The sequence below is a fragment of the Anolis carolinensis genome, chromosome 5 (genome assembly GCF_035594765.1).
Source record: "Anolis carolinensis isolate JA03-04 chromosome 5, rAnoCar3.1.pri, whole genome shotgun sequence".
In the NCBI taxonomy this organism is placed as follows: domain Eukaryota; kingdom Metazoa; phylum Chordata; class Lepidosauria; order Squamata; family Dactyloidae; genus Anolis; species Anolis carolinensis.
Genome location: NC_085845.1, coordinates 183559518 through 183703696, shown reverse-complemented (window position 1 = coordinate 183703696; position 144179 = coordinate 183559518). Strand labels below are relative to the sequence as shown.

The following is a 144179-nucleotide window of genomic DNA, read 5'->3' as shown; positions in this document are numbered from 1 at the left end:
CAGGGGTGGGAGTGGATATTTTGAATGGCAGTCAAAGGGGATAAAATGCCTTGCTCTGCATTGCAAGGATATGTCCAATTATTTTAGAGCAGAGACTCTGTATCAGAAATCCTTTCAGGCCTGAAAGTTTATAAACTTCTGTTTGTTGCTTTCAAATCTGGTCTGCATTTTCTCATCTGGCTGACAAGGTAACATGGCACTCTGTGTGACAGATCCACACCATTCTTTTAGCGGCTTGCTGAATTTTGACTTCACCCAAAAGTTAATTTTTGACAGAAATGCCATTCTTCTTTCAATCTTTCCAAAGAGTACCTGGCCATGGTAAAAAAACCAATGATCAGTCCAGGAAGGAAAAACATTCTATTCTTTCAACATTTTAGAGCAGAAGTCAATAAACTGCAGCCTGGAGGGAGATGAAACCCTTAGGACTATTTTGTAGTCTCCCAAAGCACCCCAAATTGTCTGTAGGGGGTACAAAGGGCCTTTTCCATCACATTTTGAGGTTTCCTTGGTTCCTTCTATATAACACACACACACACACACAAATGAAATGCAAGTGTGTGTGTGTAGCATTTGCACCACATTTTCTGGTGGGGAAGCCACTTTTAGTTAGAGGTGAGTTTTTTTAAAAAACAGGAAGTGGACAGGACATTCAAAGGGTTCCCAAATATGATGTACATCCCCCCATATCCCCTAGATACTGTTTGGTGGCATCTTGTAATAAAATGACTTTGGGAGAGGGAAAAGTAGTGAGCTAATCCCCCCCCCCAGCATTTCACATTTGCTGATCCCTATTATAATGAGGAACAATAAGGGAGACTTTTCAATCATTATAACAAGTAATGGAAATGAATTGTTTTAAAAAGTAACTGTAATAGCAACTGGGGGGTTTCATCTCAGTGGGGTTGCAGTTTTTATACTTTAATGGAGCTATTCATGGAATTGAACTTAATTTCCAAATTAGGTTTAACACCTTGCATACTCTAAAAGCACTAGATCCTGTCTGATCTTGGACACTCAGTGGGATTAGCACTGATTGGCACTCTCATGGGAGACCACCAATGAATACCAGTTTAATACAGTGCTGCAGACTGTATTTCAGAAGAAACTGTGTTCTCCTTGCCTAAGAAAATCCTATGAAAGTCATGGCATTGCCATTAAGTTAACTGGCAACTTGAAGGCACAAACACATTAACACAAAGCTTTAAAAAGGTTTTAAGAAAACTTAGTTCTGGACTAAGTAGTACATTACTTGAAAGCTGTCACCAAGTAACTTTCCAACTTCTAGTATCAGGTATACTGAGACCTCTAGGAAAGCCCTGTTTGTGAAGGTCCAATCTAGAATAAAGGTACTTCTTTCCTATCTTAAACCATTCCCACCTAAGCTAAGACTGCTGATTCTGATCCTCATGTAGGACCAGATTTTTTTAACTAGCTTAGCTGAAACATAAAAACATGGAGAAGCCTATTCTGAGAACCCGCTTTAATGTACTGACAGTGGAATGAGTTAATGCTGGCAAACCTACAGCAAATGCAATTACCTGCAGAATGTTTTGTCCAAATTGAATGTTACCCATGCAATCTGCTTTCTTATTATAATCTCTATGATGCACCCAGTCCTGTTTTGCTTCATTACAGCTGTATTCAGTTATTTATAATGACAAGCATATGGATCGTGTGGGTAGGAAAACAGAATTTTATTTAAAACTTTTCCATCTATATTTCATATTCAGCAAGTGACTATAACTAGTAATGTCCCAACAAACTTGTTCAGGAAAACACTGCTATGGGTTTCACAGCTATTTGAACAAAAATTGAATCCTATTTCAAAAAGTGTAGATTTCCAGATGTTGGTGGATTGCAATTTACAGCAGTTCTGGCTAGCATAAGGATATGTGGAATTCTAGGCAAATTAGGTTATATGGTCAGTGTAGACTTATGTAATGCAGTTTAATAGATGGCAGTGCAGATGGGGCCTAATTTCTTATACGGATGTAGTTATTGGTGGTGGGGTAGAGGGCATTACCCCCTGAATAAAAATTCTGTGCTTTCAAATTAATTTCCCCCTTTATTTCCCAAATTTATAACATTGTAGTAACTTAAAACTTCATATATAGTCTTTCTCCATATAGAACTATAATAGAGCTGGCTATTCTGCCTATCTAGGGGAGAATGATGGGGCAGCAGAGAAACATCTGGCATTGTCCTTGTAGCCACATATTAAGTGACTACGTAATCTGCTGAGTGAATAGGTAAAGGTAAAGGTTTCCCCTGACGTTAAGTCCAGTCGTGACCAACTCTGGGGGTTGGTGCTCATCTCCATTTCTAAACCAAAGAGCCGGCGTTCTCCATAGACACCTCCAAGGTCATGTGGCCGGCATGACTGCATGGAGCGCTGTTACCTTCCCGCCGGAGCGGTACCTATTGATCTACTCACATTGACATGTTTTTGAACTGCTAGGTTGGCAGGAGCTGGGGTTGACAGCAGGCACTCATTCTACTCCCAGGATTTGAACCTGGGACCTTTTGGTCCGCAAGTTCAGCAGCTCAGCGCTTTAACACACTGTGCATGCTTTCCCAGAAAAAAAAGTCACTCACAAGGGAGTGAGAGTTATTGCTGCTATCTAAACCTACCTCTTAAAAGCTTCATAAAACAGATCCTAAAATAGGTTAATTTAAGGAATTTCATGGATGGAGAAATTTTCATCTCACCCTGGAATCCTTGAAAAGCTTTTGTGGTGGATAAAGGCACTTCTTGACCAATGTGGTATGGATTGCAATGGGTTGTGAATTTCTGTTTTGTTTGTTGATGAGTAAATCCTAAAACAGGGTTATGTTGGTAACTGAGTTCATAAAATGGGAGAGAGCTGGAGATGAATTGCAATTTTCATGGTTAAGGATTAGAAACTTTTCACCTTGAATACTGAATGGAAGGATTAGACACTTTTCACCCTGAATAGGGTAATAAGATTTTCAGTTATGTATTTATGAGGTAACAAAAAGATAAAGGCAAATTCCATCCAGTAAAATTTCTATTACACAGTTCCACCTACTTTGTGTTTTGGCTTTCAGTGTTGCAGAGCAGTGCATACAGAATATTTTTAGAATCTTGGGCTGGTATGCAAGGCATTTTCAACACGCTTGTACCGAATATGGATCAATGTGCAGTGCACATCAGTGCACAACACATGTGCAAAATGCAAATTTGCTAGGTGTTACTTTGAGATCATAGTTCCAGGACCAGGAGGGATATCAAATTCTTGCTTACAGATACAGTAGAGTTCTGGTTTTATGACTTCCGCTCATCCGACACACCGTATTATCCCTCCCTCCCTTGCTCATTCACCCGCCGTCCCGGGCCAGCCGGGTCCTGGTTCTGCATGAGCAAGGGAGGGTGGGTGGCAAAGGTGGCAGCAGAGGCAGAAGCAGGAACCTGGCCTCCCCTTCCTGCCTCCTCCGGACCCCGGCTCCCTACCCTGCTCATCCCGGCAGCAAAGGTGGCGGTAGCGGCCACCTTTGCCACTCTCCCTTGCTTGCTCGTTTGCTCACTCACCAGGCTGGATCCTGGTTCTGCTGCTGCTGCTGCCATCACTGCTGGGACCCAGCCAGGTGAGTGAGGGGGGGGAGAGTGAGTGAGTGAGTCAGTGAGGGTGGCAAAGGCGCAGCAGCGACAGAAGCAGGATCCTGGAAGAGGCAGCCAGGCTCCTGCTTCTGCCGCCGCCATGTCTTTGCCGTCACCCCTCATTCACCCGCCCTTGCTTGCTCGCTTACTCACTCACCGGGCTGGGTCCTGGTTCTGCCGTTGCTGCTGGGACCCGGCCCAGTGAGTGAGTGAGCGAGTGAGGGAGGGTGAGTGAGTAAGAGAGGGAGGGTGGGCAGGAGGCAAAGGTGCAGTGGCAGCAGAGGCTCCTCCTTCTGCTGCCCTCCCTGTTATCCAGCAGTTTCACTTATCCAACATTCTGTCCACCCGTTTTTGTTGGATAACCAAGACTCTACTGTGTTCAATCTTGTGGCTTCAATTTACATTTAATTCATATAATTGTTTAGTTTTAATTGTATCTGTTATGTATTCAATTTTAAACAACACATAATGCACTTCAGTGCCCAATATGTATGTATTGTGCTGTAATGTGCATTGCACCCTTAACCACTTTGCACATCAATGTGTGTTTGGTGCTCTTGCCAGTTTCTTATTATGCATCTTCAAAATTCAGTAAAGAGGTTTCTTTGTGCCCCTGCTATGTAGCCAAGTGTACACAGGCACATAACGTAACAGGTCATATAGGAGTATGGCTATTATTCTTTTAAGCCATCTTTTAAGAAATTCCCATATGTTACAAGGAAACTAGCAGGTGACAGTTTTCTATTAGATCGCTTATCTAGAGAAAAAGAAACAGGACATGAAAGGGTAAAACTATACCGCTGTCTTTCTAGTACTAAAGCCGCTTCTGTCAATGACTAGCACATTAATTTTATATATTAAGTTTTATCTTCTCTTCCTTGTCAAGAAATTTAATACTGACACCTATCTGACAAGAAGAGATCTTTGATACATAATAAAGGGTTTAAAGCAACAGAAGATTCTCCCCTGCTGTAAACTGGTAATTTTAGCCATAAATTGACTTTATCCTGAATATGGTCTGACTTTGCAGTGGTTAGAAGCAGCTGTCCCCATTTTACCTTCCTCTGGTTGTCCTAATTTGCTTTATAATCCTGATGCAGTATACCAATTAAGAGTGTGCGTGCATTTTGTATGTGAATGAAAGTTTTGCCAGAATTAAACCTGAGCTGTGAATGTCATCCATCCATTTTTCATTGATATTATTTGGAATTCATTGGTTTTCATTCCCCCATGAAGCTTCCCAGATTATGAGTATTGCAGCTATTGGATTGCAATAGCCTTTGAGCATATATTTGTATTCATTAAAAATGTAAGGTGTAGTGCCTAGAAAAGAGTAGGTGCATTATAAATGAGAGACATTTTGATCACAATTTTGTATGATGACCAATTCCTGAGATTTTATTTTTTTGCAAATACACACATTCATGATCAGTGCCAAGGATGAGGAATTTCCTCTCTAGATGTTTTAGACTTCAATTACCTGCATAAATGAGGGCAAAGGACTGGAAAAATGAATACATTTTTTGGAGGGGGGCACCTGTAAGCATTTCTAGAGGAGCAAACTCTCGCTGTTCTGCAGTAAATAAAAAGCAATAACCTTCTTTCATGACATCTATCACTGGCTGACTGAGGAGAATACTTTACCCTGCCTAATGATGGAAGGACTGGCTTTAAATGGTTGACATTTGTTTGCATTTTGCTTTTTTTGTCCCAGCAGTGCCTGATATTAGTTTTTGTTTTGTCTTTTGGGTTGAAAGAATTATTGAGACATCATCGAAACCGCACCATATGGAAGGTTAACCATTCCAGCCTCTTGGCAGAACCATAAGCACATTCTCTTTTCGCTATTTTACCCTTAATGTTTTCCCGTTAATCTTCAAAATAACTGAGGTGGTAATGACAATCAGCTGATACAGGTTGCTCTCCCAAAAATACAATAAAACAAGCTTCTCACTGTCCTTTCCTTGTCCCCTTTAAGGATCTCTGCTAACATTCTTTTTTCAGCATGAAGTGCAATCTGAACACTGATTTGTCAACTTTCTTTTCAATAGGGACCTGAAAATCTCCCAGTGTCTTCTATACTCACCTGCATTATCTTTACATATTTTATGTAAGATTTGGAGACTTTGGCTTCCTGTATCAAAGCTGGTGCAAATATAACAACAACAACAACAATAATAATGGATCTCAAGATTGAACTGCAAAGGCTCTGTCATAAACCAGTGCAGGTGGTCCCAGTGGTAATCGGCACACTGGGTGCCATGCCAAAAGATCTCAGTCAACATTTGGAAACAATAAGCATTGACAAAATTACAATCTTTCAACTGCAAAAGGCCACCTTACTGGGATTTCACGCATCATCCAAAAATACATCACACAGTCCTAAATGTTTGGGAAGTGTTCGACTTGTGATTTTGTGATATGAAATCCAGCATACAGATCTTGTTTGCTGTGTCATATTATGTCTTTGTGTCAATAATAATAATAATAACCACCACCATCACCATCATCATCTTTATTTATATCCCGTCTTTCTCCCTTACAAAGGGACACAAAGCTGCTTCCAACATATAAAATACAGTGAAATATAATACAAAATCAGCAGCAGTCAAAATACAAATGCAAAACAAAATAAGCAAGCAATAAAACAAACAGAAATAAACATTTGAAAACCAGTAAACATTATTATGGTGTCTTATCAGAATTTATTTCACTTTTTGCTTATTGCACTTCACATTGCCCAATGAGGATTGACCTTCTCATCAGCCTAGATTTATTCACTGAATGCTTGCTTGGATAAGAAGGTCTTCAGCTGCTGTTTGAACAATGTTAGGGAAGGTGCCATTTTGATGTCTTTGGGAAGGATATTCCAAAGCCTCGGGGCAGCCACTGAGAAGGCCCTTTCCCTCGTTGCCACTAACCTTATTTGAGACGGTGGCAGAAGCGAGAGTAGGGTTTCTCCTAATGGCCTTAAGGTCTGGGCAGGTTGGTATGAAGAGTTGCAGTCAGATAGGTAAGTTGGATCTGAATCGTTTAGGGCTTTAAAGGTTAAAACCAGCACCTTGAATCCGGGTCAGAAACAAACAGGCAGCCAGTGGAGATGCTGTAATGTGGAAAGGTATGCTCTTTGTGTCCAGCAACTGTAAATAATCTGGCTGCAGATCTTTGGGCTAGTTGAAATTTATGAGCACTCTTCAGGGGCAGCCCCATATAGAGAATGTTACAGTAGTTTAAATGGGATGTAACCAATCAATATGTACATTTCTTGTTAAATGTATTTAATTCACTCATTTTCTTCTATTTACTACAGCATGTTTATGTACATTCTTAATTTTGTGGATTTTTAACTATGCCATTTGAATTTTTTAAAATGTGCGTTTCTTTCTCAAATTTTCTGAAGGCCTCACAGGCATGAAAATTATGGTGCAAGGTTAATTTTTTTATCACATAAGAATGGGGCCAAAATGTTATTTTAACTGAAAATGATGAAAGCAAAAACAATTATTTTGTTTTCTATTTTGTGTGTGTGAGGATCTGTGTGTATCAATAAGACTTGAAGCTCTGGTGGTGAGCCAGGACAGTTTATCTGGATCATTGTGGGCTGACAAATTAAATATGACGAGTCAAGAAATAGTTTTGCCACATGTTTCACCATATATCTGCAGAATGTTATTGACTATTGGCTTACTAATAGTGCAGCTTGCTAAATTATGACTTGGCAAACTATTGTCTTATTGATCCAGAAAAGTGGCTCTGGGACAACTATTGACATTTTGATTTGTTTTTGTTATGTGTCTTCAGGTTGAATCTGATTTATAGCAGTCCTATCACAGGGGTTTCTTGGCACAGTCCATTGTCTTCCTCTGAGATAAAGAGTGTGGCTTGGCAAGGTCACTTGAGGTCTTTTCATGGCTGAATGGGCTTTCAAAACCTGAGTTCTGGAAATCCTAGTCCAGCCGTAAATGATACACCATGCTGGCATTTGTGTGGATTCAACAAACTAAGAAAATGTAATCTCACTCTTTGGCAACCAAATAACTTAGCCTAATTTTGGAGCGTTTGGTACTTCAAGCACAAATATGGTAAATGAGAAAAAGGTACAGACTTTTTTGGCTTCAGGCATAGCCTTGCAAACAGAGCTGTGGGAGCGGAAAGACCAAAACATCTGGAGGAGCACAGTTTGCGAAACACTGCTCTGTAGTATAAGCCACCCTTCCTAATTTGGTGTTATCTGAATATTTGATGGGCACATCCACTATTCTACTGGTTATCTTTCTCTAGGTCTTAGTGAAATCAAGATATGCTACATCCACAGAATTCCCACCATCTACCAAGATTGTAACTCTATCGAAACAGTATTTTTCTAACTGAGCTTGGAAAAAAGTTATTATTTTTGGATAATATCTCTAAGAACCTCCCAGTTAGCATTAACACTTCCTGTCTCCCATCATAACCATGATCATGCTGTCTGGGGGATTCTGGGAACTGTACTCCAAAAAGAAAGAATATTCTGTTTCACTGCTGCACCATAGCTTCACCAATTGAAAGAGGCAGGAAATGACTGGCAGACAGTACACACAGAAAAGAGAGAAACTTATTTGAATAGGTTTGCTATTGTTTGTCTGTTATTTACGTTGCTCAGATGTATGTGTAGTTATATGTATGCCATTTTCCAAATGTAGACATTGTTAAAGGCCTTTTATGTGTGGCGTGGACAGAAAAAAATGGTGCATTGAATGAAAAACAGAAGCAGAATTTGCTTTGTGACATACTTATTTAACAGTGAGGTTTTTTGGTCTTGAAAAGGGCTGTGCCTGTTTTGTGTTGACTGACAGACTCAGAGGTGATAATCCACTGAGTCCAGCATGTGTGTTGTCTGTTAAGCTTTGCTGGAAACGGTTTGCTTGGATCCCTTCCTTGCTATTTTGATGTGCTGTCCAATTCCTTTCCCTTCCCTCTTTTCTGGCTACTTTTAATGCACATCGGCTAAAACAGACTAAACTGGATTTGGCCGATAAGCCCGTTTTAAGCTGCTTGTGTTGAATCTTAATGCATGATTCGATTTTGCTTGTGTTACGTCACTGGGTTTGGTTGGGCTTTGGAAAATATATAGCCAAACAGTGGAGCAGCCTCTGGTTAACATATATTTTAAAAGCATACTGGTGCGGGAGGGAGGCATTGGGAGTAAGATGTGCTACTTGCCACAGCAGAAACGCTATACAGTTTGATAATGTGCATATTTTTTGTGAAAGCTCATTTGGAAGCAGCATGTGAGGATTACATAGCAACATGGCTCCTTATCTTACAAGAAATCCACCTAGACAGGTTTCCAGAGGAAGTCATTACAGCAACACTCATCTCTCTAAAGAAGGGGTGGAGGCTTCAATTGGTCTAGGGCCTAATCCACAAAGCATGACTAGAAATGCTTAAAATGTAGTATCTAAAAGAGACAAAAAAAATAATTTTAAATGGCAACATTGAGCGACCGTTTTCCGTTCCTTACTGGTTCAGCTTTCTTTTCCAAGACTCCCCTGCAATTTTATGTTGCTGAGAAGAAGCAGCCAATCAGTAACTAGGAATGATTTTTGGGCACCAGATGTTGAAGCCACATGCTTTAGTTTACCTGAAGATTACAAATCTATTAGCTTCCTGTTTTCCTTGCAAGCATATTGTGGGGCAATTGTGGCTTCCCTTCCCCCACAGTGGTTCCTAATCAATAGGCTAGCAGGTGTATTTTGGTTATTTTTTCAGTGTCAGGGACATGAGGTAGAACTACAGGGTTCACTACAAAATGGCTAAGCTGCTGGTTGTGGTGCTGGCATTTCTGTCCATTCATGGTCTAAGATTATCAGAAATGTATTCCTGATGTAAAATTTCATTAAAATTATGTTGTCATGGAAAGATCCAGACCCTTTTTTTGACCTTTTTTTGGTAAGCAAAAGGAATAAACACAGCACAGAGAAGAAGCTGAGAGCCCTGCTTTTACGAGATCCCTTTTCAAGTAGAACACCCTCATGCACACTGTCATGGTCTGCAGCCTTCCTTCCACAGCATGTTCAGAGGCAGTCCAGGATTCAAAGCCATAGTCAATTCAAACAACAGGGGCAAGCAAGCCAATTCCATTGTCCATTCCAGGAGGTACAATACACAGAGTTTCACCAACAAGTCCAAAGGCGTAGTCCGAGGCTCAAGGCACAAGGTCACCAAAGTTTACCGGCTGTAGCACCAACCCAACTATTGCTTCCAGCAGTAAACTGTTCCAAATGCCAGCCCTTTATGCTGTTCCTGAAAAGTCTTTACAGTTGAGAGATTCTCTTTGAGCCAGCCGTGCTGGATGGCATCGACCATGAGCTGAAGCCGGGCAGCGTGAGTTAACATCTGCTCTGTCTCCTCCTGCTGTTCAAATGCTTCCATTTCTGGAGGATCCTGCTCCTGCTCAGTAGTAGTAGTAGTATCAAGCTATTCCTTCTCCTGGGGCTCAGATTCTGCTGCTAAGAGGAAACCCTCCTCCCCATCATCCTCATCTTGCCCAATGGTCCTGACAGACACAATTCTCCACCTTAATGGATATCCTTTATATTTATAGGCTTAAATGTATTGGTTCTCTTCTCTCTACTGCCTTTCCTTTTAATTTATTAATGCTTTGTGAGGTCTACACAGTATCACAGGAAATAAATTGAAATTGATACTGGTCGGTTCTTCCTTCCTTCCTTCCTTCCTTCCTTCCTTCCTTCCTTCCTTCCTTCCTTCCTTCCTTCCTTCCTTCTGATAAAAAAGAGAAAACAGAGTCATAAGCATCAACCACAGGGGCCCTGGCATGCTCATTTTGGCTCTGTAATCGATATCAAGCATTTTTGTCCCAGACCATTTCTTCTCCTGATCTCTGGGTAGCTATTTCTGAGTTTTTGGGACTATAGGATTCAAACCTTCACCCACAGCTCCAGGCTTTGCTGCATCAGCGAGAAATGAACTCACACAAAAATATGATTTATCAGCATTTGGAAAAGTTACCTTTTTTAGGAATCCCAAAACTGGAATTAGAATTAGGCCCCTGTGTTGAGAAAGACCCCCCCCCCTTCTAATATAGACAACACTGACCTGGATGGACTTGTGGTTTCATTCAATTTATGGTCACTTCTCTTCTTCCTTCGACTTCTTGGCATGTTTAAAAAAACAGTAAATTACGCATTAAACTAAATCTAAGGAGTTCATGGGAAGCAGTTGGATCACCCCACTCCCTCCCCTTAACCTTGTTCACAGACCTCAAGGGTGACAGGTCAGGAAAGCAGTCCCACACAGTCCCGGAAACAAATCTCTTCTGCTTTTAGATTGTAAATAATCTTTAAACCCATGTTTTCACAAATGTACAGTTTTAATGGTTGCCTGCAATTTCAGCTTACCCAAGAACTTGTGGATTTAGTGTAGAGCAGCCTCCCTCTCATTTTTCCCTTGAAGAGCAGTAACATCTGTGTAAATTTATTATTTTTTATTTCATCTAGAGATGTTACAAAGCTTGGGAAAGCTGTCAGGCACTACATAAGCTACCGACCAAGCTGTCTGAATGAATCTTCGGATCTCAGGTGCTGCAAGAGACAAGCTGGAGATCAGGCAATCGGCTTGTCAAATTTGCTTACTTGTTAGTCCCTTCTTGTGCAACAGCATTTCTCTCCTGCCTGCTTGTGGAAGCTGGCTGGCTGTAGGAAACTTGTGAAAACGTCTTGTATTATGCCATGACAGATTTTCTGTTCACAGGAGGTCCTTTTGCTTGGATTTTCTGAGACTTTTCTCTAAGGGAAGCTAGGAGATAATAACCTCAGCACAGCCACCATCCTTTAGCTTAGCATATGGGTGGGCTGCAGCCTTGGGGCAGCATGTGGTCACCCTTGAGGCTGTTTCCTTGTTTTCTTGACCTAGGGTGCATCTATATTGTACAATTAATGGAGTTTGACACCTAACTGCCATGGCTCAATGCTATGAAATCATAGGAGTTCCACTTCGGTGTGGCACCAGCACTCTGGCACAAAAAGGCTGCAGACCTTCAAAGTCCAAAGCATGTATTCTAAGATGTTTACTCTAATTTTCATATTTAGAGGCACTGAGTGTTGTGACCTCCCCCACTCCACCCCCAGCTAAGTTATTCCTAAGTCAGATGTTTGTAAATGCCTGAAGGATGCTATTTTAATAAGGTAAACCCCCTTGCCTTGAAAACCTTGTCGAAACTGAGCTATTAAAATGACATGATTGATGACAGAGCATAGCAGCACTGTGAGTGGGAGGAATTCTCTTTCTGAAAGAAAAAAATGCAACTCAAATGCTAATGTGCCACATCATCCACGAGAACTTTTCCTTTGAAAATATTACTTGAAAAGCAAAATAAGGAGGAAAGAGAGCGTTTGAGAAGGGGCTAGAAAACTTAGGCTGGAAGTTACAATCTGAAACACAATAATTTGTTTAAGGAAGCATGACGTCAGAGCAAGTTTCTTCTCTTTTGCCATTCAGTCAACAAGGGATACAATTTTCATTCCGAGAGGATGTTAATTGACTGCAAAGAGCTTTTATTGGTGTTGTTTACTGACTTTTATCTTTTGTCTTTCAACAGATTTGTTTTAAAGGATTTCAGCTGTAATTGTGCAGTTTGTGATTGTATTTTCATAATAAATACCCTTTAATGGCCAGACTCCTGTTAGGCACTTACAGCTTTGTAAATGGACTTACGTATGCCAGAATTAGAATTGTACAGGAGTATCATACTCATAGCCAGTAGTGTGCTGCTGTTACTACATAGGCAAGCCAGCAAAGTGCGGAAGGTGCATTGATGCCCAATGCAAAATGGCACTGATGCACAATGGGACCAATGTGTGTCATATCAGCCCTGATGCCATTACTTCAGTCTTGATGCTCGTTGGGCACCAGTCCATACTGGGCACTTTTGCTGTTGTCTCATTACTTATCATTGTAAGTCAATAATAATAATAATAATAATAATAATAATAATAATAATAATAATAATAATTTATTATCCGTCTCTCCTTAATGGAAGGCATGGTACAACTTAGTTAAAACAGCAACATAGAACAAAGCACTATTAAAATACATATAACAAGTGCATAGATAAAATGCAGCTTAAAATTTACTGATAAATAGGAGGTTAAAAATCACAAGTTAAAATTGACTAGGTACCTGTAACAGTACATGATGTAAGAAGTTGCATAGGTTTGAGCAAAAATATTTTAATCTCTCTTTATGTTAGTGTTTTAGGATTTTGTTGCATGGGGCCACTGTTCCACAGCAGTTGTGTGATCACCGATAGTATGAGCAGCATCATTATCACATGTTTCTCAATTTAACTGTATTGAACTACATTATATGAGTCTACACTGCATTATATAGCAATGTAGATTGGGTTTTAGGAGAGATTTTAGCAGTTTGCTTTTGTTTGAATCTATTGGGAAGGACATGTTACCACACCTCCTTGCTGAATTAATGGAATGCGAACTAGAGAAAAACTGAGAAAAAAAGAGGAAAAGTGAGAAAAAGAAACTAGACTATGGCCCCATCTACACAGCCAAATAATGCAGTTTGAAACAGTGTAGGCTCAGTGAGGTTGAAACTGCATTATTTGACAATGTGGGGCCTATTTTAAAGGCATTTTAAAAGTGGACAATAGAGGGTTAATTGGGACTGTCCCTGTCAAATTGGGAGATATGGAGGATATGTGTGAGTCCTTAAGTCAGCATTCTGAAATAAGGAAACACACATAGAGATGAAATCACAGCCTCAAGTTGTTCTTTCCATTTTAGTCTTTTCTGTTCATAGGAATGAGAGGAATGGTCTGATCTATTGTTCAGAAACCAATTTACTATTGTGCCTCTGACACTTATCCATTTGCTACTCCCAGATCCTCCTTGCTCTTGGCTAATTCACAAAAGCTGAGAGAGTCCATGCAGACTAATCCCACTAAAGTCCCAATGGCAAGTATTAGAACTCGAATACATGATCTGGCTGTTCATCCTTGCTTCTTCTGTGGTGTTATAAATTTTCTTTGGGGAACTGAGAGTCCTAGGTACATTTCAGCCCAATTCTCTTTCTGGGATTGTTTGTGGCCAGGAAAATAAGTTTGGAAATTGCTTCCAGCATCAGAGAAGACATGACTGAGTGTTCATTAGGCCAATTGTATTTAGAAATGATTTAATGGCAAAGTCAACAACCCAGCCCAAGAAAATCAATGGAAAACTCAGTGTTGAGTTTAACTGGAACAGGATGTGACTTCAGATTACATTTTAAACATTTTGGTAACAAGTGCCCAGGACTAATTTCACTGTCCATGTTTCTTAACCCATGGACATGTTCAGTGATGCAGTTCAGTAATTTTCAGTTTAATTTTCCAGGAGGTGACCTCCTAGGTTGGTAAAATGTATTACTGCACTTCCTTTCAAAGATAATACCCAGCTACATTTTGGCACTGTTGCCTAATTCTTCCTTTATACTACTAATGGGCATGAGAATAGCCAGAGGGAAATTTTAGTGGGCAAAAGGCAGGAAGGAAAGATTTGACAGACTTCCTCTTCTTTATCATTCCTTTCTTCTGTCAAGACCATTTTTAGAAGATAAACAGGAGCAAAAATCAGCTATGCCTGTTTAGTTTCCTTCTTCAAATTAGACTCATCCTGGACTCCAGGTATAGCTATCTTCAGCATTGTGGTTCATATTGTAAAAGCATTCCCCAAGAGACATTCAGCTCAGCCTTGTGAGCCACCTAAAAGTAAGATCCAGATTTCCTTAGAGTGTGGTCAAGATAATGGAAGTTATTAATGAAATCAGAAAACTGGAGAAGTTGGAGTGAGTTTGCTTTTGCCTAGGTCTATTTGGAAGGGCAACATTTCAGCCTCTCCCCTTCTCCACCCACCTGAGTTAATGATGAGTGTTAATTTTCCAGGGGGAAATCTCTTAGGCTGGCAAAATATGTTATTGTTCATGGAATTCAGTTTGCAGCAATTGAAGTAATCTGGAAGCAATAGGAGAAAGTGGGAGGAGGGAGAAACTGGGACATTTTAAGAGCAGATGAAAGAGGACTAAACAGGACTGTCCTTAACAAATTGGAAGTGTTGGAGGATGTGAAGTGAAATCCCACAATCTTTCGATGTAACTTGAGATTAACCAAATGTTTTGGTTTAGTCTGTTAGTATGTCTGATTTCTGTTCTTGCTGTATTCACCTGATCAAAAAAAATATTTAGGGAATTTATTTCCTGAAGACCAAAAAGGTATGTAACTTAGTAAAGCCCTCAGCCCTGCCTTTGGATTGCTGGGCCGTGGTAATTTGTATCAATAAACTAAAATTTTGCCATTAATTCACAGACCATGATGCCAGTTGACTTCAGTAGGACATACTCCTAATTAGGTTAGAAGCCATAGGTAACAGGGTATTGGAGAACAAATTCCTTTGCAGCCAGCAGGAAATAGATTCAAAGAAACATGGGAGGATTGGGGTGACATTTTGGGTGGATTGGGGCCGATAGGTTTGGAAACCAACTATTTTATTCTATATGTTTGTTTTTTTAATCCTCTTAATCTTGAGAGATGATCATGTAGGGAGCTTTTTATGTCATGTCCTGAATGAGGAGGCATGTAACTCTCCCAACAGACAGTCAATGAGAGTGTAGATAGGTGGTAAGAAAGGTTACTGTGGTTTATATAAATGTGTGGATATATTTGTGGATATATGCATATCTGCATGCATACCCAGAATAGAAAAAAAACCCCGTAGCTGCTGTGGTTGTGTGACTTAAAATAGGTAAATGGTAGAAATATCCTTTGTACAGATATGACTTCAGGGTGTGGCAACTGGGTGGCTTTCAAGAACAATTTGAGATAAGATTAAAACAGATGAGTGTGATATTCATGGGGTCAGATAAGGACAGGATACTGTACACTTGAACTGGATATAGCCCTCTTGTGAATTAAGACCAAGATACTATCCAACTTTTCAGATGATCTCTTATAGACATTGTCTAATGTATGGGATCCACCTTCCCACCCTGTACTACTCACCTTGTGATTAAAATCCCCAACATCTTGGCCTTCAGATATATGGAATAATGGAGATTAAATGTGTCAGTCAGTTCAGAGCTTGTGTTATATATTAGAGGAAAACCCTATGTTATGCTTTTCTGAAGAGATGTTTTAAAGATAGATTAGGTATGAGTAGCTGCAGAAAATTGCTGGACTGTCACTGCAGCCCAATAAAAACATAATTTTCCTTCTGTATCCAAGAATCCAGCCTGCACTTGGCAAATAAAAGCTAGTGTTCCATTTAACAGCTATTTTTATTTTGGCCTGAAATAACGAGACCCATTACAAAAGGACTTTTTCTTGTTTACGCCAAACTTTTTTTTTGCTTAGATGTATTCCCTTTTTGTGTGACAGAGACATCGGATATATGCAGTTTAATCCTATCAGTGCTTTGCAAAGAGCAGTCCTAGAAGTGTTTGACATATAAGTCAAACTCCATACCCTTCACCTGTCCCAGTTTGGCTAGGACAGTGCTGATTTTTCCTGTCCTCCTGCTTTTTCAGTAGCTGTTAATATTTCTCAGTTACACTTTCTTCCTCTCAGTTCCTCCCATTGTCCTGAACTTCAGTTGCTGCAAACTGATTCCAAAGTCAAAAGTAGTGTCCACTTAATCAATAAAATCATAGAGTTGGAAAAGATCACAAAGGCCATCCAATTCAATCCCCTGCCATGCAGGAAAACACAATCAAAGCATTCCCGACAGATGGATTTCCAGTCTCTGCTTCAAAACCTCAAGAGAAGGAGACACCACCATCCTATGAGGCAACAGCTCTTGCCATCCAGAGGTTCTTCTTAATGTTTAGATCAATGGTTCTCAACCTGTGGGTCCCCAGGTGTTTTGGCCTACAACTCCCAGAAATCCCAGCCAGTTTTCCAGCTGTTAGGATTTCTGGGAGTTGAAGGCCAAAACATCTGGGGACTCACAGGGTGAAAACCATTGGTTTATGTGAGTTCTTTTCTCCTGCAGTTTGAATTTATTGCTCTGTGTCCTACTCTCTAGAGTAGCAGAAATTAAGCTTGCCCTCTCCTCAATGTGACATCTTTTCAACATTAACTTAACCAAGAAGTGAAGAGAGTTGGAATATTTGTCCTTCCCAGTAAGCTTAGACAAAAACAAACTGCTGCAGCCTCTTGTAGCATTAATACTTTTAGCTGATTTTTTGACATTCTAATGCTGCTTGGCCATATATGTCCTTGTTTTTGTCTGTGGAATGCTGGTGGGTGTGTATACTTATCGATAAAAAAAGCAATACCATAATCTCATAAGTGGCACAGGAAGTTGTCATTTTATGATTAAATGGGCTTTAATTGTGTAATGTGAATGGACTGCTGTTTGAGTGCAGGTAACATACCCAAATACATTCAAAATGAGGACACTCATGCATTTATAACACCTACTCAAGAGCTTATCCCCTTTCCATGTTCACTCTGCACTTTATTAATGTACTGCCAAACCGTACACATTTGTGGATTGAACTTTTGCATATTTGATTATTCTGTGGATTTGATTAATATGTTTTCCGTAGGAATAGCTAGGTCTCCAACAGAGTTACATTGGAGGACTAAGGGCTTCCTAGAGATAAAAATTCTCGCAAACATTTGTAAATCCTCCGGTATGATTTTATAGTCAACTTCTAGCGGAGTTAGTCCCAGGTAAGTCGGGCATGCAGGGCATGGAACAGCAGGTTCTCCCTGCTCCCCGCTGGGACCCCATGGATTCACCACGATGCATTATGAATCCTTACCTCTTTGTGATGAGGACCTTGGGTTAAGAAAAAGTATTTTTTTATTTTCACTTTTCCACTTTCATGAGACTTTGCACCCCTAAGAACCATAAAAATGTAGACCCTACTCTAATATCATGTGCCAAAAGGAGTCACCTTTTGCTTGGGAGGAATTCTTAGTCAGACCATTTGAGCGCCTCACCCAATGGCAAATTCCACATGATTTTGCCATAGCAATTAAAGTGGAATTGTAGGACTACAACTATATAGTGAAAACGTGTCCCTAGTCTCTTAGTTTCAATCGATGATGCTATCTTTTTATCAAAGCTACAAATGAATTTAGCCTCCAGCTCAGTTGGCTTTTATACATGGAGTGGCTCACATGTTTTCCCCAGTGAAATGAACTGACACTTCTTGGACTAATCTCAGAATATCATTACCTTTTAGTTTTACTTTTCTTCTAAAGCTTGCAATACAGTCTCAGTTATTTCTTTTATTTTTAACCAAATGTATGTTTTAGGCTAAAATGTGCAAAAAGATACATACAAATATGTGTATCTTATGAAAATACACTTTCAAAAGTAGTGGGATTTTTCAATTGCAAAATGAGATGGAATAGCCTTATGAACAGATACATTTAAAACTGCCATGAATAAGGAAAAATTAGTGCCTTGACTTGAAGGCACATGGGTGAACCTATTGCCTTGGAGCAGGGGTTCTCAAACTTTTTAAGCCGAGGGCCGGTTCATGGTCTCCCAGACTGTTGGAGGGCTGGACTATGGTTTGAAAAAAAATGAACAAATTCTTATGCTACTGCACATATTTTATTTGTAGTGCAAAGAAGCATTAAAAAACAATACAATGTTTAAAATGAACAATTTTAACCAACATAGACTTACCAGTATTTCAATGGGAAGTGTGGGACTGCTTTTGACTGATGAGAGAGTCAAGTTAATTAGGATTGTTGTTGTTGTGTGCCTTCAAGTCATTTCAGATTAAGGGTGACTCAAAGTCTACAGTTTAGGGTGGGGGCTGGGTAAATAACCTTGGATGACTGTATCTAGCCTACGGGTCTTATTTTGGCAACCCCTGCCGTGAAGGGTGGTAGAGTGTTCTTTGGAGATCTTTAAGCAGAGGTTGAGTGCCCACCTTTGGATATTTCTTTCATTTTACATTCCTGCAATGACAGGATGGACTAGATCAGTGGTTCTCAACCTGGGGTCCCCAGATGTTTTTGGCCTACAACTCCCAGAAATCCCAGACAGTTTACCAACTTTTAGGATTTCTGGGAGTTGAAGGCCAAAAACATCTGGGGACCCCAGGTTGAGAACCACTGGGATAGATGAACTTGAGGTTCCTTCCAATTGCTCTTTGGCCCTGGAGAGTGGCTTGGGCATGGGGGGGGGAGGTGTTTTGAGGGAGGGGCCACAGATCTCAGAATTTCTCACCTAATCTGACCATTATTGAGGGTTTCCCCCCCAGAAAACTCAAGAGTCCCAGATTCAGCTCCCACTCCTGAGGTCCCCCATCCTACACTTTATAATGTGATTTCAAATTTATTAACAAGTAAATTTCACTGAACCCAGGGTATCTTGTGTTTCAGAATGTATGCTCTGGATTATAATTCATCTTTATTCCTTGATATACCAGCAGCTATATCCAATTATAGAAGTATTTCCTCTCCTTTCTGTTTTTTTTTTCAAACTTCTGAAGAGTTCTATGCAAATCAAAATATCATATATTGAATAAGGTATATTGATTGGTCTTCACAAAAGTATTTTGAAAATTCTCCAAATGATTCAAAAACAATTTAAAACAATAAAAATCATTATTCTTATATTCTTTCTTTTTATTTTTTAACATTGAATGTGTTTTCTCTTCTTGCATCCTCATATGTACTTATTTCAATAGACAAGATTTACTTTAAAAGATAATGTTTTGATTTTCAGTGCCAAGTGAGAGAACATTTCATTCTGCCTTCCTTTCTTTTTCTAGCCTGTGTTGCCTATGTTCCTTTGTACCACTGCAGCTCCCTGTGAAATTATGGCTAAGACATGCATATCCTTAGCATAACAGGAAGGAGAGGTGAACCAGGCTAAATCCCACATTGCCGGCAGAGTGATTTGATAAAGACTGTGTGACTGGGATTGTCAGGTGACAATTTATTTTTCATTTTGCATCCCCAGCTCATCCGTGCTTTTCCATTCTATATGGTTTGAAAACATGACTGTGTATCTTTGATATTGGAGGAGTATTGTGGAAAATCTCATGGAAATGGAAAGAGGATTTAATGCAAATCCCTAAAAATAGAAATAGCTACGGTGACACAAAATGAAAATTCAGGGGAGGCTTTGGTGGGGGTCTGTGGTCTTCTTTTTTTTAGGAAAGTAACATATTTTAAAATTGGATCCTCTGGCATTCATGTGCATGCTTGGTCCTGGATGTTGCTTTTAAAGCAGGAAGGATCTGTTTTGTGAAGCCACATTAAGTCTGTGTTGCACTCTAGGCTTGGGACACCTTTCCACCCAGCACCACACAGAGTCCAGTAGTTACTAACTACAACAAAGTGTGTACAAAAGTGAAAAAAGGGCATTTCCCCAAAAGCAGTAGAAAAGGTGCTATGAAATAGTCCATGTATACAAAAGATCAATAGTCCAGTACATGAAATCCAGGAAGTCAAGAACATAGGCAGAAATCTATAAGCATGAAAACATGAACTTTTTCTAGGCAAAACTCTTTCAGGAACATAGACAAACACAAGAGACTTGATTCATGAGCATGAGAGCAGAAACAGGAACTTGATTCTATGGCACGTTGTCTGCTCTGGAGACACAAATAACCATCACTTAATTTCAGTTCAGGCCCAACCAAGAAGCAATGAGGTCATGCCTTTGAGACCTGGGTCTCAAGAACTTCTCAAGCAGTTTTTCTGAATGCCTTATTAATCTAGCCTTGACTCCCTCCCTGTGGAGGCTTATCTGATATCATGGGAAAACTCCCCATCTTCACCTGCAGAAGGCTCTGAAGGTGATTCCCAAGAGAAATGGACTTTCCCCCAGTTGCTAAGGAATGGATATTGGAATCTCAAACATCCCCTGTCTCCTCTGCTGCTGCCTGCACTTCTCTCTGATCTGAGGCCTGCAAATCACCCTGATCACACACAGACTCATCAATGGGAAACCCATTATGCCCCTCTTTCTCTAAGGAATCCCCAGCATCTTGCTGCTGAATTCCAACACTGTGATTGAACATCTTGTTCAAGTAACTTCTTCAGGTGATAAAAGGTCTGTAGCGGTGAACCAACCAGGCAGCTTTTTCTGAACAATCAATTAACTTCAAAGGTTGTGTAACCATTTAAACATTGGGCTATGATTCTGGAGACTGGGATTTGATTCTCTGCTTGACCATGGAAACCTACTGGATGACCCTGGATGAGTCATTCACTCTCTGTCTCTTAACCTCAGAAAATAGTAATAATAATAATAATAATAATAATAATTATTATTATTATTATTATTATTATTATTATTATTATTATTATTATTATTATTATTATTTCTATACTGCCCTATCTCCCAAAAGGGACTTAGGGAGGTGAATAACAAAAGATTGGCAAACATTCAATGCCTGAGAAACATAACAGAAAAACCATTCAAATAATAAGCAATCAAATACACCAGGATATACTTATAAAACAACTCAAAATAACAGGTGAGAAATTTAAATATACAGAATAAAATAATTGGGACACATTTCTCTAATGACTCTAGTAAATACAGTATATTAGTTGGAAATTACTTGAAGGGACACAGCAACAGCAAAAAAAGATTATATCTAAACTTCCTGATGACAAGAGCTGCTTGCAAGTGGAAAATATTGCCTCAAAGAACAGTAGAGTTTTATTATTTGGAAGCTGTTAAACAGAGGCTGAATGGCCATCTGTCAGGAATGCTTGGTTCTTGTATACCTGCATGGCAGAATAAAGTTGTACTGGATGGTCCTTGTGGTCTCTTCCATTTCTAGGATTCTACGATTCTGTGTCCATCATGTTGGATGGGAGCTGCAAACTTAAAACTTGATTCGGCAGGCTATGATGCTGAGTATGGTTGAGTGTGAAAGTACACTATATCCCAACATTTTCCTCAATATTTTAGCTTTGTCTAATTATTGTTCTCCTAGCTTCAGTGGACTCATCAGTCTAAGGTTATAAGAAAAGATACCTTTCTCAGGATCATCAGCTGGAAAGTTACCCTACTCAAACAGGTTTAGGAAACATTCTATCGTCCCTTCTCCATCATTCCAGCCCTAGAAACTCAAACAGCAAGCCTGAGATGGTCATACAGTGCCTCTCTGGTAGTGTGAGATTTCTCAGAGATTTACTCATAAGATAACATTGAAATAACAGCTAATGTGGGTGTGCTGATGTCAGATTCCATTGGACAGCTCCTTTGCTATTCTACATCTCATGGTTTTCTTTTACTGTCCGAGAAGGCAGAATTTTAACGTTGTGTGCGCGCCCCTTCAAATAACCAATCAATTTATGGCAACCTAATGAATTCCATAGGGTTTTCTTAGGTGAAGAATTATCAGAGATGGATTCACCTTAACGGCATAACTTTATATCTCTCAGGCAAAAATGCAGATATTCCTATGCTGAAAGATCCAGAGATACGCTTTCTCAGATGAATTTCATAGCTCTAGGAATACAGCAATAAAAAGGGCAGCAGAGGTTTTTTTTTCCAGAAATGAAAAATATGAATGTGAAGATTTCTCCTGCTTCAGTACTCTTAGAGTATATTCATTTTGAGGAGCCTGCTATACTTCCTAGAAGATGAGCCTAAGATTGCAGGAAGAAATTAACTAGTAAGAAATATCATCTCTGTATCCTACAGTTCATCTGCTTGGAATGGATGGGAGCCATTCAACAATTTGTCTGGTTCTTCCAATAAATGTGAAGCCAGGCCATTTAAATTCCACTTCTAAAGAAGGAATCTTATATCCCTAAACACAACAAATGGAACTTTAGAAACTAATATATAGTGAAAATGGAGCCACTATTGAACAACTAATCCAAGCATTGACAGATGCTCTTGAAGACAAGCTTTGTTGGCCATATGTGGTCAACAGGTTGGGGCATCATCAGGGATAAGCAGGCCAGAGCCTTCTCTTTTATCTCTCTCTTTATTCCTTTCTCAATTCAAGGCAGACTTTTAAGAAGAATTCAGTTGCACTGCCTCGTTGCTGAATTTTATGGAGAATCTGAATATTGTTATTTCCCCTTTATATTCCTTCTATGATTTTCCACTTTATCCTTCTCTGAACACACACAATCTATTGAAAAAAACAAAGATGGAATATTGGGAGCATGCCATTGGGAGCCCATTGAATAATTAATTAATTAGTATAATTATTCTCTCTCTCTCAGTAAGGGATTTGAGATGACTCACAACAAAGATTAATACAACACAATACAATCATAAATCATAGAAAATGATTCAGAGCAAGTAAATAAACCTTCCCATTAAAATGGCCCTAATTAAAAACAATTTGAAAACATTCAAATCATAATAAAGAGGATAAGATGTAGTGGTTTGAGCATTGGATTACAACTCTGGAGATCAGGATTTGATCTCCTGCTCAGCTATGGAAACCCACTGGGTGATCTTGGGTGAGTGACATACTCCTAGCTTTAAAAAGACCATTGATGGTTAGAATTATAGAATCATAGAGTTGGAAGAGACTGCATGGGCTATCTAGTCCAACCCCCTGCCATGTAGGAAAAGCACAAAATACCCCTGACAGATAACCATTTAGCTTCTGATCAAAAGCCTCCAAAGAAGGAGCCTCCACTACACTCCAAGATAAAGAGTTCCACTGCTGAACAGCTCTTACACTCAGGAAGCTTTTAATGTTCAGGTGGAATCTCCTTTCCTGTAATCTGAGCAATAGCTTTGAATCCTAGTCTCTGCCATGTAATAGACAACAAGCTTGCTCCCTCCTCTATATGACATACTTTCACATCTTAATGGCTATCATGTCTCCTCTTAACCTATACAGCTCTTTTAAGATGCTCATCATAGGGCATGATCTCCAGATCTTTGATCACTTTAGTCACCCTTCTCTGAATAAATTCCACCTTGGAATTACCATAAATTGGAAACCATTTGAAGGTACACAACAACACGGAGGAAAAATTAGCATATTTCAGTTGATATGTTTCTATGCCTGCCAACAAGAGGAGGACAGAAAGGGGAGCACTCCGGTTTCCTATGGGAGAGAGTTCCATGGCCTTCGAACAGTCACCAAGGATGCCCTTTTATGTGTCCTCACCTTGCGAAATTGGTAGGATCACCTGGAAGTGCTCTCTCACTCTCTGATCATCATCTGCATCCCAAACTCTCTCCTTCTCCAATTTTTATACTGACACAACTCCTCTTAAACTTGCACAATTTGGCTTCCCATTATGGTAGTGGCTGGTACAAAAAGGAACCCAAGAAGCCAAGAGGTATTGTTATGGAACCAGAGCTAACAGAGTGAAGTGTCTGTAGTTTTGGTCAGCAGAAAAGATAAACATTTCCTCTTCATTCCTTTCTTTGTTGCAATCAGCACAGAAGATTCTGCAAACCTTGGGATTCCACTGTTCATCTGAAATGGTCATTTTATGGAAGCCTATAAAATGAATGGTTTCTCAACCTGCAGGGTTGATGTTTAAAAGATGTTTATGTGTTAATAGTTAAATTATATCTGTTTGGGAAGAAGAAGAGATAAATCTGTTTCTTTTTTAAAATTAAATTTCTTCAGTAAGGTATTTGGCAGGTCACTGAAACATGCTAAAATACTTTGTTATGCCTGCATTTGGAGCAGATAAAAGAGACACAGTGAATACTTAAGAGTTTTAAAAAATACAAGTACAATGATGTAAATTTACATCTCTCTCCACAACCAGCTTCCGTTTTTCCTCACAGCATGGCAATTGCTGGGCTGATGGCAAAGCTTTTGAGTGACGACAAAGTAGCAGAGAAGCATCCAGCTATTTCCCTATAATTGGATGCACAGCAACAGGCATCCTCCTTGACCATCTGGTGGATAGTGTAATTGGTGTGTATTTGGCTATATGAAAATATCTGGATGCTTCTCTACCACTAATTCAATTTCTCACCCACCATAAAATGATTATATTTGAGTGGGTGTGGGCTACATCAAAGAAAATGTGGTTTGGGAAAAAGTTTGGGCAATGTACTGTTAAAATAGGTTGAGCATCCCTTATACAGAATTCCTAATTCTGACATACTTCAAAATCTGAAATTGTCCACATGGGCGGCTAAAATAGTGACACCATTGCTCTTTGATGGTTCAGTGTACACAACCTTTGATTCATGCACAAAATTATGGAAAATACTGTATAAAATTACCATGCTATGTGTATAAGATCTACCCCTGAGCTGAGAGTGCTATTGCTCAATGCCAGATCAGTCAACGATAATACAGCTATCATTCAGGACTGACCTGGCTTGTATTACAGAGACCTGGCTGGATGAGAATGGGGGGGGGGGGTAATCTTCTCCAGCTATGTGCACTAGGCGGGGTTGCAGTGATCTATTGGGATGATCTCTCCCTGGACCAGGACACAAATTCCCAAACCTGAAGGTTTTGATTGTCTGTACTTGAAAGTGGGAAACCAGGACTTGAAAGTGGGAAAGTGGGATTCTGTTCATGTACTGGCCACCTCGCTGCCCAACAGTCTCCTTTCCTGAGCTGACCAGGGAGGTCTCGGACCTGATGTTGGAGTCTCCAGCCATATTCACACAAATGGGACCTTAACTGGACTGGCTTAGGATTTCATGGCTGTCATGGCAACCATGGATTTGTCCCAACATGTGTATGGCCCTACACATTATGCTGAACACACTCTTAACTTTGTGTTTTGTTTGGGGGATGGTGGTAGTAGTGGTTTAATTATCTGGAAGTGGGGAACTCTCCACAGCTCCTTTGTCATGGTCAAACCATTTCCCGATCAGGTTTAGGATCACTGGAACCCAGACCCTCTGCAGAGGTGGAGGACCCATTAAGATGATCTGCCCCAGCAGACTTATTGATCCAAATGAATTCCTGATGACTCTTGAGGATTTCCCTTCTACCTGGGCAGGCAATCCTGTTGATACTGTGGTTGATTTCTGCAACAGTGAGGTGACCAGGGCAATACACATGATAGCTCCGTAGTGTCCCCTCCCACGCTGTGGAGTTCCAAGTACCTGTTAGCAATCAAACAAGTGAGAAGGAGACTAGAGCAGGTGTGGAGGCAAAATTGGCAGGAATCTGTCCTAAAATTAGCAACAAAATATCATAAGGAGTATGAGATGGTGATAAAGATAGCAAAAACTTTTATCTCAGATTGTATAGGGTCATCCAGTAACAGTGACTTTTATGTTTGAACAGGCCTTCGGGGGAAATTAAAATTGTAGGTGGACCACGGGTCTTTCTAGATCCAAGAATACGGGAACTTAGCTCCCAATGGGATTAATTAATGGTTTTTAATAGGTATGTTATATTTGTAAATAGGGTTTCATTGCTGACAGTTTTAGATAATCAGTTTGCGATAAGGAATTTATCAGATTTTAATCTGTTTTATTTATTTATTTAACTTTGTATGTTCTTTTTGCATTGTTAGCCACTTTGAGTCTCACCTTGGTGTGGGAGAAAAGCAGGATAAAAAAAAGACTCAAATAAATATAGGAATAATAAATGCATAAATGTTTAGACTTGTGCCCCATCTCTAAGGCATCTCATTATGTATGTATTTGCAAATACAGGGATTCCAAATTCTGGTTCCAAGAATATTGGATAAGCGATGCTCAACCTGTACAAAATTCTATTCTCTATAGAGACCAAAACAGAAGTAATCATGGTGTAAACTGGGCATCACTAATAGAATGTTATTTTCTTACAATAATTGACTTTTAGAATGATGGATTCTTTTTAAATTATTTCCTGAAAAATGGGAGGAAACCTTGTGATCTCTGTGTAACTGAGTTTAGGTTATTTTTAAAAAATCATAATCCACAAAAGAGCAATGCTTTCATTTGAAACACACAAATTGCATCATGCGAGCTTTGAAAACTCAGTTGGCTTCTACACCAGGGAAAATATGTTTTAAAAACCATGCTGCTGCTCAGTCGCATAGTCGTTTCCAACTCTTCGTGACCTCATGGACCAGTCCACGCCAGAGCTCCCTGTCGGCCATCACCACCCCCAGTTCCTTCAAGGTCAAGCCAGTCACTTCAAGGATACCGTCCATCCATCTCGCCCTTGGTCAGCCTCTCTTCCTTTTAAAAACCATACTGGACAAGAAAGGTGACATGGTAACGTCACAGGCCTACACTTTGTTTCAGATGATATTTCTATTGTAGTTCAATCGTCCTAGAGAATTGCAAAGTAGAGACAGGCCTTGTGAGGACCATGTAGAAAGCTACAAAAAAATAATTTATCTTGAAACCTAGATTGTTCCTGGTTGCATAATGAATCTCACATCTTTCCTCCATGATGCATTTTGCACAAGTTATTCTGTGTTCTTTGGTTGGTCAGTAAATCTATCACTATTTTGTGGATTTGGGATGTTGTTGTATTTCGCTGAATAGCCAACATGGCTATATAGATAAATTTCCAGGTATCAGCAGCTTAAAACATTTTATGACATCAGACTTTTAGAAACTGACTGAAGTGGGTTTTTAATATGGTTCTGTTTTTAAGGTTTTTATATAGTTTTTTTTGGTGAATTTTAATGTTTAATCCTTTTAACTATTCATTTTGACATTGTTTTTTAAAGTAACATTTACATTTATACTTTTATTGAAGGTTTAGTTTTATTTTATACTGTTTTAAATATGGTGTTAACTGTCTTGGATCTCATTGTTTAGAGAGAGGTGAAGTGATGGTGATGAAGATTTACAATGCTCTTTCCTTCCCCTTTTCTGTTTTAGCATTTTGTGGAGCCATCTTTTGCCTGGTAAGAGTTGCTAAATCTAAATTCTGCTTTCCAAGGCACACACTCCCTTTTGTTCTCAATCACTTCTTAACTTGATAAGGATTTTCCAATCAGCCACTTTCATTATCAGCTGGCAATATTAATTCAGGATGTATTCATGTTGAATAGCTCCATCCTATCAGGAGAAAGAGTGAAGAACACAATGGAAGTGGTAATATTCATAGAAGACTATAATTATATTCGCACTTGATGTGCCACTGGAATTGCTTGCAAGTTAAAAATAGGGAGCAGGGGAGTTGTTCATATCTATGGATTAGCAACAAAAGGGCATTTATTATCAGCTTTGGCAGATGGGAATCTCTCCAGTAAAGGCTTTGCATTACTATTCCGACTGTGGGGGTCACGCAATTTAGAAGTTGATCATAGAGTTGTGCTGCAGGACACAGGGATTCCTAAAAAAAGTGCTCTATCAAATAAAAAAAAGCATTTTATTCAGTTTTTTCAATTTCCACAAGGGTCTTGTGGCCCTAACCCTCACAAAAGTCTACAGCATGTATTTTCAATACATTCATTTTTTGCTACTTTTACCTATTTTGCCACTTATTGATGCTGTTTGTGCTCTTAGATTTGGTTCATTTCCTTTCTTTTTAAAAATCTGCACCCTTAGTTAAATTTTTGTAGCCAAAGACAAGTGGCTGAACCTCCTGTAATGTATAAAAAGTCTTTGGTTTCTAGTTGAAAATATACCAGGATGTAGGGAGAAATTACTTATATTATAGAGTTAGTAAGATCAAGAATATGTTTATATACACTGAATTAAATATTCCAAAACAAACATATAATAATATCATAATAGCTATGAAAATACCAGTTGGATACCATTTATGTGGACATTGTTTGTACTCTACTTATGCAACTAAAACAACAGCATTTACAAATGATACAGTACAAATTGAACTATTTTAGTATTACTCTGTGATTTATGCTGTTCCATGTGAAAATAAAAAGCATCTATACCTGTAAAATAAAGAATAGGTGAGAATCTCTCCAATCTGAAAAAAATAATACTGACATCGTTAGCCATTTTTTGAAACCACAACATTTTATATCAGATGTGTGGTTTTGGGTCATGGAGAAAATTAATAATAATGATGAACATATTCTTAAGAAAAAAGAGATAGAATGGGTTCAAACGCTGAAATCACTAGCGCCAACAGGTTGAGATGAAGATTTGAATTAACAGCCCTTGAGGTGAAAATGAGATGCACATGAAAAGCAATCTGATGAAATGCTCAAAGTAATTGCATCAGATATCCTTGTGACCGGTTCCAGTGGAAATCATTGATTCTTTTTCTCCTGACTACCTAGGATTATATCTAAATAATGAACAACATTAGCCTTTAATTCTTTTTGATTAATGGTCCAATTCTATGGAGATAGTCTAACACAACTCCAGGAATGTTGTTGCTCTTTGACATGTATACCGTAACTGTGTAATGTATATGTTCTAAAATAATATAATCAATTTTGTGTTGTCCTTTCTAATGTGTTTAATGGATTTATATTTATATTTTAGTATAGCTCCTGAAGAAGGCTAACTTTGCTAGTGGCTAAAACTCATTTGCCTTTTTTAAATGAATAAGAAATAAACAAGTGACCATCTATCAGCATATGGACCTCTGCCTCACCTTTTGCTTTTGATTCTTATGTATGCTCATTAGTTCTCTCTGTGGACATTTGAATACACATACACATAGAGAGAATGAAAGACAATGAAAACACATTTTCCAGTTGGAAGTAAAGAGAGGATCATTCCTTCTTCATGTTCCTAAAGAAAATGAACCATTGTGTGACCCACTTGCTTCAAGCGAGAAGGTGGATGCTGAGCAGAGAAAAGGGTAGGACCTGGGACCTCATCACGTGAAGTACTTTACCCATTGTAGGACATTTTAGATCCATTTCAAGGATGAAGTGGCACAGAGCCCATTAGATGTTTGCCTACTTCTGGCCATCATTCATTGCCTTTTGTCCTTGAAACGGACAGGGAAGGAGCTCAGAACATGGGTGAGAAATGGTGTTCTAAGCCCCTGGGTGAAAAACAGGGGTTTTAAAATTACTGAAAAGAAATGGGTTTAAAATTACACTGGTGTAATGAAGGAGAAGCAATGGGGACCATGGCAAAGGGGGTCAAAATTATGCTGGTAAAATGAAGGGAAGCAATGGCTTGCAAGAGGGGATCATGGCAGAAGGGTTTACGATTAGTTACACTGGTATAATGCGGGGGAAGGAAGGCATGGGAAAAATTTATTGTGACAAAGGGGTCTAAAATTTCCCCACTCTCTCCCCCCCCCCATGGGATAAGGTCCATAGTAATCTTACCTTTTAGATATTAAAGTTTTCCCTGTTTTTTTTTTAAAGTAGTACAATGAGGGAGGATTCCCCATGTGATGGTTTTGAACATAAGCAACAATGGATGAAAACCCGAAGAGAGAAATATGTATGATGTGGCTTTCCCACAGTTAAGGCTTGTGCGCCAGCTGTGACCGTACTTCGAAAAGTCTGACTTGGCCATAGTCGTCCATGCCTTAGTTACCTCCAGATTCATGATCACATTTTCTGCTGTGAACCTGCACAAACTCTAAGATCCATAGGGGAGGGCCTTCTCTCGCTTCCACCACTGTCACAAGCATGGTTGGTGGTGATAAGGGAGAGGGCCTTCTCGGTGGTGGCCTCCCATCTCTGAAACTCCCTCCCCAGAGAGATTGGATTAGCCCCCACCCTGACCACGTTTCGGAAAGGCCTGAAAACTTGGCTATTCCAATGTGGCTTTGATTAATTGGTTTCATTATGACTTGGCACCCCTAGCCCTAACTTAATATCTGCTCATGCACTTTATTATCAGCCCCACTCATGTAGTATACTGTACAGGCCCTGCCAGTCTTCTCAGCTTTGAACATGCCCACTGTGCCCGACTATTGATTGGTTGTTTTTGAGTTTTTATGATGTTTTATATGTTTTTATATGGTATTTTATTATACTGTATGTTGATATATCTGTAATCTTGTTTTATTGGGCTTGGTCCCAATGTAAGCCACCCCGAGTCCCTTCAGGGAGATGGGACGGGATATAAAAATCAAATTGTTGTTGTTGTTGTTGTTGTTGTTGTTGTTGTTGTCATTATTGGAAATAATTTGAAACAGGATGATTGGGAATCTAATTGTACGATTTCCTTTATGCTTCTCAAGGCCCATGTGATGAGGTCCCTGGTGCCACAATGACTAGAAGGTAAAAAGGAAGCTAATTGAGGGTATATTTACACTGTAGAATAAATGTAGTTTGAGGCCACTTTGACTTCTATGGCTCAAATGCTAGGGAATCAAGGGAGTTGCAGTTTTACAAAGTATTTAGACTTCTCTGCCAAAGAATGCTGATACCTCACCAAATTACAATTCCCATAATTCCATAGAATTGAACTATGGTAGTCAGAATGGTGTCACCGTGACTATCTACAGTCATGGTGACTACCTACCTACCTACTCATTCAACAGTGTAGATTCAGCCTAAACCAAGAACATCTGGAATATATCTAATTCTCCAACCAGGCCTGCTTTCTTCTCCTTCTAATATAAAATGACATTTGGCTCATTTTTGTCCTCTCTAATCAAAGTCCAGCATGTTGTTTGAGGCCTGGGAAGCTTCAATCAGTTTCCGAGTGTCACTCGAGAAGTCTCAGAAACAGGACTTACAATGGATCAAAAGCTTGTGTGTTACCTTTGATCTACGTGGCGTCTTAGTTCACTCAAAGACATCAAGCTGTTGGTTCCTTCTCTGAAGCTTCACTAAGCTGAAAATAGGGCTAACATTTTACCCCCGCTTTTACTCTAGAGCTTTGTAAAAGTGAAGGAATTGATTTGAATATAATGCTTTTGGTAGAGGCCTGAAATATTTGATGATTACAAAGAACCATGTGTTAACCATTCAACTTTGTTAACGGGAATTTATGTAATATGAAATAAACAATGATGAGCCTAAATCCAATGTTTTCTTTACTCTAGTAGGTACTTTAAAGGATCCATCCAAGATAGTGAGCACCATATCCAAGACAGGTTCATCAGCTTGTGTAGCTACATTTAAATCTGTTCATTTATATGGAGAAAAATGTGCAAAGCCCTTTTTCAATTGCATAGAATGCATGATTAGTGTTAACTAGTGACCCCTACTAGCATGTTGTTCCTGGCTCCTGCAAAAGTACTTTTTTTCATTTGAATGTTACCCATCTAACTTATGTATTGGACTCCAAATGGATGTCACAACTGAGGGAACAAAGCTGGATGTTCCTGGTTCTCTGTGTGCTGGATCCCTGTATGGAGAAGACAGTAAATACCTCTTTCCATAATGTCACAAGAATATATATTGCAGGTGTAATTCTATATGTTATTTACAACCAATTGGATGCCCATCGTATTTTTACGTATTGTTCTGAATGAACCATTTGTATTCACAGCACATTCCCCTATACCTTTCATTCAGCCACAGTGTGCTGATGAACATTTATTGTTGTATTATTTACATTAATGGCTTTGCTAAAGGATTTTCAAGACGCACTAGGGAGTATTTTCTTGTTCTGCAGAGATCTGCAGGGAGTTACCAAATGCAATCCAGCTTCTCCTGCAGGTTAAATTAGTGCAGCTGAACACAATTGTGTTTCAATTAAAATCCCTTGGATTATTAACCCTTTTCTGTAACATGGAAAATGTGGGGTATATGCTAGTGCTATTGAAAATGCAATGCATCAGCAACATGCACCATATTTATATCATTGGACTGTATTGTATTTATATCATTGCCTTACATGTTTCATTAACAAACACCTAGAATGTCATCTTGGAAAACAATTAAAATAAAAAAATAGAAGAAGAAAAATCTTAGTTGGCTGGTCCATCAAAAAGAGTGAACATTCTTAGAGTGAAATGGCAACAGTGCCATTTCACGATGTGCCGTAACTTTAGGAAAAAGTAAGAGTGAGAAAAGAATAGAAGATCCTTTTTTTGTTCTGATATATTTCAGAATTAAAAAGAATACTTATCTTAGATTGGGGTATAATGTTGGAGATGATCAAGAAAATATAATGGGACAATAAAAATGTTTATTTGGATATTTTAAACTCCCCACCTACAGAACTACAAGAACAAATATGACCACCTTCTGATACATTTACCTGATTTGGAGGTAAAAATAAAGTCTAGCAAGGCTTGTGTTGCCCTTTTCCAGTGCATTCCAGGATAATGTCCTGAATGTTATGATTTTGTCCCAAAGATTCCTGCAAGAGGCAAGCACACTGTGAAACGACTTGCTGAAGGCTATAATGATGAGCAATTTCGACAAGCAACTGCTGAGCTATTTTTGGTATTTTTATTATTATTTTTACTTGTATTCCTCAATGTTGAAGTTGTCAAAAGAGGGATGCAATATGAGAAGCAGTCTTTTTGGAACTCCATCTAGTTAGAATGAAAATACTCAGCACATGTCAGGAAATGATATTATAAAGTTGCCAGAACTGTACAGCCGCATTGGCACTATTGGATGGGTGGGGGAACATTCTGCACCAATCCTTTCTATGTTGAATAGCGACATTTTCTGCCAGTGCCTATCTCTTATGTTGACTTAATAAGCACCACCATTTTCATGTAAATAGCCCTATTTACACAAACTGAGAGCACTAAAATGAACATAAAGTAGACCAATAAAAGCCAATTCCGGTCCCCTACATTAGGTGGCTACTGAGGGGTTTTTTCATAATGCCTCAGAAAATTATTGGAAGTCATGGTCTGGTTCTTTCAAATGTCATTGTCCCAGAGAAAAACCTGTAGTCTTCAGATAAGCACTAAATTGTGAAAAGAGCATGCAAAAATGGACTTTACAAAAAAAAAAAAAAAAGGAGGGTGGAAGGGGAAATTTGTAATGTATTCAGGACGGAAATTTGCAGGAAGCTGGTCTCTGTCCTTTCAAAGTACATTCCACTGAAGCCAATGATGGGCTGCAATGGACAAAGACAAGGGGGAAACGCTGTTTTCACAATATTGGTTCATGTATGTGGTGCTGAAACATGGTGGCAAAATGAAGCCAGGGCCTATAGGGTCATAGCACTAGGATTGTTTTTGATTCACTAAGATGAGGATGTTCTTGTGAATAATCAGCCATCTCTCTCAGATTTGTTGTTACCTCTGAATGTAGTTGCATTTTAATAAGAAACATTGTTCTACCTGGTAAAAACAGGGGGTGGAGATACAATAAGGGGGACTTCAGCCCAGAATAGGTAAGAAGGTCATAAAGTAATATATAGCTAAATGAGTTCATATCTCTATGCCCAGATGAACATCCAAGAGTACTAAAGAACTTGAAACTGTAATCTGTTAATCATTGAGAATTCTCCGAGAACAGGAGAGATCCCAGGAGAGTGGAGTACGACAATTTTTGTGTCCACCTTCCAAAAGGGCAGCAACTGACCAATTTGGCTGATGCCAATAAGAGGAAGGTTTCCTGATCTGATAATTAATCAGTCAGCCTGTTCACACTTAGAAAGGGATGCTGTTATTTCAAAAAGCTAGTGTGACATTCTCAAAAATAAGTCAAGCCAAACATATCTTTTTTTGTAATGCATACCTAGGGCTTGCCTACACTGGACCAAAAACCTGGACCACCCACAAATGGACTACTACTTCTGATGAATGTCTCAGATTTGTTATAGTCTGACTTTGCCCTATTTTATGTAAAGCGGGGGGATACTCTGGCATTTTCTGGAAACTCCAAATTATCCTGGTCTTTAGGGCAGTCTAAATAGTTGGATTCGGTTCTTATTTGGCCCTATCCACTGTCTAGATCAGGGGTCCCCAAACTTTTTAAACAGGGGGCCAGTTCACGATCCTTTGGACCATTGGAGGGCCGGACTATAGTTGGCCACTGAGCAATAATAATAATAATTATTAATAATAATAACAATAATAATAATAAAGAGGGTTGGAAGAGACACTTTGGGCCATTGAATCTAATCACCTTCTGTCTTTGTGCACCGAAAGCACAAGCAAAGCACCCCTGACAGATGGCCTCCCAGCCTCAATGTTAATAATAATAATAATAATAATAATAATAATAATAATAATAATAATAAGGTTTGGAACAGACCCCTTGGGCCATCTAGTCCAACCCCCTTCTGCCTTTGTGCACCAAAAGCACAAGCAAAGCACCCCTGACAGATGGCCTCCCAGCCTCAATATTATTATTAATAATAATAATAATGGTTGTAAGAGAAGAAGAGACCCCTTGGGTCATTTAGCCCAACCCCCTTCCGCCCTTGTGCCGTGGGGGCCGGATAAGTGGCTTCGATGGGCCGCATCCGGCCCCCGGGCCTTAGTTTGGGGACCCCTGGTCTAGATACTTCTGCCATCACCTACTCCTTGCACTTATCAACGCAAGAAAGGGAAATCATTTGTGCCCATGTTGCCACTGCCATCACTCCTAGCCAGATATGGAGCTTCTGCCATTTCCAGTGTCTCTGTTAATGCCTTCTTTTTCTTGCTGATTGCATGGATGCACCATTTGACATTAAAAGATTATTCATAGAAGCACAGGTGGAGCTCTGTCTAGGAGGGACAGCTGTGGCGACATGAAGGAGGTGGCAACCCAGTGGGGTGGATGTAGACCCAGGCCATCTGGAGATAATTCAACACATAAGTGCCAAATCTGGAGCTGGTCCAAGAGCAGATTTAGATGCACCCCAAATTTGGTAGATGAGGGAAGTACGATTGGCTGTAGAATATCTTGATTATAATAAGGCCTTTGACAAGGTACCCCATTATATTCTTGTAGAAAAGCTGGAGAACTGTGGGCAGAGGCGGTCCAACCATAAGGCGAAATAGGCATTTGCCTGTGGCGCCATCGTCCCGGGGGCACCATCGTCCTGGGAGGAGGGCACCACTCTCCACCTCCTTCTCTTTCGGGCCTTCCAGCGGCCGCGCTGGGCCTTCCGGCCAGCGCAGACCCACCTTCGCACCACGCAAGCCCACCTTTGGGGCCTTCAGAGATTGTGAGGTCTGTAGGAACTTGGAAGCTAGGTATGTGGGGTTTATATATCTGTAGAAGGTCCAGGGTGGGAGAAAGAACTTTTCTTTGAAGCAGGTGTGAATGTTGTAATTAATCACCTTGATTAGCATTTAATGGCCCTGTGGCTTCAAGGCCTGGCTTCTTCTTGCCTGGGAGAATCTTTTTTTGGGAGGAGTTAGCTGTCCCTGATTGTTTACTGTCTGGATTTTTTCTGTTTTCAGAGTGTTGTTCTTTATTTATTGTCCTGATTTTAGAGGTTTTTTTTAATACTGAGGGCTATCTGGGTTATCTAAGTCCACACTGCCCTATATCCCTGTTCAATGTTTAGTGCTAAATTTGCAAATATAGTAATTCCTACATAACATTACCATGTATTGAACTGCTTTTTCTATTGATTTGTTGTAAAACATGATGTTTTGGTGCTTAATTTTTAAAATCATAATGTAATTTGATGTTTTATAGGCTTTTCCTTTATACTTCCTTATTATCCAACATTTTCGCTTATCCAACGCTTTTATTTTTCAGTGATTGGTTTGGGGGGGGGGGGGCGCCAAAATTCTGTTCGCCTACACTTGAAAAATACCTAGGGCCGGCTCTTACTGTGGGCTAGATAGTACTGCAGCAAGATAGATCTGTGGTTGGTTGACAAACCAAAACCAAAAAGTGCTCAGCAGTGGGTGATCATTATGTAGGAAGCCTTAGGATTCTATCCTAGACTAGATTTGGAGGATGGACAAAGAGATATGCTTAACACATTTGCAGATGAAATCAAATTAGGAGAAAAAACTAATACTCCAAAGGACAAAATCAGAATTCAAAATGACCTTGATAAATTGGAGAGCTGAACCCAAACTAACAACATGAATGTCTAGAGGATAAATTTAAGGTGCTACGTTTAACAGTACATATGAATTGGAACTGTGGGATTAGCAGGCTATAAAATAAACTTGAGTCAAAAGTGTGGTGCAGAAGCCAAAAAAAGCCAATGCACTTCTAGGCTACATCAATAGGAGTATTGTGTCTAAATTAAGGGCAATAGTATCATTCTATTCTGCTTTGATCAGACATCACTAGAAGTATTGTGACCATTTCTGGGCACCACAGTGCTAGAAACATATTTATAAGTTGGAATGTGTCTGGAGGATTACCAAAATGACCCACAGTATGGAACCCAAATCCTTTTAGTAATGGCTTGAGGAACTCTGATAGTTTAGCTTAAAGAATGGAAGATTAAAAGGTGACATGGTAGACATTTTCAAATATCTAGGGAGATGTGATTTTGAAGATGGGACACATTTGTTAACCACTTTTCCAGAGACTAGAACATAAACAAATGAATTCAGTGGCAAATATTTCACTCTTTCTCTGATGACAAAAAACTAATCAGCAATAGAATAGACTGCCTTGGAGTGTGTGAGCTCTTCTTTGGATTTGTTTAAACATACTGGAAACCATTTCATAGGAGTAAGGCCTATTAGGTATAAAGAAGTCCTGGTCTTCATAGAGATGAGAGATGCTTGAATTAATTTTTTGATGTGACTAAACACAGTTGCCTTCGATTTTTTATTCTTCTTACACTATTACAATGAGCACACATACTTCAAAACGTTATGTGAACGAACACACAACAACCGACTTATCCCTACTTTACCAGTTAACAAATTGGAATCCACCAATTATAGTTATTTTTTTTTGTGCTGTTAGAATTTCCTACTGTGTTAGTTCCTTTGTGGAAATAATTGACACCAGATCTGTTAAGATGCAGGCCTCATCAACAGAGGTTATTCAGGGAAATGCATTGAATCTCTAGCATATTCCTCTGAGATTAACTTTTCAGAAAACAAAAGCAAGCAAGCATCATTAAGGTTATACACTTGAAGTGTTTACTTGGTACTTTTAAATATACATTCAGCAGAGGATGGTAAGGTTGCCTAACTTCTAACAAAGAACAATATGAAAAGAGATCTTGTAACACTTTTGAGACAGACTTTTATGAGCAGGCTGTTTGTCTGAATAACAATTGAAATGCCAAACTTGTGGGTATGTTGATGAGGTGACAAGTTCAGTTTCAACCATCATCATTGGGGGACAAAGGCAGAAAGAAAGATATTGTCAAAAGCCAAGGTGGGTAGATAACATATGAATGGTGGAGGAAGATACTGGAAAGAGAAATAGCAGAATTGGAATGTATCCACAAACTCTAGTTCATGGACAGTGAATTGAACAGAGACAATGGTTCTATCAGGTTCTATCCAGGAAGCTGGAGGCTGAGGCAAAGAGGCACTTTGTTCCCTAGCAGAAGGGGCAGACACTACCCATGCTAAAGACAAGCCACATCTTTTTTTGAACAATGAAAAGATAGAGAGTGATTGCATTGATCCCAGAGGCAGTTAAATAAGAGATACTGATTCATTAGGCACTTGGTGTTTTGGAGACAGCTGGTTATAAATCTCCCAGCAGCTCCTCAATATTTGGTTACTTACAACCGTCTTATCTGGGTGACTAACTGTACTCTTCAGAACGTATCTTTTCTTGCTCTTGGACTGGTTATGCTTTGAGAACTCATTTGCTCCTTGCTGGCTTCTTATATGTGGACTGTTGACTTGTTACGACTCCTGGACTGGCTGGTGACCACTCTCTTGTTTCACCCTTTATGATGCTGCATATTTGCGAGCAACCTGGACTGAATTAACTACTCAACAGCTGTTGTGTCCTAAATCAACTAATTCCCCAAACATTTGCTGACTGAAACATAGGACAGGTTTCCTGGCACACTACACATATTATGAAACCCGTTAATATCCCAGCTCATGGGGGCTCTCTTGGCCAGTTCATCACTTTTCTTTTTATGGTTCCCAGCTAATATCACAATATATTCTAATAATTCTCTTCACCATTCATATGGTTATTCACTCATAAAGCCTGAACATAAAGGTCTGTTCCTAAGCACTTCTGTCCAAGTAGACTTGTCTAGAAAACCTTTGCTCCCAGCTTCTTTCTCTCAATTAGTCTCAAAGGTGCTATAAGAACCCTTTGTCTAGGCATCCAAGTTAACATGGCTTTGTCTGTGAATTCTAATGAAGAACAAGTTTCAGACAGAATCATGTTGGACAGAAGGAGAAAGAGAAAAAGAGGAAGTGCAAGAAGCATCTTCAAGGGACAAAAAGCATATGAGAGCTGCTGGGGTCACAAGGACTGATTGATTAGTTATATCAATGTCTATGAATAAAAAATATTTTTTTTAAAAAAAAAGGAAAAGAAAGAAAGGAAAAGTAGGATGATTGAAGGGCATTTAAAGTGAAACCATGATGTCATATGAGGCATCAAGCCAAATTAAAATCCAATTAAATAAAAGACAAGCAAAGAGTTTTGTTGCAGGTGCAAAACTACGAGTTTTATTTACTTTCATAGACTTTCATGGATAGTAGCCAACTCATCTGATGAGATGGGCTGCAATTTGTGAAAATTAATGTTGAATAAAACTTTTCAGACTTTATGGTGTAACAGACCAACCTTTTAGTCAATACTATTGACAACTTTAATGGATGCCTGTATTGTTATCTAAAATTGCTACTGCTGTTCAATAACCTCTTCTGTCTCCATCACAGATTTGTGGCCATGATCACACATCACAATAAACCATGATCTATGCCAAAAGAGATGACTGAATAATAATAATAATAATAATAATAATAATAATAATAATAATAATTTTATTCTTGTACCCCGCCCCATCTCCCCGAAGGGACTCGGGGCGGCTCACATGGGGCCTTGCCCAACATCACAATATAAAATAAAAACAAAAACACAAATTTACAACAATAAATCAACAATATCGGTAAAACAATTGAAAAGGACAATCTTACAAGATAAAATGTTAAAACAGGTATATCAAACACAAGTCTGGGCCAAAAGGTGAATGTGTCAAGTCGGGGGGAGATAGTTACATAATTGACATAGTCAATGAAGTACTATAAATGACAATAGTGACAATAAGAGGGCAGATCAGTGGGTCTATTATTATGTAGGCAGGCATCTTAAACCAACAAAAGTCACTCATCAAAGGCTTTCCGGAAAAGCCAGGTTTTCAGATTCTTCCGGAAGGAGAGGTGGGTGGGGGCCAGCCTAATCTCCCTAGGGAGCAGGTTCCAAAGCTGGGGGGCCACGACAGAGAAGGCCCTCTCTCTCGTCCCCACCAACCGCGCCTGCGAGGCTGGTGGGAGCGAGAGGAGGGCCTCCCCCGACGAGCGAAGAGATCGTGCGGGTTCATAGGGGGAAATGCGGTCTCTAAGGTAGGCGGGTCCCAAACCGTTTAGGGCTTTGTAGGTAAGAACCTGCACCTTGAATTGGGCTCAGAAAGTAAGCGGCAGCCAGTGGAGCTCCTTAAACAGAGGCGTTGAACATGCCCTGTAATTTGCTCCAGTTAGAAACCTGGCTGCCGTGCGTTGAACTAATTGCAGTTTCCGGACCGTCTTCAAAGGCAGCCCCACGTAGAGCGCATTGCAATAATCCAGTCTAGAGGTAACTAAGGCGTAGACCACCATGGAACAAACTGGAATTTGTCTTATCAATTCTTCAATTGTTTATGGCTTCCCTTTCTATTTCCCCCTTTCAAGGTTTGGAGCTGGGGAAAATAAGCCAGGGTAAAACCAGAGTTTTAAATTTGGATTTCATCACAAGCCATGATTTAAACAAGTCAGTGATTAAAAGCTAAGGACAAACCATGGATTCAGATTATGGGTTATAATTAATTAATAAACACCAATTTATGTATGAATTTACAGATTACAACAAGCCAGATTTCAACAAAACACACTGTAGCTTGTCATGGCATGTGAATGAAATCTTACTGGATTCCAGATTGTGCCTTCATGATCTGAAAGAAGAAACTTAGATAACACTGCTTATAACCATCTGACCTCAAAATATTTAGATGTCTTTTTGACACATGCCACAAGGACTGATCAAAGATCTGGGACTGTGAAAAACCATAAGGGACATGAATCTTTTTTACCTCCTACGAAACAGTTTCTGGCTGCATCTGTGTATAGAGAGAAATAAATACAACTTTCCCTCATCTTCTCTGTACTTGACAGCACTGGGGATTGAATTGGAGCTCATAGAGATATGAAATACCTGACATATCTTTGGTGCATGTGTTTTCACAGCTCTTGATGCTATCACACAGACATCTATGGAGCATCTGCAAACTATCTTTTGGGTTGTTGTGAGTTTTCCGGGCTGTATGGTCATGTTCCAGAAGCATTCTCTTCTGACGTTTTGCCCACATCTATGGCAGGCATTCTCAGAAGTGTGAGGTCTGTTGGAAACTAGACAAGTGGGGTTTATGTGAAAGCCTTTGACAACATATCTATGTTTTTGTACAGTGCCTATCATCATCATCCACTCTTAGTATTCTGATGATAGATTCAAAACCTGTAATGCTAGGATAGAATCATTATATAAACACTAATTCTCTTATGAAAGTAAAATACTTTCCCCTGCTCTATCTTTATACTAATTTTACTAAAGGAACATGAGTATATAAGACTCACATGAGGGGTCATATTATTATGATGCCCATTGGAGCGTTCCAACTATTTTTTTTTGTAGGAATCTCAGCGATACAAAATAGGGGCACCAAATAGTTAACAAAATAGTCCTTTCAATCACAGAGTCAAACTCCATATGAGACATCAAAAGGGTTTTTGTTGTTATTTTGATATTCATATTCAGCCCTTTCACCAAGGATCTCACGTAGTATTATGTGCTTTTTATCCACATCCTGTGAGGTAGACTTAGTGAAAAACTACCTCAAGAATACTCAGTGAACTATGGGACCCAATATTTGAGTTCTAGTTGAAGATTGCTGTATTGCATGGTTTTTACAGCGTGCATGGTTGCTATAAAAAGTTGGATTCCCATCCCTTAGCAAGAATGATTGATTCTTGCACTAGCAAGGGATTAAGATCCTTTACAATGGTATAATTTAATTATTTAATATGTTTCTTCTATAACTGGAACAAATATTCCAAAATATTTTTAATAACGTGTTTTTCAGGTGTTGAGAAACTATGATGAGAAGAATACCAGACTTTTAAGGGTTAAGTACTTAGAACTTTGGTCCTCGATGGATGAATATGATAGCTTTTATTCCTCTCATGTCCCCTCGTGTTCTCATGTTAAAAGAAAACTTGTGAATTTTGCTAAATTCCATTGAAAACCAATCACAACAAAATTCAGTTTTCTCCAAAGAGTGCCATCCTTTCTTCAGTATCCAGCTGTGTTTCTAGCCACAAAATATATTATTAGTCTGCCTTATTATTCACTAGTTTAGGAAAGTACAGACTAAAGCTGAGGAGAGAAGAGAGCCTGCTATATTAGTAACAAGAGCCAGCTTCATGTTTGTCTTTGTCTTAATTATCAATTTCCAGGAAGACGCAACCAAGCAGAAGAAGGTCTTTGATGGTATTAAAACTCTGATCACCTATATAAATTATATAGTGAAAGAAAAATGGATATTCCCTGGTTATTACTGAATTTCAGAATCCTGAATACACTGGAGGAAACAGAAGCAGACTTCCTGCAGCAAAAATTGGTTTTCAAATGTTCATTTCTCATTAGATTAGAAGAACTCACCAAAGGATACTCCCTTCCACCCCCGCACATATGCTGAAGGCAGGGTGCATCGCTGATAGAATTTTCCATTGGCTCCTAAACTCAGAAGCAGGGGGATGAATAATTTATAGCAAATAATTCCTGTCTTGATATTTCCCCCCATTCTTCGTTCTACATTGTCCATCTCATTTGCCTCTCTCCATGCACCTACTTTAATTTATTCATCATATAACTTCTGTGAATAATTTTGAGAGGCTCATTTTGCAGGCAAATCTCAGAGGGGCTATTGGAGAAGTTCCAAAAGTAAGTGCTGAAGCAACTGGTCAGACTGACTTAGAGATCTGAATTACACAGATCTTCCTGCCTCCTAGTGTCTTCAGTCTAAAAGAATTAATTCTTTGTAACTTGAAATCAGTGTCCTCAAAATTAGTGTTATGAACTCTTCCTCAGCTGGGCTCTTTCTTAAATACCTTTATGTCACCCTTGTGTCAGAATGGAACAAATAGAAATGTACAGTCATGGCCCCTGCATCTGAAAATTGATTTTATTCCATTACCATGAGCATTTCTATGCTACCCTTCAATCAGCTTCCTAAGCTACACCATCTCCCCTTCCTTGGTCCTTTATAGACGTCTGATTAAAAATGTACATAATGGCTTTATCGTGTTCTAGGTTTCCCTATTCCTGCTCCATTTCTTTTTTTAAATGTGTAAGCATCAAAGGCTGCTAATTTTGAAAGTGTCTAAACATGTCATGTCGGACAAATATCTCTTTTTTATGGAGTCACATGCTTCGTAGATGAAGGGTATGCTCTTGATGTTGCATACCATGATTTTATGAAACAATTCCTGTGTTTCTGACTTTGGACTCATTATTGATTAATCTCTCTGCCTACTCTTTCAAACTATGACATTCTTGTGACTCTCTGTGAACTAACATAGTCTGGTTTCTAACTCTTTTCCCTGAGTGAGTCTATACTAGCCAATAAATCTGTGTGTGTGTGTGTGTGTGTGGGGGGGGGGGGTTGGGAGCAACCACATGCACCCTGCTGAACCCATTGTGGTGGTGGTTTGGCCTCTTCATGGTCCAATCTGAGACTATATTGGCTGCACTGGAGCATCACTTCACCTTGCTGGCCCCAGCTAGACACAGAGTCCATGTAAGCTCTTGGTCACTGTATGCACCCATTCTGACACCTGCATGACCAGAAAGAAGGATGGAGCGGATCTCCCCTCCTTCCTATTTATATGTCAAGCTGAAGGAAGGGACAGTGATACAATCCATTCCCTTTTTCTTGCGCTCAAAGGGTGATGTGGTGTCCCATACTGACAATGGACCAGTCCAAACTGAATCTGATACAGCTGTCCACACTGTCCAATAATTGTTGGAAACCTCAGAGTTTCAAGTAAATTCCAGACCGTTTGCCAACTTTACCCGAAGTAGGAAAAAATCAGGTTAACCCAGGATACTACATGATACTCACCAGAAGTACAGGAATGTTGTGAAGGCAGCCAGAAGTCAACTCAGGGTGAGTTATGGCTGTGTAGATTTATCCTCTGTTATTTCTCAGGATAGTGAGTTGAATTGTGTCATATTGCATAATTTACCTTCCTAAAAGTCTCCTGATTTTGATAGTCATCTATTTGGTTTCATCTAATCTTAAAGGGAAAAGAGGACTGAATTGACTTGTGAATGAACTGAATAGCAAAAACAGAGATCATATGTTATGTGCAATCTCATCTTTGCAAAATCTACTTGAGGAAAACATTACACACAACAGAGTTATGCCAACAGGAGGCATTGTGCTTAAAAGAATCATTGAGTTACATCCTTCCATGAAGTCATACAAATCACATCAATAGAATTCCAGCGAGAGTCTGCTTTCCCTTGCTAATGCTGTTTAATCCTGCAAAAAGCATAACTGCTAATGTACGGGCCAAACAAAGCTCTGATCTTGATCTTAGGTCTTAGCTAGATGCCTATTTTCTACATAACATTTTCCCCAAATGACTTTTTTTTGGTTTCTTCCAAACCTGCTTTTCTATCCTTCACCCAACCAAATGTATACTGCCTGCTTCTTCTCCTCAGATGTCTCATCAACATCCAGATCCTGCCTAGCAGGTATGTGACTTTTCAGCTTGCCTTTTTAAAAATACCAACTCGATAGTCCATCACAAACCAGGCTATATACCAAGACTGAAAGAAAGAGCTGTTTTGCATAATCTGAGAGGATGTTTACAAGACTGTTAACTTCAGGCATATTAGCTTGTGTCATGTGCTGTGCAGTGGTGCATAAATTCCCAAATGCTGTGAGTTGCAGAAAGCTTTCAGTGTCCCCTAAATTCATATTCTTACTGTGAGATTTCAATAGGCAGGGGATGAATTTTATTAACTGGAGGGAGAGCTTGCTCTTGAACTGAATTCCCTTGGACCTTTTCCTTCAGGTTTGTGGCATTTTTGCTTTCCACCCTCATGCACCTAGCTGACACATCTCGGCCACCATGGGAGTGCAAGATAGGTGGAAAGATGAGGCAAAGCAAAGCAAATGTCTGCCCGGAAGTTGTGTCTTCTAGACTAGTTGCGGTTAGACATATTTCTGTGTGGAGCAGCATTTTTGGAATGCATTTATTTTGGGGATGGGTGAGTGGGGGAGGTACCAAAAGAGTAATCTGTATTTTATATACATTTATGGAAACTGGATTATGTATTGATGAAGTACCTAATAAAATGGCTTAGATTAACATTTGAGTGTTCTTTAGATTCTTTAGTTTGTTGCCAATACATTGAATGCACTATGCTGAAATAGAAGAAATTTCTAAAACTACATGTTTAGGAATAGCAATAAAAATCTTACTTTTATTACAGAAAATGAGTGCAGGAGGTATGTAATCCTCCTTAGTGCTTTTGTAGAATTGCAGAGTTGGAGGGGATATTAGGATCATTTACTCAAATCCCTGTCAGTATAGGAATCCCTTGATATCCATCTAACCTCTGTTTAAAATTCTCCTGCAAAAGAGAATCTGCCTGTTTTTGACAGGTTTGCTCCAATCATAGAATCAAAGAATCAAGAATCATAGAGTTGGAAGAGACCATATGAGCTATCCAGTCCAACCCCTTGCCATGCAGAAAAAGCACAATCAAAACAGCCCTGACGGCTATCTAGGCAATGTCAGACCGATACTGAGTTCTTCTTAAGATGCTTATATACTTTTCTTATGTACAGCTGTCATCTTATATTTTACCTGAGATTTTACCCACGTCTGAATATAGAACTTTGCATTTATCTATTTTGAAATTGCCTTGAAGTATGGTGGAGTCTCCTTCTTGACATCCTTCTTGACTTGTAACACGAACATCTGGACACAGTAATTAAAATGAGGTCTGTTCAAAGTGGAATAGAGTGGGATCATGTCTTCCCTTAATCTGGACTTTATCCTCTTGACAATAAAAACCAGAATTTCATTGGATTTCTTTTGACTGTCGCATCACAGTGTTGACTCAAAGCAATGGATTCAAACTACAGGAAAAGAGATTCCACCTAAACACCAATTGCTGCCTGACAATGGAATATGCTGCTTTGGAATGTGGTGGAGTCTCCTTCTCTGGAGGTTTTCAAACAGAGGTCAAATAGTCACCTATCAGGAGTGCTTTGATTGTATATTCCCACATGCCAGTGGGTTGGATGGGATGGCCCTTGTATCTTCCAACTCTATGATTTTATGAAATCTCCAGGACACCCCCCCCCCCCCCCCGTGGCACAGTGGGTTAAACCCGTGCCAGCAGGACTGATGACTTGAAGGTTGGGTTGTTGACCTGAAGGTTGCTGGTTCGAATCCATCCCAGGAACAGCGTGGATGAGCTCCCTCTATCAGCTCCAGCTCCATGTGGGGACATGAGAGAAGCCTCCCACAAGGATGATAAAAACATCAAAACATCTGAGCATCCTCTGGGCAACGTCCTTGGAGATGGCCAATTCTCTCACACCAGAACCAAACTATGAATTGAACCTTGATGCCTTTAGTTAGTTTAAATTGTTAATAGTGTTTTGAATTTTATACAGTTTTAAACTGTTTACATTGATTTTATTTGCATACCAGCCTGAGATCATGTGATATCAGGAAGCACTATTTAATTAAATTAATTAATTAATTCTGTCTGCTAAGATAGAAACTGTCCCACTTAGTTTGGTGCCCTCTGCAAATGTGAGGAGCATATCCTCTGTTCTGTCAGCCAGGGCTTTTGTACAAATTAAACAAACCCTGTAGCACTATCTTGTCCTGCCTTTCCAGGGTTCTGCTCATAAGCTAGCAAGAAATCCACAACAGTAGCTTTGCCTAATCCATATCTCACCAACTTGATTGCAAAAACATTATGAGGAAGGATGTCAATCACTGAGTAATATGAATTGGAAGAATATCTGGTTTTTATTTGTTTACCTACTGAAAAGTTTATTTAAATGCTAGAGGAACCCTGTTAGAATAACAGCAGCTGCAAGGTTCTTCATACTTTACATCAGGGGTCCCCAAACTTTTTAAACAGGGGGCCAGTTCACAATCCTTCGGACCATTGGAGAGCCGGACTATAGTTGGCCACCGAGCAATAATAATAATAATAATAATAATAATAATAATAATAATAATAATAATAATAATAACAACAACAACAACAACAACAACAACAGCAATAATAATATAAAGAGGGTTGGAAGAGACCCTTTGGGCCATTGAGTCCAATCCCCTTCTGCCTTTGTGCACCGAAAGCACAAGCAAAGCACCCCTGACAGATGGCCACCCAGCCTCAATGTTAAACAATAATAATAATAATAATAATAATAATAATAATAATAATAATAATAATAATAAAGAGGCTTGGAAAAAAAACCCTTGGGCCATTTTGTCCAACCCCCTTCTGCCTCTATGGATCAAAAGCACAAGCAAAGCGCCCCTGACAGATGGCCACCCAGCTTTTATGATGATGATGATGATGATGATAATGGTTGTAAGAGAAGAAGAGAACCTTGGGTCATTTAGCCAAACCCCCTTCAGCCCTTGTGCCGTGGTTTAATAGTGGTTTAATAGAAAGTGTCAATATGAAGTGAGAGTGATATACAGGTTAAGAAATAGGTCACTTAGATAAATAAGGTGGTTTTTGGAAGAAACATGGTGTGACAGTACCTTTTTGGGTGCTTAGTCAGTTAATTATAAGCAATAAACACTGAAGAATTCAGTAACTTATATATATATATATATATATATATATATATATATATAGAGAGAGAGAGAGAGAGAGAGAGAGAGAGAGAGAGAGAGAGAGAGAGAGAGAGAGAAACCTAGATAGCTGGCCACGCATAATTCGGCTTTACAATTTCTAGAGTCATGTTTGATGGGAGTTGATCTTGATTTACAGAACCCAAAAAAATCTATATCAATTTGGTGGAGATGTAAGGTCATCACATATCTTCAAAGATAACCAGATATAATTTCAGACTGAAGAGAACATATGGGAAGAGCCACATAAAATATAAAAGCTGTCTCCAGACTGATAAATATCAAATATTTACAATGGCTTCACAGCTATTTCCAATAAATGTCTGGTTTGAAATCATACCATATGGTGCAGTATCTAGAACTATTTCTTTCTACATAGGGATGCTTCTACACCATAGAATCAATGCAGTTTGACAACTTTTTACTACCATGGGTCAACACTATGAATTCCTGAGATTTGTAGTTTGGGAGGCACCAGCACTCTTTGGCAGAGAAGGCAGAAGGCCTTGTAAAAGTACTACACCCATGATTCCGAAGCATTGACCCGTGGCAGTTAGTGATGTCAAACTGCATTAATCCTAGAGTGCAGGTCCACCTTAGATTATATAAAAATGTGTTTCATTTTGGAGAAGTAATAATCATATAGTGTTGGGCACCACAAAGCCCTTCAAAGTTAAGTGAAACCTATTATGTTCATGTGTGAATCTGAATCATATAAAGGAAGATATTCCATACCGCTGTTCATCTGTTTATAAGTATCATGTTCCTTCTGTCTAACAAAATTTCTGTGAATGTTCTTAGTCTAAAGACTAAATTATCTATAAATAAGAACGAGTCCAGACAATGAGATGGCCATGTTATTTTATGATTCCCCCCAAAAGAGAAATGTATCTCTGTGTAATACATTTTCATTATCTTAATGAACAGAGTACGAAAAGGACAAAATTGACTGCTTGTTTTACTATCTTCAATATTTTGTATTTCAGTGCCTAAGAGTTTTAAAAATAGTATTATTGCTAGCTTGTTTATCTGGGTAAGACTGTTGTCCACAAATTGGAAACTTGGGTGACCAGAGATGATAGACTTCAGAGAACACTACACAAAGGCAGCCTGTAGGGTAACTGGAAATCTTGTATATTACCTATGTTTCCAGAGCTTGGACATTCCAGTGCCTGATATTGGAATCTTCTTTTTGCAAAGTTTGTCCTCTGTTACTAAATCATATATCCTAATCCATATATCCTCTGTTACTCTACAATACAGACTGAATATCCTTTGTGGAGATAAAAAGTAGGGTAATAGTAATAATAATAATAATAATAATAATAATAATAATAATAATAATAATAATACCTCTTCTCCAAAATGCTTGGGACCGGAAGTGTTTTGGATTTCATATTTTGGAATGCCTGCACTGAGATATATGTACATAATTTACAACAACAACATTTTTTTTAGCCCGCCTTTCTCACCCGAGGGGACTCAAGGCGGCTTACAACACCCGGCAAGATTCAATGCCAAACAAATCAGTAAAAATTAACAACACATTAAAAACCATTAACAATAATCAATAAGAATACATTATACATTAAAAACATATAAATTACTTAATTCAATTCTTCCAAGAACCTTGTACATAGACCTTAATTCAGACCGTGTCAATATATTGCTTACTCATTAAATGCTTGCGCACAAACCCATGTCTTTACGTTCTTCCTGAGTTATCTTGGAGATAGAAACTAAGTCTAAACAGGAAATTCATTTATTTTTCATGTATACTTTAGAAACATAGCTTGTACTGTTTCATGCAATATTTTAAAGAAATGTTTTGCATTAAATGAAGTTTGTTTACACTGACTTATTGGAAAATAGAGATGTCATTATCAGTCACTCATGTAGACAGTTTTGGATTTTGGAATATTTCAGATATATGCTTCCAACATATAAAATATCTCATGGGGAGTTATCATTCTTGTCAGATATCTTAAGTACATTGTAATTATTTTCTTGGTTAAAATGAGAAAATGTGCAGGTATTATTTACATTACTACTTTACAGTTTTGTTAAATAGTTCTGACTGCTCTCTGCTTCTGGAATTACTGTATCAAATCCTTTGGTAAGGCTGCGGTCTTCCTATCCAATTCCTTGGTTCTGGCTCATCAGCAACAGGTATATATATTATGTTCAAGGCTCCCTCTTGTGGTATTCTTCACTGCTAGATGGACAATTAGCAAAAGGTCCACGGTGTTTGCCACAGAAGTTTGCCATCTCTACACTGCACCACACCTAAAATAGTTTGGATGGCACTGTTTTCTGATTCTTAGAGATATTTGCAATTGGGAAGATTTCCCTCCACCACCCTAAGAATTCTTCTGAACAAAAGGAAGAATCAGATTACCACTGGGAGAGAGTCACCAGGTTCCTGAAGACTATCCAGGTCCTTCTTCTGTGAGTTCAGGAGCAGGATCAGAGAAGGAGGAAAAGAATGAGGATGATAATGAGGGCACCCCCCCCCCCCCCAGCATGGCATCTCTGCCTATAAAACAATGGTTCTACTTAACCAGGGACCACTTTGACCAGGGACCACTTCTCCAACATTAGTACCAAAAGGGATATGAATCTGTTTTTGGTCAACTTTAGATTCGGTTTGATTATCTGGGGTGCTGATTCAGAGAACTGCATTGGATAGACCACATCAGCTCTAGTTTCTGATACAGAACATATGCCACCTAGTAGTCACTATCTGCTCACCCACAGAAAACCATATTTAATAATCTATTGCTGATGTGGTCTATCCAATGCAATTTTCTGAAACAGCACCCCAAATAATCCCAGGAACAGTCCTAAAAACGAAGACACCAAGGCACCCCCTCTTCCAGCCACCACATGCAATTGATCCACTCAGGGGAAGGGAGGAGGCAGAGAAGCAGCAGTCAGGAGGCTTGTTGTTGCACCTTTCATGGTTAGTCAGCCTCTCCTCTTCTGACATCCCTATTGCCTCGGCATTATAAGAGAGTTTTGTGAGACCAGTCACTCTCGTTGCAACGATCCAGTAACAGTGAGGCCGTGGACCATATTTTAGTTCTTGGGAACCACTGGTGATCCATGGACCACAGGTTGGGAACCACTGATATAAAAGAAAGGTTGTTGAAAAGAATGCAATTCCTGGCTCTCAGCTCTTGGTATCATTTCCTTGCTCCTGACTTCTATATTGCTGAAACTCAACTATGGATAAGTTCTGAATCCCTAGTGGACCATTCCAGACCAAAAAAAGTCAGCATCTGTTGAGGTTTTCAGGTTTCAACATTTAACACTAAATCTGTTGCTAATAGTGGTGGCTATCAGACAACAGATTACTTATCACATGATTGAATACTTATATTTTTGGATTACTTTTCTAGAATCTTCTCAGTGAGAATGGACACTAAATTTCAGGTTAAGAACTAACTTCCAAGTTATGGAACTGTATAAACTACCAGAAAACATCCTATTCTGGTAAAGGAAAAGAAGAGAAGTGACGGCTTTTGAAAACCTCTTTTTTTCCTGGTATTTGTTTTTCAGGGCAGGAGGCTAGTGTGATTGGAACAGTAGAAAGAAAGAAATGGGGATGGGGAAATATCTGTGGGGTGGTCAATAGATGTTAGATGGTTAAGATCCACAGTTAGAAGAAGCGGAAGAGAATAACTTTAATAAAGCACACAGAATCCAATTATCCTCTCTGTGTTCTATCACTTATGTTTGCATAACTGGGAATCTAGAGAATTGAGAATCGATAGAAGGAATAGCTTTGGTAGTCATTCATTAGAAAGGGAGGTGTTCATTGCAGGGGTCCAGGTAATTGGGATTTGGCTGTATTCAGTATGTAAAAGCATCATCCAAATTAATAGTGGGAAAAATGTAACCTAATATTTCCTCTTCTCTGTGACATTTAAATCTGAAAGTGCAAGCTTAGACAATGACAAAACAACAAACACAAAACCTAAAGACCTCTAAAAAGCATCAGAGTTGCCAATTAAGTCTGAATAATTCAGAACGAGGAACGAATAGGCTCTTAGGAATTTTCTCACTGAAAAAGCATGGCTGCCTCTGGGTCTGGTACACTCTCTCCCACAGCGGTTTCTGCAAGCTGTCTTCAATACACGAGGTAATGAGTTTTCATTGATGTTCTTAATATGGGGCACAACAGCAATGTCTCCTTGAAAACAGCTCCAATTGCTTGGCAATCCTTTTTTCCCCCAGACCAAAACTGAGCTGAATTTCTATATTCTTGCAAAAATGATTATTTAAAATAATGGGAGTAGAAAATGAAAATGAATTTTACTTGCCCTTTACTTATTAGGGACAGTTATTATTTTCTGCTCCTATTAAATCATGGTCTTGATTCCCTGCCATCCTTCTGAGAAGGTATGAGTTGGACCATAGCCCAATTGTAGAAAACATACTTTTCATGTATAATGTCCAAGGTTGAATTCCTGGTATCTTTGGCAAAAATGGGTAGATGGCTGAAACCTATAATAATATAGAGGATAGTTTTAACAGTGTGATGAGTGAATTAGAACCAGACATCTTGAGGAGTGAGGTTGAATGGGCTTTAAGAAGCATTGCTAACAACAAGACAGCAGGAGACGACGGGATCCCAGCTGAGTTGTTTAAAATCTTGGAAGGTGATGCTGTCAAGGTGATGCATCCATATGCCAGCAAATATGGAAAACACAAGATTGGCCATCAGATTGGAAAAAATCAATTTATATCCCCATACCAAAAAAGGGAAACGCTAAAGAATGCTCAAACTTCCGTACAGTGGCACTTATTTCCCATGCCAGTTAAGGTAATGCTCAAGATCCTACAAGGCAGACTCCAGCAATACATGGAGCGAGAGTTGCCAGATGTCCAAGCTGGATTTAGAAAAGGCAGAGGAACAAGAGACCAAATTGCCAATATCCACTGGATAATGGAGGAAACCAGGGAGTTCCAGAAAAACATCTACTTCTGCTTTATTGACTATTCCAAAGTCTTTGACTGCGTGGATCATAATAAATTGCGGCATGTTCTTGGTGGTATGGGGATACCAAGTCACCTTGTCTGTCTCCTGAGGAATTTGTATAAAGACCAAAAAGCCACAGTAAGAACATACCACGGAACAACAGACTGGTTCAAGATTGGGAAAGGAGTACGGCAAGGCTGCATACTTTCACCCTCCCTATTCAACTTGTACGCAGAACACATCGTGCGAAGTGCGGGGCTTGAGGAATCCAAGGCCGGAGTTAAAATTGCTGGAAGAAACATTAACAACCTTAGGTATGCAGATGATACCACTCTGATGGCCAAAAGTGAGGAAGAGCTGAGGAGCCTTATCACCAAGGTGAAAGAAGAAAGTGCAAAAGCTGGGTTGCAGTTAAACGTCAAGAAAACCAAGATTATGGCAACCACACCTATTGACAACTGGCAAATAGAAGGAGAAAACGTGGAGGCAGTGACAGACTTTATATTTCTAGGCGCGAAGATCACTGCAGATGCAGACTGCAGCCAGGAAATCAGAAGATGTTTACTTCTTGGGAGGAGAGCAATGGCCAACCTTGACAAAATAGTGAAAAGCAGAGACATCACACTGGCCACGAAGGTTCACATAGTAAAAGAAATTGTATAGTAACCTATGGATGCGAGAGCTGGACCATAAGGAAGGCTGAGCGAAGGAAGATAGATTCTTTTGAACTCTGATGCTGGAGAAAATCCTGAGAGTGCCTTGGACCGCAAGAAGATCCAACCAGTCCATCCTCCAGGAAATAATGCCCAGCTGCTCACTGGAAGGAAGGATATTGGAGGCAAAGTTGAAGTATTTTGGCCACATCATGAAAAGACGGGAAAGCTTGGAAAAGATCATGGTGCTGGGGAAAGTGGAAGGAAAAAGGAAGAGAGGCCAACCAAGGGCGAGATGGATGGACGGTATCCTTGAAGTGACTGGCTTGACCTTGAAGGAACTGGGGGCGGCGACAGCTGACAGGGAGCTCTGGCGTGGACTGATCCAGGAGGTCACAAAGAGTTGGAAACGACTAAGCGACTGAGCAGCAGCAGGCTGAAACCTGAGCCATGGGAGAATCACAACCAATGGGACAAAATAAGAAATATTCAGATGAGGTACAAGGACATTCTGTGATTGTAGCTTTCATTTGAAGTAGAAGTAAAATGTGCATCTCACCTTTTTATTTGGAAAATGCTTCTTACAATTTTGTTTTACAAAGTTTAGAAATGTCTAATTTGGTCATAGTAGCTGAGCAATTCTAGGAGTTATAGTTCCACAAAACTATACTTCTAATTTCTGTAGCTTTGTTTTGATGATAGATTTTCTCCTCAACCACTGTCACTGAATTGTAGAACTTTCTGAAGTCTTGTTAGAGCACATGTGTCAAACTCAAGGCTTGGGGTTGAATTCAGCTTGCCATGTCATTTTATGTGTCCCTCCAGATGCTGGACTACACCTTCTGTCTTCCTCAGCATTAGACATCATGACTAGAACTGATGGAGGTTGTGCTACAGTAACATCTGGAACAACAACAATAACAACAAAATTTTATTTGTATATCGCTCTATCTCCTGAGAAGGGACTCAGGGCGGTTTCCAGCATAAACAAAGCATTCAATATCAACACAAAAAACATACAAAACAACATTATAAAAACAAGGCATAGTTGCTATTAAATGAATATGCTCATTAAAATTAAAATTAAAACCAATTCAAGCCATTCCATTGGGTGAATTGGCTACTGATGGTCAGAAAACCAGGGGAGGCTAAACAGCTGTGAAAGGCTGGGCCAGGGCTAATGCAACCAGCTAACATAGAAACGGGGAATAAATAAGGTGAAACCTGATAGGGCCTAGGTTACTTAATTTCACGGCCTGCTGAGCAGCTATAGAAGACAAGGGTAGTGCAATGAGGTATCGTAGAGCCTGGGAAGTGGATAAAGTATAAAGTGGGGCCCTGTTTGTAGGCCAGATATGGTCTGGGATTAATTATTTTCAAAGACCTGTTGGAACCACCAGATTTTCAAGTCCTGGAGAGTAGTGACAGGGCATGTCTTATCTCCTTGGGAAGGGTGTTGTATGAACCCTATAATCAGTTCCAGTTAAAAGCTTGGCTGTGGACCTTTTACTAGTTGGAAGTTTCAGGCCGTCTTCAAAGGCAGCCCATGTAGACAGTAATCCAGTCTAGATGTAACCAAGGCGTGGACCACCATGGTCAAGTCAGACTTCACAAGGTATGGTCACAGACAGCACATAAGTTTTAACTGTGCAAAGGCCCTCTTGGCCACCGCTGACACCTGAGATTCAAGCATCAGCGCTGAGTCTAGGAGGACCCCCAAGCTGCAGACCTGTGTCCTCAGGGGGAGTATAACTCCATCAAAAATAGGTTGACCCCCCAATACCCCGATCAGCCCCGTGACTGACCAGGAGGGCCTCTGTCTTGTCTGGATCAAGTTTCAACTTGTTCACCCTCATCCAGTCCATCATGAAGTTCGGTGGAAAGGAGTAGTAGAGTTGGGTGTCATCTGCGTACAGATGGCAGCCAACTCCAAAACTCCGGATGACCCCATCCAGTGGTTTCATGTAGATGTTAAAAAACATGGGGGATAGAAAAGGGTGGGGAAAAACACCCTTGTCTGTTGAACAAATGTGAAGGGTGCAATTAGTAAACTAGATTTGTGTGTGTTGAATGGGATCCACCCATTAGCATGTGAGTAAGCATGAAGATACTCACATGCTAATGGGTTGATCCCACTCTGGACATTCTACAGGTAAATATACTCCACTTGCTTTACTACCATCAGATCCTATGAAGATGCCAGCCACAGATGCAGGTGAATCATAGAACATAGCCATACAGAACATAGCCATACAGCCCGGAAACCACACAACGCCCCAGAGATTTTGACCATGAAAACCCTTGACAACACTCTGAACCAGGTTTGTTTGCTATCAATGGGTTTATAACAAATCACATCTGATTGGCTCTATCTAAGTATTAGAATAACACTTTTTTTTTGTAAAAATGACGTGGTCTAGCATGATTGCAAAGAAGCTTACTCTGCCCTTTCAGTTGAAACGTTTTCGTTCTCCTTTGCATTCACTTCAAAGCTGCCAAACTACATTTTGATGGCAACAGAAAATGTTAATAAAAAGTGACAGTCATGTTTCAGCGGACAGAGCTATGTTATATTATTCAAATTTCTGGGTGAAACAAAACAATGGACTTGACTTGACAGTTCTGCAAACTAATTATTCACTTTGAAAACATTTTCAAAATATGGAGATCATGTTTATAGATAAAAAAGTTGCTTCAATTTCAAACAAATTTCATATTCTTAAGAGAGATTTCACTATGCATCTTATAAAATGTGGTGATGGTGAAGGATTGCATTTAAAAAAAAACCCTCCACTTGATGTTTTGGGCTAATCCTCAGAAACGGGCTAACATTCCAGCAAAACTTCTGATTAAACACAGTGGCGTGATGTGTATTTAAAATGATCAAAGTGTATAGCAGCACTGAATCCGTCTCTTAAAAAAGAAAAACAATTTTCAAAAGCAAAGGGATAAGTCTTCAATCCTTTAAATGAAAACAGAAAAAAATCCCTATTATTTGGCAGCAAACTAATCACTCTTGTACATAGGCATAGAAGGGTGCTTCTAAATATATTTGAGGATTACAATTAAATATGATTTTTAGCTAGCGGTGTGTACACAGTTCTAATCTGTAATAGCCAAAGTTGTCTGAAGCATTAGCCTGCAGAGAGGGTAAAACCAGGACCGGTTCTGCATCAGGCTGTGAAATGGGGGTGATTTTCTCCCCTGAAATGGTACAGAGGAAGGGCTGGTTAGTTATTCTAACCCCACTTTTAGTGAAGAGGTACCACAACAAGTTCTACAAAGAGCAAGTGTGTTAGGAGAACGACAAGTAACTCTCCTCCAAGTGGCAGAATGCACTCTATTCCATTTTTAGGGCTTCCTCACAGTGAGAAAGGGGTCAGGCAGCCTGGCTGGAAATTCTGCCCTTCTTTTAAAGCTGAGGTAGAAAACTATAGTGAGTCTAGAGTACATTTTTTCTGAGAACACCACAGACTGCTCATCAATTCTAGCACACAAACCCAAAAAGTAGTGGAAGTACACTTTAGGCTTTGAAAAACTAGTACAGTAGAGTCTCACTTATCCAACACTCACTTATCCAACGTTCTGGACTATCCAACGCATTTTTGTAGTCAATGTTTTCAATATATCATGATATTTTGGTGCTAAATTCGTAAATACAGTAATAACTACATAGCATTAATGTGTAATGAACTACTTTTTATGTTAAATAGGTTGTATAACATGATGTTTTGATGCTTAATTTGTAAAATCATAACCTATTTGATGTTTAATAGGCTTTTTCTTAATCTCTCCTTATTATCCAACGTATTCACTTATCCAACATTCTGCCGGCCCATTTATGTTGGATAAGTGAGATTCTACTGTATTTCTTTATTTTGGCTTTTAGGAATGAACAGAATGAATATAGATATTGGGGCTGTGGAAGGGCGGGGTGGTGAGGAAAGGACATAGAAACAAAACCCAAAATAAATTAACATTTAAAAGATATACAGGTGTTTCAAAATGATAGACCAAGTTTCAAAGAAGTATATTTCATAATGGCAACATGTTAAAGGTAAAGGTAAAGATTTTCTTCTGCATTAAATCTAGTTGTGTCTGACTCTGGGGGTTGGTGCTCATCTCCATTTCTAGGCCAAAGAACCTCCTTTGTCTGTAGGTCATGTGACCGGCATGATTATATGGAGTGCCATTATCTTCCTGCTGGAGCAGTATCTATTGATCTACTCACATTTCCATGTTTTCAAACTGCTAAGTTGGCAGAAGTTGGGGCTAACAGTGGGAGCTCACTCTGCTCACCCGGATTCAAACTACCAACTTTTTGGTCGGCAAGTTCAGCAGCAAAGTGGTTTAACTCTCTGCACCACCAGAGGTTACATGTTATAATTACATAAAAAGTTACAAATGGATTAATGAGTTATCAAGCTCTCAAGTTGTAGTAACCGTTTTGAGCCAGAAACAAATCTAAACAATAACTCTGCAAATAGAGAATATTTCATTAGGTTTTACATTGCAGTGTCTCCATCTTGTGAATTACTGAGACCATGGACTGTTTGTGCACTGGGAGAGGCATCTAGCAGTCATCATTTGAAGCTCTATGCCTCACCCTATCAAATGGTAAGGGTACCCTTCATGGTTTCATGGTTGCAGAGTAGTTTCAAATTGGGTGCTATTTTTATGGAAAAACCCTTGTCTCCATCTATCTATCCCTTTGATGTTCTTATGTGATAAGTTAGTTTTCCCACAAAAGTGATAGATCCAAAAATAAAAGGATATCTCTATTATGAAGGCATGGTCATCAAGTTTGCAGATGACACCAAACTGGGAGGGATAGCTAATACTCCAGAAGACAGGAGCAAAATTCAAAATGATCTTAACAGATTAGAGAGATGGGCCGAAACTAACACAAGGAAGTTCAACAGGGACAAATGTAAGATATGTACTCAACTTAGGTAGAAAAAATGAAATGCAAAGATACAGAATGGGGAACGCCTGGCTCGACAACAGTACGTGTGAAAAAGATCTTGGAGTCCTCGTGGACAGCAAGGTAAACATCAGCCTACAATGTGACACGGCGGCTAAAAAAGCCAATGGAATTTTGGCCTGCATAAATAGGGATATAGTCTCTAGATCCAGGGAAGTCATGCTATCCCTCGATTCTGCCTTGGTCAGACCACAGCTGGAATACTGTGTCCAATTTTGGGAACCACAATTGAAGGGAGGTGTTGAGAAGCTGGAAAGTTTCCAGAGGAGGGCAACTAAAATGATTGTGGGTCTGGAGAACAAGCCGTATGAGGAGCGGCTTAACCAGCTGGGCATGTTTAGCCTGCAGAAAAGAAGGCTGAGAGGAGACATGATAGCCATGTATAAATATGTGAGGGGAAGTCATAGGGAGGAGGGAACAAGCTTGTTTTCTGCTGCCTTGCAGACTAGGACACAGAACAATGGCTTCAAACTACAGGAAAGGAGATTCCACCTGAACATTAGAAAGAACTTCCTCACAGTGAGAGCTGTTCGGCAGCGGAACTCTCTGCTCCGGAGTGTGGTTGAGGCTCCATCTTTGGGGGCTTTTAAGCAGAGGCTGGATGGCCATCTGTCAGGGGTGCCTTTGAATGCCATCTTCCTGCTTCTTGGCAGGGGGTTGGACTGGATGGTCCGTGAGGTCTCTTCCAACTCTATGATTCTATGATTTTCTAATGCTTGGTAATGTCCAAGTGTGCTGCAGTTAAGACCATTCATTTCCTTTTAAAGGTAGTATAAGAGAAATCTGGAGGAGTCAAATGGCCTTAAAACCAAGCTTGAGTGGTTGTTTGTTGCCCCAAGATGGCACTTTTTGATTATTCTTTGTTCTACTGGAGACATTGTAGTACCAAAGGCATAGGACAAAACGGGGTTCTCATATCCAGTCCACATACAGAAGTTGATCAAATGGATAGTTTTATACTATTTCAGTACTAATAATGTGCCACCATTTCCTAGTGCACCTGAAGACAACTTATTGAAAGTTGAAAGACTTGCTACACTTAGACAATCTGATCTCCAACATCTTATTGTTCTGCATCCTTTGTATCACACATCTGCCACCTGAGGTAGCTGTTGATTCTGTATAATGGCAGGTCTAACTCTCTTGAGCTCCCATCCTATTTCTTCAAGAAGTATAAAAACTTATTGAAAAAACACCTATTGGAGTATGAAATGCTTCATCCACCTACACTCAACCTATGTTCAACCTTTACATTTGAAAATCATTTCAATATTTCAAAACACCGTAAGTGTTCAGTGACCTGTTTCCAATGGCATTAAATAGAAAAGCTGAGGCTGTTAATATCTTTATTGCGCCACCTATCATTTAAAAAGGATGTTCTTTCGAAGTCTTCATCTGGGCATTACAAAACTTGCACTAAGGGAGGGCTGGAAACAGAGAAGGTAAATCATCATCCTGGCCTGATTTTATTGCTGTGGGAACTTCAGCTCCTGAAATCCCCAAACGGAGACTACAGGATTGAAGAGGCAACTTAAATTCTGGTGTTAATACCTTTATTAGTTCCATTCATCACCTCAGGCTCCATTCATCACCTTAGTTCCATTTATCACCTCCAGGGATGAAGAATAAATCACCATTCTCTGGAGACACTAGGTGGGAATCATGCAGCCTTTCACGTACTCTCTTATTATAGGCTAAACTGGCTAAGACTGCTGGAAACTGTAGTTCAATAACTTCTGGAAGGCTGTGTGATTACACTTCTACTCTAGACAAAGGTCTTGCAAATATTGAGCAGTCAATCCTCTTCCTCTTAGAGCGTAACTACACTGTAGAATTAATGCAGTTTGGCACCACGTTACCTATCATGGCTGAATTCTATGGAATTTTGGGATTTGTAATTTGGTATAGTTGGACAATCTGAACAGAAGGCTAAAGACTTCAAAAACCACAACTCCCAGGATTCCATAGCACTGAGGGAACATCTCTTTAAGTCCTCCGGCATGACTCTAGAGCAGTGGTTCTCAACCTGTGGGTCCCCAGATGTTTTGGCCTTTAACTCCCAGAAATCCTAACAACTGGTAAAGTGGCTGGGATTTCTGGGAGTTGTAGGAAAAAAACACCTGGGAACCCACAGGTTGAGAACCACTGCTCTAGAGTGAATGTCTGACAGAGGCTGACCATAGTGTCTCATTGGAGGGCCTAGAGATTCCTAAAGAGAACATGTTAAATCAAATCTGTGAATCATCTGCAAAAGTCAAACCCACAAATCTGGTGGGTTGACTGTGTATATATCATATAGCTGTCTTCTCATGGTTACATCTCCTGATTGCTGGGGGCTAAAATGAGTTTTTCCCTCAACTTAATTAGTAAGCAGCTCTCCCCAATATGACCATTTCTGTGTTGTCAGAGAACAAGAGGGACACATGGAAATACATGTCATTTACTGTAGCTAGACACTTGGACATTGTTGCATAAATCCACTGTCCTGCAGCATTCCTGTGACCTTGGATGGTGGCTACTTATTGGCATCATCACCTTACATTTCTGTGCCACTTTCCACCTCTCTGCACTAAAGTCCTCAGAGATGTTAATGGCCCCTTACAACCTCTGTGCAAATGTCCTCCTTGCAAATAGCTGGATTTGGTGTGTGTATGTGTGTAAGCTATGTTGCTTACAAGTTGAGTTCTTTTAGGGGGGATTTGGATCATTTCATGTCAACTGCATGGAGTAAATTGTTCTTGCAGTCCTTTCCAGCTCTGCTGTCTTATTACTATGAACGTTTAGGAGGTGACCTTTTGATGAGGTAGTGTAATTTCTCCCACCCTTTTACAAAACAAAGTAAGCAACTTTAAGTGGAACTGAGAAAGTTTCCAGGAATGATGTTCATTCTAGAGTGATGTGAAAGATGGCTGCCTCCAATGGGGAGTTGAATAAAATAATCGATGTGCAGGGATTTTGCACCATGCACTTAATAGTTCTTGGCAGGTAAGCTGATATTGGAATTGTTCCCTAGAGGTATCCAGTTTGAAATTCACTGATGTAGCAGATCAGCCATAATTGTAATCAACCGCTAAGTACCACCGAGTGTCAGCTAACCCATATCATTTATTAAATATTGCATTCAAATATAATTGATTGTCAAACAGTGCTATCCAATACCCAGATAATATTCAGTAAACAAGCAAAGAATATTTGGAGAGTATTCAAGGTTGAAATTTGCAGGGTTGTGGAAGAGAAACTGTGAATGTTTCACAGCCAGCTTATTTCAAGTTTATTTACTGGCTTTGAAATAATAATTGTGCTTTAGAAATTTGAATGTCATACAGTATCAGTGCTGAATTTTGAACTGAAGGCAGTTCACATGACCGTCCCTACAGCCATGCCCTTGAGCAGGGGTCCTCAAACTTTTTAAGCCGAGGGCCGGTCTACAATCCTTCAGACTGTTGAGGGGCCGGATTATCATTTGAAAAAAATACAAACAAATTCCGATGCACACTGCATATGTCTTATTTGTAGTGCAAAAACAACAACAACAACAACAACAACAACGAAAGAACAATACAATATTTAAAAATAAAAACAATTTTAACCAACATACATTTATCAGGATTTCAATGGGAAGTGTGGTCCTGCTTCTGGCCAATGAGATAGTCAAGTTAATTAGGGTTGTTGTTGTTGTTGTTGTTGTTGTTGTTGTTGTTGTTGTGTGCCTTCAAGTCATTTCAGACTTTGGATGAGCCTAAGTCTAAAATTTATTTATTTATTTATTTATTTATTTATTTATTTATTATTTACTGCATTTATTTACTACATTTGTATCACACCCTTCTCACCCCAAAGGGGACTCAGAGTGGCTTACAAATTATATGTACATAGCACAATATTAGCATTATATATTGCTATATTGAACTATACCACTATACTGTAATATTATTAGTAATATTATATGTAATATAGAATATATAATCAATATTATTATATGGTATTATTATTAGTGTCATATTGTATTACATTATAATATTATTATCAATATTATATGTATATACAATATATTATATTATAAAACTGAGGGCGGGGGCCAGGTAAATGACCTCGGAGGGCCGCATCCGGCCCCCGGGCCTTAGTTTGGGGACCCCTGCCCTTGAGGAAGGTTCAAGTGTATCAATACATCAGTCTAGCAGTATTCGTCTTCAAAAGTAACAGGTATAGCTAATGGATCTTAACTGCCCATTCAAGACCAAATTCCTCAAATACTTTATATCACAACATGAATGCATAGTAACAATACATTGGTTTTTGGAAAATTCATTTCTTCTCATACCTACTGTGTGGTCTTTCAGGACAGGGAAGCTTGAGATTGTGTTTGGCAGATTATGCCATTGCAGCAGTTAATGAAAAATACTTTGCTCTTCCACACTGCAAACCTTGTCTCCACAAAACCACTGGATGAAACAAGTGACAGACGGAACATCGCCCATAAACCTCACAACTACTAATTCACTGTCTCACAGAGTTATTCCTGTATTTAACTATAATAAAACATTATTCTAACTAGTACAATTTCATGGAGCTCTGCTCTCAACACTATTAGAACTTAAGCACAAACTAATAGGAATGTTGTACTTCTCAAAGGTCATCCAGTGATCCATAGCAGAAGTACTGCCAATGCTTTTATTATTTCCTTTGCTGTGGACATGTCACAAATACTGATTATAAGAGAGTCCTCTGAGCAAAAGGTAATGTTTTCGCCATGCTTGTGTGCCTTACAAATTAATATAGTGCAATGTAATCCCAAGACCCTTCCATTTTTTGTTGACAGATGGCATTAAGCTCACATTCGTACCAACAGAATGCCTAATCTTACTTGGGAAAACTGCCCAATAAACCAGGAAAAAGCAAAGTGCATGGATATATCACTCCACACAGTTGGGCAACTGTTTAGGGCAGCATTTTGCTGAGGTCAGAACATTTCTGCAGCTGGAGATGGGAAGAATATATTCCTTCTTAGACAGCATAGCTAGGAGACCCACTTTCTTTGCTAAAAATTCCAATGTTTGGGAAGAAGAAAGGATAAAGAGCTTGATATTGCAGAATAAGGAAATTTAGGGACTGGAAGTAAATGTCTATTCTAGTTACTAGTTTAAATAACATGTTACTTGTCATAAACACCTTTGTCGAATGACAAAAAACCACATTAAACTACTACTGTGCTAACTGAAGTTTATAAATTACTATTTGTTATGTCGATAGGCCCTTATTAAACAGTGGGGGAGAACTGTCTCATGTTTTTGAGTGCTAGCTTGTGCTGCAGCCATATATGTGTGTGTTTTAAGGTGACCGTGTGATATAGGGTTTTGAGCATAGGACTCTCAAGTTCCTAGTCTCACCTTGGGCAAGTCACTCTTCCTGCCCCAGAGGAAGGCAAAGACAAACCCACTCTTAATAAATCTTGCCAAAAAAATATATGGGGTTCATCATGGAGGACAATGAACGCCAGTGTAGTGTAGTGGCTAGAGCTTTAACTTGGACTTAGGAAGGTCAGTGGCAATGGAAATCAATGTAAGGAATGTTTGATCATTCAAAGAGATCAGCCCTCAATACCAGGACAGTTGTACCTAAAACACAATTGACACTTGCCAATGATTCTCCCAAGCAATGCTTGGTACTAAACTAGCAGGTAAATAAGAAGTATACCTTTAATTTCATATATCAACTCTATGTCACTTCGGTGGCAAAGAGGCGTGCTTCTTCCAATCACTCAAATTCCTTGTCTAAGGGGTATGTCAAAGAACTGTGTGAAAGAGTCTCCCCAGTTTGGAAACAGATGCCACTATAATAGCTTTAATATGATAAACGTGAAAATAAATTAGTATGCACACAGAGAAGATTGTTTTCTAGGAACTGCTGTAAATGCTTCTTTCATAAAATGACCCCTAGTTTAATTTAGACTTCAGAGTTTTGTTCATGTGTGTGCGCACACGCATGAATGCAGACAAGATTGTTGCTATGAAGAGCAATCAAGCTCTTTCACAAGTCCAGTCAGATTTCAAATCAAGATATATTCCATTTTTGTGCACAGTAGGAGGCCAGCCACTTAGGTTTTCTAGGAAATCAAGTTACATGCTGTGGAATTAATTTCCAAGATGCTAATGGTGCACATATTGCTAAATGCTGTACCAAAGCAATATTTCCTTTTTAGGTACAGGCATGTTATCAGAGAATAAAGCTTTATGTTTTTGCACACTAGCTTGATTTCCAAAGAGATGGGAATGAGAGCCATTGTGGTGTAGTGGTTAGAGCTTTGATTGGGTCTTAGAAAAAAATACTGGGTGAACTTGGGAGAATCTTTGTCTCGAAAGGTGCAACTACACCAGCTGAAATATACCAAAGTACTCTGGAGTTGCCTTAGATATAATATTGGGACACCACAAAGCCATTTTGGGGTCTAGATAGCTGGGAGTGACCACACTAACAGCACATAGGGCCCACTGCCATTGTTTCATTGACTCCCTGGAATCAGCTCTGTGCCGTCCGCCGGACAATAAAAAACTATAAAACTGAAACGTGCTGTCCTTTATCCGGGCGAACTGCAAATCCCTATAAGCTGTCCTATAGATATTGAACGACTGAGTCTGGATAACTTCAAAAAAGGATGTTTATTCATACAAGGTTGTAAACCTGGCACAGATCTTAAAGTTGCAGAAAATGAAACAAATTTCTATAGGTTTTAGGTACAGAACTATCCCTGGTTCCAGAAAGCAAAGGTGATTATAAAACCACTATACCCTAATCACGCTGCCTATATTAGAAGGAGAAACTCTTTCCTTCCCTATCTTTACAGCAAAGATTAGTTCTAGAAGCGACAGAATAACCCTGCTCCTATAACTAGATTTCCTATTCCAGATCAATATAATTCAATACTTATCTAATTTGGATAGGCTTAGATTGGCCTGGTTTTGAGGATGATTTGTCCCAGTTAGCCTTGCACAGCTCCAGCACGTTGGAAGACTATAGCCAGAATGAAACTCCAAAATGGAGACTAGACCCTGGTAAAAAGGGCGGTCCTAAGATGTTGCACTCTTTGACCAATCACTGCAAAGAAAACTGCAGCCAGCTTTTGCAGATTCCAAGCCACTTTTCCTGGGCTTTGCAGCCAGAGGCTGAAACAAGATGCAAAGGAGGGAAAACAAACAAACGACCAATAGGTAAGGTAAACCATCGTCCTGGGGGACGGAACACTCCCCGCTAAATTCCCAGGATGTGGGAATTTACCAATCAAAAACATACAAACACCTTTGTATACACAACAATAAAACAGTATAAAACTTACACACTTTGGACAGGCAACACGAAATTGCTGGTTGGTCTGTCCAGGACAGACATTTTGTCCTTACTATGAGTCTTTACCTGAACTTTTCTAACCTTACCGTCAGGGCAAGGAAAGGTCTTTAGTGTAATGCCCATAGGCCAGGCATAGCGGGGCAAGTCTTTGTCCTTTAGCAACACAACGTTGTTAACCTCAATGTTGTCCTGTGGGCTTTGCCAGATTCTTCTAGCTTGAAGCTGGCTTAAGTATTCGGCCTTCCACCTCTTCCAGAAGTGGTTGGCTAAGGTCTGCACATGCAAAATTGGTGCCACAGTCCGATCGAATTGACTTAATTGGCCCTCTGAGGGCTATGAACCTTTTTAATGCGTTTAAAAATGATGAAGTGTCCATCCCTTCTATGACTTCTATATGGACAGCTCGTATTACTAAACAAGTAAACAAAACTACCCACCTCTTGTTATTTACAACACCACCCCTGGTTTTCCTAGTGACAACCTCCCAAGGACCAAACACATCGATTCCCACATGGGAAAAGGGTGGGTCTGTCAAAGTCCTATCCTGAGGTAGTTCTGCCATCAACTGACTTTGACAGTTTCGTCTGAGTCGCCGACATTTGACACATTTGAAAATACAACTGTTGACCAAACTTTTAGCATTTATCACCCACAGACCTTCATTTCTAAGGGCTGCCTCAGTTAGAGTTCTACCCTGATGATGGATCCTTTCATGGTGATGCCGAACGAGCAGCAATGCAGTGTGACTATTAGGGGGTATGATGATGGGGTTTTTTATGCACGCCTTGAGTTTAGCTTTGGCTAACCTTCCTCCAACTCTCAAAATACCCTCCTTGTCTAGAAATGGGTTTAACTCATTTAGAAGACTTTGATTAGGGATGTTGAGCCCTTGCTCTAGCCTAGCTATTTCCTGCTTGAAAGCAGATCTCTGTACTGACTTGAATATGACGCTCTTAGCCTTTATCATATCCTGGACCTGTAAAGGCTCACTATCTTTGCAAGCTAAACAATGTATAAGCCTAGCTACTGCTCTAAGAAGACTGTGCCACTCCGAAAAACGTTCAAAACGGTGTGGTTCCAGGCAAGATCTTTGGCTCATCTTGATTTCTGTGGTCATCTTGCAAACTTTCACCTCTGCACTTCGTGAGACTTGAGCATTCATAATGTCCGAAAACCTTTGCTCATCTTTCGAGAGCGCTGTGGCTTCGTCTCTCTCAGAGACTTTGAAGATGGAGGAATACTCTGGAGTTATTGCTTGGCAGTAGACTGAGATGTGACTTAGGCAACTGCGCACAAGTGTAGGACGTCCACCTTTAAGCACCTGTGCTTGATTGGAGTCCAACGACGATGGTGGGTGCATCTTGTTTATGCACACTGGGCCTGTAACTGTCCAGCCTAGTGGTAGCAGCTGAGCAATGGGCGCCCCTGGAGGTCCCTTAACTTGGTCGTTCACATAGAACAAGTTCGGACAGTCCGCACCAAGCAGAAGGGCAATGTCCACATCTGGACGGAAAGCAGGTATGGCATTCTTTAATCGTCGCAAATGTGGATGAGCCTCCACAACTTCTCTAGTTACAATTTGTTTTTTGTTCCGAGGGATGGAGGAACACTCAATCAGGTCTGGCAACTTGAACTGCCTCTTCTGGTCGCAAGAGGAGACAACAAAGCCAGATGCTATGCGACCCTGCAACTTCTTTTTTCCTGCACACGTAGTCATAGTGTAGTCAACCATCTTGGTTTTAAGGTCAAACATGCGGAAGAACTCTGGAGTAGCCAGGGAGGCGTCGCTCTGTGAATCCAGGGCCACATAGAGTCTCTTTCTAAGCCAAGGGCTCTTGGCTGGATATACATCCGCTAGGCAGATAGGATGACAAACTCTGTACTGGTGCGAGTCAGAACACAGCTCTGTACAGGCGACTGCTGAAACCTCCACCTGCATCTCTGGTACGACTGGCTTGTCGGTGTCTTCGACTGCTGACTTTTCTTTTGGTGAAACGTTCCCTTTGGGGTGGGAGATGACACTGGAGTTGTGCATTGCGGTGCAATGCTTGAGGCTGTTGCATTTCTCACACTTGATGTTTTCTTTGCAGTTGGACGCAAAGTGTGGAGTTGCTCCACAGCATCTAAAGCAGATTCCCTGCTTTTGAACTAGCTGTTGCCTTTCTTTGTATGACTTTCTACTAACCTCCCTGCAGTTGGCCAAGCTGTGAGGCTTTTGGTGGATAGGGCAAAGCAACTCTTTTACCTCCGACCTGGGTTCATCAGTCTTGTGTTGAGTTTCGACTGCCTTTACGCTGACAGGTCTATTGGCCTCTCTAGGTGGTTTCTTGTCCACTTCAGATGCCTTCCCTGGATGGGTCCCTTGGTATAAGGTGGGGAGGCCCGTCTGCGGATCATTCCTTTCTCTGGCTGCCCTGGTGATGAACTGGACCAAATGAGAAAATGGAGGGTATGCCTGGGAGTGGGCCTCCTTGTAGCTGAAGACCTCCTGTCCCCAGCGTTCTTGCAAAGTGAAGGGCAGCTTGGTCAAGATCTGCCTCTGGGACAGGTGCTGATCGAGGCACTTCAAACCGGGCAGTTCTGGATTCTCCTTGGCCGACTCTAATTCCGTAAGGAGATCGCTGAGGTCCCACAAGAGTTTGAAGTCTTTGAGTTTCAAAGCTGGGAACCTTTGGAGCTTGTCCATAAGAGATGCTTCAATCTCTGTGCTGGCCCCATACCTCTGCTGCAACCTGGCCCAGGCCTTTTCCAGGGCTTTGTCGGGATCGGCTACGTGGGCTGCGTAGATCTTCTTAACTTGTGAGGATGAGGCTGGGCCCAACCATGCAGCCAGAAGAGTCAGTTCTTCCTCAGGCAATAACTTTAAGTCTCTGATTGCTCTCTGGAAGGTGGCCTTCCAGAGAAGAAATTCCTCAGGCTTGTCCGAAAACTTTTCGACACCCTTGTCCTTAAGATCTCTTCTGGGGCTTCTGATGATGGAGACAAGCTGGGACTCTGGCGTCGAAGGGAACAATTGAGGAGTTTGCTGTTGTGGAGTGGACTCCCACCGTGTACCTTGCGTCAACCTTTGGTCTCTTGGAGGGATGACATCGACCACTGACGAATCGATGGTTCCCTGTGCAGCTGTCTGTAGGGGCCAACTAGCACTCGGCCTTGAGGCCCTGATTGACTGACCTAGGGTTTTAGCAGGAGGCACAGGTAGCTCGAGCAAGGGTGAGCTCCCCGCTATGACGCTCTGCTCTGCAGGAAACTCAAAAGTGACTTTGGGGCCCTGCTCTGGGTAAGGAGAGAAGTCTCCCTGTTCCTCATCCGAAAACTGGCTGTTCATGCTGCCAAGGTGCGCAAACACTTTGGCAGAAGGATCCTGTATTGGTAACTGGCTTACATTTTCTTCTGTGAGTGGCTCAATTAGGGCCTTGGCCAAAGTCTCAGCCCTTACCTTTTTGGCAGTAGCATCCATCCTTATTCTAAGCATTTCTATTTCACCTTGCCTTTGGGCCTGTTCCATTTGCATTTCACTTTGTCTACGGGCCTGTTCTATTTGCATTTCGCTTTGTCTACGGGCCTGTTCTATTTGCAGTTCGCTTTGTCTACGGGCCTGTTCTATTTGCAGTCGTTGCTCTTCTTCTTTAAAGGGAAGGGTGAGATCAGCTGCCTTAGCATCAGCTTCCGCCCCCGCTACCTTGCTCTTTAGCTCCAGACGTGCAGCCTCCTTAATGTGCAAGGCAGCTAGGGAAGAGATGGCACTCCCAGCAGCAGAAGACTTGCTAGAGTGGCTATGTTTAGATGATGCACACTCCCTTAGCTTAGATACCTGGCTAGAGCGGTTGGACTTAAGACTAAGTGCCACAGCAGGTGATTTTAAAAGATTGGTCTCATGGCTGCATAAGGAAGACTGATTTCCTTTTGGCTCAGACCTTAGATTAACAGGTGGAGAACTAAATTCCAAGGCATCTAGAATTGCCCTCACCTTATTTTCTTTCTCATTAGTGCCAGCTAAGACACTCACTATTTCTAACTCTGAATCCTTGGCGTTAATGCGCTCGAGGACCTGGACTATCTTAGACACCAAACCCCTCCAGAGACCGAAGGTCTCTTCAAGGTCGGTCTGTAATATGGATGGCACCCTTGTAATACCCAAGCTCTCAATTCTGTCCATCAATGTTACAATTCGCTCCCATGCCGAACCTAACCTCACATGGAGGAGCTCCTTTTCATCTATTAGATGGGCTAGCATCTTGGCTGAAGGGTGCTTTATCCTTTGGGGCCTTTCATTCCTACTTTCAGCCTCAGAAGGAGGTATACCATCTGTATCATCTTGAAATTGCATAGACATTATGTATTCTTAATAGCAAGTAAATTTACAACAAAAGCGAATACAACATACCAGCAAGTAAATTTACAATAAAAGCAAATTCAATATATAATACAATTCACAGCACTTAACCATAGCAATATATATCACTAAGTAACTATACTTTACAAAGATTGTGACCTTTGGCGCCAAACTTTGGTAGGCAAGCTGCAAAATGCCAACTGACAGCAACTTGCCACTTGATACCTCCCTTGCCCGAGTGACGTAAACTGCCAAAATGGCGACTTCGCCAAATTTTCAAGCACCTTGTGCTCCGCGGCTCGAGGCCTGCCGCCGAAGGAGCACCGAGGCTGGCTTTGGAAAGGAGGAGAGAAAAGACGCCTCCTCCCCGCTGTGAAGGGAGGTCACCACCGCAGGACGATGAAGCAGGTCACCACCGCAGGACGATGAGGCAGGTCACCACCGCAGGACGATGAGGCAGGTCACCACCGCAGGACGATGAGGCAGGTCGAAGCCGGCCGAGTGCTCCGGCCGAACTCGCAGCAGCGTTGCCAGGCCTGTCCAGGTTCTAGCCTGGTTCTGGTGGGCTTCACGCCTCAGAGCCAGCCAAAGAACTGTCGCTGGTGCTCCGCGGCTCGAGGTCTACCGCCGAGGGAGCCCTGGACGTTGCTGGGAACTGCACAGCCTGTGCAAACCCAGAAAGCCACTGAGCCACGTGCGCACACGCGAGCCAAATAGCAAGGAAATAGAGCCCCACTATTTGACTCCTTCAGGTCTGAGAGCGGGCTCCACTGCCTCAGACGCTGGTAGAGTCTTTAGGTATGCAGACTGAGCTCAGGCGGAAAAGCCGCGGCCTAAACTAAACTTCCTAAACTATAAAAAACTATAAGCCGTGCAAGCTAGCTCAAGCGGAAAAACCGCTGATCTACCTCAAAACTGTGCCGTCCGCCGGACAATAAAAAACTATAAAACTGAAACGTGCTGTCCTTTATCCGGGCGAACTGCAAATCCCTATAAGCTGTCCTATAGATATTGAACGACTGAGTCTGGATAACTTCAAAAAAGGATGTTTATTCATACAAGGTTGTAAACCTGGCACAGATCTTAAAGTTGCAGAAAATGAAACAAATTTCTATAGGTTTTAGGTACAGAACTATCCCTGGTTCCAGAAAGCAAAGGTGATTATAAAACCACTATACCCTAATCACGCTGCCTATATTAGAAGGAGAAACTCTTTCCTTCCCTATCTTTACAGCAAAGATTAGTTCTAGAAGCGACAGAATAACCCTGCTCCTATAACTAGATTTCCTATTCCAGATCAATATAATTCAATACTTATCTAATTTGGATAGGCTTAGATTGGCCTGGTTTTGAGGATGATTTGTCCCAGTTAGCCTTGCACAGCTCCAGCACGTTGGAAGACTATAGCCAGAATGAAACTCCAAAATGGAGACTAGACCCTGGTAAAAAGGGCGGTCCTAAGATGTTGCACTCTTTGACCAATCACTGCAAAGAAAACTGCAGCCAGCTTTTGCAGATTCCAAGCCACTTTTCCTGGGCTTTGCAGCCAGAGGCTGAAACAAGATGCAAAGGAGGGAAAACAAACAAACGACCAATAGGTAAGGTAAACCATCGTCCTGGGGGACGGAACAAGCTCCCTTGCTGGTGCTGTCATTTCTGGTGGTCAGGTTGCAGCAGGGCATCCAGCCATGTGATCACCAGAAGTGCCATGATGAGCATGCTTCTACTAAGGACCTGCTTCTGTTAGGAGACACAAGGGTGTGTCTTTTGACACGTGGACACTGAATTGGGCTGGATCCAGACTTCAAAACTCTGGGGTAAATCTGTAATTTTCTGGAAGCTGGGCAGAAATGTGTGATTCCCCTTGTGATGGAAACTTCTGCACTTCTGCTGCAGAACCAGTTGTACCTTGCATAGATCCCTGAAAGTATATTCATTTTATTTGGCCCATGTTGACACCATCTGAGTCTGACATAACTCATAGAAACCTAGAAAAACCTCATATATGAGGTCTAATCATTGGTCTACTTTTTCCCCACTAAGGGAGAAAATAAATATTCATTTACAGTATTCTTCTGGTATTCAAATGTCATGGAGAGTACAAAGGACTTATATTGTAGTGAAAAGCACTTTTTAAAACCTTTTAAAAACTGTTTTCTGCATAGAAAAATACATTTTTCCACAGATGAAAAAGTATTTTCTGTAAAGGAACTTCATTTTCAGCACAGAAAAATGATATTTTTTCACACACATATCCATCTTTTCTTCTGAATACCACTATGTAACACAATTTTTGTTTCTAGGTTATAAATGTCATTTCCTAATTGGTTCTGTCATAAAAACATAGAAAATTTTATTAAACAGCAAAAACTTTGTTTTTGTGGGATATCCTGCAGCACATTTTGCTGTAATTGTTCAATGAATATCTCATTGAGTCTCAACCAATTCTATATAGTTTGTGGCAGCTACAAAAATGAAGCTTTTGGAGTGTAGCAACTACTTTCAAAGTAAGTACAGTAGAATTAAACATGAATAATAACTTCAAACCAGGAACAGATTTGCTTTCCCCAAATTATGTGATGTAGTGTAAATTTTGTGATATAGTGTAATTTCCTGAATACCAAGGAAAAATTGTATATTATTTTTCAGAATGTTACCACAGAGGATAACCATATTTTACATGTGTTAAGTGCATTGGGGGAAACTGGATGTAAAACAGACTAATCAAGCGAACAAGCAACTAATTTACTAATTCAATGTAATAACATATCAGGGTTTTTTGATCATGGCTTCTAAACCCTTCCCTCAGCTCTATGGTTGAAAGGCTCATGAAAGGTCTACAAACTCAGAGGTGGCAAATTTAGGACAGATTTATTTTTTGCTTTGAGTTCGATGCTGTCCATCACATTCTGCTTTTCAGGGATGGGTAAGAATTACATTGGTTTTTTTTAAAATGCATACTTAACAAAAATTGCATGGACTTTCATCTTTAGAATGATCCTATATAAATAAACAATAACAACAACAACAACAACAACATAGGATTTTCTTAGGCAAGGAATACTCAGAGGTGGTTTGGCCAGTTCCTTCCTCTGAAATATAACCTAGAGCATCTGGCAGTCTTCCATCCGAGTCTTTAGCACACCTGACCATGCTTAGCTTCCAGCATCAGGTGGGATCTGTTGCCCACCCAAAATAACAATCTTAAAATGGCCATGGATGTAAGCCAGTGTAATATCCTATGTAAAGGAAGCTGCTTAAATTGTTTTGCACAGCAATTCCATTGAAAACATCTTCATTAAATATCCTTGCAAGACTATGAGTCTTTAGATGACAGGTAATCAAAGCTTAGTTATGCTTGGATATGTTTGATGAAAAAAAACACCCCACAAAACAAAATGGTAAATAATTACTTTGAAGAATCCACTTGTGAGCATAACATTCCTCATCAGTTTAATTGCCAGCAGCCAGTCTCTTTCCACCACAATAACTTGAGAATGAGTCATTAGCTTCCATTGGGAATGAAACGGATGATCTCGTTAACATTAAAACTGATTTAAATGGTTGATTTTTCTGCACATTAGAGGGTTATTTAGGTTTTCTTTTTTGTTTTCCATGTGTGTATAAAGAATAAAACATCTAAAGAGATGACAAAGGGAAGTCTTGTGTAAGCTGATTTTGTTGAGTCCTCTGCAGGGTGAGGAAGGTGGGATATAAATGAAGTAAATAAATAAATACTTATGGGACGAGACAGGATAGGATAAAAACAACTAGCCCCAGAAAATAAAAGTTCAGATGATAGCCACTGTGGATGCATTAGCCAGATTGGTACTCAGGATAGATAAATCTGTCAGTTTCATTTTTGTGTGCATTCAGATACTTAAATCTCAAAGTCTTATCATCCCAAATATGAAGGATTTCACAAATTTTTGGTAAACCATCCCAACTGAATCTAAATCTGTCACCACTCCTTTGCTTGCATCAACATTAGTAGATACAACTTTTTGTAGGGATTACGCTGTACCATCCTGTTGTATAAAGGGCCTTTCACACTATGCAGGTATAGCACTATAATCCCATTTCAACTGTCATGGCAACATCCCATCAATCCGGAGATTTGCCATTTCAGGAGAGCTAGTAGTTAGTAATCTCAGTAAGAAAGCTCTAGTGCCTTGACACACTACAGACCCTAAGATCCCATAGGACGCAGCCACTGCAGAAAAAGTGAAATCATAGTGGGATAATGTGTGAAAGAGTTGTGGATCTTAAATTTGAGTACCCTTTCAGCTAAACAGAAACAGCAACCCGAATTCAATGCCAACACAGCTATGTACACAGGGATCCAAGAGTAAAGCATTCACAGTCCTCGGCTTGAATGGACAAATCTTTCACTTTTATCTTCTCCCACATTCAGTTATCTATGTGTCAAACAATCTCTAAATCTGATGTCAAATGGCCATCTTCAGAGCAATAAAGGGTAGTGTTTACACAGAATATTTTTCTGACTCTAGAACAGCTCAAATGGATTTTGTCAGAATCCTTCCTGGTGCAGGTCAGAAAAGTAACAGCATTGCTTGTCCTGAATGAATCAATCTGATTTTCCCATGAATGCTGGTTTAAGATTATGCCAGCTGGGATTTTGTTAAGACATTGGCTCTGCATGTAATTAGGACTTGTCACAATGAGAGAAGAACAAAGTAAGCGGAAAACAGAGTGAGACATAAGAGAGCGGTGGATTTTAATCTTTTGGCTCCCATCAAAGAAAATTGACTTGGTTTGAGTGGAGTATTGATTTGTCCAAGTCTATGGAGAGAATTAGCATCATCACAAACTTTCTAAAAAAATATACTGAAGTATACACCACTTTTCTTCCTCATGTCGTATCACCATTGCAGGACTTGCTGCCTGCTGCTTCACTTTTTGAAAAGAATCTCACATACTTTCCAACTTTTCTGAAATGGAAACTGGGATGTGTCTGGCCAAACAATATCAGAGTGTGGTCAAGATGCCAACACCTGAAGAAGAAGACAACACCTGAAGCTGTTTGGTTTCGCCTGAGCCTACTGGGAATAGCAAGTATCTGCCCACTCCTTTCCACTATGCCTTTCTGAATGAATTGGGTATGAATTATTTTTTCTACTTTGGACCCAGTTTGTAGTCACTGAAGTAAACTAATAACAAAGGGAGAAAAATAGAGATAAAATAATCAGAATTCATTGGATCTGTCTTTGACAAATCAGGACAGTTGGGGAGTGTGAACACATAAAATCTCAAACTAACTTTGTATGTTTGGCTTAGATCTCAGGCTTTATTCAGACTGACATTTACTTTACCTTCTATGCCCAAGAATGCTGGTGCCTCATCAAACTACAACTCCTATGATTTTATAGCATTGAGCCATGGCAGCTAAAGTGATATCAAACTGCATTAATTCTGCAGTGTAGATGCACCCTGAGTCTTCCCAGGTTCAAAATAATGTAATGCTTTCCCGAGGAGGCTTCTGTGAATAACATTCTGTGGTGAAACAATCTGGTTAGTTCATTGTAGAGGCAGACAAGTTTGGCCATCTTCCTCTTCTTGTCAGCTATAGTGAGAAATAAAACAAAATACATTTCTTCCTATACAATACATTGTTTTTTGGGGAAATGAATTTTTTGCAGATAGCTCCTAAAAGACAGATAACTACACAAACAAACAAACAAACAAACAAACATGGAAATATTTTTGCAGAAACTCTCCAGTGGCAGCCATCATGGAAAAATATTTGAAATATTTCATTGTTGCATGCAAGAACAAAATATGCAAAGGTGTAGTTTGATGCCTTAATGCATCCAGATGAGATTGTACTGTTTTGAGCAGGTAGAACTCAAACCATTAAGAAATTTAGCCATCATAAGACACTTCAGTCTCTTTTCAAGCATGGAGGGGCACAGAGCCTATCACATGACATTAAACTACTTCTGTCCATCATGAATAGACCTAAATGGTTGAAAAGAGGCAGAAATATCCTGAAAGGAGCGAATTCTGAACACAGGCCAGCAATTGTATTCAGAGGTTGTACCTCCTGCCGTGCGTTGCTCCCATGGTTCCAGCTGAAAAGCAGGTGGGATGAGAACTGTCAACATTTCCTGTCTTGTTTCATTGCCCAACCCATGAGTCTCCTTTATCATAAGAGAATTTGGGCAGGGCAATTTTATCCCATGGAAGGAAAAGGTTTTAAACTGGTGCAGTCTTCTTTATCATAAGGGGCTTTGGGCAGTGCAATTTTATCCATTGAAAAGAAGAGGCTTTAAACTAGTATCAGTCTCCTTTAATGTAAGGAGCTTTGGGCATCTCTTAGCTTTCAGAGTTTTTCCTAATTTAAAAAAGTAATATAGAGGGCAGAGAAAAGGATTCCTCTTGTAATTAATATACGATGTAATTAATATACAGGGAGATATGGCAATGGCAGGGTCACATGTCCTCATAGAGCAGTGGTTCTCAACCTGTGGGTCCCCAGGTGTTTTGGCCTACAGCTCCCAGATATCCCATCCAGTTTACCAGTTGTTAGGATTTCTGGGAGTTGAAGGCCAAAACATCTGGGGACCCACAGGTTGGGAACCACTGTCATAGAGGAAGGGGAGAAAGGTGTTTAATACCTATTCCACTTTCCAGACACCCTACCAGCCTGTGCCGTCACGCCTGGGGCTATAACTCTTAATGAAAGAGGCATGGACGTGACGTCTTTCCCCAGGGGATTGCTTCTTGCCCTCCTTTAGGAAAACTGGAACTCCCAAGGACCAAAACACTGTAGATAACTCAAAACTGGTTTTATTGTTCACAAAAGGTTATCTCAATAAGCTGGAAGTTTCAAAGGGGTAAAGGAAAATATACATTACAGTTTTTGGTTGTTTTAAGTCCAAGGAGCTCTGTAGCTGAGAAGCTTTTCCAGGTCCCTCTTTCTCAATGACTGTGAATGCCGGAGCAAACTCAACCTCAGTCCAAATGGCCTATGTTTGAAGACACAGTCTTCCTCTGTTGCCAAAGGACTGATTTGAAGGCGCTTGAGACTCCTCAACGTCATTCAGGTTGGCCCTGAACATGAAGCGTAAGTCTCAAGGGTAAGGACCTCAGAATTGGTGCTGAGAGGTAACTTAATCAAGGGCTTTTAGAGCCAAGTCTCTCTCTCACGTCCATCTGATAGAGAGCTTGCTGGTGGAATGAAAGGAGAAGTACCTAGCCTGGTACTGTGTCTGTGAACAGGTAAGGAAAAGTGGGTGGGGGGTAGCTGTGGTCCATAAAGACCATCTTAACTTGACCAGAGTGCCTATTAGGGAGCTGAATCACATTGAGTGTGTGTACCTGAGTCTGAAAAACCCAGTGATAGACTAGGGATTCTGTTAGTGTACCATCCACTCACTGCCTAACAGACTCCCTGCTCAAGCTCACGGAACGGGTTTCTGAGGTGTTGTTGGGCTCACATGTGATGGGGAGGCAGGAGTCAAAATGGAATGGCAACGCAATCTAGAATGGTGATTCCCTATGCTAAAAGAATAATCACCTGCGCTTTCCCATCTCAATGTGATCAGGTTGAAGTGGATACTCCCATAGGCCCACGCAAGAAGGGCTCATATAAGTGTCAACTCACTTTAGGAAGCAATGTTTCCATTGCTTCCTAGTGGAATAGGGACCAGTTTTAGGATTATTTTCTCATTTGTTATAGTCAGGAAACGATAAAATTGATGTCACTTGAATGTTTGTTTTTGAGTGTGCGCCTTTCAGTCCTTTTGAACTTATGGTAACCCTAAGGCCATCCATATATGTGTGTGTGTGTAATAAATGCATATAAATGTAGTAAATAAATAAACAAATAAACCAATCATGGGGTTTTCTTGCAAAATGTCTTTAGATGTTTGCCATTGCCTTTGTCTGAGTGTGACTTGCCCAAGTTCAGCCAGCAGTTTTCCAGGGCCAGAAAGGAATTTGAATCCTGGTCTGCAGGCTCCTTATTCAACACTCAAACCACTATTACACACTGGCTCCCCAATAATAATAATAATAATAATAATAATAATAATAATAATAATAATAATAATAATCCTTTATTGATATCCCACCTCTTCTTGCTGAAGGGACTCAGGGTGGTTTACAACAGAGAAAACAATATAAAATATAAACACACAACCACATCACAAAACTAAATCAAAACAACAATAACAACTAATCCTATTACATAGAGGGAAATAAAACACCATAAACATATTAGTTATAATTCAAAGGGACGTCACTGATAAATATGAAGCTAGGTAATGATTAAGACATGTAATATATTAAAAACATTACAAGACCAGAACTTCTAGGTAAAAGCAATAAAATCAGTTAGGTTTTCTGCCCAGACAACAGCAATAATAATATGTTGTTATTATTAATAATTAATATTATTATGAACTTATTATTAATATTAATATCATCACATAGAACATTGAAATACTAATGCCAAATGTAACCAAAGTAATCTGGAAATAAAACAAGGGAATATTGGGATTAAAGAGTCCTCATTATTACCACTTTCTGGGAGGTCTGGGAATAGGATCTATTCTTTTCTCTGGGGTTAAAGGAGGAAAAGCAACTGTTTTTCAAAATGATGTTTTCTCTTTTTCTCTTTCTCCAAAGCCTTATAGAAGTAGCATATACGGAGTTAAAGGAGTGGTGACAAATAGTCTTATCAGCAATTAACACAAGCTGAGCAAATCCTTTTGCTAAGACACTGAAATGAATTGTTATGCTAAGTTAATTGGCAAGGTCCACAAGGAGAACTTGTGAGATTTTCAGAAACCTGGTGGGATTTTGTTGTTGTGTTGTTGTTTCAGTTACAGATATGTCATTGTGAGCAGAGATGCACCAAGCATCTCAATATAATTAGCTGGTGAAATCCCTCATTAGCATGGGGTGTTCCAATGGATAATTTGTCAGAGCCCAATTATATTTAAACTCACTAGTTTTAAAGAGGGATCACTTGATTTTTTTTTAATCAAGACCTGAGCAGGTTATTCCATCATTGATTGTTGTAAACAGAGATTATGTTGAACAATACACTATAAAATGTGACTTTATTGCACGGTAGTAGCAAATAGGGGTGTGCAAAGCCAAATCATGCAACTTTCTGCAAAACAGCATCTCCTCTGTGTCTTTTGTGGCATTGCAGAAGAGAGAAAGATGTGTTCTTTGGAGGTCCATTCTGTTTCTGTGTATTTCTTAAATGAAAATTATAGTAGCTTTTTGAGTATTCCGTTTCTTTCTGTCCCTTCATCCAGTCTATAACCCACATCTGTTGAAATTATATCCAACCCCAAATGATGGCCCTGTTCTTCTGGCATGAGCAGAATTCTGGGAAATGTAATTTGGGAGGACAAGGACTTCTGCAGCAGAGTATTCAAAAAGCTTCACCCTAAACTACATTTCCTAGAATTCTGCTCACAGCAGAGTGTGGGCTAATTACAAGTGCTTAAATTGGAAAAATTCTTTAAAATTAATGGAATATTAATTGTTCTGAATCTCAGAAGATTTGCTGTCCTGCTCACTGTGCCACAATTTGAGAGGATACCTCAAGTAGTTTCTTTGAAATTAATTTGTAAAAACTTTAAAAATTTCCTAAAAATCAGTGGATCACCAAAATCACTTGGCATGCTTAAAGTCTTAACAAAACAATTAAGCTTCAGAAGTTTGGATTACGAATTGGAATGGAACCCCTGTGAATCTTTACAAATTGAAGCATGGGACATCCAAATCTCCAAAATAAATTACTAATCGGATTTCAGCCATTTTGCACACCTCTAGTAGCAAACTAGCACCCACTGCCCATGGCATCTGCCACTTCCAAACAAGCCACTAACAGCCCTTGATTTTGGTACAGTCCCAGGACTTACGTCAAACAAAGATTTCAGGCAATTTTGTGGTAGTATCCTCATTCCTTCTCTTGCTGGAAATTTTTTTTAAAAACTTAGCATTTTGCAGCTGTGATGTGGCTGTAAAAATAATTATAATAAAAATAAAGGATGCGAAGCAGCACAGTGGGAAGGCAGAGTTACATCACCCACCCACAAGTGCAGCTTTATAAAGGCAAGGCATCAGCATTGCGTGACATCAGAGGCTGTGTGACATTACCCACCATCATGACAGTAAATTGCCATTATCCCATGTTTCAGGAATAGCACAGAATAGCAGCTAGTGTGCAGTAAAATCATTTGTTGTCTTTCTGTTTGCTTTCAGCTCTTACTTGGAAGTATGCTCCATTGGACATACAGTAGAGTCTCACTTATCCAACGTAAACGGGCCGGCAGAACGTTGGATAAGCGAATATGTTGGATAATAAGGAGGGGTTAAATAAAAGCCTATTAAACATCAAATTACATTATGATTTTACAAATTAAGCACCAAAACATCATGTTAGACAACAAATCCTCAGAAAAAGCAGTTCAATACATGGTAATGTTATGTAGTAATTACTGTATTTATTAATTTAGCACCAAAACATCATGTTTTATAACAAATCCACAGAAAAAGCAGTTCAATAAATAGGGCCTCTGGAAGTGTAAGGAGTCAGATATGGAGAAATAAAGCAGCATTAACTCAACAGTTTTTCTTCAGGTTCAGTCCTACTTTGTGAGCATACTGTAGTTTTAATCTCATCTGCTTTCCCACTGCCCTGGAGTACTTGAGTGCTTAGGATATGAATGCCTGACCATAAACCAAAATAAAGGACAGGTATTATTTCTCTAAAAGGGAAAGAAGCAATATTATGTGAACACTAGAGTGAAAACAGCCATCCCTTCCTATAAGATGAATGCAAGAATGTTTTGTAGCTCATTCAGGGCTCTCACCATTTCCTGTTCAGCGCCTGGCAAATGGAGCAGCCGACTAAGTGTTGCTGCTTAGAGAAGTTTCTCTATGCAGTAACATGCAGAGCCCCCCCCCCCGCCCCCCTCCTCCTCCTGGCGAGTGGAGTAGCTGGCTGCGTGTTGCTTGGCAACAACATGCAGATAGCCTTCCACTCCTCCCAGCGACTGGGGAAGCCAAGTGTTGCTGTTTAGAGAAGTTTCTCTATGCAGTAACACGCAGGGAGCCCTCCGCTCCCAGCGACTGGAAAATCCGAAAGTGTTGCTGCTTAGAGAAGTTTCTCTATGCAGTAACATGCAGATCCCCCCCCCCCCCGCGCGCCTCCCGGGGAGTGGAGCAGCTGACTGCGTGTTGCTAGGCAGCAACATGCAGACAGCCTTCCACTCCTCCTGGCGACTGGTGAAGCCGAAAGTGTTGCTGCTTAGAGAAGTTTCTCTTCTCCCCCCGCTCCCCCCAGCGAGCAGAGCAGCTGATTGAGTATCAGCAACATGCAGAGGTCCTCCCGCCCTTCCCGACGAGTGGAGAAGCCCGCTGCATTTTGCCAGGAAGGGCGAGACGCGGCAGTGCAGGCTGGATGCTCCGATGGGAGAGGCCTGCTGTGCTAGAGCAACCACTGAGCTGACTTGCGTCGGATAATACGGTACGTCGGATAAGCGGAAGTCGGATAAGCGGGACTCTACTGTACATAGCACTGCACTGTTAAGTTTATGAATAAATAACTGAACGGACACTGTTAAGGCTCTAACCTACTGGATTTGACTACAGTTTATATGTATGTACCCTACTTATCTACCCTCTCTCCTTATCTTTTTCTCAGTCAAACATCCACAGAAACCACAATCAATAAATCAAAGCATAATTAGAGTTGTCAAGAGATGTGTTTGGGTAATTTTTGTAAATGGTCTTATTTCATCTTCCTAGCAAAAGAATAGGACCTCTGTTCCTTTAATAGCTGAGAAAAAGAGGAAACTTCACCAAGTGTTGTTTGTCATGCAGCTATTCTATGAGACCTGTCCCTTATTTCAGCTCTAATTTAGAATGTTTAGGAAGATGAACCAGAAGCCATCACAGAAATACTACCCAACATAACTCCTGGAGAAAGAATAGAATACAAAACAAAAGTCATTTGAGGACTGCTAACAGACAGCCCTCAAAAAGCTATTTGAATCTTTCTTTGCTATGACTGTGACAAAGATATATCATTGCCAGTCCTTAAGACAGTTATGACTGATGGGGTCAGTCTTCTGTTCCGGCTTTGACCTGGTGTCATACATCCTCAAATCCAAGATTCTTCATCATCTCTGAGAAGCCCACAGTTTTATGTTGCCTGAAGAAGAAGAAGATAAAAGCCTTTCATTTCTGAAGGCGGATTTGCTCACCTTGACTGATACTCAAGTCTCAGCATTGTCCTCAGAGCACTTTTGGCATTACTTACAGGCTTTCATTTGTATTCTGTCACTGGCAGAGAGCGCTGTAAGAAATAATAATTCACATCAAGCCCATGAAGCGGACAGTGCCTTGCCTGACTTCCGCCAATCTCAGTACTTTCCAACCACTTATCATCAACCTATGCTTGCAGGGTCTTAAGCATTTTTCAATATCTACAACTTCCCCACAATCATTCTAGGGAGGCAATGAGTGTAAACTTAGGTGAACTAAGCAAGCGTTACATTCCAGTCCAATTCATATTTACCCATAAGTCAGTCCAGGGTGCCTTTCACATGCACCCATATTAGTGCCCTTTGGGCACTGCACATTCCCATACACATTCCCACAAACATCAATGTGTGTGTTATTGACCTTCTAGAAAATGATGGAAATCTATTTTGCTGGAGCGTACTTTGGCGATCTAATGCACTAAGGGAGCTAATAGAAACTTCAATGAAAGGAGCAGCCCAACAATTGTCTACCTATTTTTGTTGTTTGTGTGTGCCTTCAAGTTGTTCTGATTCACATCCACCCTAAGGTAACTGTAAGGAATGATGGGAGTTGTAGTTTTACATGTTTTTAATCTTCTCTGACAGAGTGCCTCACCAAACTAGAACTCCTATGATTCCATAGCATTGAGCCATAGCAGTTGAAGCAGTGTTAAACTGCATTAATTCTACAATGTAGATGTGGCCTAAGAACAGAGCTGTGGATTCAAACTACAGAAAAAGAAGTGACATCTAAAGATTAAGACAAACCTCTTGATGGTAAGAGCTGTTTGAGAAGGGAGCTGCAGGGAATGGGAATGTGGTGAATATCCTTTCCTGGAGATCTTTAAACAGAGACTAGATGGCCATCTGTTGGAATGCTTTGATTGTGTGGCATTGTGTAGCATTGTTTCTACTCATGTCCTGAGACAGTGGTGCAGAGTATTGGTTGCTTGCAGCTGTGATATTGGGACACCCTGTATTCAGTTGGTAAGTTAAAAAACCTACTAGTACAAAGCTGATGTTTAATTCATCAGTCTTTCAGTGTTGCTTTTTTAAAAGTTGACCTGATTAGGTGGACAGAAGTGGGAACTAGGATCAATCTAGACATTAAGAGAAATGTGTATTCCCTGCAATTAATGGGTTGTTTCTCAAGCAATGGAAGATATGTGCCTCTGCAATCAGATTTCAAAATTAAATCTATGTTTACCTCCTAATGAGTAATCATAAACAAAGCACTTTAAATATAGGTGAGGGCAGTCAGATGCTAGGACTGACAGACATATTTCACAATTTGACAGAGCATCTTTTATAAATACGTGCCAAGTGTATCAGATAGTTTTACTCACAGAGAAGTGCATCTTGGAAAGTAAATCTATGACCATAGAGGTGTGGGGTTGAGAGGAAGGCAACTTCATCTTGAGATTAAAATTGCATAGATCCCTGCTTGAACATATGCTTTCTTCAGTTAATTCTACTGAATTCAATCTTGTTATTTTTACAGATTGATTGCAGAGAAGTGGGAGCTTCACTAATTTCAGCTCTACATATTCATATAATTTTGAGTATTTTCTCTTGCCTTGCATCAGAATCCAGTTCCTCTTCAATCAAATCCTTTGAGCATTGCTTGCATATTAGTGGGAGAAAAGATTCACGCAGCCCCTGCTTGATTTCTAAAATGAGCTGTGCCAAATGAGAAGTCATGCCTTTTACTTTGCTTCAGAAGCCGCAAATCCTGACATGTTCAGGGAAAGACACACTTACACATGTATAAGGCAAAGGCACTCTTTATATGTTTAATGATAATCTTGATCACCGCTTGAAACATTACTTTTTAAAAAGGACCGTAGTTACACTTCTAGCTCTACGCCCATCAAAAGTAATTTATCATCAAAACTACAAATGCCAAAAAAGTTTTTTAACTTATCCAGTTCTGTAGAAATAATTACATGGATAAATATTGATTTCTTTTTTAAGTGAAAGCAAAAAGCCACTATTTAATGGTATGAAACATACCTTTTCCCTATCAAATCTTCCATCCCACAGCAGCCGCAATAAAATTTGAGGTAATTACATAAGCCAACATCCAAAATAATACTAAACAATTTATTTCCATTATGCTTTGAATAAACTGAATTAACTATAGTAAGTAACTATTATTAATTAATAATAACTTCTTGATTAATATTTTACATGTTGCGGGAAGCTAATTCCAGGGACTAAAATATGCCAGTAGATATGCCTCTTCCAACTTACATACAAATGTACCTGTTCTGATAGATAGATGATATAGATAGATGATAGATAGATAGATAGATAGATAGATAGATAGATAGATAGATAGATAGAAGATAGAGATGTGCACTTTGGATAGCATAGGGAAGGGTTAACAGCCCTTTGGTGTTTGTTTTGCTGTCTGTGCTCTTGTTTAGAAGATTTCACCTCACTTTCTGTAAGAATTGGATTTTGAAAATGTTGTCTTGTTGTAGAAACAAGGAATGAAGATAAAGCTTCAGTTGAGAAACCTTTTCCCTATGATAACTCTTTCAGGAGTTAATTTTCCTTCCTGGGGTAGATTTCTCTCACTTCCTGTTGTCTCAGCCCTGTTCTTAACTATGAGTTGTTTGTAAATTTGATGTTTGTAATTCAGGGACTGCCTGCAATCTCCAATTGTTCTGTTTGGACATAAAAGATCCAAATATTACTCTGTTGTCCTACCTTTTCAGCTACATTTAAAATACCCTGTTATCTCTGCCCTCCACCCATTTCTACCTAATTTGAACTTAAATAATTAGGGTAGTGGAATCTTGTCCTTTTCAGTAGAGTCAGACAAAATCCAAGTACTGCAGCCTTCTACTTGCTTGTATATTCTGCCTTATTAATATATTTTGCCATCTTGAACACACTCAGCAACATGTGTCCTCCATTTCATCTGTGAAATTTTGAGCCAATACATTTGCACTGGACCACCCACTCCTGCCCCATTTTTCATCGGCAAAGTGAATGAAGAGGTAAGTGTCATGATCACTGCTTCTGAGACTGTGTCCTTGGTAATGACTGGAATACAGGCAGGTGGGAGGCTGAAAGCCATGCTACAGTGAGCTTGAAAAGGCATTATGCAAGGCTCCTAATGTGAAGTTTCATCTGAATCAGCCCAAAGCCAGTACTCCATTGGAGAAGTTTGCACACTTGCATTAGGGGGCCTTCATTTTGTAACTGCACAAATCATCAACCTAGTCTTGCTCTCCCTGTGAGCTGGGTCAGCCTAATAGAGTGTGATAGACCCAATCTCACCTACAACCTCTTCACATGTGCTGCTGGAATCAGCACAGATCATGGTGATTCCAGTGATGCATGTCCAGGGGCGTGGGGAACCTGTTGCCCGATGCCCTGTGTCACCCAACTGACCAATATTCCTCTCCTAGAAAGGGAAGCATCCGCCACCCAGCTTCCCCCCATTGATCTAAGGCAACATGGGAAATCTCATATGTTGTCACCACAGTGGAATGTGCTGGTTCACCTTCTTTTTTAAGACTAAGCCCGCCGGTTCCCATTATATAACACACTGCAACTTCCAGCAGGGCTCTGTCTTAAAGGAGATTTCACCTCCATTTGATGATGTCATCAATGAGGTTGGTGAGGGCTAGAACCTGAATCTCCAAAGACCCATAACCATAATGCCACAATGATTTCATTATTCTTTCTATGCAGCTACTAATTTTAAACTCTAGATCAGGGCTTTAATCAGGGATCCACAAATCTCTTGGGGATCTGTGAAAAGATTTCAAGGAAGTCCATGAGCTTAGCCTGAAAAGATATTGTAGTATGGACAGAGTATGGTTTTTATTTTGATGCAGTGTGTTTTGGGTGCAATTGATAATGCCTCCAAAAAAGGTGGTAACAATGGCAGATGTGGTTTTATGACAACATGGGAAAACTCAATTTTCTAAATGTTTTCCAAAAATGATTGTTTGAACAGAAATTTCACTGTGTTAGATTATCAGGCACTGAAATTGTGGAAAAGTTGTACAACGTAATTTTGAATAATTCTATTAATAAAAAGACATTCCTATGTTGTGTCATAAAACTATCTGCTCATATATTCCGAGAAAGAGCCTGCCTATGGTTTGTACTGACTGGTAAAGGGAAGTGTGGAACAAAAATATTAAAAATCCCTGCTCTGGATGGAATGGTTTAATGGGGATTGGAAAGCTCTTCAGCCTTAAAGTTTAGAGGATATATATATTTTTAAAATGATACTTATTTGAAGAAGAATGAGCTATTAAGTGGTGCTTACTCTAAAGCAGGAGTGGACATAGTGTGACACTGACCCACATGCAGTCCCCGACTCCCACTTTTGTGGACTCTGAAGGCTCCAGTTTGCCACCCATCCCTTTATTTTTTGTCATGATCTGTGTGATTTTAGGTCATTTTCGCCAACAAGTCATGCACAAAACCTCTCAAATGCATGGAAACACATGAAACTACCCCACTCTCACCAACACACTAGAACCTGTACTATCTCCAAATACTTCCATTTTCAGCTGCAATTCTTTCAACACAGAAAAGAGAAGTGAAACCATTTTTGAGGAGGACTGCACAGGTACTGGTACTGGATGCAAGACCTTTGGGGTGGTGGTGGTCACTGATCCTGAATCAGTTCCCCAAACTTTACTTAAAGTAAATAGGTATAAGATTGCAGCTGAAAGTACTTAACAGTGGATGGATTATTCCTATCATAAGATCTGGTGCCATATCTATTCCTAAATCTACTACCTCCCCCAAGAATTATCTTTACACTTGAGCAGAAACAAATATTGGCATCATCTTGGGTAGTCTGTTTACTGGGGATGTTCTCTATTTTAAAGCAAACTGTCATGCTTTTATTTATGGTTTGCACATGAAAGTGTCTCCTCAGGTAACAGAATAACCTTTAATAACATAATAATAGAGAAATAAGCACTTGAGAAAGGCTTTCCTTGTTTTCTTTAAAAAGTATTTAAAGGTACTTTGAATTCTCTCCTGCAGCTTGCAAATTGGCATGTGTTTGCCACGCAGAACACATTTAATTTCATTCCCATCCCCTTTTGTGTTTTGATTTACAGGTGAGTGTTGTGTGCCACTCTTCTGCACAGGGAGAATTAGGAAGAGCAAAATGTTTGGAGTTGCTCAACAGCCTTGGGGAAAAAACCCATTTTAAGCAAACATTCCATTTCAAAACAATGCCTGAGCTTCTGTTTCTTCATTGTTCATTCCCTAGTTGGTTGCTGGGGAAACAGATGTCAGGTTTCTCTAGAAACAACAAATTAAGCAAAGGAAAGAGTTTCATGAATGGAATGACCATAACGTATAACTTCCGAACATAAGGTGTATTTCCAACTGGAATTTCCCATGCCATCTATCTTTGACCTTTATGTACCTTCTTTCTCCAGCAGTGTAGTTATGATGGAAATGGTGGCAGTGAAAGCAGTTGTGACAAAAGCAGGAACTAGAAGATGGTGGTCATGGAAAGAAAAAGGAGGAGGTGATGGGAGGAGAACATGGATGGTTCTGTGCTATCTAGTTCACAAATGCCTCATTTGGGGAAGAGGGTACTGAAAGGTAAGTCATTATGGAAAAGATGGCTTGGAAAATCATCAATTCCAGACATGGAAAATTGCCATCAAAGTCCCTTTTTTAATGTGCTTTGGTTTCAAGATACCAAAATACACATTCCTAAAATAGTTTGTTTGGAGCTTACTGTATCCTCTTCTCATGACTGCAGCTGCAGGAAGGTTATTTAACTTCTTGCACAATATTCCATTGCATATGTGATTTGTTTCAATACAATCCTACACATTGAGAGCATAGTAATGCCACTGGAGGGACCTAATCTAAATTCAACTATCTAATATTTGAAAAGCACAGATGTATCCAGTGTCAGTGGATGAGGGAGTAATGAAACAATGGCCAAGCTGGGTTGTTGTATGTCTTTCGGGCTGTGTGGCCATGTTCCACATCTATGGCAGGCATCCTCAGAGGTTGTGAGCCAAGCTCTTTTCTGAGCTTTAACGGTCCCCTGAACTGGATTTTAAAACAGAATGTAGTACACACTCCATATTTTTCTGGCGCTAGGAGCACAAGAACTCCCCACAAAAGTGGGTAACCATGAATAAAAGGCTGCCATTTTGTTTTGCCTGTGAGAACACCTTTCTAGGTTCTTTAAAGAACCCAGAAATTTCTGGGTTCTTTAAAACAATTCTGCTAGATGATGAATATAGAGTTGTGTTTGAGGACATAGAGATTCCAGGAGAGACCATATTAATCAAATCTGCAAACAATTTGATATGCAAAAGTTAAGCCTGCAAATGTAGAGGGCCAACACTTTTCATTGATCCACAGTCCCATCCAAGTATTTATTAACACAAAGCACAATATGTCTACAGCATGGGATTAGTTCAGCATAGCCTGTTCCCCTCTTTGCTCTGCACCGCACAGGTTGCCATGAGTCCAACTTCATAGAATTCTCCTTATTTGAAAGAATCCTGTCTTGCAATGTTTACCCATCCAAGTTCAGTTGAAAGAGGAAAATACACAAGAAAGAAGAGCAAGAGCTTTGAAATTTCCTGTCACCAGCAGAGTGAATAGGCCATATGTTCATGCTCTCCCTCTAGATATATCATATGACGTATACCATATTTTTATTTGTATGAACATGTGCATGGTGTAGTTGTTTGAGCATTAGACTAGGACAACTGGGAGGCCCAGGTTTGAATCCCTGCTCGATGATGAAAACCAACTGGGAGACATTGAGTAAGTCATACTCTCTCAGTCTCAGAGAAAGACAAGAACAAATTGTCTGAACAAATTCTGCCAATAAAACCTTGCAATAAGTTCGACGTTGGGCCACCAGAAGCCAGAAATTACTTGAGGGCACACCATAATGAGATATACCATATTTCTGTTAATAAATCCAATTTAATTTAATAAACTAAACAATCATCAAATGCTGGCCTTTCACAACACCTGCAATAAGCATCCTGAGGCAACTTCTTCACTCTGCCTAATGTAAGGCCCTGCCCTGTTTCTGAGCTCATTGCTGTCAAACGTGGCATAAAATTAACCTTTAAAAACAATAAGCAATGATACATTAAAATATACCCTTTGTTCAATTAACAAATAGCTGTTCTACAGTTTCTTTGGAGTGCCACTTCCAAATTGTTATGTTAGAAGGCTTGTTTTCTTCAGCTCTCATTTTTAACAATCAATTGGAGAAATAAATGATGTAGCTTTTGCGTACACCTAAAGGTGACACATTGTGATTCATGGCATGCCAGCCCCGCCAAGTAACCCAATTCACCAGTGAATAGGTTGTCAATTTCTGTGTAATTACCTTGGGGCTGTCATTTTTATGTGTATGCATAGGGTATGCGAATATGTGCATTATTAGTTGCATAACAAATGTGAGTACATCCAGGCAATTAATATTCCTTGTCAAGTTGTTCTTTTTTTAAAAAAAAATGCTGTGGAGATATTACGATGTTGTTCATTGCAATCCATTTTCTTTTTCTTTTTCTGCATTTCATGAAGGCTGGCATTGCATTGTCATTCCAAACATAAAACACTGCAGCACAGATTAGGTGGTTAAAAGGCTCAGCAATTTCCCACCTTGCCATATATACTTGCAGAAAGTTCCGAAGCAAATGCTGCAGCCCACGGAACTATTTGCTTCATGTTGCTGAAATAGGGTGCCAGATGAGGTACTGTCACCTTGTTCTTTACGCAAGTGCTTCTCATTTGCTTGAGTAATTCTTTTGCTTCCCTTTCTCATCCCCTCCCTCCAAAGAATAGGTGTGATTAATAGGTACAAACTGAGCACCACAAAAGAACTTTTCACTTGAGTGTGTCGAAAATGGAAGAAAAAGGCCAATTCTACAGTACGCATTTTGCCAAAGGATGAAATGTATTATCTGCCCTCCCCGCTTACTCAGGAGCAGAGCAATTTCTGCTGCTTCTTGTTCCACCACTTACATTTGTCTCCATTTGGAGACAGGATTGTTTTCCTCTCCTCCCTCCAAATATTAATGTGGCTTCATTTTTGCAAAGTTTGATGTTCTAAAAAGGGAGCATATCAGGCTCCTTCTGAGCTCAGAAGGTCCAAGAATTTGCATGTACTTTTAAACAACTGGAGTGAGGATGGTGACTTGGATCAGAGCCATGATGAAAATAACCCCCTAACCCTCAGCATTGAGGGCTTCCCTTTTGAGGCACATTGCAGCTGTAGGAGGGAGAAAATGAAAAAGTGGATTCCCCCAGGCACTATAATGCTACCTCTGTTTGAAACTACAGCCCCGGTGGCGAAGTGCGTTAAAGCGCTGAGCTGCTGAACTTGCAGACCAAAGGTCCCAGGTTCAAACCCCGGGAGCGGTGTTAGCGGCTGCTGTTAGCTCCAGCTCCTGCCATCCTAGCAGTTCAAAAACATGTGGGTAGATCAATAGGTACTGCTCTGGCAGGAAGGTAACAGCGCTCCATGCAGTCATGCCGGCCACATGACCTTGGAGGTGTCTACGGACAATGCCGGCTCTTCGGCTTAGAAATGGAGATGAGCACCAACCCCCAGAGTCAGACTTGACTGGACTTAACATCAGGGGAAAACCTTTACCTACAGTAGAGTCTCACTTATCCAACATAAACGGGCTGGCAGAACGTTGGATAAGTGAATATGTTGGATAATGAGAGATTAAGGAAAAGCCTATTACGCATCAAATTAGGTTATGATTTTATAAATTAAGCACCAAAACATCATGTTATACAACAAATTTGACAGAAAAAGTAGTTCAATACGCAGTAATGCTATATACTAATTACTGTATTTATGAATTTAGCACCAAAATATCATGATGTATTGAAAACATGGACTACAAAAATGCGTTGAATAATCCAGAACGTTGGATAAGCGAGGCTTGGATAAGTGAGACTCTACTGTATACTTATATTTAATGTATTTGGTAGTTTGCCTCTGAGACTCCAAGTCTCATAGAGCAGAAGCTGAAAATGACTTTAGATTGCCAATACAAAGAAACAGCAATCAAAACTGGATGCTCAGTTGTCCATTCATTTGTGAATCTGCTCAAGGGTGAAATCTTATTCTAATGGAGTTAACCAAAGTACCAAGTCTATCCCTGGAATAGAGTAGCTCTGTAAAAGTTTAAACAAAATCTCGGATTAGATTTACTACCTCAATGCTAAAAATATCTCTAGTCAACCCTGAGTTTCATAGAATTCACTAAAATAAACACATAACCAAAGATGAATTTCTTCTCCATGGGTCTTTTCACATTATGCAGTTATAGCTCTATGGTTAAATTTCAGCTCCCATGGTAACCTTCTAGGGAATCCTGGATGTGTAGAAAGATGAGAGCTCTGGTTGAGAATTTTAAATGGTCCTCAACTAAACTACAAAACTCGGAATTTCTTAGGGTAGAATCATGGTAGTTAAATTGGAAATACAGAGCTCTAACTGAACATCATAAAATATCCCTAGGTTCCACCTTATGGAATCTAAGGATTTGCAATTTAAGGAGGGATATCTAGTATTCTCAGTCAGAAAGCTCACTAAGTTATACACTTCAATACTCCACAGTTTTGGAACGTAGAATCAAAGTGCTAGATTTTTTTTGTATGAAAGAATCCATGGAAATCTCCAAAAGTGAAAATTAAGTTTTTAAACAAGTTAAGGAAGTTTCTTGCATTAGTAAACAATAAAAATATATCTTGCTTTCAAAACCTTCCATCCACTTCCAGGCTTTTTGGTTTTATATTTTGCCATTGAGGGGATCTATGTGGCCTTTTGAACATCCCAGTGCAGAAAACCAACCTTCATACCTGTTGAAGCTACATACCCTACAGTTTATAGTAACACGAAAATAAATGATGAGAGGGGAAGAACAACTCATCAACACAATCTAATAATATATTCAAGCCTCCCTCAGTTATCATGTGAAACTCTTAGCATAACATCGCTTAGGATTTAGTGCTATATATTTTGATCTACTTTCAATATTTCCCAAAGTTGATGTAGAACTTTTGGAGATTCTGCCTGGTAAAAGATCACAGACATTTCCCAACTGACAAGTCTAGTCATCTACACAACAGGATCCCATGTGGCATAAAGAACTTACTTAGCAAACTATTGTGCATTTAAAAGCAACTGAAATAAATGGTCCCTCTATTTCCAAAGTTAATTCAAGGCATACAAAAGGAAGAAGCAAACTAGAAGGATTTGAGATTTCGGTCTTGCTGAGAGGTTCCAAAATAATCAAAATGTTAAAGTTGTCAGGAAGCATCAACTTCTGCCTAGACTAAAAACTTACATATGTTTTATGCCAATTTAAGTCTCATTATTCCTTGGAAAAATCCTAGGGATTATAATTTGGTGAGGATAAAAAAGATCCTTTGTAAAAGATAGTGCTAGTTATTGTTCCAGCCTGACTCTTTCGTTAACTCATTATTCCTCCAAAAACATCTCATCAAATTTATAATTCTTTGCAAGTTAATAATACTGGGCTCAGTATGGGAGCTCTCTTCCCCAACATAATGTCAGGGTCTTTGAGGTTTTGAAATGTATTTTTGCAAGAAAAGAGCTGATGAGAGAGAAGGGAAGGCATATTAACACTCTTTAAGGTTTCCTTTACTACAAATGATATAGGAAATAGAATTTTTAAAATCTCCCCATATGAAATCATCTTAACTGTCATAGCTCCAGCCTACAAAATCCTGGTATGACTATGATGATGATATTTATTTACATCCCACTTTTTTTTCCTCTTAACAGAAACTCACAACAGTGAACCATACTATCTATATATATATAAAAGGGTATTGAAATTTCGGCCTAGGACAAAACAACACATCCCAGAAACACTAAAGAAACACTAAACTTGGCAGCACAACCCCTCATCCATGCCTCGTTCATACGTTCATACAACAAAAAGCTCCAGCTACTCCAGAAAATGGCCAGACTTTGAGACTGCAAGGCTATTCACTGCTATTCCACCTGGCCAACAAATGATTCCCATAAGCCACAGCAACTCGTGGCCGGGCAAAGCTAGTAACAATACAATATAACACTTAAAACCTAAAACACATAAATACTAAAATAGGATTAAAACAGGAACTATTAATAGTATTTAAAACAATTGAAATGATTAAAAACTTCTTAAAATACATAAAACACTCCACAGCATCCCTGACTTGGTCTTAATGTGTAGTATAATGAGGAGATTAGGAATCTATGCTAGAGACTGCCAGTTTACTTCCTGAACTACAATTTGTATTCTTATTTAATCCTTCATTCTACCTTCTACAGAGTGTCCCAAAGATCTCTATACACAGGAAAAATTAACAAAATCATACATTTCCCATTATAGTTCTCTCTCTATAAAAGCCAAAATACGGGCATGTATGTTTGTACATTTATATGATTGAACCACAAAGGCTCCTACTAGAGCTGTGCATGGAAATATTTCCCTTTGTTTCATTCATCCTTCCGTTATTTTCTTTCCTTTGGAAGCACGTAAAGGAAAGGCCCCTCCCCCTACAAAAATCAGCTCAACATGAAAGCAAGCAGGAGTCAATCCTGCCTGTTTTGCCTGTTTTTCGGCACCACAGTTTAATATTTTTATTAATCCCCCCCGGAAACAAAAAATTCCTTCTCTTCTTCCAGGATATCATTGCTTTTCCTTTCCTGGAAGTGGGAAGCCTCCTTAAAATGCCTTGGAAGGGTGTGTGGCTGCTGGTATGCGCATGCGCTTGCTTGCAACTGAGTGCCTCCAATAGAGTAAGAAACAGGTTAAAGAACTTGCTTGTCTCCTTTAAATGCCTTGGAATGGAAAGAGTATGTGGCTGCTGGTGTGTGGGCATCTCTTCTAGAGTAATAAACAGCTTTAAGATTAGAACTTGCTTGCCTCCCTTAAATGTCTTGGAGTGGAAAGAATGCGTAGTTGCTGGTGTGTGTGCACCTCCTCTAGAGTAAGAAACAGCTTTAAGAACTTGCTTGTTTCCATAATATGCCTTGGAAAGAGAGTTCATTTGGCATGCAGACCTGGGAGAGAAAACACGCTCACCTGCCTGCAGCTGAGCGCCTCTCCTCTAGAGTAGAAGAGCTTAAATGGCTAAAATGACAGGAAGGGGAGCCTAGGAAGCCCCCCTCCCCCATAATTGGCTGTTAGAAAATGGATCTTTTGGCACCCCAGAGTGAAAACAGATATCTGTGCTCCTGATTTCGGGAGGCTCAAAAAAAAAAGTGACAGCAGCAAGGCAAGGCAATCGGACTAAAGTACACGGATGCAACTGAGAGTAATGGAGGCCGCCACCATTAAATAAACACAGCTTGCATAAGACATGTCATGACATTCTTCTATTCCAATTGGCCCAATAGGCTGGGCTCCCAGTGCAAGGAGGAGCATGCCACGACAGCAGTGATTGGCTGCCATGTGGTCCTGTTACAGATGGGAAACCATGACGGCTGAGTCCTTGCTGTTATGGCCATCCGACCAAGCCAAAGAAGTCGAACTGGTCAAAGAAAAATGGCTAAAACATATCCACTCACAAACCTAAAGGAAAACACCTTCCTCCCTATGATGGAGAAGAAAGTGCATTTTGACGCTTCCCCTCCACTTCAGGAGGACTATGGGTGGGGCCTGCTGTGCATCATCTGACTGAGCCATCATAGTTGAAGTGATGTCAAACTACATTAATTCTACAGTGTAGATGCACCCTGAGTGTAGTAAAGATGACAAAAGCTATCAGTGAAGACGAACACACAAGGTAGGAGATGTTGCAGCAGTTTGTTTTTGCCTGCGTCTGTAGAAAAGGCCAACATTTCACTCCCTCCTCTCCTCTTTCCTCACCAAATTAAATGAATGAAAATTATTTTTTTCACATGAAACACAATTTGCAATAATTGAAGTAAGCTGTGATCCAATGGGAAAGGTGGGAGCAGAAGAGAGAAAATGGGCTATTTTAAAAACGGATGAACAAGGAGATTATTTGGAACCATCTCAGTTAAATCAAAACAGTTGGAGCATATTTATTACAATGGGAATATCAGTCTGTAGTAAGCCTTATATCAGGCCCTGGGTTTTTCCTTATGGTCATGTTCTCTCCTGCATGGCACTATTTTTTTGAGATTTCCCAGCATTTGTACAATGTTTCCCAGTAATTCATCTTAGTAGAGCCTGAAGCCTCTAGTAAGACGAATAATTAGCATCATGGGAGTTATGGTCAGGCAGTAAGACTCTTAGGCAGAGAATAAATACCTTATAAAACTTCAGTTCCCATGATTTCAAAGCACCGAGCCATGGTAATTAAAGTGGTGTCAAATTGCATTAAACCTACAGTGTAGATGCACCCTCAAGTTCCAGAAAACCCATGACAGATTTGCTTTTGGGTCACCATAAGTCAGAAATGACTTGAAAGGTACACAGCAACAACAATAATTTTGCTCTGGAATCTTCTTATTTGGCTCCCCTGCCATTTTGGTGTTACATGCTATTTGAATATTGACCTTGAGATTTCCCTTAAAATTGAAATAGGATTTTATGCTAAAAGAGATTATCTACCTGTGCCTTATATTAAACATTAGGCAACTGTCTCAGGAAGCATAATTTGGTTAATGCTTTAGGAAGTTAATGCAGTTATTGAAATGATGCTGGAGGGAACATAGTCTCTTGTGGTCCCATAAGTGAGAAGTGGAATATGGGAGTCCCTTTTTATACAGTAAATGAATAATTTATTTGTTATTTCCTCTTCCCATCTCAGCTCATTGCCATCAATATTTTTTGTCCCAGGAATGGTGCTATTTACTCACATTTCAGTTCCAGAAAAGGTCAATGTCTGTAAACAACTGCTCCACTTGATAACTGAAGATCATTAGAGCTTACTGAGATCTTGTGAGCAGCTGGGATCTGACTTTAAGCAGCAATTTTAAGGAAATTCCATCTCCCTTTTGCTCCTGTAAGGAAAATGTAAAAAAAAAAATGCAAGGAAACAGAGCACATTTAAGTTGAGGTTCTCTATATTATATGTCTTTCAATAGACTGAGCTTTGAGTCATTTGTTTTCAGAATAAATAACTCCTAGTGTACAGTACTGTGGCAATTTAGCAGACTTGTCCTAAACCACATTGACATAAACCACACTGTGTCCTAACCCACATTGACATCAACACTGAAAGTTTAACAAACACCAAGGTTAAGGAAAATTGACAGTCTCAATACATCTTGGTTAATTCAGGTACTTTGCCTGCCACACTTCCTAATTACATCCATTTCTTGGTAATGAGCCAACTCTTTTTCATTCCTCCATCCCAACTGCCATTGTCTTGGCCTCAGAGGGAACAAAGAAGAGGCAAGCACAGCTCTATCATTCCTAGGCAAAGAAGCAGATGAAAGGTACTCCATCTCAATTGCCAATGCCCTGGCTTTAGGGAATGAAGAAGAGGCAGACACAGGTCCATCATGCAGAAGTTTAGAAACAGATTAAAAGTCTTCCCTCCATCCCAACTGCCATTGCCCTGGAAAGTCCAAAGGATCAGGCAGTAGGGATGTAATTCTTTGCTACTTTTTTCTTGGGGGAAGAAACAAAAAATAGTTTCTGGAATTTACTTCTTGCTGTTGTAAAGTCTTTACAAACTACATAGCTTTCAAAGCCTCTTTGTAATTTGGGGCATTAATCTGTACAAAGTTTGCATGGTGGTTTCTATCCAAATCATCCACCTGTGAATTTGTACAGAATAAGTCCTCAATTTTAGCATAAAATAAAGTTTACTGCACAACAAATAATATTTTGTCACAGAAATATCAATTTCTGCACAAAATACTTATGTATAGATTTTGTCCAGAATAGGTCCTGAAATGTAAAGGTTCTTGTCAGTCCAGGATTTCTCTCATCCAGGTTTCTCATCACTCTTTCTTTATTATGGTCCATGACCAGCATAAAGTGGGCACAAAAGCCCTGGGAAGGGGAAATGAAGTTCACTATTAACCAGTTATAAAAGAATAGATTAGAAAACAGTTTGAAATCGCAGTTTAAAAACAGAGATTAATGTAGCAGGTAGAAGGGACTCATCGCTCAAAAAAAAAAAATAGCATAGTTTGGAGTGACTCCAAAATGACATAGTGCAGTGGAGGATCTTTCCATTTGTGGTTGAGTAGCTTCAAAACCATGCTATCTGCTGCATGTGATAATGCTTTAGTTGTTCAATCCAAATCAAACCCACTCAAAAATACCTTGCATTACAACATGGCTAGCTAAGAAGATATTGTTATTAGGAAAACGGATGCCCCTCTAACTGCTCTGAAGATCACAATAAAGTTTAGACAGGACAGGTGGTTTTGCATAAGCTGGCACATGGTGCCATCATCCTGGCTTATCATAACAGTGATAACAGCTCCTGGTACTCTGTCCCTTGACTCCTGGTTTTACTTTTCTCTTCATAGTAGCTATGTACAGTTCCCACCAGGAAGCCACATTTTAACAAGAAAAAGAGGAGAAATAACAAAGAAAAACAAGATAAATATAGAGAAAGAAACAAGAGGGAGAGGGAGACAGGGAGAGAGAATGACTGGGGAAGAGGAGCCACAGACAGTCATTTGTTAATAATAGCCTCTCTCTTGAAATGACAAGGGAAACTGATACTATAATTTGTAATCCTTTGTGTGTTGCTGGGCTGCAGAGCCCACCATTCCTCACCATTGGCTATGTTGTTTAGGATTAATGAACATTGCTATCCAACCACATCATGCAAGATGTAGAGTAATTGTCCACCCCAAACTCTTCAATCAACAAGTGCTAGAAGCAGGCATTCCTTTCTATCAGGTAAGGATGGTAATTCTTGATTTTCTTCATATGTTGGGTGTTGTGAACAATCCATTTGTTTTTTTTCCCCTGAGCATTCACGGATGAGGAATGAGGAATGCCTTTACTGGGAGGTAACAGGCCACTGCGGACTATTTGCTGGTACACTTAGCTCCTTCATCCTAGCAGATGCTCTACAAACCAAAATAGGTTGCTCTCCTTACTACAGGCTATCTGAGAACTGTACAAGGAGTGTGGTTGGAACTAGCTTTAAAACACCTAGGGGGATTCACTATCTCTGAGGTACCTTTCCCTCTAGGTTGGCTGTCTGCTTTGGTCTTCTGGAGTTTCTCCTTACAGATTTGGTAGTATTTTGTCATGTAAATTATGATGATGTATCCTAGTCTAATTTTTTTGTCATGGTTTCTCTTTAGCTCTACTGACTTCCTTAGAAACAGTACAAATAAATACCTGCTCAGGTGATGCACCTGGTCACCAGAGATATCCAGGACCACAAAAGAGAATTGAGCTATGCAACAGAAATTTATTTCATGAAGACCACTGGGGATGTTGGTTTACCCTGCTTGTTTGGTAAACTAGGCTATTTTGTAATGGCTGAAGCCAAAATTACTTCTTTGGGCTATGGTCAATTTTCTGATACCAAACCACAGGAAAAAGAAAGATTGTAGAAAATGGGTTCCTAGCAGACCAAATCTTTTGAATTAAAGGTAGGCAAAGTGTTGCCCTAATTTGTCTTCCCAGACGCAGCTCGTGATACCATTGTACTTTATCCCCTTCCCCTTTTTTGAGAAGCACTCCTGCAAACTCTACATAAGAGAGACAATTCTTCATGTTATTCCTCTTGCAAACTATATTAAGTTAACAGGGCAGGATTTTCATTAAACCAGTAGTGATTTTCCATCATGTCCTATTTGGGTAAAGTGATTTTTCCAAGTTGTGCTCTATGAATTGTTATTCTTATAGAGATTCTGAAGCTATATCTCAAAATTGAGAGACACAAAAATATAGGAAATAATAATTCTACTGCACTGATGGCAATTGTAACTGTGCTTTACATAGGTTGAAATATTTGTGGTCATTTGATGACACTTGGGTATATTTGGTCCACTGAAAAGGGTTTTTTTTTTTATCCAAAGCTCATTTGTGATATATTTATCTGCTAAAAATCCTGAACTCCTTGAACCAGACTGATTTGAATAAACTGTTGAAAAACAGATCTTGGTTATGTTTCAAGGGAGTAACATGTTTCTCAAACATATGTGGAAACCTTGGAAACAGAAATAAAGAAGAATCGTATACCCAAGTCATATTTCTTCTTGAAAAATAGACTAGTAAGTAAGAACTTCATAGCATGGATAAAAACATCTTGGAACCCAGGTGCCATGAAGACTATAAATATAGTTTAAACATATTGACATTAAAGTTGCCAACTGAATATTCCCTGAAGCTAGGTTTGAGGTGCATTTGGAAAGCCCGGCTTAGGCAAAAAACATGTTGAAGATAGCAGAATGAATTTCAATTAAGAGGAGAGAAATCCATCTTGGAACTGAGAAAAAATCTAAGGTAATAAGAATAATAGAACAATAGAGTAGAAGAGGACCTTATAGGCAAACAGGTCCAACCTCTGCTCAATGCAGGGTTTCCAGCTAAAGCATCCCCAACAGGTAGCTATCCAATCCTTGTAGTAGCTGTTCCTCTGTGTTGTCCAACAAAGCAAATAATCTAATAGATGACCCCACCTTAAAAAAAAAACCCAGTTATCCTGCATAAGAAGAGTGCTTGGAAAGTTATTTTTAAATGACAACTTCCAAAAATGTAAAATAATGAACATTAGGAAGAACTTCTTCACTGTGCGAGCTTTTGGCAGTGGAACTCTCTGCCCCGGAGTGTGGTGGAGGCTCCTCCTTTGGAAGCTTTTAAGCAGAGGCTGGATGGTCATCTGTCGGGGGTGCTTTGAATGTGATTTTCCTGCTTCTTGGCAGGAGGTTGGACTGGATGACCTGTGAGGTCTCTTCTAACTCTATGATTCTAACCCAAATTTGAAGACTGAAGCCATATTCTTACAGTTAATTCAAAAATATTACTATGTATCAACATATTGCCATGAATTAGAAGTTCATAAAACATGGTACAGTCAGACATTAAAATTTAGTAGAAAGGGATTGTTATGAAAGTGGAAAACCACATTTTTTTAAAAAACGGCAATTTTTGCTTCAAATAACACCTCTCTAGAAATCTCTAGGCTGTCCAACATGACTATGTGGTCAGCCTCTTTCTCTGCCCAAGAAGTGCTGTTGCCTCACCAAACTACAAATCCCAGACTTCCATAGCATTGAGCCATGATAATTAAAGAATGTCAACATGGATAAAAATGGAAGAATATCTCAGTTACATGAAAGATGACCCACATTTATAGAACAACAACCTGGAAATAATTTTACATATGAGCAGAGGGATGGGATAAATGGGGAAAGAAGAGGAGGAAGCAGAATATGTAGAAGTGGTGGTAGTAGCAGCATTATCATTATTCTGTTATTGTCATAAATCATTATTATTCTTTATTATTGTGATGCCGCCTGATGATTTCAAGGTAAGAAGAAAAATATCCAGGAGAAGGAGCTATTTCAGATTGAAGGTACCAAAGCCATCTATGACTTTAAAGATTAGCACTAACAACTTCTACCCAAGAACACATTGGTTATTTACCCAATTTCTGAAATGCGGAGTTTAGGTAGAGTAATAGTGTTGGGTGCCATCAGCATACTGGTGATATCCAGCTCCCAAACATAAGTTAACTTCTACTTGTGGGTTCATGTAGCCTGGAGGATAAAATTGAACTTTGCAAAAACCACAGGCTATCAGATCAAACAGTAATCCTCCACTTCCACATTCAGAGTTCTCCCCTTCAAGGTCCAGAACCACTGCAGAACAGTGTCCTCAAGTCCCATCCCAGAGAGGCAGTTCAGAAGGATACCATACCTGATGGTGTCAAACAATGCTGAAAGGCCCAATAGAATCAACAGGATCACACTCCCCTTGTCCAGTTAACTGCATAGGTAATCCAACAAGGTGACTAAAGCTGTATTTGTCTCATAGCTAGGACTTCAGCTAGATTGAAATGGTTCTAGATAATCAGTTTCATCCAAGAACCTCTATAGCTAGCACACTCTTCAGAAACTTGCTCAGAAAAAGAGTATGGAGACCGGTCGGTAGTTAAGTTATCCAATGTAGTTGTGTTTGAGAAAGGTTTCTTTTTTTAGTAGGGGTCTCACTATTATTTGTTCTAGATGGAACTCTGCCTTGTTGCAATGAGACATTCACAATTCCCATTGCCCACTCAGCCAGTTCCCTTCTGGTGCTTTTATAAGCCAAGGAAGGCAAGGGTCCAGTGCACATGTGGTGGCTCTCCAAGGATCCTGTTCACATCCTTTGGCTGCACAATTTGAAACATATCCATTAACCTGGTACAAGCAGGAGCCAAGATTACACTGGGCCTATACCAGCTACACTATCCAAATCATAGTGGATCCAAGCGATTTATTTGCAAAAAGAAAAGCGTTTTCTTGCCCTTATGTTTCAGCCTCAATACCTTTTAAATAGCAACTGCTCTTCTTTGAGAACTAGCATAAAGCAATATTTAAAGTGCTGGTACAGACAAAGCCAAGTTCAAATCTCAGTTTAGCCATGGAATTTACCATGAGATATTAGGTCCTCGCTACCTCTCAGCAAATCTTTGTGTACTAGCATACTATTGATAAAAAAGATCCAGATCCAAAAAAATTACCTGAGTAGCTGTTGAGAGTAACTACCATTTGATTCATGGAGGAAACTAACAGCAACTTTTCTTGTACTTTGCACAACTTGTAGTTCTTTCTCTTGCACTTTGTGTCCTCCCACTGGAACTTTCAGCCTCTCTTCCCTCATTTCCAGTCTCTTGCCTTATCGTATGTATTTACAACCCACCTTTGCTGCATTTTTCTCTACTGTTTCTTGTGCTCCATTTGTTACACCCCTCACCCCCAATTCTCTCCTTGCTTCACCTTGATGCAGTCATTTCTAATAATGATGATGATGATGATGATGATGATTTTATTTATTACCTGCCTCTCCTCATGTTACAGAATAATTAAAACACATAAACTTTGTACAAATACCACAAATGCACATATTAAAATGTATTTCTATAAAATACATATTAAAATACACAAAACAGAAATTAAACAAAGGATACTCATTTAAAAGTAATGCCTCAAAAATATCATTTTATGACATGAGGGCAATTTAGCTGTAACATTTGTCATCCCATTCATCACCAAGTTGTTGTTCCTCCTCCTCCTCCTCCTCCTCCCCCTCCCCCTCCTCTTCTTCTTCTTCTTCTTCTTCTTCCTCCTCCTCCTCCTCTTCTTCTTCTTCTTCTTCCTCCTCCTCCTCCTCCCTTCCTCCCTTCCTCCCTCTCCCTCTCCCTCTCCCTCTCCCCCCCTCTCTCTCTCTCTCTCCTCTCTTTCTCTCTGTCACAGGCATGGTCATTCACACAGTGATGTGGCTGATGTTTTAGGACAGGGCATGTTTCCATTCAGTTTTTCAGTCCAAGGGCTATTGACAGATGGAGTAAAATGTTCTTCCCTGCAGGGAGAAATAAACTAAAAATCATTTCAGTTGCTTCTTCTTCATTCCATGGATAAAACTCAACTTTGTCTCTGGATTGTCGTAAATTTCTTCTGGGAGGCAGAGACTGATATCTCAGCAGCATTAAGCCTCTTGACTGATAGGTAAGTATAGAGAATTATCTGTTCCAAATATTAGTGTTGAAGCCTACTGAATTGTTTCTGCTGGCTGTGGAGAATCGAGTGGCCTTTGTGGTAGCAGTGGATGGAGATTCTGCTTGGTGCTAGATCTCTTGAAGATGGACAAAGGACTGGTATGTGCTTTCCTTCAATTGCCCAGTTAAAAAATAACAGAACATTGAGTCAAGTGTGGCCCTTGGAGAACAAATTCTCTGCAACTGCCTGTTTGCTGTCTTATGGATGTTTCCTCATTATCATAGTGTTATTCTGATGTATAAAGTGTTTGAATTTTTAGATGATGGATTAAATTACAAGAGATTGAAGCCCAAGGTCTTCCAATTGATGGAAGAAGCTACAATACGCTCTTCTCTCAGTATTTTGACCAATTCTTTCAATACAGTAGAGTCTCGTTTATCCAACATAAAGGGGCCGGCAGAAGGTTGGATAAGCAAAAATGTTGGATAATAAGGAAAGATTAAGGAAAACCTATTAAATGTCAAATTACATTATGATTTTACAAATTAAGCACCAAAACGTCATGTTTTACAACAAGTCTGCCACTTTTTTGGGAGTGTGGCTGTACTTGTGTTGCTGTTGAGGGTGGATCCAGGTGTTGATCCAGGCAGGAGGCAGGGGGGAGCTGCGCATGCGTCAACGAGAGTAGACGTGCCTAATTGCTCTCCTAACTATAAAGGCAATTAAAGCCTCAAAAAGCCCATAAAGGGTCATAAATCTCTCCTTAACTGGAGTCCGGATCAAAGGAGAAAAGAGAGAAGGCTGGGAGGTCACAATCAAAGGTGACTGAAGCCATAAATCTCAGAATCCAAACAGAAGTTCGGACAACTGTGAGTATGGCGGACAGAAAGGAGAAGGAAGGGGAGGAAGAAAAATTGAACAAAATTATAACTACATTGGAACATCTTAAATTAAACATGGAGATTTTAAGACAGGGAAATGAGCAGACAAGAGAGCAAATCACACAAATTAATAGCAAACTCGGGCTGATAGAGAATAAAGTGGAAGAATGCCAAGAAAAGTTTAAGGAGGCAGCAGCGGAGATCAGAAGACAAAAAGGTGAATTAATCACTCTGAGAGACATTAATAGAAAACTTCTAGATAAAGTTGCTGACCTCGAGGACAGATCCCGAAGAGCCAATCTGCGTTTGAGAGCAGCAGGAGAGAGTCTTCAGATAAAGGAGAATCTGAAGGAAGTTATAGCTGAGTGGCTTGCAACAAATGCTCAGGTCCCATTGCAAGGAATCGAGAGGATACATTGGGCTTTCAGAGGAGGCAGGAAACCCAAGGATATTTTGATACGGTTCACAAGGGAGGCTGAAAGGGACATTGTTTATCGAAAATTGAGGAAAATGAAGAACCTGACCTTGGCTGGCAGTAAAGTATGGCCACTCCTGGATTTATCTTCAGAGACATTGGGAAAGAGAGCAGAAATGAGGGAAATTACAGGAACTTTGGAAAGGAAAGGACAACGTTATACCTGGGCTTTTCCAGCCACCCTAATTGTATATAAAGACAATAAATTATATAAAGCTTCCGACTTGGAAAGTGGGAGGAAAATGCTTAAACAGTTAAAACTGGATACAGACGGAAAAGAAACAGACGGTCTGGAGGAGGAATCAGATAAGACCAAGGACAAGCCGACTGGACAAGAAGCATCGAGGGAGCTGGAGACTGCAGAGAGAGGCGGACCAACAGAGACAGACTTACTTCAGAGTCTATTTGCAATGGGAGATCCAAAGGACAGGGAAGAAAAGAGAACTTTAAGGAATTTGAAGGACCTGGATTTAGAACAAATTAAATCTATAGAAAAACAATTAAGAGATCTTAAAAAACAGAAAATTAGAGAGGAGAATAGAAGAATTGAAACGAGATCTAGTACAGAGACTTAAGAATGAACAGCCTAACATTTGTGGAATAATGAAATTTGGACAAATGGGGTTAAAGGGGTAAAAGATGATGCAGGAGGGGAGAGCAGTGGATGGCAACGCAGTCACCGGTGGGAGGGAGTCTGGGAATGGAAGAGAACAAAGGGAAAACTCTTTCAGGTCTCCCTCTGATGGGAGGAGGGAGAGGTCTGGACTCTGGGGGGCATGGGGGAGGATGGGAAGACAAGCAGACAGGGGAAAGAAACTACAGGAGGGTAAATGCAAATAATACCTGGTTATGGGTGAAGTAGTAATAATGTCTCATAATGTTAATGGTTTATCAACTCCACAAAGAAGGGCAAAAGTTATGAAAATGGTAAAGGATTATAAAGTTGGCATTCTGCTTTTACAAGAATGTCATAAGAGAAAGGACCATACTCCATTATTTAATGATAGGGTTTGGGGACAGGTGTATGAATCGAGAGGTTCAAATAGAGCACGGGGTGTGGCAATTTTAATTAAAAATACAATAGACTTCCAAGTGGAAATGGTAAAAAGGGATTCAGATGGGAGATGGGTAATGATTAAAGGGAAAATTGAAAAAATTAGAATCACTTTAGTGTGTATATATGCCCCAAACAAAAATCAAAAAAAGTATTTAAAAAAGCTATTTGGGGAAATTGATAAGTTTGCACAAGGAGAAGTGTATTGTGCAGGAGATTATAACCTGGAATTGGTAACAACAAGGCAAAATAGTAATAGAAAGTTAAATATAAGGGAATACAACATGAATGATTTATTAGAAGGGGAACCAGAGAATAATAGATGGACATATTACTCGGGAAGACATGACACATATAGCAAAATAGATTATATTCTGGGGAAAAATACAAACCAATCAGTGATTCTAGAAGCAAAAACACTTCCAATACATTTATCGGATCATGCACCATTAAGAGTAAAAGTAAAATTAGAAATAGAAAGAAAAGAAAGAACCTGGAGATATAACACAGTTTTAAACAGTAGAGAGGAAGAATATGAAACAATTAGGAAAGAAATAAATAAGTATTTTGAGACCAATGACAATGGACAAGTAACTAAAGATATAATTTGGGATGCAAGTAAGGCAGTGATAAGGGGTCACTGTATAAGTTTAGAGGTAAATCTTAGAAGAAGATGGAGGAATGAACAGGATAAGAGAATAAAAGAAATAGAAACCCTGCAAGACAAACATAAAAGGACTAAGGATAGACAGATTTGGAGAGAGCTAAAGGAGAAAAAAAACCAATTAGAAGCATTTGAGGAAAGGAATATAATAAATAAATATCTATACGTTAAAAGCTATTCCCAAAGTTGGAATATAAAATCAATGAAGAGGATGGCTTACTATTTGAAAAAGAAAAAAGAAAAAACATGGATAAAGAGATTGAAAGACGAAAATGGGAAAGAACAAGAGGAGCAAAGTAAGATTAGGGAGATAATGGCAAAATATTATAAAAATCTATATAAGGAAGAGAGGGTAATGCAAGGGAACTTAAATATCAGAGAAAAAATTGCAGAGGAAGACAGAGAGTTATTAAACCAACCAATAACGCAAGAGGAAACAATAAGGGCAATTAAAGGGTTAAAGGGAGGCAAGTCACCAGGGCCAGATGGATTTCCAGCAGAATATTATAAAGCATTTATGGAAGAGTTGGCACCACACCTAACAGAATTGTTCAATGAAATATACACTAAGCAAAAAGTCCCCCTAACATGGAAAGTATCAGAAATTATAACTATACCCAAAAAGGGGAGAGATTTAACACAACCAGGGTCATACAGACCCATTAGTCTATGCAATCAAGATTATAAAATATTTACAAAAATTTTAGCAAAAAGATTGGAAACAATAATGCCAAAAATAATCAAAGAGGATCAATATGGATTTGTGAAGGGAAGAAAAATTGGGGATCCAATAAAAAATGTAGTAATTGCAATGAATCATGCAAATTCGAATAAGAAAAAAATGGGAATTCTCAAATTGGATGTTTACAAAGCATTTGATAAAGTCAATCACAATTATCTGTTAAGATTATGTCAACAGTTGAATATGGGGGAAAACTTTTGCAAAACGCTGCAACAATTGTACAGCAACTGTAAAGCAAAAATAAGGGTGAATAATGGAAGGACAGGAGAGATACCAATTTTAAATGGTACAAAACAAGGTTGTCCATTATCCCCCACTTTATTTGTAATAGCGATAGAAATGCTAGCTGAAAGTATCAGGAATAGCACCAATTGGACAGGGTACAAAATAGAAAAGGGAGGAGGACAAAAGGAAGAAATAAGGCTTAATTTCTTTGCCGATGATGCAATGATTATTACAAGTCAACCGTTAATTATGGTAAAAGATATTATTAAAAAACTGGAAGAATTTAAAAATATATCAGGACTATTCGTTAATATTAAAAAGTCAGAGATACTATGTCTTAATACCCCACCAAGGGAACAACTGGAGATTAGGAAAATATCAGGGTTAAGATTAGGATTAAAGAAGCTGAAATACTTAGGAGTATGGATATATAAAAACCCAAAGAGTATAGTCAAGGGGAATTATAAACAAAAATGGAAGGTAATAGAGAAACAGTTTAAGAATTGGGAAGAAAAAACATTAACAAGAGTGGACAGAATAAGGGCACTAAAAATGTTCATAATACCAAAATTGACATATTTATTTCAAACATTACCGAACACAGTAGATAGGAAGACACTAAAGACATGGGACAGGAGAATAAGAAAATGGGCAGTCGGAGGAAAAAGGCCCAGAATAAGGGACAAATGGTTAAATGCAAAAGAGGAAGAGGGAGGCTGGGGGATTCCAAGTTTAGAAGTCTATCACGATGCGTTTCAAATCCAAAGATTATTGGAAATACAGTATACTAAAAAAAAATGGGCAAATATGGAGAAGATAATAAATAATACTAAAGAAAAAGAAATAATATTTAGGGAATGGAGTAGGAGAGAAGAAGCAGAATTTAAGGAACCTTTTAAAGGAACAATAAAAGTGTGGAAAAAAAGAAAGAAGAAGCTAAGTCCAGGCAATGAGAATAAGATGGCAACTATATGGCAAATTAATTACAATAACAACGAAATTATAGGCAGAACATTGAGATCAATTGAAAGTAGAGGGAAAAGGTTAGTGGAGGATTTGTACACAATAGATGGAGACCCTGTAGAACAAAAAGAAATTCAGAATTGGATAGGATCAGGGAATTGGATTCAAAGCTGGGCTATAAGACAGGAAATTTTTAGATTGAGAGAAAAAATTAGAGAACAGGACAGTCCATTTGAGAAGGCGATTAGGAAATGTTTGAGAGAGGAAAAGAAGGTGGCAGGAGATCTGTATGAACAAATTATAACGGTAAAAGAAGAAATAGTAGAGGAAATTTTCCAAACATGGAGAATGGACATGGAAATTGAGAGGGAAGATATACAAAGGGAAATAAGTAATATAGCAAAAGAAAAGTACAATGTATTAAGGGAAGCAAGAAGGAAAATGTTACAAAAATGGTACAGAACTCCTGCACAACTTTCACGGTTTTTACCAGGGATGAAAGATAGGTGTTGGCACGGTTGTGAACAAAGAGGGGTGTTCAATCATATGATATGGGAGTGCGATCGGGTGCAAGAATACTGGAGAATGATTGAAGGAGAAATCAATAGAATGCTAAATCTACAAATAGTAATAGTTAATAGAAATGTACTACATGCAAGGATAACAGAAGTGAAGAATATACAAAAAGAAAAAATGATTGACAAATTAATAGCATGTGCACAAATTGTTTTAGTGAGCGGTTGGAAAGATAAAACAAAATGGACTCTGACGAATTGGTATAAGTATATAATTGATATGTTAAATGTAGAAATCACAAATTGCAAATGGAATAATATAGATAAAATTGGAAATATTGCAATAATCAAGGGGGTGTGGGAACCAGTTAAGAACTATTTAGAGAATGTACTAAGATGTGGAGTGGAAAAATTAAGATTGAGATTGATATTTCAAATGTAACTTCTGTAGTTTGTTGTATAAAGTGTATGTACAAGGAGGGGAGGGTGGGAGGGTGGGAGTGGGATAAGATGACAAAACAACAATAAAAAAATTAAAAAAAAAAATGATCCAGGCAGGAGGCAGATTGCATTGGATAATAGAGAACATTGGATAAGTGAGGGTTGGATAAGTGAGACTCTACTGTACCTTGAAATTTCCCTCCCCATATTTGGGTGAACTCTCCCGCCCACTACTATTTCTTATGGATGCCTTTAGAACATTTTGTATGCTAAATATTTACTGTACAGCTCTGTAGTGAACAAAAGCTTTCAGTCATTTGGGGAACATTGCCAATAAAGTCTCTCCCCCTCACTTTGTGGTTATACTTAATTTAGAAGCCAACAACGTGTATGAGTAGTTCAAATTATTCTTCCCCTGGTTCCTCATAAGAAATACCTTGAATTTGTCAACAGTGAATTTCATGGCTGAATTGTTCTCTGTGAATAATTTACATGAGAAGTTTAGCATTTGCCATGAATGAACGACGCACCTATTTGGGTTTTTATGCATGCATTTGTCACTGGGTAATTGTTTGACTTATAGTTTATGCAAACAAATTTCAGCGTGCGGAGCCCTTCCTTCCAAACAGCATGCTTGTTCGCAATTCACTATTCATCGTCCATTATTTATAGCATAGGATTCATGAAGGTGAGGAGATTTCACCAGGTATCATTGTACTTCTGGATCAGCAATGAAGTAAATAATAATAGCCTTTCAATGGGAGAGAGAAAGAGGGAAAAAAAGTTCTTAACACTTTATAAATGTGAAAAATTGCACATAATGCCACTAGTGGCCCTATTTTTCCGTAAACAAATAATTGGTTAAGGATAAGAAAATATTTTAACCTAGTAGTTCCTTTAGCAATAATTGGTTTCTGGGCTTATTTGCAGAGGGATATGACTTGGAGGGGAGACTTCCAGTTCTGGGTAATTTCTTCATGGGAGTTCCAAGACAAAGAATTTTACAGCAGAATGCTATAAAACCAGTCGCCACCAGCTTTTGGATAAATGAGACAGTGAATGCATTCCATGTATATTCTAAACTTTTAAGGAGTCATACAAAATTTTGAACACTTTTTACAAAATAGTTTTGGTACCTTTGAGAGTCCCTTTAAAACTTGGCTGAAACATGAAGTGGAGGAAGTATGAGGAGAAATTGCAATGGGAATCCTGCTTCTCACTGTCATACAGGTCCAGATGGTTCAGGTCCAGGCTATCTGGCTGATTGTATCCCCTTGTACAAACTTGCCAGGGCCCTGAGATTTTCAGGAGAGGTTTTTCTCTTGGTCCCACCTCCATCTCAAGCCCGGTTGATAGGAACAAGAGATTAGGCTTTTTTGGTCTCTGCTCCACGACTCTAGAACTCGCTGCTCAAGGAAACCAGAATAGCCCCCTCCCTACTGCCCTTCCGGTGGCAGGCTAAAACTTTTTTTATTCAAACAGGCTTTTAAAGATTAAGGTTTTTAAAATCTAGTCAGGGGGTGCTGTGGTTTTTAACTGTTTTAATTGATTTTAACTGAATTTTTAAATGATGTTTGTGTTTAATTTTATTTTAATTTTTGCATATTTATGTATTTCAAATTGTATACTAATGTTTTTATGTCAAGCCACTTTGAGTCCCTTTTGGGGAGATAAAATGAAGTATAAATACTAATACTAATACAAGAGATATTTCATGGGAGGAATGCTTAAAAATCAGTCTGCTGTATACCATCCTACACACCTCTGTTGCCAATGAAATCAGACTAGAGGGGTATTAGGCTAGGAGACGCTATGCAGCTGTGCTACTAAGTACTTAGTGTATGTAGACTTCTGGCCATTGCTTTTCATCTAAAAAAATCCTTCTCTGAATGAATCTTGCCATCAGTTAGGGCTTAAAGGCAAGCAACATCAAAAATAACAGAACAAATGAGGCACCTTCCCTGGCAATTTCTAACCCATTAAGGTGTTTCTTGGTGTTTTCTTTCTCAGTTGACTTCAACTGCCACTGAGATTCACACATCAAGGAATATAGGAACAAGGAATGTATATGTGCTCTGGGCAATAGTGTATTATGGTGCTCCTGAATTATTTTGATGAAGTCATGAACAAGTAGTCCATATTCATTTTATGATATTCAAATATATTTATTAATTTCATGTATATGCTGCCTTTCTCCTAGAGTGGGGCCCAAGGTAACTTACAAAAAGAATAAAATAAAACATAGCACATTTTAACACAATTAAAATCATATATTAAAATCATATGAAACATTTCAATAACATAAAATTTTAAACATAAAGCATCCCTGCAAATACTCCTTGAAAGCCTCCTTAAGCAAAAAGATCTTTGTCTGCTGGAGAAAAGAGGACATGGAAGGGATCAACAGAACTTCCCATAAAATTCTGGAGAATATTGTTTTGTTGTGTGCATTCAAGTCATTTCCAAGGCAATCCTAAGTATAAGGTATAAAGTTTAGAGTGGGGGCAAGTAAATGAGCTTGAAGGGCCACATCTGGCCTGTGGGTCTTGGTCTGGGAACCCCTATTCTGATAGGTTTATACAGGGATAATCTAGACCTTATCAGTAATCTTTGGGGCTCCCATGTTCAATTATTTGTCTTCTTAGGTTGTGCCCCATGAAAACACATGCTGAAATTTATTAGTCTTCAAAGTGCCACAGGATTCCTCCTTTTTATACTGAAAAACACTAATGTGGCAGTTTCTCTGAAAAAGTGCTATTTGAGGGACTTTCTGCCATGCTAGATTAGATTGTTTTTGTTGTTGGATGCCTTCAAGTTGTTTTCAGTTTATGATGAACCTAAAGAAAATCTATTATCTTCTGTGTTGGCAACATTTGTGCAGCAGAGATATGCCCTTGTCTTCTCCTGAGGCTATGAGAACGTGACTTGTCCAAAGTCACTGGGTTTTCAGTGTAGATTTGGTTCCAATTTCTAAGAGTCCTATCCAACATACAAACCACCACATCATACTGATTTTTCAGTCCCATTTACAGTACAGCCATTACATCAATAAATCTGAATAAATCCTACCAGTAATGAGAAGGCTGCAATCAGGGTATAATATCAATTGCTAGTCTGAATGACAGCAGACATATTGAAATAGCAGGACCTGGACAAGTGTTAACTTATTAAGTTCCCATTGATTCAGTGGGTGTATTTTAATTGAGATTAACCATCAAATTTAGCCTGAGAACACGAGAGAATATAGATATAAGGTGAAATATAAATATTTAAATAAATACATAAATATATCAATATCCAGGTGACAATTCTTCTGCCTGGCAAACTATGCATATTTCAACTCCAGTTAACTCCACAGCCACATGAGGATGCCCTTGGTCAGTTTGTCACATCTTCTTTCTGGCATCACACTATATTCCAATGACTCCCTCCGTCATTTATATCGTTATTTACTAGGACTGTGCAAAAAATTGTAGTAGGCTTGTAAGTCATGCTTTGTTAAATCCATACTTATGACTGGATTTACAACCCCCAGAGCCACTCCCACCCCAAACACAAATTAATCAAAACACCCACCTCTGAGTTTTTATAAATAAGTTCATTTTGGTTCATATGTCCTCTTTCTCTCTCTGTCTGCCTTCCTCTCCCTCCTTGTGCCCTTGTGGCAGTGGCAGAACTGCTCTTCCTCTCTCTCCCACTTTCTCTTGGCCTCACCCTTGCAACGAGTCACGCGCCTGGCAGAGGAGGTCCCGTCAAGGGCTGCAAGCAGGCCTGATAGAGGATGAGACCCCGCCGAAGGTGTCATGTGCTAGCATTATGCGGCTCACCCTGTGCAGGGCAAGGCCTCCTTGCAGCCTTTGGCAGGGCCTCCACTTCCAACAGGTGTGCGGCTCACCCCAGCCCTGATGCAGGGCAAGACCTGCTCACCTAAGGCTGGATGGAGAACAACCGCCCCAAGCTTCGTCCTCCACCTGGTATAGCATTAGTTTAGCTTTTGTAGGTTTTTAAAATAACACAATGAAAATTTTTTGGAACTCCATAATAGATATGGCACGGACCCCTTATGAATTTTTCAAAACATTTTAAAATCAAAAGGGATTGCACGAATTTCGTAAATACAAATGAAGTGGATTTTTGGCTGCATACACACCTCTATTATTTACTCATCCTGGCATTAAGCACCACTTCTCTCCTGTCTTAGTTCCTTCAATATTCATCCTTAAAACTGAATTTGCCACTCCATCACCATACCCACAAATATTGCATTTCTGTTAAAGCGCTGAGCTGCTGAACCAAAAGGTCCCAGGTTCAAATCCCGGCAGCAGAATGAGCGCCTGCTGTTAGTCCCAGCTCCTGCCAACCTAGCAATTCGAAAACATGCAAATGTGAGTAGATCAATAGGTACCGCTCCAGCGGGAAGGTAACGGTGCTCCATGCAGTCATGCCAGCCACGTGACCTTGAAGGTGTCTACGGACAACGCCAGCTCTTCGGCTTAGAAATGGAGATGAGCACCAACCCCCAGAGTCTGTTATGACTGGACGTCAGGGGAAAACCTTTACCTTTACCTATAACTAATCACATACACAGGCTGCCCCCAAAGCTCTGTTCTTGGGTGTTTCATTCCATGCATCTGAGAAAGTAGTCTATGAAAGCTGGCACTACAAACCTTGTAGTGCATACTGATATTCCAGACTAACACAACTCTATCTGGGCACTCTGGCTCCACTTTTTAGATGAATTACCACTGTGCTAAGAATAAATTCAAAATATCTGGCCCATATGGTACTTAGGAATGGTAGGCATAGGTGCAATAATTTAAAAAGTTTGCTTTTGGCTTATGTGTTGTATACAGTAATTGTATTTCTGACAAATTTGTTAGACCTTGAACCAAAATTGCAAGTTTGTATCCTCTACACTTGCCTTTGTGTGACTGTGAACTGAATATAGAATTGAGAAGTCACAAAAAATATATGATGCTTGCCTCCAGGCCTGGTTCAATTAAATGGCTTTATATTCCACGTACTTCTCAAGTAGACAATAAATGCAGGGCAGAAAGATGACTGTTTAGTGTGAATTAGGCAACTGTGAAAGAAAAGGGGAAATGATGTGAAAAAATGGAAGTGATTGTACAAGTGCAGAGGGAAAATAAGCTCCTAGGTTTGAGTTTCAAGGTTTTCAATCAAAGATTAAAATGAATCTCAGCCAACTGAAGCAATTGGCAATTGGCTAAGAGGATGCCAACCATCACCATACTAGTGAACAGATGAATAAAATGACATCTACAGCACTTGCTGAAATGAATCCTTAGCTGGTAAGTAGCACTGGAGGTTAAAGAAGACTCAAGGACAAATATGTCATTTAGGATCCTATTAGAGGCAGACAGGAGAGTCCATGCATGCAAATAACTGCTCTGGCAAAATTGGGTGGTAATACCCCCATGGGCAGGAACACGTATTTCATCTGGCCAGTGGGTAGAGGAAATTCATTCCTCTTTTAACTCAGAGAAAGGCGATCAGGGTTTTTATTCTTCATAAAACATTGCCATTTTCTACATTTTAACATTTTATTGCCAACTATACTATATTGCCCATTATACTGCAGCTGGCTGGCTAAGTGTTGTGTCTTATTTTTTAAAAAATGTCCCAGTGTCAGAACCCTGGCTGCTGGGCACCAATAACCTTACACAGAGGCCAGTCTCTATCTAATATCTTTATTAAGGAAATATATAAAAGCAATAAAAACAAGTGAAGAATATAGTTCAGAAGCAGACCTTTCAAATGAGGTCAAATATAGTCCAAAAATGTATTGTCCAATAGATGATATTAGAGTTCAAAGTTTTAATCCACTTGACCGAAACACACACTTTTGCCAAGCAATAGTGTGGGGAAATGACAGAGTCTTAGAGTCCAATGAAGCTTGACAACAAGGCTGGAAATAAACTTGATTCTTGACTAGGTCCGTGACTGGAAACAAGGCAAAACATGAAACGTGGAGCAGGGTCCGTGGTTACACGGCAAGGCAAGGCAAAGGCTTGAAAGCTTGATCCGGGAAGCAAGGAACTGGGGTTACGAAGTCCACACACGATCTCTCTCCTGAAGCTGATCAATTGACTCCGCAAAGAATCTCTCGCACCAAACACCTATATTGGGTCTCATTTTCCCGCCAACAAATCTCTTTCCCTAGAGAACAAGAAGCGAAACCCAACTCTGTCCAGATGCAAGACTCCTTAGAATTTCCCAAGGGAAGCAGTCCTAATCAGCTTGTTGTTTGGCAGCGATCCGTGAACTCCTCCGTTGGGCCTCTCTAACTCCTCTGTCTCTAGAATAAAATTCCTTCCTGGGAAACGGAGGGGAGTTCTGCCCAAGGCCTGTTTTACTGAATTCTTGAGGGCAAACATCAACATCCGGCAGGTGAAGAGACTCCGGCTCTTGTTGAACCGGCGAAAACCCCATGTTTTCGTCTTCATCTGCCACGATAGTACCAGGAACAGGACTACAAGGCCCATGAGGCATCACACCCAGTAGAAAAAAATGTTCACATTATATCGGTTGAAATCCAAAACTTCTTGAAAGGGACATTCAGAAACCCATTTGGATAGTAGTGCAGAGATACTTCCTGGTGTGAAGTCACTCATGTTGACAACTGCCATAGCCATGTGTCCAAAGACAGGGAGAATGGAGAGGAAGGTAAGAGTGGCAGCTAAGGAGCACTTCCCACCATCCTATGGCTGATCCAGAAAACACCATGTTAGATTGACCCTGGGATAGCAGGTTAGTCACAAAGAGTCGGAAACGACTGCGTGAATGAAGAAGAAGAAGGTATCCAAGGACTCAAACATGTGCTAGCTAAAGGATCGTTCATTTCTCAGCTTATGAAACTGGGATGTGGTTAGGTAAACTCTCCCAGAGTATCTCTTCCACTATATGAATCTTTTTAATGGTTATTGATGCCCAAGCCATAGAGATCTAAAAATATATGCACCACAAAGTTAGATGTGAAAGACTCAGCTTAATATTATTTCTGTTATAATTAATTTTTGTAGATAGGTGCACATGCAGGCAGCAACAGTGCAGATGTAATTAAAATTCAGCAAAATCATCTTGATCTGACAAATGAAATAAACATTCTTCCCAGGTGGTTTAGCTGTGAGATATCTGCTGACACGAGTCCCTGAAGTTTATAGAGAATCCCTTAAATGCCAAGGGCAAGAGTTGGCAATTAATTCCCAGATAATGGCCTGATGTTTATCTCCTTAGTAAATTAAAGAACCCCCCAAAGCAAGTGCTGCATGTTCCTCTCACAACTCCAAGAAGTGGAGTATTAAATGGAGATAAGGGAAAAGTTTCAAATGATATCCGTGGGGTAGGGGGAGTCTTTGTGGAAACCTCTTTTACCAGGCAGTCTTCTAGAGAAACTGGAGGTGGCCATTAGCACTAACTCCAGGGGGGCTTTGTGGTTTCGGAAGCAATTTAGTTACTCACTGCAAAACTGAGGGAATCAATAAAGAGGATCACACTGATCCTTTTTAGCTTCTCAGACAGCACTTAAGTTTGAACAACACAGAGTTCCACTGGAGCAGCTGGATAAACTCCTAAAAATAAAGAGAGAAATACCTATTTCAATGAGGTGGAGGAAGAGAGTAAAATGTGCCCCAAAGGTTCATAGTGCTCTGAACAATATATTGTTGGGAACTGGGGAAAGGAATGTGAGGCAAAATCAAACTATGTTTTTGTTAAGCTGAAATTAGCCTTTGCATTGATATTGTAGGTATTTTGCCTATCCCCTCAATGGTTTGTTACCTAATCATGGTGAGGGGGCTTTTAGTGAACCTACAAGCCTAGCTGTCAAAGTCATGTGCTCCCAGGAGGAGCCGCAGGGGAGGATCCAGACCAAGAACAATCTGAAGACCTCAATGATGGAGAAAGCAGATGACAACATGGCACATGTTGTAATGGAAGAAGGCTGCAATAGATGAGAAGCCACCGTATAGGAACCCATCCTGTGAAGACTGTGTGCTGATCAGAAGTACAATGCCCGATCACCATTTCCCAAAGCAGTTACTATATTCCCAACTCAAGGATGGAAAATGGAATGTTGGTGGGCAGGAAAAGAGATTTAAAGATGGGCTTAAAGTCAACCTTAAAAAACTGTGGCATAGATGCTGAGAACAGGGAAGCGCTGCCCCTTGAGCATTCTGACTGGAAATCAGCTGTTACCAACAGTGCTGTGGAATTTGAAGAGGCATGAATGGAGGGTGAGTGGGAGAAACATGTCAAGAGGAAAGCCAACCTGCCTGGGACCACTTTCCACCTGGAAATTGATATCCTTACAGCAGAAGAACATGCAGGTCAAGAATAGGTCTCTACATTCACCTACGGAATATGAAAATCTTTGGATGCTCAAGTCCCATTACAGGCAGTCCCCGAATTACAAACATCTGACTTACAAATGATTCATAGTTAAGAATGCGGGTGAGACAAAGGAAGTGAGAGAAATCTACCTTTAGGAAGGGAAATTCACTCCTGGAAGACTTATCATGGGGAAAAGGGGTCTCTACTGAAGCTTTCTCACCAACCCTGGTTCTACAACAAGCCAAAATTTTCAAAGTCCATTTATCACAGGGATAGAAAGTGAGGTGAAATCTTCTGAATAGGGGCACAGACAGTAAAACAAACACCACAGGGGTGTTAACCCTTCCTCATGCTATCCAAACCTAAAAAGATATATTTTTGGCTGGAGTTATACTTAAAAATGTACCTGTTCTAACTTACATGCAAATTCAATTTAAGAACAACCTACATAACTTATCTTGATTGTAACTTGGGGACAGCCTGTATATATAATGATATCATGAAACATCATGAAAAGGCAGAATTAAGTTTTACTTTTTGCATTTAAAAATTATTTTCAAGTCATGCATAGTTAAATCTGTGCTGTAGTCTTATGCCCAATTACCTGGAAATAATCTTTGCTGCATCCCATGTATTTGCTTCTGAGAAGACTTGCAGAGGACCGTGCTGTTAAGAATTAAAGGGTTTTTTTTGTTTATTATCACCACTATCTACATCTCCATACTATTACCCAAGATATTTTGTATTCTGTGTCTCTTTCACCTGGAAGGAACAGTGCTTATTTTCTATCTTCCTCCTCTAGATTAGATCTGAAATTCATGTTTCAGGTTGTCACTCTTGTACAGTAATTGTATTTGAAACAGTTTGAAAAGCTCTATCAAGTGTCCATCTTAAAATCTGATTAATGTTGTTTTGAGTTTTTATTAACTATAATTTAAGATATGGCCAAATTAGTGGAAATATCACTAAATTTGTCAGCACTGATAGCACCATGGCACAGAATGTCTGCTGCTGCTGCTGCTGTTGTTTTGTGCCTTCAAGTTGTTTCCAACTTATAGAAACGCTAAGGCAAGCCTATCATTGGGGGGGGGGGGGGGGCTGGCAAGATTTGTTCAGGGAGGGTTTGCTTTTGCCCTCCTCAGAGGCTGAAAGTGTGTAACTTCCCTAAAGTCACCCAGTAGGTTTTCATGGCTAAGTAGGGATTTCAACCCAGAGTCCCAGTTCATCACTCAAACCACTACACCATGCTGGCTTCCTGAAAATAAAGTTATTTTCACACTACTCTGTATTTTTTCAAGTCTCTGCCAGAGATGCATACATTCCTAAATTTAAATCGGTCTCTCTGAAATTCACAATTCATGTTCTCCCTCCTCCAGTAATGAAAATGGAGTTGTGGAAATTGTTCATAAGAACTAGAGCTATTTTGCATCATGTTTCTCTCAGCACTTGTTCATTAGGTTCATTTGACCTCATCCAAAAAAAAAAAAAAAAGCACTGGCAACCCTAAATTACATTGAAACATTTACATTTATCTATACTAAGCAATTATACAAACTAAGCATTCATGTACATCTTTTTTTTTAAAACCCAAAGCATGCCTACATTTCCTGATTCCTTCTGAAATCTGGAACTGCTTTATACCAGTTATGGAGAAGATATACATCCAGAGACATTTTGAGGCTCTTAGCATGTTTGGTTAACCGTTAAGTTTACAATCTAAGACATGATTCACAAGGAAAATGGTTTTGGCAATAGATCAGTGGGCTATGGAATTAGGTCTGGTAGATGTTGGCTGCTCCTTTCTTCTGATCCTCCTCAGCACTCTTGCTTCCACCAAATAACTCTTACAATGTGGGCAAATACAATTCCCTTAAATTGAAGCATGTTGAAAAACTAGTTCCCTTAAGAAGGCTGCATGTGAAGCAGATGACCAAAGAATTTGATGAAGATCCTTAAACCATGTTCAATCTGTAAGAGGTGAGGGCATAGTTTCTTGGCAGCAAGAGGTCTTCTCAAGTGCAGTGTCCTCTCTAAAAGAGATGGAGTAATATAAAATGTTGGCAACTGCGACTCAAAAAGCTCAGTCATAACAGCCCTCAGTTCTGGTGCAGTCATGTTAAAATCAATGTCTATAGTTCAGATTTGTCAGTCCTTCTTTGCCTACTCTAACTCCTGTTGTGACTGTTCTTCACATGGCTTCAGACACCTGGAATTGGTAAATGACTTACTTTCTTTTGAGCTTGGCTCTGTTCTTCAGCTTGTCTTCCAGATTTTCCTTGCCTGGCTTGTAGTATAAACTTTACAGGAACAGAATTTGGACCATTAGATCTTTCTGACAAGGTCTGACCATTAGAGAGAGACTCCCACACTCCCTAGCTGATATATGATTGGATCAGTCTGAAGAAAGGAACCTCCAAGAAGTTAGAAAAGTTTCTTCTCTAGTCTACTGCTCTCAGAATCTCAGTTGCCATGGCTCTTTTGAACTGAGCCACGCAGCATAAAATTGAAATAAGTTGAAAATTTGAATGATGACATTCTGATTCACACATGAGGTGTGAATAATGTTGATTTGCTCTGAAATATGAAATGAACAAAATCATCAAGCATTCCTAAAGTTATACTGGAGGAGGATTTAAACATGTATATAACTTTTCTATTGTTAAAATGTCCTCTTGATATCAGATGTCTGAACTGATGAATCCAAAGAATTGTGCCAACTCACTTTACCATATAAACACTCACCTTTTGCTTACAGCTGAATGTCAGAACTATGTTGACTGCAATAACTTAAGAAAGCATATATTGAAAAATCTTATTAACATTACTAGCATAGGGCTGTGCGCCTTCCTGCATCTTTACTGAGGTTTCCTTAAAGAGTTAATTAAAATGTTTAGTGGAACTTCAAAAGAGGAGATGGTTGACAGATGACACTGCTGCAGGGCAAACCTCTCCCTCTAATGCAACATTTCAAATAATCACAGAGGAAAAGCATTGAGCCTGGTTTTAGTCCAGAATTCTCTTTGATTCCCTGCACAGAATTCCAAAATAGCAGAACAACAGCTCTAATACCATCAAAACCACATTGAGACTTAGTTACACAATTATATTTGTATATGTTCCTCAGTAATTCAGTAGAAGTAGTTCTGTGGTATAAACAGACTGGATTTTCCCTATGGTTACCCTACTCCTATTGGAGAATTAGTACCTTCTCCGGCATTCATTAAAGCCAAACATATTGCTTACCCTGGGCTGAGCGCAGTTCTTCTTTCTTCTTAAACAACTTGCTCTTAGAGATGTCTCTAGGCTTAAACCCTGAGGATAGATTTTAACCCACAAAATAAGAGCAACCTCATTTGTTGTTCTTGCAGTCAAATCCTAGAGTGCCAGTTTTCAGGGACTGGCCCTGAGCCACAACAACTGCAGTGTCACACACAATACACTGTCTAGTGCTGCTACTTTCAGTGGTTCATACAACAAGATCCTTCTCTTTGATACAGCAGCCTTGCAGATCCATCTGGTGGAAACACATGATGGTCTTCTCAGTTGCTGCTTCCAAGGTGTTGAGCTCCTTGAGAAGTTGACAAAAGAGTTGCACTGGAGGAATTAGAAATGCTAGAAAGGTGTTCTTTATAGGCATTTTATAGTCTTCCACTACAACTCTATGGCATGCTTTCACCAGAAGTCATTCATTTCAATAGGGTTAACTATTGTTATAGGTTTAATGTTTTCATCCATAGTGGATATGGGGTGGAGATCATACTAAATTTTTCACTTGTGCATTAGGAGATTTTTTTTAGCTGCAACTGTTTTAAATTTTGCAAACCAATCTGAGTCCCGTCATCATCAAATATCTTGTCCCTTAAAACTACTCACATTACCCATGCCTGAGTGCCTAAAATCCTGAAATAAGATGGAATTGAAATATTACAACAACAATAGCAATGGACTCAGAGGGTTTCAGAGAACTGTTGCCACCAGCGCGTATGTGTATATATATGCATAGATGCATTAATATATATGTGTGTATGTATGTTTATATATACATGCATATCTGTGAGGGAGAATAATGTTATAGGTAATTCGATATCTTATTTTATGTATATCATTTTCTTTTTCCCCCTTTTTTAATTCTTATTTTATTTTTGTTTTGTTTTGCTCCCCTCCTCCCCCTCTTCTATCTTTTCTTCTCTTCACCCCCTTTTTTCTTTCACTGGGGGACTCACAGGGGTGTTTCTATGTTGTTGGTTTTGTTTTTTTGTTTTTGTTTGTTTGTTTGTTATTTCTTTTGTAAAGTCTTACCGTGTGTCTATATTGTTTTTGTGTATTATAATCTTCTTGGAAAGCACTAATAAAAATATTATTAAAAAGAACTGTTGCCACCAGAAGTAACTTCTCCAAACTTTTCTTCTGTGATAAACTAAAACTTCTTTCGTGAGGTGGACACTTGTCCTTATTCTGCATATTCTGATGCATTCCCCTTTAAATGGTGCCATTGCTCACTTGAAAGATTAGTTGCTCCCCCCTTTCTTTGAGCAGATCAACAGAGAGTCATCTTGTTCCATTTTAAGTTGGAATCAAAGCAGCAGCCCTGCTTTGGTACTCAGCAGCTTTTTGAAAAGCACTGAAGGCCAAGGTTACCTTATCAAGCTCTTTGGGGATGATCAAAGGCCAGGCGACTCTTCCGTGTTGCTTCTTCAGCGATTTTGCGTCCTGCTAGATTCTAAAGGGAGGAAGTCCAGTGCTGAATGGCTCTTATCCTTCTACCTTGGGGAGACAGCATAGCAGAGGCCCTTAATCAGATTAAGGGGGACGTTTGCTAGGAAGTTTGGTCTCTGAGGCTCAGTCACGACAAATTCTCCTCTGACTTTATATACCTCCCCCTTTCTTCCAGCTTCTCTGTAATCCCTGATATGTGATCTGCAGCATAATGGGAAAGAAGAGAAAGTTGACAGAAGCTAGTAAATGCTGGGGGCATCTGCATCAACTTACTGTTTTGTCTCTGACACTTGTTTTGAGGCACTGCCAATAAAGGACCACTTTATTCTGAGAAATAAATGTTGGGATAGAATGTCACAGGTTTAACTGCCACCAAAAAGACCCCATACAGACATACAGAAGTGCACACACACACATACAGGTTTTTTCTAGTGTCCAAAAGAAACTTAGGGTTTAAAATGTTTCCAGGGGGATAAGTTCCTTTCATAGAGTTAGTGCAACTATGAAGGGGAGGAGTTTCTTTCATAGAGTTAGAACAATGAATCTACATTACCTATTATGGCATTTAAAACCCCAAATGACTGGAAACCTTAATACTTCCGTTAGCACTTTCCCCATGTACCAACCTGAGGATTGAAGTCAGTGTTTGTGGGACCCCTCTGTGTCCCATAAGTGAGGTCAATATACTATTTGAGGATATGGGTCAAGACTTCCTTAGTCATGGCACCTCAGTTGTGAAATGCCTTCCTCCTGGAAATCTGATTGGTGCCATTGCTGGTTTTATTTTGGTGTCAAGTAAAAACATGGCTCTTTCTTAAACCATTTGGACCTTCACCTCCTATACTTGCTACCCCACCAATGAAATAATGAGACTACACAACCATATGAGACAACTATGGGCAACCTTTTTAAAACCTGACACATTTTGGGGGGTGGGGTGGAATGCTTAACCCACCCAGCTACAGCCCTGCTACAAACCAATTCTTAAAGGGTATGAACTTAGTGTGGAATAAGCTGAGGCAGTGTTCATCCAAGACTTATTCCTTAGCTAACTTGGGTAAGACGCCTGGGTCCCTTGAGAGCAACCTCACCTGGGCTGCTCCCAGGATAACCTCTTATGAAAGCTTCACAGAGAATTAAGACACCAAGTCATAGGCCTGAATTCCTGCCACTCCAAGGCCATTCCCATTTACCCCACCTTGGTTGTTCGAACCCACAAGAGAGAGTTCCTGTTCCTAGCCTTTACTAAAAGATGTGAAACCCATCCCAGTTTCTGCTCACTGGGTGCTAAGAAATCCCCCCCCCCCCACCCAGCATGCTGGGAGGGGAAAGTTAAATATGGTTTTAAACTGTTTCAGTCTTTTAAATGTGTTTGAATTTGGTAATATATGTAATGTTTAAATCTATTTAAATTATTATATTGCTTTAAAGCAGTGGTTCTCAACCTGTGAGTCCCCAGGAGTTTTGGCCTACATCTCCCAGAAATCCCAGCCAGTTTATCAGTTGTTAAGATTTCTGGGAGTTAAGGCCAAAACATCTGGGGACCCACAGGTTGAGAACTACTGCTTTAAAGTGTTTGAACCTCTTAATATTGATTTTACCAAGACTATTGAGATTTGCTCATATACAGTAGGACAGATCAAACAACAACATTGGGGTGTTGTGTGGTTTCTGGGCTGTATGGCTGTGTTCTAGCAGCATTTTCTCCTGATGTTTTGCCTGCATCTTTGGCTGGCATCTTCAGAGGATCTGCAAAACTGCTGCACTCTTACTGCTGTTGGTTTTACAGCCATGCTCCATTATCCTCATTCTTTTCTCTTCCAGCTCAGCTATCTTTTTGCCATAAACATGTATACCCATTAATCTGCCCAATGATCAAATTGTCACCGGCAAGATAAACTTATTTACTTCCTTGCACTGTGTTGTAATTAATTTACAAAGAGGTGTGTGAGGGAGATAGACAGAGATAGCAGAAGCTGTGAGTTACTAGTCAAAAATCCAAAGACACCTGTGATATTCTAGAAGATTTTCTCACAGTCTTACATTGTGTATACAGGTTGGAGCATCATGTTCTGTCCTATCTCAATAGACAGAACCTGTTTGAGCAAATGTCAGCATGAAGTTGCCAACATGCAGCATAAAAAAGTCAGTGGAATATACACAAATCATTTTTAAAAGCAAGCTTACAAAATAATAAGTGTGTGATAGAGTTGTTTTTTTAAAAGGACAATTCCTTTCCCTATTTGCATTCCAGTTGAAGGGATGTGAAACTGTATTTTTGGTACAGAATTAGGAAAAAAAAAGTCTGATGCTTACAGGCACAGTTTCTCACAAGCCACAGGAGAGATGAGGCTTCTTCTCAGTTCTAAGATTAAAGGCAAGAATATGACCCCAGAGAGGTCCAACCTCATCTGCTTGTTCCCCAAATCCAAAGAAATGATCACAGCATTTACCTTCTTGAAATCAGTTTTGATGTTTGGAGAGGCAATTAGAGGAGCAGAGAAGGGGCTTGGGCAGAATGGCAGATACCATGGATGGTTTTGCCAGTTCTTTCTTCTGAAATGTAGTCTACAGTACCTGATATTCATTGGTGATCTCACATCCAAGTAATCAGGGATGACCCTCCTTAATTTCTAAGATCAGATGAGTTCTGGTGCCCTTAGAGCAGTGGTTCCCAACCTTTTTTTGACCAGGGCCCACTTGAACAGGGACCACTTGACCAGGGTCCACTTTGACCAGGAACCACTTGATCAGGGACCAATTTGACCAAGGACCACTTGAACATGGACCACTCTCCAATATTATTACCAAAAGGGTTACGAATCAGTTTTTTGGTCAGCTTTAGATTCGGTTTGGTTATTTGGTGTTCTGATTCAAAAAATTGCATTGGATAGACCACATCAGCTCTAGTTATAATAATAATAATAATAATAATAATAATAATAATAATAATAATAAAACTTTATTTATACCCTGAAACAGTACATATGCCATCCAGTAGTTGCCATCTGCTTGCCCACAGAAAACCATATTTAATAATCTAGAGCTGATGTGGCCTTCCAATGCAAAGCTCTGTGGAAAGGAGAAGAAATAAAATAAATAAAATAAAATATATGAAGAGGAAGGAGGTTTGCAGACTGGATTTTTGTTCTCAAGGCCCACTGCTGGGCCATAGCCCACAGGTTGAGAACCACTGCTTTAGGGTGTTTATTAATGAGCTAGAACATGACCAGTGAATTTGATCCAGAAGAGAGGAAGCTGTGTCACACTGATTGAGACAATTGGTCCATATAGCTCATTATAGTCAACTCTAACTGACAGGAGCAGCCTTGGCAGGATTCATTCCTAATTTTTCCTGGAAACTCCCAAACTTCCTGGAAGTCTCCTATACAAGTAGAAGGCTCAAGTGTTCTTCAGCTTGTCATTAAAATACATATGAAAAGAATTAAGCATATATTAATATTTGTGAACAACACACATTGTTTCACTAAGTTTTTGGTATTTTTAACACATAAGGCAAAGAATTCAATTCATAGCAAATTTACACACACAAATACATTGGGCAGAAGAATAGGAAGCTATCCTTGTCTCCCGCCTCTTATATATATCAACATTTTAATTAAGTAATGCAAAATCAACCTAGACCATTCAGGGCATCTTCTGCTCTGCTTCTCTTTTCTAATTCTTTTCTATGCAGCTGGTTATTAGTTTGATGATGCAATTTTGTAGCGATGCAGGGTTCCTCTACTGACTTTAAAATTCAGTTTTATGGGTAAAAGAATTAGTTAAGCTGAATAGTCCTGCTCAGGGGAAAGTGCCAGATGAGGTAATTATTGCAAAAAGTGGAAGTGTGTCTTCAGTAACTGATGAGTTTAAATTCATGGAAAGAAGAGATGGGATGGTAAAAAATAATGTCATGATACACATGGAGACCACCGATATTAGTTGAACAGCAGTGGGGAAGCAGCTAATCTTCCCATTTGCTGCGAGGCTGAAATAAAACAGCAGGATGCTTTGGGACTATTTCTTTTTCTCGTCTGGGTCCAATGTTCCAGCTTGACTAAAAGTAGATGCAATTGGTTTATGGCGCATCTCCTTTGGTGCTATGATTATCATTTATATAGCATAGCTAAGCTACTGTCTTGGATGGTTATAAATAGCAATAGGTAGAAATTTAATGTCAGGGTGCATCTACACTGTATAGTTTGACACCACTTAAACTGCCATGGCTCAATGCTATCAACTCTTCTTTTTCTGAACCTTAACTGCTGCCTGGCAGGCAGATGCAGCACGGTCCTATCCTTAATGGGTTTGTTAATACTTTAAGATCTGCTGTGGAATTTTTGGAGTTTTAGCCACCAAATGATTTTATTAATGTCTAATTGAAAATAGAAATATCAATCAGGATACTGGATTGAGAAGTAATCTAGAAGTTATGATAGGAGATCAATATTAAAGGATTCTGAGGAGTTGCTGTGAGTTTTTCGGGCTGTATGGCCATGTTCCAGAAGCATTCTCTCCTGATGTTTCGCCTACATCTATGGCAGGCATCCTCAGAGGTTGTGAGGTCTGTTGGAAACTAGGCAAGTGGGGTTTATATATCTGTGGAATGTCCAGAGTGGGAGAAAGAACTCTTGTCTGTTGGAGGCAAGTGTGAACATTGCAATTAGCCAGCTTGATTAGCATTGAATGGCCTTTCAGCTTCAAAGCCTGGCTGCTTCCTGCTTGGATGAATCCTTTGTTGATACGTGTTAAAAAGGTAAAGGTAAAGGTTTACCCTTGACATTAAGTCTAGTCGTGTATGACTCTGGGGTTGGTGCTCATCTCCATTTCTAAGCCAAAGAATCCGTAGGTGCCTCCAAGGTTAAGTGGCTGGCATGACTGCGTGGAGCGCCATTACCTTCTCGCTGGAGGCTAGCTAGTGTTAGCTGGCCCTGATTGTTTCCTGTCTGGAATTCCCCTGTTTTCAGAATGTTGTTCTTTATATACTGTCCAGATTTTAGAGTTTTTTAAATACTGGTAACCAGATTTTGTTCATTTTCATGGTTTCCTCTGTTCTGTTGTAATTGTCCACATGCTTGTGGATTTCAATGGATTCTCTGTGTAGTGTGACATGATATTTGCTAGAGTGGTCCAGCATTTCTGTGTTCTCAAATAATATGCTGTGTCCAGGTTGGGTCATCCAGTGCTCTGCTATGGCTGATTTCTCTGGTTGAAATAGTCTGCAGTGTCTTTCACGTTCCTTGATTCGTGTTTGGGCAAAGCTGCTTTTTGTGGTCCCTATGTAGACTTGTCCATAGCTGCATGGCATATGGTAGACTCCTGCAGAGGTGAGAGGATTTCTGTTGTTCTTTGGCAAACATAGTATTTGTTGAAATTTCTTAGTGGGTCTGTAGATTGTATGTTGTGTTTCTTCATCAGTTTCCCTATGCAGTCAGTGGTTGCCTTGATGTATCCCTTGAAAACTCACAGCAACCCAGGAATTCTGGCCATGAAAGCCTTCGACAACACATTGATCATCCCTATGGGTACTGAGGAGCTTTACTGCTTCATAAAATTGGATTAGAACAGGAACTCTTTTTGTTGGCATTTGTATCCTGTAGAATCAAGTGGCTAACCTGGTTTGGTTCAGTTACTCCATGGTCTGAATACACAAAAATTGCCTTGGCAGATGCAGCAGTGTGCAGTCCAATGACTCATTACAGAGAGCAGCCACAAACATATATAAGCCTACTTAGTTTGCTCAATCATGTTTGGCAATGTTTATATTTGCTCTTAAGCCTGCCCATTCCAGGTCCTCATTCTTTCAGACCCTCCAACGTTTTAAAGATAAAACTGGGACATTTGTGGCTATAAAACACCAGAATGTGGTCAAAATGAGTGAACTTATCAATGAAGAATACACAAGTTAGGAGAAGCTGAAATTGTTTACTTTTGCCTGAGCCTACTGGGAAGGGTAAGATTCTGCCCTGCTTCTCTTCCCTGCCATGCTGCATTTTACAGAAATTGGAATTAAATGAAGATTAAGGTATAGTAGGGACTGAATTGAGGAGATACAAAATAGGGCATTTTAAAAGCAGCTGAAAAATAGGAATGGCAGCAGATCAATTGTGACTGCCTTTCCCAAACTAGGACAGCAGGAAGATACATTCTCCTAAGTAATCTGTTACTGTAATGATGGGAATCTTTTGTTGTATTCCAGCCTTCATCTGAGCTGTCAGGTGAGCCTGGGGTTGGGCCTGTTCAGCCTGTGATTGTACCTGGACCTGACATGTCAGATGAATCTGGGTTGGGGCCTAGGATTCCCATGCAACCTGAGGTAGATGATTCTGTACAGCCAGAGTTAGATGAGTCTGCTGTTCCTGATCCTGAGGATTCTGGGAACAAACACACAATGATTTCAAGCAAGCAGCTTGAACCACGTTCCTTAGGAGAGTCAAGGTCGAGTCATCCCTTGGCAAATGGGCATTCCAGTCTTGATAAGAGTAATGAGGTTTATTTATTTATTTATTTATTTTATTTTATTAATTTTATTTCCAGAATTTATACCCCGCTCTTCTCACCTGGGGGGACTCAGGGCGGCTTACACAGTTGGCAACATTTAATGCCAAGAACATAATAATAAAACAAAAAACAGTACATATAATCAATTAAAACTATAAAAATACATCATTAAAATACATTATAAAAATTAAAACATAAGTAAATTAGATCCATTTGTCTAAAAACCTCATGCTTCAGCCTTCAATCGGACCATGTCGACGTTATCATATTACTCGTTAAAAGCTTGTGCACACAGCCATGTTTTCACAGCCTTTCTGAAACCCAGAAGAGTTGGGGCTTGTCGGATATTTGTGGGGAGGGTGTTCCACAGGTTGACAGAAAGAAAACAATATGTTAATAGAGAAAAGAAAGGGAGGTTTTGAGAAGGAGCAAATGTTTACTAATGAGAAAAGGTTTTGGAGAAACTTCCCACTGAAAGGGGCCTTGATTCTAGCTTTAAGAGTAACCACTTCTGAGAGTGAGCTCAGAGGTGGTAACTTTGCTCATTGAGAGGTTTGATCCTGCTTCATGGAGTCTTGTTTCATGTTTTCTTTGGACTTTTATGCCTTGTTCCTGTGGATTTTCATGCCTTGTTTCTGTTCCTGGGTATTTTGAGTTATCATGTCAAGTTCCTAAAAGGCTTGCATTTTGAATCTCCTGTTCCAGTTCATGACTCTGTTTCTTGGACTAATTTTGACTACCTTGATTGACGTTTATTCTTGTGTTTGGAATTCTATGGACCCTTGCTTCCAGTTTTCTAAGTGCCTCTTACCTTGTGGACTATAGCCTTGTTATAGTAACTTTGAACTTTGATTTGCTATTGCTTACATATAACCCTGAATAAACAGCTTGAACTGCTTACAGTCTGGGGCTCCAGTGTGGTTTTAAGGTGTCTCTGCAGCCTACGGGTGCAACACCTTTTGCATTTGTGTCGTTGTTGTCTCTACTTTGCCTCCCAAGATGTGTTTGGTTTTCATCTTGGAATTTCTCTAGCTTTATATATAAGATTACGATTTTTTATTTCCACCTTTCCTCATTGCTGTGCTATATATATATATATATATATATATATATATATATATATATATATATAATATGCCTATCAAAGGCAAGAAGAAGAATGACAGTGGGAGACAGTCACTGAGATAAGCGTTCTTCCAGATGCAAACATTAACATGCAAACAAGCCCATTTCCTTTTAAAATGCATGTGGAGCACCCGTTCTTTGATTACCAAGAGACACAATGACTTTTTTTTAGCGGGGAGAGAGTGAAGATCAGGATTAAACAACAAAACTGTCATCTTCACAAGACCGTGAATTCTAACATATTCTGTTAGAAGTTTCCTCTCAAAGACTTTGTAGCTCACTCTGTCTCCCATTTTACAATATTCTTTCCAATCCATCACAAGTCAACACTGAATTCCCACTCTTTGCAACTCTAAAATGATGAAAGTGGCAAAGCTGCCTTCATTAGAAACCAAAACAGAAGCCAGTCAAAGGGCAGTGAAGACGTGGGTCAGTCATGCATGGTGGATATCCACAGGCACTCTTTAGAAAGCAAATACCAACACCTTTAAATTAACAACTGCTTGTTTTCCACACAATGTATATTTTCTCCTTGGATCAAATAACAACTTTGTGCCTTAGACAGAATATCATTAACTTTTCAATGGTCTTTAAAATACACTGTAGAGATGGAAAGTATATTTCAAAATCTTAAAAAGTGGCCAAAAGATAAATTTCTGGAATGCTGAGAAACCATGAAAAGGAGAATCTTCACAGCCCAGAGATTATTCAACACAAAATATTGACATTTTTATGCACCCTCCCCCACATATTGTTTATGTAGGAACAAGCATTTTCTGTGCAAAAACATAAGTTTCTGAGCATAAATGTATTTTGTGAACAAAGTGTTGTTTTCTGCACATATACAAAATTGTGTGTATTTGGTGTAGGATAGGTTTGAAACAATACCATTTTCTGGACAAATTCTTGATTTTCTGTGAAGAAATTATTTCTCTGCGCAGAAAATTCTTTTTATTTGTGAAAAAACATTTACATTTTCTGCAGTGTAAAATAAGCTTCAAAAACTGCAGCTTTCAAATATTTGCTTTCAGTGAGAAGAAAACAGTTCAGGACCTGCCTATCTCCGTGATCGCCTCCTCTCCTACGAACCAACGCGAACCCTAAGATCATCCGGGGAGGCGCTCCTCTCGCTCAAATGCGGCTTGTGGGGATGAGGGAGAGTGCCTTCTCGGCAGTGGCCCCCCAGCTCTGGAACTCTCTCCCTAAGGAGATCAGGTTAGCTTCTTCCCTGCCCATTTTCCGCCGAGAATTGAAAACATGGTTGTTCCAGAGAGCGTTTGAATGAATAGGCCCAATAGAGCTGTCATTAGAATACTTCTTTCTGTTTTAAAAGCGCATGGCACTTTCATTGTTACTCATTTCCATGATACAGCACTTTATGAAACCTGTCCCTGCTGGTTTGCTTTTAATTACTCTGATTTTATCTGCTTGGATTTTAATGTATTGTCCATTATTTTATTTTGTGTATCGTTGGAATGTTTTAAGTTTTTGTCAAATATGTTGTGTTGTTGTTTCGGGCTTGTCCCTGTTGTGAGCCGCCCCGAGTCCCTTCGGGGAGATGGGGCGGGATATAAAAATAAAGTTTATTATTTTATTATTATAAGAAAACTGCTAAAATTATACCCAAACATAGGACTGGAAAGGAAATGTGATGAGCATGTGATAACGTTGAAAATATGGGAAGTTGACAGATGTGGTTTCAAGTTATTTTAAAAATAAGTATAGAGTTAAGAACAGAATTATTTTTACTGAAGTTGTCAAATGAGCAATTCAAGGATGTCAGTATTAAGTTTCAGGTAATACACTATATGATAATAACAGCATAGCTGCGGAATGCCAAGAAGTGTCAAAACACTTGGTTACCAGCAAAGGAAGAATGTTTATAAAATGGCAGAAAAAGCTTGATTCTGCTTTGATTAGTGAAAGGTCACTGAACAATTTCTTAACTGATTGGGATTGGATTTTGTCTTTTATGAAGAAGAAAGAGGGGATGGTTATGCTTGCGGGATTTGAAGACTGGGTTTTCTTTAGACTTTAATTCAGAAGATACCATTTTAATTCAGTATTATAGAGAAGTTTAATGGATCTGTTATATCTTCTTTCTTCAGGAGAGTGGGAAGTCAAGTTTTATGTGTATTTTATGTGAGGTAGGGGTAGAATGGATTTGGTATGTTTAGTATTTAGTGCTTTTCTTTGGTAGTGTATAATTACTAGCATGTTTGTGTTTAAGATGTGGGGGGTTGCTCTCTTATTTTGTTGTTTACATACCAATAAAGATTTATTTTCTTCCAAAAATCTTTCTACTCTGACTACTGAACTTTAGCTTCAAGAAGCCGCTGTTCCCAGTCACTTCAAAATACTTCCAAGTTTTGTAGTCCCTACAAAAACACAAATGCATTAAAAAATAAATCAGGCCCCTGCTGGGATGTATGTGGTTTGCTGGATCACCACTTCTGCCAACTTTAAAAGCTTATCTCTGTAACCCTAAGGCTTTGCCTGCTTTTCCTACTTTATTCTCAGGTGGAGGTCCTTCTCCTTTAGCACTTTCTACCTCAGGCTCTTTCTTTCCCACTGTTCTGGCTGTTGATCTGCTAGCCCACATTAGTTTTTTTTCCCCCACAGGAACTTCATGAGGTAAAGCAGAAAGTTTATTTTTATTTATTTGGTGGCTCTACTTCTTATATTCTAATATCTGAGAATATATGTATTTTTTACACTTTTATCAATTGCCTTCTTTAACATTTCTTTGATTGCATTTCAGACAGACTGGCTGCCTGGCCATATTTTAACAAAGAAAACAAAAGCAATTTGAAAAGGTGACCCAGGAATTATGGGAATTATAATTTTGAAAAGGACTATCAAGTAAAAAGTGGGTGCTAGAAATAATATCATATGAAAACTGCCTGGCACAAACCTGGGGATCACAACCAGACACAGTGAAGACATCTGCCCTTGTGCTTTGCTAATCTGCTGCTGAATACGCATGTCCACTGTGGAATGCATCTCGTCATGTTAAAACAGTGGATGTGACTTTTAATGAGACATGCCATATTATCATAGGATGTCTATGCCCTACACCACTGGAGAAATTATACTGTTTAACCAGTATTGCACCACCTGATACCCATTGGGAAGTAGCAGCCAGTAATGAAAGCATCAAGGCATTGACATCTCTAGCCTGTCCTCTGTTCAGATATCAGCCGACATGCCAATGTCTTAAATGAAGAAACAGCTTCCTAAGATCTACAGAGATACTTGCAGGCACTCGGCAAGCGAGAGTCCAAAAGTGGCAGTTTAAAACCCGGAATCTCAATCAGTAGCTGATAGTAAATGGTAAAGGTTTCCCCTGACGTTAAGTCAAGTCATGTCTGACTCTGTGGGCTGGTGCTCATCTCCATTTCTAAGCCGGAGAGCTGGCATTGTCCGTAGACACCTCCAAGGTCATGTGGTTGGCATGACTGCATGGAGCACCGTTACCTTCCTGCTGGAGCGGTACCTATTGATCTATTCACATTTGCATGTTTTCGAACTGCTAGGTTGGCAGAAGCTGAAGCTAACAGCGGGCGCTCATTCCGCTCCCTGGATTTGAACCTGGGACCTTTCAGTCTGCAAGTTCAGCAGCTCAGCACTTGAACACACTGCGCCACCGGAGGCTCCGGCTGATACCGGCTGAGAAAATCCTTCCTGGGCACACAGAAGACTGGGCAACTTGGAAGGTGCTGAACAGACTGTGCTTTGATACCATGAGATGCAGAGTCAATCTTAAGAAATGGGGTTACAAAGTAGAGTCCATAACATGCAAGCGTGGAGAAGAGCAAACCACAGACCACTTACTACAACGCAAGCTGAGCATGCACAATGGAGGACCTTCTTACAGTGACACCAGAGGCACTTGGCCACTTTCTGGTCAAATGAAATTTAGTATAATGCCAAGTGTTTGTTTTTTTAACTCTGTGGTTTTTAACTCTGTTTGTGGTTAGTTTGTGGTTTTTATACATTATAACTGTATCTTCAATTCGCTTCTGACACTATAAATTACCTATCTTTTGAGTCTAATCATTTTCTCTTTCTGTATGTTCTCAAAGAACAATTTATTTTCAGTGTGCTGACATTCATGTGAAATGTGAAACACATGGCACCTATGTATAAATAGGCGTATAGTATTCATAGGTGATGGAACATGGGCACAGGTGTGGATAATGAAGCTGCACTTTGAACATTCCCATTTCTTAAAATATATGCGCAACAAGGAACAGCTCCATAGAAACTAAAACCTCACTAAAAATAACAAATGTGTTTATAAAACTCCTTCCCTGCTGCACACACAGTATATTTGTACAGTTTTTTCACAATTTCAAATTGTTAAAATAGTTTGATTGGCATAGGCTGCTGATTGGCATGATTAAGTGGCTTGTAGATTGCATGGGTCAGTAACAGCAGCTACTTTGTAAAAATCAATTATGCTGCTAAACCAGTTAGGGATTTTCTATGATAAAAGGGTACCTGAAGTGTGTTTTTGTGTGTGTTTGTATATATACACACATATACATTTACTAAATTGATGGTCTTAAGTTATACTTTTAGCATTAACTTAAATCCTGAATTATATTATTAATGAAGTTATAAATAATTAAATGAGAAATAGTTAACTGCAGAGCTAATAATGGTATCTCTTGGATTTTTGCAGAAATACTTCTTACATTTTTGTATTAGTCCTTTGGGGTCAGGGAAATTGCAATATTTAGGTCACATGATCTTGAACAAATCATTTTAGGTCATGTAAGAGTTCAGCTAATTCCAAGGTTAAAAGGTTTTAAACTAGCATGTAGCAATGGTATCTTGGAACAGCAGCTTGCATCCATATTATTCTTTTGTAGTCAATATCAGACAGCACACTGGGGCCCCATGTCTTTCCAGTGAAACTCAGTTTTGAAGCTCCTAGACCTGAGATTTCTACTGGATCATTTGTCTATTTCTATTTGTCTCAATCACCCACTGTATGTCCCAATCAAAAAATAAAAGTGGGATATAATACATATAATAATAGTAATATTGCTAAGGAGATGAGAAATTGAGTTTTCAAACATTTTTGCACATTTCCTTCTCTGCTACACTCAAGATATGAGCAAAGCAGTTGGGAGGTGGGAGTCCCAACATTTTTCAGCTTTCTTCTGCTTTTAGTGCAGACATTTAACGTTAAATCATGGTTTAAGAGAAGATTCAGAATTAGATTCCCAATTCTTCTAATGTAAATGAAATGTAATTACTAGTTTAAACAAGAGTTTATTACTTTTAACCTGTCCTGCTGACTTTCCTATATCTATGTTTGGCTTAAAACCAAAGAAGTTCAGCAGGAAATAGTCAAATTGCTGAACAGAAACCCTCCAACACCAAATTCTTGGTTCACATGCACAGGAAGAAATGGACCACTGTAAAAGAGTATCTCCAAGTCTCATCCAAGTAGATAAGCTCAGAGGGATATCATGGGTGCAATAATCTGGGTTTTTGTAGTTTAATGAGACACCAGCACTCTTTTGCAGAGAAAGCCAAGACCTTGTAAAACTACAATGCCCATGTTTCCATAGCATTGAACCATGACAGTTAAAGTGGTATCAAACTGCATTAATTCTACAGTGTAAATACAACCATGGTCAATGGTATCAAAAAGTGGCTGGTAGGTCCAGCAGAACCAACAGAGACATACTTTCCAATGATTAATCCCAAAGAATAATAATAATAATAATAAAAATAATAATAATAATAAAAGAGTACAATAATAATACAAGAGTACCCTGACTCACAGAAAACAGAACCTCACCTAGCTGATCAACGAAGATAAAACAAAGTGTTTAGTGAAGTTGAACTCGAAGAAATTCAGAAAATCTGCAATGTAAATTACCATCAGGCCACAGTACAGACAGTAGCAGAGAGTCCAGCAACACTTGGAACGGTGGAACAGACTGAACCAGAAGAAAATGTGGAGCTTTTGCAAGAATTTGAAGAACCAGCACTTGAAGCACTTGTTGAACCACCAGGAACGTTGACAGCAAGACAACAAGAGCTCAAGGATAAAATCATGGTTCATGCTGCAGCAAATGCAGTAAGAAAGCAACTCCCAACTTTAAAAACAGTGCCCAAGAGACACCTGGCACCTCTCATGAAAGATGTGAATACACTACTTTCTACTGTCCAAATAACATCCATTAAACAAACAAACCAGTTTGCTTACAGTACAGCAGTAACAGATAGTAACAGAAGAGCTTGGACTCCTACAACCAATGCAGCCTCAAAGAAAACTGATGGGAAAACCAAAATGGAAGGTCAGGTTGGAGTTGAAAATCAAAAATCTATGATCAGATGTTAGTAACCTGAAAAATATGAAGGAGAAGAAACTGAAGAATGACAAAAATCAAGCAATACCTGATCAGCTTCTTAGCAGGGGGTTGGACTAGATGGCCATGTGGTCTCTTCCAACTCTACTATTCTATGATTCTAGAAAGTACTGGCTGAACACCAGAAAGAGATGTGGTCTCGAAGATAAGTTGGACCAGAAGCAAGAAATAGAGGTGAGGAAAATCAAATGCAATGACAACCAGAAATTTTCCACCACTTCAAAGAGCTGAAAAAGGCTAAGTGTTTGCCCACAATGTTACACAAAGGGACCCATTTTCTATATATCCAGCAAATATAATCTGCTACATAAACAATGAAAGTTGAAATCAGCAGTTATATTCATTAGATTTGAACAGGATATCTTAAGAGAGACAGTAATACATTTTTGCATAGATGATGTGCTGAAATGAGTTGCTGGAGAATACATTAACTTTTTTTTAAAGAAGGGGGGCAATGAAAAGCTTTAATGAATTCTTCCTCCTGACACTTTGAAATGTATACTATCTTCCTCTCTCATTTTTGAAAAAGTGGTTATTTTGTAAAAGTACATTAACCACTGAGCATGTTATTGTATTACATTAACATGAAACCCATAATGAAAGTTGGTCTTTATACTGGAACGAACAATCACATAAGATACTTGATTTCATATCACATCAGCCTCTTAATCCTATTATACATACCATAGCAAATGGAGAGTGTAAATGTTTGTGACATTGCCTGCTATTAAAATCTAATGTGTATTTTCAATGAATATCACTTGGCAAGCTGTCCTTTTGCTAGAGTCATGCTTGTTTATATATCTTGCAGATATTTTTTCCTCATTTTCTTTTGAACTAGTGTAGAACCTAGGACTAGAATTGCATCCCAACAACAGGACGCAAGAAGCCCAGAATGCTTTTCAGATGAGTTAGTGGAGCCTGACATTTCTTCTGTCTGTGTAAAACTTCAAATAATAGAAAACATCTGCTGAACATCTCAACTCTCTCTCAAATGCTGATCTCTCTAAAACTTGAAGTGAGAAACAGATGCTTGGAAAAATTATCTTTGGGCCTGTAATTCCTAGCATGTCACAGCCATTGGCAAATTTGGCAACCCAAAGGATTTTGTATTGTTCTGGTTAAGGAGATGCTTGGTTTAGTAGTTTATGTGTTGGACTATGACTCTAGGAAACTAATTTTCAGTTCAGCCATAGAGACCCATTTGGTGACCCTGTGTGGTACACATTCCCTCAGTCTTTGAGGAAGGCAATGGCAAATCATCTCTGAATAAATCTGACCAAGATAACCCCATGATAACTTTACCTTAGGGTCACTATAAGTCGAAAATGACTTGAAGACACAGCAACAGTTAGGGATTGCTTTATATTGAAATGCAACTCAGTAAACTTCCTTCCATGGCCTAAATAAGAGATCATTTACTATTGAATGTGTTGGCTTGAGCCACTGGGAACTGCAGCCAACATCTGGAGATCTGGACAATTCTTACCTTGATCTAAATCCATATCTATCTCCAACTAGGATATATTCATTGAATTAAAAGCTTGATTGGCAAGTCAAACTGTACATAAGTCCAACTTTAGTTGGGACTAGCCAGTGGATATAGGCCATTGTTTACATGGCAGGTTTTAGCATCATAAGGAGGATTTGATTCCCATTAGCATCTGCTAATATTTAGTCCATGGTTGGTCTGAGTATTGGATCCTACCAGAAGTACTCAATAATAAAGAGCAGGGGAATATGAAGTCTAAAAATAAAGGATGAGTGACACCTGGCTTGAAAGCAGTATGTGTGAAAAGGATATAGGGGCTTTATTAAGCTACAAGCTAACCATCTGTCAACAGTATGGTACAGCAGCCAGAAATTATGATGCAGATCTAGGCTTCATAAATAGGAGTACAGTGTCCAAATCCAGGGAAGTAGTAATGACATTCAGTTTTGCTTTGCTCAAACCTCACCTGGAATACTGTCTGATTCTGGGCAGAACAATTCAAGAAGGGTATTGGCAAGCTGGAAGATGTCCAGAGGAGGGCAACTAAGATGGTAAATGGTCTGGACACCAAGCCTTATCAACAATGGCTTAGGGAACTGCACATCTTTAGCCTGAAGAAGAGAAGATTCAGAGGTTATATGACAGTCATATTTAAATACCCAAAGGACTATTGTGTAGAAGATGGAACAAGCTTCATTTTTGTTGTTCCAGAGATCATAACACAAATCAATCACTTCAAATTACAAGAAAAAAAAACACTCCACTTAAACATTAGGGAAAAAAACCTCTTGATGCTGAGAGCAGTCCAACAGTGGAGGAAATACCTTGTTGGGTTTTTCATTTTTTCTTTGTTGGTACTTCCTTTTTCAGTCAAGTAACAAAGAATTCTATTTTTATATCTACAGAGACTTGTTTATATCTTCTAGGATGCACGATGCATACAACTGGGAGGAGAGTGGGATGTATTCAATAGAGGGAGACTTCAAAACCAAGAAAAGTGTAATACCAAGGCATTCAGTGGATCTGCTGTAATGGGAATGGCAAATCCACTCTTTGTTTTATGGCCTCCCTTCCCACAACTGCTCTGAGTTGTAATGGAGCCATCCAATTTCTGGATAAAGAGAAGACAGAAAAGTGTGATTATAATTGTCTTCCAATATCTGAAGGGCTACACAGAAGATGGACAAACTTATTTTCTGCCTCTCAAGAGAAGGGAGGAAGCTATCTAAAGATTAGAAAGAACTTCCTGATGGTTGTAGCTATTTGACAGCAGAACAGAACAGCAGAACAGACTATCTCACAGGTGTGGGCTTTCTTTCATTGGAGTCATTTAAACAGAACTTGGGACCCTTCCACACAATATCTGCTTTGAACTGGGTTATCTGAGTCTACACTCAGATAAAGTGGGATTTTCTGCCTTGATGTTCTGGGATATAGGGCTGTGTGGAAGGGCCCTATGTTGATCACTTCTTATGGATGTTTTAGTTGTGGTTTTCTGTGGTTTGGACTAATATTCTCATATTTATTCTATCTCTGCACTGATATGATTTTAAGTAGCAACATTACGTGTAGCACATTATTTTTGTACCTACAAGTGCATAATGAAATTTTATCTGAATTACCATAACAGCCAATTATGTCTATTTTTCTTTGATGCTTGTAATGTGTTTTGCTGATGATATATCTGCTTTAGTACTGTTCCATTCTTTGGGTGGAAGCCAAAAGGATAGTCCATTTTATGGGGCGGAGCTGAAGGAATAAAACCATTTCCCCCTTTTTTGTTGGTTATTCCCTTCCCCACTTCCCATTTCATAAAGGAGGGTTGTTACCACAATGGCAACATGGTTGGGGGGAATAACAGAAAAACAGGGGGAAATGGTTTTACTCCTTCAACCCCGCTCCCTCCCCCCCAGTTAAATGGACTATCCTTTTCTGTCTAGCTCCCCTCTTTGATCTTTACCCGGAAAATGGAACAGTAACCTGCTTTCAAACAGATTCTGATTTATGGTGAATCTGTCCTTGAGTTTTCTTGTCAATATTTATTTAGTGGAGTTTTAACATTGCCTTTCTTTGGAGATGAGAAAGCATGGCTTGTCCAAGGTCATCCAGTGGGTTTCCATGGCTAAGCAGGGATTCAAAACCTGGCCTTTCAAAGACATTGCCTGGCACTCAGTCCAATCGACTGCACAATGCTGGTTCTTTATGTGAAATGAATGGCATTTCCTTATTACTTTTAAAAATTGAGGATGTGTGGAGCCACTTTCAGCTAGTTTTCTATTTCCAGTGTTTTAATCAATGATAAACAAATCTAAAAAGGAACATTTTAGAAATGCATTAGCAATCTGCCAATCTGCAAGTTATGAACAACAATAAAGATATTCATTTTTGAAAAAAAATTCTAAGCGTTGCCCTTGGGCCAGACACTTTTTCTCTGTGCCTTACCTTCCTTCTCAGGATAGGATAGGAATATTGAGTCAGAGAGAGACACCCTGAATACCATTTTGAACATATTAGAGAAAGAGGACAAAATATAAATAGCTTTGTAGGCATCATTGGAAAGCAAGGAAAGGATTATTTTTTCATCCTTTTCTCTTCTTATTTAGATCTATATCTCATTCAACTCCATATTCCCCTAATTTCCATTCCTCTCCACATGCCCCTCCCCCTTACTAATCACATTAATGCAGAGCAGATGCTTGAAACTCTTTTCCATGGGAATTGCAATTGACAGACAACATAACAACATCTGCTCGAGAGTCTTCAGAAGTCTTTGGGCCACAGAGCTGAACTTAATGGTGATGAAGGGACTTTCAGCTCCCAAGATTTCCATGGAAAAATAATATTCCCTAGGTAGGTTAGCATCAAATTTGAATCATTGGTTTTGCAGAACAGTGAATTATACTGCCATCCTTTGTCCCTTCCTTTGCACACATGTTCATTTATGTCTTCTCAGTGCTGTGGGATATCAATATATTCAGTAAATAAAGAACATAGTGCTCTTGCCTCGTTAGCTTCTCAGCCAAACACATACATTGAAAGTCTAAATTTGTAGTTCAAAAGCAAATAATCAGAAGAGGAGATGTGATGAAATGTTGCTATTTGGTATAGGGCAGTCTTTATAGAACTTTAGAGAGGCAAAACTGTAACCTAGGATGTGTAGATATGCAAGTTTTCCCCATTTCCTACTAAATGTATAGCTTGAACAAATATTATTGAAAAGGAGTACTGAAACATGCAATACTGGTTTTAAAACAGTATCGCTTCAGTCCTCTATGATCCACAATTCTGCAAGAATTGAACAACCCTGAAATCAAACCATAGATCTATCTATTCTTATATGGTTTACTCTGATCATGTCTTTAAGATATCAAATATACTCCCGGGTACAGTCTGAGATCCTTTCAAATAAAAATAACAGTAGACTGCCCCTAGGACGTTTTTCATGATTATGCCATAGTTTGTTGTGTGTTTTCAAATAGTTTTTGACTCATGGCAACTTGAAGGTGAACCTTTCACGGGGTTTTCTGGAGCTGAAAGTGTGTGACTCACCCAAGGTCACTCAGTGGGTTGCCATGGCTCTGGTTTCTAGAGTCATAGTCTAATATTCAAACCACTACATCACACTTGCTTACGTAGTATGGTTGTCATAGTATAGCATTCAAAAATGGAGTCTTCTATTTTCTGAAAGAAAGTTCTATATTTGTCTGAAGTCATGTGCATCCCCTTTTGCTTCTACGAGGAAACGCAAGTTGGCTGTCAACACTAATTACAAATTTCATTCAAAATATCAGTACAACTAAAATAACATAGAACATGGTAGCACAGCTGCAGCAGTCAAAAATGCTTTATCAGCAAAAAACAAGGATATTTTCAGAAGTTAATTAGCAGTCACTTTTCCAAAGAGCCATGTCTTTACCACATGATGGCACACACTCACTGTGCTGATTTCAGGTGACTCACTGTGATCAACACATTCCAAAAGGATGAAGCCAAGACTTATATGGACATTTGCTATATTTTAGCACATATATATCAGGGAATGGAGTATAGTGCTGAGATTGATCAGAGCACTAGAGGAACACTGGGAGAAAAACAAAATAAGAACCCTGTCTTGGTTCTTATTTTGATTGATGAATTTCTTTAAATAGTTTTAAACAATTTTAAAATGTCTATTTTTTCATTAACAATAAACTCCACACTCAACATACATGTAAATAAGAATTAAACATATTTTAAAATAAAAATAATTTTAAAATGTTTAAATATGGTCTGGAAACCATGTCTTATGATGACTAGCTGAGGGAGTTGGGCATGTTTGGAGATGACATGATAGCAATCTTTATATTTTTAAAAGAATGTCATATGAAAGATGGAGTCAACTTGTTTTCTGTTGCTCTAGAGACGTGGACATGGAACAATGAATTCAAAGTACAGGGAATGGGATTCCACTAGAGATATAGAATAATATTTGACAGTAGAATACTGTGCCTTTGCGTGTAGTGGAGTTTCCTTCTCTGAAGTCTTTTAAACAGAGGCTGGGTGTATTGCCATAAGGCAGGGGGCTGGACTCAATGGCCCCTGTGGTCTCTTTCTACTCTATGATTCTGTTATCAGGTCCCAACCTTTGATGTTTTGTCTTATGTCTGATATAACAGGTTGCATTTTTTAATTTAATTTTAGTTGTTAAGTCATAATTTGTTTTTATATGTTGAGTTGTCAATTTCCGTTATTATGGCTGTATTGTTGTTGTGTTCGAGCATTGAATGTTTAGCTTTTATGTTTGGAATCTGCCCTGAATCCCTCCAGCGAGATAGGGCAGATGATGATGATGATGATGATGATGATGATGATGATGATTAGAAGCATGAAGTTAAATTAGCACAATGTACTACAATGGCAAAGGCATGTTTTCTGTCCTGCCATTACCAGTGGGACCTCTGGGCACAACATTTTGAATATTTCTGAACCCCTCTTAAGGGTAGTCCTATAAAAGTCTTGTTTTAGCTTTTTATTAAATGGGTTAAAATTTCTGTAACCCAAAATCAGTTTCTGTCTTCTCTAGGAAAAATGTAACTGGCTCTCCAGTATTCTACATTAGGTAAAAATACTTTCCCTAGATCATGGAAGAGATCTGCCCAAGGTCCAAAGGACTCTATGGAGTCTAAAATACCAGGCCCTACTACCGTTGTGTTATCTTTTAATGTTTTAACCTGTAATGTGTACCACAATATCTAGGGCTTTGGGAAGCAATTTCATCCGGGCTGGTATCCTGTTCATCATAGGTGATGTCATACATTCGATTTAGGATTTTGTAACTGCTCCCTTTTCACATTTACAACCATGGTGCCACATTGCTAATGCCCACCCTGTGGCACATGTCCCCATTGCTACGTCTGTGGTGCAGAATCATAGCCAATGTTTTTGTCATCTCTGGACTATTTTTAGAACTATGAGTGGCTTTTTTAAAAGCAAGAAGCAAGCTAGGAGGATATGCCTTGGATCATAAAAACCAATGCTCTGTGTCCTTCTCAAATTGACTCTAAATCCAGATTGAATTGGTTTAAATTCTTTGCCCATGCTTCTTTCCCCTCTGTTTGTCTTTGAGATATCTTTGTTCATTTTTGTTCTGAGAGACACAAAGCAGGGAGAAAAGGCATGCCAGAATAAATGGGAATCATATTTCTATACGACCCACATAATCCTGAAATGACACTTGTGCGCAAGATGTTTCATTGTTGGCCAATCATATCATGCCTGAAGACTGTGTGGAAGCGATACAGCCTAATGTGTTACATATCCTAAGGGAGGATCTGTCAAGGGAAAGAAAACAAAATGAAACAAAATTATTCAGGGAGACACTGTGGGTACAGGTAGAAATAACAATGAAATCGATTCATATGAGAAGATGGCTACGATCTTATGGTGCAGTTCTGGCTACTTGTGCAGTTTGTCAAAGAGCCTGACTTTTAATACCCTGTCAGGTCTTATTAACAAAAGCTAGTCAGGTCATCAAAACGTTTTGCCCAGCAAGGAAGAGAGTGTCAAATATGATCAGCCCTTTTTCGTTTGGCTACTTTATAATATGTATTTTAAAAAGTAAACAGCAACAACAAATTCCCCTCTGCTTACAGAAGAAAATAATGGTTCCCAGTACAGCAAAAGGCTCACACAATGTGAATAAAGCAGATTGCAAATGTAGGTCATGTAATAAATAAGACCAAGGACACCAGAACCAGGGAGATTTTCATACAGGAAGGCAGAATAAATGAACGGGTAGCTAAACACTTTGTTTGGCATGGCTGAGATCCCTGGTTCTAAAACAGAGCTCTGAAACTTTTCCTCCCAAAGCATCTGTTCTTCTTACTGCATAACCTAGGGATGGACAACTATGGGAGAATAGGAAGATGAAATGTCCCCAGGATACCTGGGTAGACTATACCTCCCCCAACACCACCCACAATAAAAACAAATAGTCCCAAAAGCATTCAAACTTCATCTAAGTAACTACTTCCTTAACTGTGGGTCCTGACTCTAAATGGGGTCACTTTAGCTTAATGTTTGGTCCCAACAATTTGGCAACAGTAAAAGTTTTCTGAACATCACCTAGTGGCTGTTTTAAACATTTACACAAATATGCTATGCAGTGTTTACAGTGGACTCTCCAGAAGATGCTTCACCTGTATCTCATAAAACAGAAAATCAGCCTGCTTAACAAGCCTCACAAATACTGATTTATTATCAGTAAATGTCTGATATGGTATAGTCAGTATAGTATAGTATAGTATTATCAGTATAGTGGAGCCCCCAGATGGCGTAGTGGACTAAGTGACTTGAAGGTTGGGTTGCTGACCTGAAAGCTGCCAGGTTCGAATCCCACCCGGGGAGAGTGCGGATGAGCTCCCTCTATCAGCTCCAGCTCCATGCGGGGACATGAGAGAAGCCTCCCACAAGGATGGTAAAACATCAAAAAAACCTCCGGGCGTCCCCTGGGCAACGTCCTTGCAGACGGCCAATTCTCTCACTCCAGAAGCAACTCAAGTTGCTCCTGAC

General features: G+C 39.5%; 2 long non-coding RNA genes across 6 annotated transcripts; one reads left to right on the top strand and one right to left on the bottom strand.

The window, feature by feature from the left end:
* Nucleotides 1–80149: 80149 nt before the first annotated feature.
* LOC134299650 (uncharacterized) lies at nucleotides 80150–95939 on the bottom strand. The gene is made up of 2 exons (XR_010006893.1): nucleotides 95821–95939; nucleotides 80150–82027 (listed from the first exon to the last, which is right to left on the bottom strand). It is a non-coding gene; the product is annotated as an uncharacterized LOC134299650 (long non-coding RNA).
* On the top strand, nucleotides 81059–136862 carry LOC134299649 (uncharacterized). Of its 5 annotated transcripts, none has more exons than XR_010006892.1 (6): nucleotides 81059–81196; nucleotides 87404–87572; nucleotides 97722–97828; nucleotides 102458–102597; nucleotides 130277–130460; nucleotides 132007–136862. It is a non-coding gene; the product is annotated as an uncharacterized LOC134299649 (long non-coding RNA). The 5 variants fall into 5 exon arrangements; XR_010006891.1 differs by adding an exon at nucleotides 89541–89710 and having other exon boundaries at nucleotides 97722–102597; XR_010006890.1 differs by having other exon boundaries at nucleotides 89541–97828.
* The last annotated feature ends 7317 nt before the right edge of the window (nucleotides 136863–144179 follow it).